Source organism: Ammospiza caudacuta, chromosome 25, assembly GCF_027887145.1.
Source record: "Ammospiza caudacuta isolate bAmmCau1 chromosome 25, bAmmCau1.pri, whole genome shotgun sequence".
In the NCBI taxonomy this organism is placed as follows: domain Eukaryota; kingdom Metazoa; phylum Chordata; class Aves; order Passeriformes; family Passerellidae; genus Ammospiza; species Ammospiza caudacuta.
In genome coordinates this window covers 841939-963834 of record NC_080617.1, presented here as the reverse complement: position 1 = coordinate 963834, position 121896 = coordinate 841939, and the positions used below count along the sequence as shown (strand labels likewise).

At 47.9% G+C, this 121896-nt stretch overlaps 7 protein-coding genes, 1 long non-coding RNA gene and 5 other non-coding genes across 18 annotated transcripts; 11 read left to right on the top strand and 2 right to left on the bottom strand.

The window, feature by feature from the left end:
• The first annotated feature begins 3760 nt into the window (after positions 1-3760).
• Positions 3761-21283, top strand: TRNAU1AP (tRNA selenocysteine 1 associated protein 1). 3 transcript variants are annotated; one of them, XM_058819732.1, is made up of 10 exons: positions 3761-3879; positions 6625-6701; positions 6819-6916; positions 7641-7740; positions 10205-10257; positions 10881-11012; positions 14435-14554; positions 15998-16160; positions 17056-17089; positions 19363-21283. In XM_058819732.1, the coding sequence occupies exons 3-10, from the start codon at positions 6831-6833 to the stop codon at positions 19497-19499; spliced, it is 825 nt and encodes a 274-aa protein (XP_058675715.1). In that variant the 5' UTR covers positions 3761-3879; positions 6625-6701; positions 6819-6830; the 3' UTR covers positions 19500-21283. The 3 variants fall into 3 exon arrangements, with proteins under 3 accessions (XP_058675715.1, XP_058675714.1, XP_058675717.1); XM_058819734.1 differs by having other exon boundaries at positions 3830-3879; positions 6625-6707; XM_058819731.1 differs by lacking the exon at positions 6625-6701 and having other exon boundaries at positions 3786-3879.
• Positions 21284-24837: 3554 nt separating this feature from the next.
• Positions 24838-27638, top strand: LOC131568005 (uncharacterized). Its single transcript, XR_009275686.1, has 5 exons — positions 24838-25046; positions 25439-25479; positions 26061-26105; positions 26471-26574; positions 27207-27638. It is a non-coding gene; the product is annotated as an uncharacterized LOC131568005 (long non-coding RNA).
• LOC131568127 (small nucleolar RNA SNORA16B/SNORA16A family) lies at positions 25116-25258 on the top strand. Its single transcript, XR_009275707.1, has one exon. It is a non-coding gene; the product is annotated as a small nucleolar RNA SNORA16B/SNORA16A family (small nucleolar RNA).
• On the top strand, positions 25814-25944 carry LOC131568128 (small nucleolar RNA SNORA44). The gene has a single exon (XR_009275708.1). It is a non-coding gene; the product is annotated as a small nucleolar RNA SNORA44 (small nucleolar RNA).
• Positions 26144-26260, top strand: LOC131568129 (small nucleolar RNA SNORA61). Its single transcript, XR_009275709.1, has one exon. It is a non-coding gene; the product is annotated as a small nucleolar RNA SNORA61 (small nucleolar RNA).
• Positions 27008-27078, top strand: LOC131568125 (small nucleolar RNA SNORD99). Its single transcript, XR_009275705.1, has one exon. It is a non-coding gene; the product is annotated as a small nucleolar RNA SNORD99 (small nucleolar RNA).
• Positions 27639-28025: 387 nt separating the features above from the next.
• LOC131568023 (ras-related protein Rab-42-like) lies at positions 28026-30100 on the top strand. Its single transcript, XM_058819866.1, is given in 4 exon segments — positions 28026-28055; positions 28555-28966; positions 28968-28994; positions 29686-30100. Coding segments are annotated over 3 exon segments (672 nt in total). The 5' UTR covers positions 28026-28055; positions 28555-28736.
• Positions 30101-30616: 516 nt separating this feature from the next.
• On the top strand, positions 30617-32092 carry LOC131567999 (ras-related protein Rab-39B-like). The gene is made up of 2 exons (XM_058819836.1): positions 30617-30846; positions 31660-32092. The coding sequence occupies exons 1-2, from the start codon at positions 30632-30634 to the stop codon at positions 32090-32092; spliced, it is 648 nt and encodes a 215-aa protein (XP_058675819.1). The 5' UTR covers positions 30617-30631.
• A 1388-nt stretch (positions 32093-33480) lies between these two features.
• Positions 33481-40083, bottom strand: TAF12 (TATA-box binding protein associated factor 12). 3 transcript variants are annotated; one of them, XM_058819805.1, is made up of 6 exons: positions 40034-40083; positions 37024-37275; positions 35729-35806; positions 34893-35007; positions 34618-34706; positions 33481-33939 (listed from the first exon to the last, which is right to left on the bottom strand). In XM_058819805.1, exons 2-6 carry the CDS (start codon positions 37189-37191, stop codon positions 33904-33906), a joined length of 486 nt encoding a protein of 161 aa, XP_058675788.1. In that variant the 5' UTR covers positions 37192-37275; positions 40034-40083; the 3' UTR covers positions 33481-33903. The 3 variants fall into 3 exon arrangements, with proteins under 3 accessions (XP_058675788.1, XP_058675789.1, XP_058675790.1); XM_058819806.1 differs by having other exon boundaries at positions 39838-40057; XM_058819807.1 differs by lacking the exon at positions 40034-40083 and adding an exon at positions 38963-38982.
• A 399-nt stretch (positions 40084-40482) lies between these two features.
• Positions 40483-40612, top strand: LOC131568123 (U11 spliceosomal RNA). Its single transcript, XR_009275703.1, has one exon. It is a non-coding gene; the product is annotated as a U11 spliceosomal RNA (small nuclear RNA).
• Positions 40613-40954: 342 nt separating this feature from the next.
• On the bottom strand, positions 40955-50781 carry LOC131567856 (discoidin, CUB and LCCL domain-containing protein 1-like). The gene is made up of 15 exons (XM_058819618.1): positions 50676-50781; positions 47759-47980; positions 45406-45543; positions 44908-44959; positions 44650-44722; positions 44352-44485; positions 44175-44212; positions 43863-44057; positions 43053-43174; positions 42796-42964; positions 42588-42680; positions 42308-42398; positions 42078-42115; positions 41795-41911; positions 40955-41344 (listed from the first exon to the last, which is right to left on the bottom strand). The coding sequence occupies exons 1-15, from the start codon at positions 50779-50781 to the stop codon at positions 40956-40958; spliced, it is 1977 nt and encodes a 658-aa protein (XP_058675601.1). The 3' UTR covers position 40955.
• A 288-nt stretch (positions 50782-51069) lies between these two features.
• On the top strand, positions 51070-61459 carry GMEB1 (glucocorticoid modulatory element binding protein 1). Its single transcript, XM_058819676.1, has 10 exons — positions 51070-51334; positions 52729-52889; positions 53824-53906; positions 54849-54973; positions 55768-55871; positions 56282-56436; positions 57557-57685; positions 58381-58518; positions 59576-59698; positions 60750-61459. Exons 2-10 carry the CDS (start codon positions 52762-52764, stop codon positions 61454-61456), a joined length of 1692 nt encoding a protein of 563 aa, XP_058675659.1. The 5' UTR covers positions 51070-51334; positions 52729-52761; the 3' UTR covers positions 61457-61459.
• Positions 61460-61866: 407 nt separating this feature from the next.
• YTHDF2 (YTH N6-methyladenosine RNA binding protein F2) lies at positions 61867-84077 on the top strand. Of its 2 annotated transcripts, none has more exons than XM_058819675.1 (5): positions 61867-61928; positions 64635-64659; positions 64939-65018; positions 68988-70553; positions 83123-84077. In XM_058819675.1, the coding sequence occupies exons 4-5, from the start codon at positions 69006-69008 to the stop codon at positions 83144-83146; spliced, it is 1572 nt and encodes a 523-aa protein (XP_058675658.1). In that variant the 5' UTR covers positions 61867-61928; positions 64635-64659; positions 64939-65018; positions 68988-69005; the 3' UTR covers positions 83147-84077. The 2 variants fall into 2 exon arrangements, with proteins under 2 accessions (XP_058675658.1, XP_058675657.1); XM_058819674.1 differs by lacking the exon at positions 61867-61928 and adding an exon at positions 63999-64213.
• Positions 84078-121896: the final 37819 nt, after the last annotated feature.

Genomic DNA, 121896 nt, shown 5'->3' with positions numbered 1-121896 from the left:
AAGACCCCAGATCTCTACATCACTTTAAGTGGCATTATCTTTATCATGAAAAAATGGATTTGATCAAATTTTAAGACACACCATCTCATGCAATAGTGGAAAACAGATTTCATGGCATATTTTCTTCTGGATTACTTCAATTACTTTCAGAATCTGAGAAGCTATTTCAAATTCAAAGTTTTGCTTTATGTTTTGGTTTGGTTTATTTTATTTATTATTTCAATTATCCCTGGCCAAATTAACCCCTGATCTCAGTCCACTGCATGCAGTTGCTTAAGACTTGCACCTGCAAGACCAACGAAGGGAAGGTTCTAACACGCTAACATCCAGTGCTGAGGGCACAAAACCCATTTAAGTCAGTTTCAAGCTCAAGCTAAAACCAGCAAATTCAAACTAAAATCTCCCAGGCCAGATTCTCAAGATCAAAACCATTAATTCTAAAAGTTGAAAGCAGTCATGGCCTCCTCCCAGGAGGTACTGAGTGACCCTTAACGCCAATCAAAGTTACCAAGAGCTGAAAGAGCTATGAAGCCTCCAGGATTAGGGCCTCCAACAGGCTACAGCTCCCAGAGACCAGTTAAACGTGGGCTCAGGGATCACCCCTCCCGTGGATTCCAGTGAACACTACTTGGAATTTACTCAGCAGTTTTCAGGACCAAGTTTCTAGATCCAGAAATACCTGCTGTCCTAGCAAAGGGAACAAGGGGCACATGTGCTTTGGCTGCTAACTGCTGACGCTCATACTCAGGACAGAGGAATACCCACATCTTTCTTTCATGGCCTCTTTGCCAGTTCATAAATTTTTAAAGGGGAATAAACACTTTTTCATGCAATAACATGCTCCTGGCACTGTTTTTACTCTGTCACAAGGTTAAGTGCATAAACAGCAGTCACTTCAGATATAACAATGAATTTAAACTTGTCTTCTCCTGGTCCAACACAATCATATCCTTCTGCATTTTTGTTGCCCAATATCCACGTCTATGGATTATCCTAGGTGTTATGAACGAAAATTCGGTTAATATTTTTTCTGTGAGAAAAAGTTACCACTACTGCTGGACTGCTGCCTGTGTTATGGTAATTACGGGTCGTTGTTGTTAATGGTTGTTTTTGTATCAGTAAAAGCCCTGGCTGGGGCGAGTTAATGGCCCTTCTCCTGAGACAGTGAAGGGTGGGGACCTTCCCGAACAGTGAGGAGAAGATACCTGGAGGGGGGGGTTATGCAAAGTGACTCCAGGACCCCCCCCCCCCTCCCCCCCCGACTCCAAACACAGGGAGAAAACCCCAAAAACAACAAGCCAAATAAGAGTTGAGAGACTGGAGTGACGTCTGGACGTGAGGAGCCAAGTGCTGAGCCTGCAGAGATGCGGAACACCTTCGGAGCCTCTCGCCCTGACCAAGGGAGTTGTCCCCGGAGATGAGGGCCTGCTAAGACAGACCACCAAAACAACAACTGGAAGGGATCACCGCGCCCTGGAGGCTCCCACGGAGGACCTAATCCCCAGCCCTGCTCTTGGTGGACCAAGCTGCGAATATCCTCCTCCTCTGAGTCGCCCTGGGAGACCGGACGGGGAGTGCCGAGCTGCCCAATCCTGAGCTGGTCGCTTTTAATAAAGGCATTAAAAAGGAGAAGAAGTCTCCTGGCCCTGTTTATTTCACTAGGAAAAGCAAGTTTCGTGTTACTCAGCTGGAAGGAAAAGGTCAGAAAGGGATTATTAAAGACACTGGACTCACTTCATTAAATGAGAAAGAACTACTGGCTTTTGTAAGTAATAACAGAATGAGCGACAGCTTTGTGGACTGTGCAGAGCAGAGCTCCAAGTTAACCAGTGGATAAATTGCCATGTTCGGAACATAAAACCATTCTGGAAGCTGACGTCTGAAAGGCAGACACAGCAGGGGCTTCAAAGGGGGTGAATTTGCAAGAGACCAGGTTGCCAGTGACACCAAGGCACAAAAAGGGCAACTTGACAACCTAGGGTCTTTGTTCAGCTGAGTTATCAACTGTGGGTCTTGCTGCCTTTGTGATTTCATGTTAGATTTTAGATTTTAGGGAGGAGCTTGGAGGAAAATGATCTGAGGGTGCTCTAAGGACTCAGAAATCAGAAAACACATAAACTGTTAATCTCACATCTTGCACCCCCCAAGGCTTGATATTCTAGAGCAGCCAATACTGGATGTGCATGATGAGAGATGCAGATCCTGCTCAGAATAAGGATGAAGGATTCTCATTGTCTCCTGCGGGAATGTAGGAAGGATCAAACGTGCCCTGCTCTATCCACAGGGAAAAGCAGAGCAAGGAATTCTCCCCTCCTGGCGGGTTTCTGCCCTTGGTCGTGGAAGAGGGATATTGTTGGGCAAGATCTCAGCGAACGCTAACACATCACTTCGGAAGGAGTTCCAGAATTGGCTCCATCGCACGAAGCTGCCCAATGCCAGCACCGGAAAACCTCCGCCTGACACCGGTGGGCTCTTGCTGCCCTCTCCCGGGATCCGAGCGGCGGAGGCACCGCCCGGAGCCCGAGGCACCGCGGCGAGAATAGCGCAGAGGCTCTGGAGTGTCCCTGTCGCCAGGAGCTGGATTTATGGCGTGCAGCAGCGTCTGCACAACCACAGCCAGGCATTCAGCCCGTGCGTGGCGTTCCGTAACAGAGCAAAGGCCTTTCCCGTGATGGGAGATGCCGGAATTCCAGCTGGCTCTCGGGATGCCGAAAATACCAACCAGTTCTCAGGTTCCGTCGGTAACAGGGGGTTCATTTTCTCCAGGAATTGCCACCCACGCTGTCGAAGGCCTGCGGAGGTAAACAAGAGAAGAGGATCACACCGTACCCAACCCAACCCCGCGTGTCGGGCTGATGATCCCGAGGATGGATCTCCTATCTGTATGAAGAGGCGATTTGGCTGGGATTCGAAGCTTCTGATGCAGCTGCTGCCCCATTGGGTGGAGGGGAGCCGGGATCATGGTCTCTCTCAAACCTCTCTACAACAACAAAAAACAAAAAACACCAAAAAAAAAACCTACAAAAAACCCCAAAAACAAGTCTTTGGCCTTTCAGCATTGTCAAAAACTGTCCAACTTTGTAAACCCTGTGCCATCTCTGACAGCAGTGGTGCCTTGAAGAGATGACCAAAGTGTTTGTCACAGAATGGAGCTGTCAGGGAGGGTTAGGTTGGATAGCAGAAAAAGGTTCTTCTCCTAGAGGGTGCTGGGACACTGAGCAGGCTCCCCAGGCAATGGCCATAACTGCAAGGCTGCCGGAGCTCCAGGAGCGTTTGGACAATGCTCTCAGGCACAGGATGGGATCGTTCGAATGTCCCGTGCAGAGCTAAGTGTTGTTCTCGATGATCCCGGTGTGTCCCTCCCAACTCAGCATATTCTATGATTTTTTTTCCTGATATCTGAATCTCCTGTCTCAGATTAAGCCCATTTCCCCTTGCCCTCTCACTGCGGGCACTGTAGAAGAGACCGCTCCCCACCGCACTCCAGTGTCCCCCCGGTGGCTGCAGTTGCCCCAACGGGACCCCCGGGTTGCCCCAGCTCCCCCCACCCTCTGCCCCGGCTCCCTCCCGCGGCTGTCGCTCCTCCTGCCGCCAGGGGGCGCTGCGGCGGCAGGGGCGCCGCTCTCTCCGCCCGCCGGGGCCGCGGAGGAGGCGGCGGGGCCGGCCCGGGCGGCGGCGGGAGGGACCGGGGGAGGGACCGAGAGACCGGGGCACCGGGGGTGGGACGGAAGGAGGGGCGGCGGCGGCGGGGCCGGGCCGGGCCGGGTCGGGCCGGGCCGGGCCGGGCCGGGCCGGGCCGGGAGGTGGAACGCGCGGCCCCGCGGAACCCGCCGCGGGGCCTGCGGCAGCAGCATGGCCGCCAGCCTGTGGATGGGGGACGTGAGTGTCCGGCCGGGACCGCGCGGCTTTGTGCGGGGGGCAACGGGGCTACAGGGGCACGCGGCTGGGCCGGGGGGGCGCGGGAGGCACTGACCGGCTGGTACCGTCACTGACCCGCACCCGCGCAATGACTGACACTCTCCCACCGACCGACTGACACCCTCTCATTGACACTCGCACTGACTGACACTCTCACACCAATTGATGCCGTCCCTCTGGCACCGTCACGCTGGCTGTCTGACACCATTACAGCAACTGACAGCCTTACGCTGGCTGACTGACACTCTCACTCTAACGCCCGCACAACAACGGACAGACTGATATCCTCACAGTTCTGACACCCTCACTCTGACACCTGACACCAGCTGACCCTCTCCCTGACCGACTGACCCCTTCACACCCCTGACACAGCCTCACAGCCCCTCACACGTTCAGACACACCTGAACTCCCCAAGTGACACTCACATCATACACTCCTGTGCATGCTGACATGCTCACCACAGGCTGACACACACTCAGACATAAACCCCAGCTTGACAGGCTTATTTGTGAGCAGTTACACACACACACACACACACACACACACACACACACACACACCCTAGAGTGACCCTCATTGCCTGCCTGCAGCCAGGTCACAGCGAGACTTACACCAGTGTCACTGGTGATCAGACATGCATGGGCAGCGAAAAGTCTCACAGCTCCATACTCTTAAGAGGCACTTACTCCCATACTCACAGCGTGTACACTTGCATGCTTCAAGGATTTATCTGATGTTTTACATGCTCAGCTGCTATAGGCAGTTACATGCTTACATTGTGCAAGGCATTTACACATACTCATGGTTGTGCTGCTAATTGTGCTCACACTTGTAGGCACGTTTGTATGCACCTGTCCAAGATTATCCCTCACAACCTGCCGCCTACATGCACACCTGTGGGTGCACTTACGCCCTCATAGGGATTTTTACTCCCCTACGTGCACGCACGTTCAAAGCATTTGTACTTCCTGCTAGGTCCCTCATTCCTGCCTGTGTGTGTACCTGGCAGAAAGAGCAGCTGTGTGAAGCACACTCACAGGGGCTTCTTCACCCAAGAGTGTCTTGATGCCCACTCACGTGCACACTGTAGGTACACTCACAATTATGCACAGCCCACGATGTCCCTTGTGTGCCCCTCATACACCTTGTGCCCCTGTGTCCTTTACACTCACTACTGAACACGCACTTTCACACACGTGTACTCACCCCAGCATGTTGTAGTGCTCTGGCACCCAGCTGCACTGCATGTGTGTGTGTGCTCAATGTGTTGTGGTGCCTGCATTGCTGCCACTGTGGTACACTGTGACACACACATGCGGTCCCACTGCTGCGTGCAGTGTCTTTGCTATGTCACACACTTGTACACACCTGTGTGCACTCCACTATGCATGTACAATGTCACAACTTCTCTGCCACCTGTTTCTTGGATGCAGGTGGCATCTTCCTTCAGCCCCTTTCTTGCAGCTCACACCATCACAGTCCTGCTTGCACGTAGTGTTCCTCATCTCTCACGTGTGCACACAGCTCAACACATCCCTGAGAATCCCACTGGGTACTTCTCTTCACACACACACTCAGCACACCCACGTTATCAAGGTGTCATCCTCTACCTGCCTCTGCTTGGGCATGGAGACTCTGGAGTCTGTTCTCCCTTTTCCCCACAGAGAGGGTTCTCTGCCACCTCTCTATGATAAAGCCCATCTTCTTTTTCATCACTACTCTCACAAGCAGGCCATGGCTCTTTGAGCCATATGGACATATCCAAGCAACTGGTTGTGTTTACAAATACAGCTTTCCTGTGCACACACACAGCCAGGATCACCCTGCATGGCACATCTGTGCAGGGTGGTGCTGCCTCTGCGCCTGGGACAAGTCAGTTGTGCTTCACACTCACCTCCACAGAGCATCTACTGCCTTTGACACGTGCAAGTGCAGTATGGTCACCTTCTTTCACATACTGCACAATCTGTCACACACGCAAGTGGTGGAGCCACCTGGTACGTGACAGATACACAAATACTTGAGGGCTGTAGGTTACCATGAGCCACCTGTCTTACACAGGTAAATACATGGAGCTGTATATATTTTATACATACATTTTTCAGCTCTATGTTACTTGTCACACACACGGCTCCCCATTCTAATTTTGGTTAGTTCCCTCCTCCAGTTTCTGTTATACACAGAGGTGCCCTGTTCACCCAGGCTCTTCGTAGTATATTTGATCCAAATTCCAGCGCCATTTCCTACTTGTCAGTACCTTACACCACTCAGACACTTGCTCTCCAGCATGTTCACATGCACTCTTACCTGCACAGTGCGGTCCTTCCCTGTGACATGAACGTGGTCAGTGCTCCCATGGGCAGGATGAAGCGTAGAGCTGCTGTGGGACGCGATTCCAGGGTTTCCCCCGAGTGTTGCCCTGGTATAACCGGGGTTGTGCAGGCAGACACAGCTCTGCAGACCCCTGCCGCAGCTCCACGGGGCAGTGTCACCTGCCACATGCCGCCCGGGGTTGTGCCACACCGTGTATCCACAGTGCTGGCCCAGCCTTTGCTTGCACCTGGGGAAGGAGCCTGCCACCTTCTCCCCTGCTCCCTGTAGGAAATGCTCAGTTTGTTGCTGTATGTTTCTGAGTGGCTTTTGTCCTTCTGTGAAGCTCCCTTGTTCTCTGAAATTCATGCTGTCTCTTGGGTTCCACTTTGCAGACTGTTGAGCCTGGTTCATGCATGCCTGCTGGTTTTGAGTGGCATCGACCCTCTTAAATGAGTCTTCTTTTTGAAGTGTAAGGGTAAAATCCTTCTCAATAATGTTTTAACGGCTTAGAGGGAGACTTTGACACATATATTCTCTTTTTTGTAGATGCCCAAATCTAACTTTCTTTCTCTTTTTGCTTTTATAGCTGGAGCCCTATATGGATGAAAACTTTGTTTCAAGAGCCTTTGCCACCATGGGAGAGCTTGTACTGAGTGTAAAAATCATTCGAAACAGGTTGACAGGGTAACTGTTTCTGTTTGTTCTCCGAGTGTATTTGGACTGAAGCCTCGCTGTGGTCCATCCATATCAGAGTGAATTTTCCCTTTGAGTTTCTCACCATTGCTGCCACCAATATGTGAATATTGCTGAGAGCAATGGAGAGGGCACTGCTGGCTCTTCAGCCTCCCCTCAACAAACACGGTTTGGTCCACATCCTGCAGTGCTCCAGCACTCAGCCAGAGCAGTGTATGTATCTCATTCCATTCCTCTGGCTCTACACCTCCCCAGGCTTTGGTTGCTAGTGTGTAGTACAGCTATGTGATGCTGGCAGAGGTGGGAAGTCAGACTCAGAGCAATAAGAGAACCTTTAAAGTTCATTTGAAATAAAATGAGTGATTTATGCAGAATAAAATAGTTTCATTCTTATTCGTTATTCTTTTAAGTGTTGTAATTTCAGTTTTCAGTCGTTTAAACTTGGGTGGGCAAATTGATAGTCAATGAAAGTGGGAAGTAAACTGTAAGCTAAACAATTTTCTATGTGCTTATCTACTTGACTTATGGTAAGTAGGGGCTGTCTCTTGAGATCCGACTTCTCTTAGGTAGCCAATATTTATACTTTAGAAAGAAGCTCTTCTATGTATTGCAACTATAGCAAATTTCTTACCAGTTATGTAAAATACAGCTTTCCTCATCAAATGTGTTTTAAGTTTATAACTTTTGTCTCTTCTCTTCTGTGTTGTATGTTCAGAATTCCAGCAGGCTATTGCTTTGTAGAATTTGCAGATCTAGCTACTGCAGAGAAATGTTTACACAAAATCAATGGAAAACCACTTCCTGGTGCTACACCGGTAAGTAAATGGGATCAGCCAGTTGAGAACCAAAACTTGGTAGGGACAGATAGTGTAGATTGTGTATTTTTAATGATTACAGATAATTCGGTGGTTAGCAAACTGGGATTCGTCTTTACTTCAGAATTGAAGTTATGACTATAAAACTGCTAATGTTCTTGCTCCGAAAATTGTTGAGAAAAAACAGTGATTTCTTTGTGACTGTCTAGATAAAATTCAAGTGTAGAAGTGTTGTGGGGTGTGATGTTTTTTATATCTAACCATTGCTGCTGTTACCAAAGTTGGACTAATCAGAAACCTGAGAAGAGCAAGGAAGAAATTAGACTGAGTATAGTGTATGTCTGCCTTAATTCTTCCATCTCTCTCGTTTTGTATAATCATGGAGTCACAGAGTGGTTTGGGTTGGATGGGATATTAAAGCTTATCATATTTCATCCCCTATCATGGGTAGGAACTCCTTCCACTAGACCAAGTTGCTCTAAACACCATCCAACTAGGCTCTGAGCATTTTCAGGGATGAGGCAATCTGAGAATTTAGCTGTGTGTATAGAGGATGAACTTGCAAGTTTACACTTTCTTTTGAATAGCATTGATTGACAAGAGAAACATGACTTTTAATTTTGCATTGTTCTTGGCCCTTAGCAAACAGAGGTTACTCAAACCTCTTTAGAGTGGAGAACAAGACAGAGTATTGAATAATTGCAGTGGATAACTAGCATCTCTTCTACATAAAAGCTGGGTGGTTAGGGAGAAGAAGAGAAATAGGCAGAGAGGCTAATTTTAGGATGTTGACTTGAATATGTGGTAGATTAAAATGGGACGGCTGACACAGCTGTCTGTTGTACCCACAGGAGTTGGCTGCAGTAAGCTGGGGTGACTGATTCATAAAGCAGCTCTAGAATCACCTCACTTATGGTATGATATACAAAGTCAATGGATTCCTATTTCAGAGTAGTTAATACCCGGAGGAGACTGGGAAGTTCGGGTTGAGCTATTCAGTCAACATTGCTGAGAGGGTGACGTGCCCTGTTAAAAGGAGTCGATGAGAGGCCTGGAGATATCTGTTTCACGTGTTTGCTCATGATTAAGGCAAGCTGATCATCCTGGATGCTTTCTATAGTCACTGGAGAGACAAAGAGAGCAAGGAGTAAGATAATAATGGAAATCTGGTTTTGGGAATACCCATCTTTCTTCACAGTTTTGTTCAAAACACAGTGCTGTGTGGAGGGATGATTTACATAACACATGGAGAGAACTACAGATGTCAGGCAGAGATACAAAGCAGCCCAAATCAATGCACTCAGGAGGCAACTGCCCAGCTCATCCTTTGCATTTATTTTATTTACAGAAAACTTGAGTGTGGCTCATGCTTTTATTTCTTTTTAAATACTGAATCAGTCAAGGGAATAACAGAGAGCCATGGTGCTGGTGGTGTTTCTCTTTTCCAAGCATTGGTGTTCACAGTTCCCATCTGAGTGGCAGTACTCTCAGGTGTCTTGTTGATTGTAAACCCAGAATATTGCAATGAAGAGCAAGATCCCCCCCTTCAAAAAGATCTACGTGCTTCAAAGTGGAATCTAAATTTTGTGTTAGCTTGTAAATAATCCACAGAAAGTTGTGTAGTACTGTGCTCCAGAGAATGCAAGCATGCAAGGAGCAGGATTATAGTCTAGAGTTGAGTCTGTGCTCTATTTCCCAAGAAGTATTTACCTGATTTTGAGGGAAGGAAATCCATCATATGAGGGCTCTTCACTGTACTGAACAGGTACCCTGATCTTTAGGGCATTTCTGATTGTGATCTGAAATCCTGATTTTAGGATCTGAAATCCTGATCCTGAGATTAGCCCCTGGTCTCTAAGAGCTGATTCAAAGATCTTGGTCTCCTTAGATCTTGGTCTAAACTTAGATGTAAGTTGGATAAAAGTTGCTAAAAGTCTGGTAGGTGGGGGACAGAGAGTTCTGCATGTGCCAGAGGGCACAAATCTGAGCTGCTGCGAAACTTATTTCAAAAATAAATTCAGATGCAAAATTTAAAGAGGGCTCCAGTGTCCAATGTAGTTCTTTCAGAACCCTTTGAATCTTACTAAATGTCCAGAACCAAGTATTTAGCCACACTTCCAGACTCAGGTTGATTCCATTTTCCAGTGTGTTGGTTTCTGGTCTGCTAGTGTTTGTGTTAAATCACAAAAGTCCAGTAATGGTACTGTCATTTCATTTTAAGACCTGAAAATTGGAAGAAATTTAACATTTGTTGTTTCTACCTCTGTTTACATTTTTATTTTCATTATTATATCTGTACTGATGCTAAATAAAAACGTGCTTGTTACCTTAACTGGCTGGCATGAAGGCATTGAACATGTGTCAGCATTAAGTTGTATTAAATCAGCTTATTGTATTTTTCCCTAATTGCTTGAATTCACATGACAACGTTTGAATGTATGGATTCATTTTTGCCTTGTTTCAGGCGAAGCGATTTAAATTGAATTATGCAACATATGGAAAACAGCCTGATAACAGGTAAGTGCTCAATATTTAAATATTACTTTTTCCTGCTTAATGTCCCTCTATTAATTGCCTTGCAAAAAGTATTCAGAATATGTAAACTCAAAGTTCATCACTGCCAGTCTTTTGTAGAAGGAAGAGAACTTAGACTGCCAGTTTTGTGTTTTGCACTCTGTGTGGCACAGCAGATTTATCCAGTGTCCTTTAAGGTATTTAAAATTTGTAGCATCAAAGTATCTAATTCATATATTATAATTTAAGATCTATATATTATAATTTAGATCTGTGTATTGGAAATAGCATATCTATAAATGAGATATTTTTTCTTGCCATTTTAGAAATCGGAAATATCCTGTGAGTAATAAGCTTGGAAATAATCTTTAAATAAAAAGCAGTATTAAGTTGATTGGTTGTGCTGCTTCAATTAACTTGAAACAGCAGTGTCAATCAAAATTTTAGTTAAGCAGCTTAATTAGTGGCATTTAAATTCTCCATTAAATGGTCTTTTAGTATCATTCTTCTCTGAGTTCAGATATTTAGGCTAAATGTTAACTGTCACTACTGCACTACTGTCACTCAGCATGTCCCTTTTTTTTTTCTTAATGATTATATTTAAGATGTTCTTTTGATTTCTTTAGTCCAGAATATTCCCTTTTTGTTGGAGATCTGACTCCTGACGTGGATGATGGGATGCTGTATGAATTTTTTGTTAAAGTTTATCCATCATGTAGAGGTGGAAAAGTTGTTTTGGACCAGGCAGGAGTATCCAAGTAAGTTGTCTTTTATTCACTTTTTTTTTTTTTTACTTCACATGTTGCAACAGGAAATATAGAATACAGCAAGGGGAAAAATATTCTTTTAGCTTAGATTTTAGTAATCTTAAAATGTAGTGGTTTTGGCTGTTCAGTCTGCAGTTTGCTTGAGTTTTGATAGGCACCATGGGTATTTTCACTCCTCTGTCAGTGTGAGGCCCTTTGTGTGTTATTGCCCTTCTTAAAATGATGAAAAATATCTTAAGTAATCTTGAAACACTCTCTTCCTGGAGTCTTGTGTGGAATTATGCTTTACAAACTTCAGGCTATTGAGTGCATATTCCTGTGAGAGCTGTATGTGTTTTCTTTCAAATAGGGTAGGGCACACAAAGCTATGATTCACTGTCAAGTTCTCAGTAGCTGCCTTATTTGTCTTTTCTGAAAATGTCTTGCTAAAAGTAGGTATCAAGTGGTTGGATCTCTTAATGTAATTAAAACATTTTCTAAATAGCACAAAATTAAGCTGTATTTTCCAGGGAAGGAGCAGTTGGTGAGCATCCTTGTTTTCGAAGCAGAGCATGGCTTCCGTGAAGCACAATTTTGTGATATAACACCTCTGAGAATGTTGGGATAAGATATAGTTATGGCTGTAGGTCCCTCCACCTTCTCATATGTGGTTTCTTAGTCTTAGACGGGTTGGTTTCTGGAGGTCTCTGGTCCAGCTTCTACCAGGACTGTAGCCAGCGCTAGATCATATCATCCATGGATTGTGTAGCCTGGAAAACCTCCCAGGATGGAGTTAATTCAGGCTGTCTAGGCAGCCTGTTCCAGAGCTGCACTTCTCCCCAGTCATGAAGTTCCTCTTCATGTGCATCTTGAACCTCTTGCAGAGCTACTCAGTCTCTCTGGCTGTTGTGTCCTCATGCTGTCATTACCACCTCCCCTGGGACTGACGCTGCTGGGCTGGGCTCTGTGTGCCTTCTGCTCCTCCTCAGTGTAAACCCCACAGTTCCTGTTGTGCTGCACCTGCTTCAGTCTTTGTCTGTAGAACAGGTGTTGGTGCTGCAGGTTGGACTATTGCTGCAGGTTGGGTTTGGGAGCTGTGCATAGGTGCAGACCTCAAGGAAAGGTAGCTGCTGGGTAGCTTCCCAAGCTGTGGTAGCTTGAGAAGCTGGGGAGGAGCAGGGACTTAAGAGTCCTGTTTCTGGGAAGAGCAAAGCTGTCTCCCGTGGCAGTGCCAGAGTGTTGGTGCCAGGGGCTTTGTTGGGACTTGTGCAATTGCTCAAAGCTGAGGCATCTGCAGGTGTCAGTGTGATGTGAGAGAGGAGCTTAGGGTTGTGGACATGCCCAGTGAAGTCCTGGCCCTTCCAGCCGGGGCTGGTGGATCAGGAAGGCCTCCTCCCAGCACCTCTTGTCCAGACAGGAGGGGAGCTTGGAGCATGGTGCTGTGGTGCTGTGCCTACTTCTCTGCTTTCTGCTGAGGGTACAGGTGCTGGGGCCTTCCAGACTTCAGGGGCAGGACAGAAGGTCTCCAGGGAGGTCCTGGCCAGGAAAAAATTATTTCTTTCCTCACCAGTGGTTTAGCCATTGGTGTGGACAAGCTAAATGTGTGGAAGAGTTGGAAGAATCAGTGTCTGGAAGACTTGGAAGAATCACTGTCTCCCTTGCAGCGCCCAGCATCTATTCCTGTACACTGCATCCATCTCTATCCGTGTCTGTTTTGGAACTGCCAGTCTTCCCAGTTTCTCTTACACACTCCTGGTCCCATCTGAAAATCTGGAGGAGTCTTTTGGCAGCTTAGAAACTTAGTTGGGTTTGTGTGTGAACACCTTAAACTGACTTAGAAGTTGACTTTCACTGGATTAATTTGCCATAGTCATTTGGCAGAGGGCAAGTTAAATGAACGTCGGTCTGTGTAGAGTTTTGCTTGTGTTTAATAATCTAGTTTCTATGTAGATAAGTCTAAGCTTTGATCTGGTCTTTTTGTGAGGAGGATACATCCATACCTGTGTGTGTATATGTATATGTATTTTTATATATATATATATATATATATATATATATATATATATATATATATACATATAAATAAGATATTTATATATCTTGTGTGTGGAGCTTGTTGTGCGAGGTACTGCCTTTTCTGGGGCATGAACTGCTCTGAAATAGCTGCCAGTGGGGACCTCCCTTGAGTAGTACATGATGCTGCTTTCAAAATAGGACATAACTTGGCATTTAGCAGTTCCCACAGAATAGATAATGCACTGTAAGTTTACACCCTTGTTATGGCTCATTCTTTTCCCCAGGTAGACAAGCCCTTCCCTCCCAAACTTCTTCCTTTGCTTAGATGGATTCCTCTTACCCTCCCACATCTAAGTCTTTGATCTTTCTGCTGTGTTAGGCAGCCCATCCCATGATGGGATCCTGGCACTGCCCTCTTGGATGCTGTTGCATTGCTTCTGACTCACTACAGCATCAAAATCCCACGCAAACAGGACTGTTGGGGTTGGAAGGAGTTGGAGTTTTCTGTCTGGCTGACGTGCAGTGCTGCCACGTCACAATGAAGGCTTGCTGCAGAGTCCGGGGGTTCTGGATTGATGTAACAGTCTTTTCCAGCCAGGTCTTATAAGCTCTTGGAGATCTCTATCACACCCGAGATAGCTCAGCCACCTCAGATGGCATAAAATTAGCAGGATGGCTTCTGTGGCAGTGTTGGAAACACAATAGTTTTAATGAAAGGCAAAATAACAAAGCTCTTTACAGAGAAAATCTGAGCCAGGTGCAAGAGGCTCTTGCTGCTGGTAAAACACCTCATAAAAGCTATTAGTTTCTTTTGTTGTCTTCTTTTTCTAGTGAATTGCTTGGGCAGGACTTTTTGGCTTCTGTCCAATTGGCTGTCTTTAAGTTTGAGGTGAAGTCCCCCAGGTCCTATGAGGTGTTTTTTTACCTAATTGAGGAGAGAAACTTCTGGACTTTTTGCATTTTTAAGGAGACAAAGGATAATTTTGTCACTCCGTCAACAGGGGGCACATTCCTACACTGGATGTACTGTCCCCCCGTTCCTCCTGTGCTTTTGAGATTATCAGTTTCCTCCAAGCAGAGATTTGGGGCTTTACCATGTGTCAGTTCGCACATTTCAACATGGCTTGTGTCAGCTCACTTCCAGTTCCCAAGAATCCGCTGGCACAAGAACTACATTGTTACATTGACAAGCCCTCCAAAGTACTGCCAGAGCTTGGACGTGTGGCTTCAGGCATTCTGGAAAAGCAACTGAAACGCAGAATAATTTGATCTCTCCCAAGAGCAGGGACAACAACCCTAATGAACCTTTTTGTTCACTGTGTTTCCCAAACCAAATCAGACTTCACCGTAACTAGTTTTTATAATGTGGCATTGCTCTTTGGGGTTGGTTTTATGTGAGTTTTTCTATGTCTCTGCAGAGGTTACGGGTTTGTGAAATTCACAGATGAACTGGAACAGAAGAGAGCGCTGACAGAGTGTCAGGGAGCTGTGGGGTTGGGCTCTAAACCTGTACGCTTGAGTGTGGCTATACCAAAAGCGTGAGTAGAAGAACAGCTGGACATTTATTTGAAAAATCACATCTGGTTTTAAATGCCTTTTAGTGCTTTGGGTACATGTCCTGGATGTGGCCATCACAAAATGAAAGAATACCCATGAATAAGGGGTGTATCAAAATGCCCAGGAGTTCAAAGAAATTATAACATTAGCTCAAGACTAAGCATTTTACACTGTTTTGAATTGTGTATATTGTTAAATCCGTACACGTGTGCACACACTGTAGTTAAATATGATTGTTTTTAAAATGTATGTTCCTTTGCATTAAATTGAAATAGTTTAAATCTTAACGATGTCTGGATAGCAAAGCTCAACTACCTTGCTAATTCTATTATGATGTCTACTACACATAAAACTTTTGGGGCAGGGATTAACTTTTTTTTCTGTGTTTGTTCAGAACCTGATACAATGAGATCCTGGTCTGACTTGGGGCTCGTAGCACTAGGGTAATACGAATCATAGTAATTGCTCCCTATTTGAATAATATTTAGATTTTCAGCGACCTCATAAGGCTTGGGGTGGGGGGAAAGGAAGAGAAAAGCAGAAAAAATGGTTGCATTGTGGTGAGAAGATTGATGTTTCCTTCTTCCTGCTTCTCACTAATTTCATCATTAGTAGAAATAGCTTTATGTGTGACATATTTTCATTTCCAAACAATATTTGTCATCTCATTATTTCAAATCTTGGTAGTTAGGTGGAATGATGTTCCTTGGGAATGCTGCCACTTCATAAAGTGGCAAGGAATAGAAATTTTAGTCAGTTCTCAGGGTATTTAAGTTTATTTTTTGATTACTATTACTTTGTATTTCATCAACTTTCTCAAGTCTGTGCATTGAACATCAGTTCAGAGAGAAAGGGGACAAGTCCTTGCTTAGGTTTCTGTATGACAGTGGCAGAAGGGAAAGTTTTTTTCCATTCTTACAAAAGAAAATGTGAGGTTTTTTGCCAGGCTTTAAGTCTTTATCTCTTCATGTAAAGCAGGACTCAGTGCTTTCTCTCAGAAAGTTGTAGATCACTTAAATTCATCCTCTTTACCAGACAGAAGAAGGGACTCCAGTATCTGGATTGTGGTTCAGGATTGTTCTAAACTGAAGCTCATAGTCCTGAACTCTTCCCTTCCCAAAGCCAGGCAGTGATATCCAATTAGCTCATAAAGAATGAAAGTCATGTTTATTAATGAAGACGAATATGAATACAGGAAAGGGTATTTAAATCACTTCTTTATGCAAATAATAAATATTCCTGCAGTAAATAGTGAATATATTTTCAAGACTGAAATTTGCTTGTTAAACTAAACCTTGTGTCTTTACCACATTGTATCTTAAGCTGTTTCACTGCTTTTTTCATACTTGTTCTATTTTATTGCAATTTTAAAAAATGGTTTATTGCTGTTTTATTGCTATTTTTATTCCGCTTTGTTTTTGAAGTAATCGTGTGAAACCAATGGAGTACAATCAGATGTACAACTATAACTACAACCAGTATTACCAACAGTATCACAACTACTACGCTCAGTGGGGGTACGACCAGAACACGGGCAGTTACAGCTACAGCTACCCCCAGTATGGCTACACGCAGAGCACCATGCAGGTAGGGCAGCACAAAACCACAGAGCTTGAAAGGTGGGATGGGAACATCTCATCTTCAGTTCTGAGAATCACAGAATGTCCTGAGCTGGAAAGGACCCACAGGAATCATTGAGTCCAGCTCCTGGCCCTGCCCAGGACACCCCAACAATCCCACCCTGTGCCTGAGAGCATTGTTCAAATGCTCCTGGAGCTGAGGCAGCCTTGGGACCATGACTGTTCCCTGGGGAGTCTGTTCAGTGCCCAAGCTCCTTCTGGGGGAATAATCTTTTCTGGATATCAAACCTGACCTCCCCTGACACTGCTCCAGCCATTCCCTTAGGTCCTGTCCCTGGTCATGCAGAGCAGAAATTGGAGCTGTCCCTCAGGAGGAGCTGCAGACCCTAATGAGCTCTGTCCTCAGTCTGCTCTGCTCCAAACTGAACACACCAAGAGATCTTAGTATATACCTCTTAATAATAAAGTCTTAATATCGCTACTATTTAGTGTTTAGCCCCTGGTGTGTCCTGTTGCATTATGGAGAGTATATTGCTGAGGTAAAAAAAAGTCTGGAGGACACAAAAGGTCTCTTAGTACAGTTGTGATGGTAGAAGAGTACAGGTACAGGCAGTGCTCGGAGTGCCTCTGGGATCCTTCATAAGCTTTGTTATAAAGGATAGAACACATCAGAACAGTCACCCCACTTCAACCCTGGAATTTCAAGAACTGCCTCTGATAGAAGTTTAGTGTAGGGTCTTGCCTGTGGAGTGTTAGGAATGGAATACAGGCTTAGGTGTGAAAAATTCTGTTGTAATAACTCCAGTATAAAAGTCAGTCTCTGACTGTACTAATCAACAAGCAATGCTTCCAAAAGAAAAAATAATTATCCACTGTCCTAAGGGGTTTGTTTTTCCTTGCAGACATATGAAGAAGTTGGTGAGGATGCGTTGGAAGGTATGTTTCTCAAATTGAAGTTGTCTGTATGTTCTGCACTGCTTGGAGACAGACTTTCTCATATTGGCCCTAATTTCAATTTATAATATACCTTTATCTTTGAGTAAATCTGAGAACATTTGTGAGTCACTGTCACCTAGAACAGTTGCATCCTGGTTTTACTGTTGCTGCCCCTATTCTGAACCTGGTGAGGACTGAAACTCTTTGACTTTCCCAGCACTGAGATTTTAACCTTCTGTAGTACTGAAATTGTTATCCTTTTTTTACTAGGGTTTCTTTTTCTGATATGCTACCAAGAAAAAGGTAGATATTCTGGTTTTCTATAAAATCCTGACATTTAGAGCCCAGAATACTTCATTGTGCTTTTAGTTTACAACTAAAAGGGAATAATATTAGTCACCACACTGATAAAATATTTCAAGCAGTTGTTGCTTGAAATGGGTCACTAAACCGGATTGGGGTTTTAGATACCTGTACAAGTAGCTTTTATTTATTGATGCATGAAACTATAATTTCATGCCAGCCATTCCAGATTTCTGTTTTAAGTGCAATATGCACTATGCAGTGTATCTTACTTTATTCTTAAAAAACAAAAAAATTAAAAATTAAAAATAGTAACAGATCTACAGGATTCACAGGTATGCATGATGATGTGCGTGGAAGCTGTTAAAAGCATTCTAGGAGAGCTTTCCTTTTGCTGAACCAAACATACCAGGACTAGAATTGGGATATCTCTGGATATTTCTTTTCCTGGTTGATTAAATGAAAGATTCGTACCTTTGTAGGAAACTGAATTAATGTATTGTCACTGAATCATTCCTTTTCCTTAAATCTCTTCCCCTGTAATGTGTTACAATATGACATAGCTAAAACCAAACATAGAATCCTGGAATGGTTTGAGTGGAATGGAACTTCTAAAGCCATCTTTATCCATCCACTGCCATGGGCAGGGACACCTTTCACTTAACCAGGTCACTCCAAGCCCTGTCCAACCTGGCCTTGGACATTTAAAGAAATGGGTCAACTACAGCTTCCCTGAGCAACCTGTGCCAGGGCCTCACCTCCCTCTCAGGGAAGATACATGTTTACAAACATTTTGTTCCTGATGTGTTTTAGAGTCTTCCCAATCCTTCAGCTTTGTACTGAGAGTCATTCACTGACCTTTGTGATTGCTCTGATAACCTGAGCTTTGGGTTGCTGGTGTTGTCAGGTGAGCTTTACACCCTACAGGGGTTTGGGGAGTCCATCACTGTGCATTCAGAGTGGCAGGATTGGACCTGCACGCTTGTTGTCCAGCTCCAAAATGCTTTCCAAACATTTGTTCTACATGTAAAATAGGGCTATGCTCACCATGATGCTGTGGTGCCACTGACACTCCCTTCATTCCTAGCTGTGACTCCAGCTTTGAACTGCTCGAAGCTTTGGCAGATGAGCTCTGGTGGCTGCTTGCAGCAGCACAGAATGTTCCCATCCATCCATCCATCCATCCATCCATCCATCCATCCATCCATCCATCCATCATCCATCCATCCATCCATCCATCCATCCATCCATCCATCCATCCATCCATATATCCACCCATCCATCCATCTATCCATCATTTGTGACCTCACAGTGGAGGGAGCTGAAAGGAATGAGTGTCCCTGCCTCTGTTTCTGCCCTTTTCATCAGGACAAAGCCCTTCTGGCAGTGCAGGTGGCTGCACTGGGCTGTGAGGTGCAGTTGTGTGTTCCCTCCACTGGCTCTCCTGTGGGGCAATCACTGTTGTCAAAAGGGACGTGTTTTTGGATGTAGTTATTCCTTATCTCATTGCAGAGAAATTGAATAGGACTGATCGGGTCAGGTTTATGATTGGGCAAGTGCTGGGAATGTTTGGTGACTCACAGAATCACAGAATACTTGGGGTTGGAAGGACCTCTGGAGATCATCCAGTTCAATTCCTTGCTAATGCAGGCTTACGTAGAGTATGGGACACAGGAACACATCCAGGTGGGTTTGGAAAGTCTCCAGAGAGGGGGACTCCACACCCTCCCTGGGAAGCTGTTCCAGTGCTCTGCCACCCTCCATGAAAAGAGCTTCTTGTTCATGCGAAGTGGTTGCTCCTTGTCCTGTCAGTGGCACCACTGAAAAGAGTCTGGCACTGTCCTCTGACACCTGCCCTGGAGATACTGAGACTCCCCCCATGTTTGTTTTAATATACCAACTTGTTTACAGGGTGTTTTTTTTCTGAACACCTTTGATGCATGACATATTTTCTGTCTTTCCTCGCATAGATCCCACACCTCATTTAGATGTCCATGAAGCAAACAAGCAGTTTATGGAACAGAGTGAAGAGCTCTATGATGCCTTGATGGACTGTCATTGGCAGCCTTTGGACACTGTCTCATCAGAGATCCCAGCTGTGTTATAGCCTCGTTGCTGAGGTGTCTGTGAGATCCTCCAGACTGTTACACTGCCCCAGATCCTGCACTTGTGAGGGGTGGCCCTTTCCCCACCCAGGCCAGGTACTCGCAGTACAGGAGGACTGTGGCCTTTCCTGTAGAGAACAAGTATTGTAGGAGCATCACGGTAACCTTTATTCATGGTGAAAATTAGAACTGCGACAGTTTTATTCCTTTTGTCTTGAAATGAACTCTTAATACTTACTGGGAATTGTAATTTATAAACTTTCAACAAGATGGCACAGGAGAGAGACTCTACTCCATCGTACAATAAAAAAGTTGGTCTTTTAAGTAAAGTTACCCTTTGCAATTTGGTTCCTGCCCATCTTTCTGCTTTGCTGCCCATTCAACTGTCTTAAGTCATTTGACCCAATGCTCATGAATGTGTTATTTCAAAAAAGATCATTTTTAGACACCACTAAAATATCTCAAAATCTTTCCAGTGACTGGGTAAGGTTGCTGTAACTTGAGCATGGGATGAAAGCTTATGTTGTGGTTAACTTAAGCTGTGATCTTGAGCTTGCAAGTTTGATATTCTTAAGCAATCAACCCAAAGAGCACGTCGGAGAGCAAAGGCAGAAAGGAGTGTTATAAAGCTTTTACCTGGTGGTATTTTGCACACCTGGCCTGCTTCTTCACCTGTGTATGAGGAAATAATTCCCCATGAACCAGCAGTTTAAAACACTTTTTCCAGCAACCATATTTAAATGTTATTTTGTGTATCATGCCTATTTTTTTTTCATTGTGGACACACCATGATGGTCTCTTTGAGATGATGAGATTTTGTAGTGTCTTCCACTGTCCAGTCAGAGTGAAACTTAAGATCTTGCAGCAAAAACGGGTCAGAGCAATTGCCTTGATATATTGTGCAACAAATGGTTGTTAAACTGGAAAGCGGTTTTTTACTGGGTGTTGTATAAGCTGAATGGACAAGCAATATATTTAAACTGATATGTTGCATTAGAGGTGAAAGTGAAAATAATAGCACTTATATACATGTTATAAGCCCTTTTTCAGGCTTTTGTGCCTTAAACTCTTGGAGAAATAGGAACAGAGAAACTACCTGTAATAAATGTCTATCCAAGGAATGGTTTGGTAACTGAAATTGCTACTGCAGAGCATTTCGTTGCCTCCCTGCCCATGTTGATGCAGAGATTTACGATAAAATTTAAATACTTTGATAAAGTTACTTCTACTACACCTCTGTTTGTGTCCATAATTATGACCTATTTGTCAGTCTGTGGTCTCTTTTTTATCAGCTGGAAGTGGGATGTGAGGGGAATGGTGATGTGACTGGAGTTAGGTTATTCCTAATGAGTGACTAGAGGAACTAGAGGACTGCTGGGCTCCTGCGTTCTCATCTGCTGTGAATTTTCCTCGTGCTGTGCCCCTGACTGTGCTGCTGTCTCACCTTCAGTTGCTCTGAATGTAAGGAAAGGAATGTTCCCTGCGTATGCCAGGAGTTTCGGAAGCAGCAGAAGTGGAAGAGAGCAGAGCTTTATATCCTCTGATACATCCACTCAGCTCAAGACACCACCTCTTCTTGGGAAGTTCAGCAGAGTGACATTGCAGAAATTATGTAAGAAGGGCATTTAAAACACTTTTTAGATCATTCTGTTACTATGCTGCCCTGTATGCCTGCCCTTCTCCTATTTTGGAGTTGTCTTTTCCTATCCCCCATGAATTTTGGCTTTTACAATGTGGCCATCCCATTTTCCTCCAGAGGATGAAGCTGCATTTATTTATCAATATAAATTTATTCTGCTGTTCTCATCTGCCTAGCATTGCTGTCTGTGGAGTATTCCCTAATGCCTGGGTAAACTCTTATCTATACAAGTCTGTCTCTAGAGGAGAGAGGAGCAGGTTATCAGGGATCAGACAGCAACCCTGTGGGAAAATCCTTTTGCTCTCTGCTTTTGTTTTGTGGTGGAAAGAAAAATGGTAAATATTTATCCAGCCCATCCTAACCCCTAATTCCTGGAAGAGCTGGGCATGTACAGACCCTTGTGAGGAATAATTTGGGAGTGCAGAAGCCAGCAGAGATGACCTGCTGACTCCTGTTTACTGGTGCTGCAGAGCTTAAAATAGCTCCAGCTTTTGTTTCAGGACAGAGGTTGATGCAAGGCTCTGGGCTTCATTCCCTGGAAGTATGAGCCAGGCTTTTGGGGTTGCTTGGGAGAATCTCAGCCAAGGTTGTTTGGAGCTGTTAAACCTCTGCATTATTTGGGTTTGTTTTGGTTTTTTTTAATATCACTTACTCATCTTAATGTTCGTTTTCAGTTCCTGGCCATTATTGCTGTGCCTTATATAGTCTTATATATAAAACGAGAGACTTTTATATGGAGCTAGAAAACAGCCACCTCCTGGGATTTGTAAGGTTTTCCTTGTGGAATCCCAGTTAAATAGAGAATGGGATTTTGTTTTTCCTGGATGGCTACAGGAAAAGCCCAGATTAATTACCATTTAGTGTCAGACAGGATGACAGACAAGGACTCCATGTAGTAAGGTAAATTCTCCTTTTATCTCTATGTGCTAAAGACAAGAAGTCCAAGGCAGATGATATCACAGCTCCTGAAAATAGCATCCATATCAGCAACAGAGATCAAGAAGCCCTCTGCCCTTCAGCAGGCAGGGTTTATAGCAAGCCCAAAAACAACTCAAAAATTCTTATTGTGTTCTTTGATGAAGATGAGATCATCTAATTTAGATTAAAGTGTAGGGACTCCAATTCTCATTTGAGTTACACAGACTGGGAATCTTCAGCAGAGCTGGAGGAACATGGGTGTTTTAGGGCACAGAGGAGTGATTTCCAAAGGGCTGAGCTCTGAGGCTGCAGGGAGGGCTCTTGCCATTAGTCTGTGTTTAATTAAAAGCTTGACAGTACACATTGGGGTGGCCTGGGGACAATCCTGACCCACTTCCAAAGGGATGAGGAGTCTGGAAGCATTTCTTTAGCAAATGATAAGAGGGCTGAAAGGGGCTGACAGTGATGGGGTTTTTTCCATGTGAGTCTGACTAGAGAAAATTCCTGTTACTTGGATCAGTTCCTGGAGACAGGTTCATATCCCACTTATTGAGACATACACAACACCCTTAGGAATTTCTCTAAATCTCTTTTGAGGAACAGAAATAAATATTTGACTCCAATCTTCCTGTACTGGCTATCTCATTACTGGCTTGTTAATCTTCAGTTTTTGCTAAACAAGATCTGAGAGAAATTTTTATGTTCCTGCCTTGCTATCTTCCAGTGATCTTATAAAGCTTACTTGATACACCCATTTCTGGGTTTTACTTGGGAATTGCTTAACCATCAAACTAATTCAGTGGCAGGATGGGGTGTGAATTTGAAATGCAGTAGCAGGAACTGATAGAGCTGCTTCGGGAAATGTCACTGACAGAGCTCACTTTCCTTTTTTTCCTGGTTAGAACATTTTTTCAGAAAATATCTCTTTTTTTTTTTTTTTTTTCTTCCTTAGGAGTTATTCCAAGTCAAAATGTTTTTTCCAAGTGCAGTCAGATTTTTAAGTAGGTGTTTGGGGTCCTGCTCAGCACACACTCATTTTTCCCAGGCACATGGTGGGATTCTTGGGGTGTTCTGTGCAGTTCTGTTGGATTTGATGATCCATGTGAGTCCCTTCCAAATCAGGATTCTATCATGATTCTATCATTCAAAGATCATGCTGACTCTGCTGTAAAATTTCCAGGGAAAAAGCAATGGTGGATAACACAATTGGTAGAGATTAAGAGCTGACCATGGCCAAGACTTGCTTCAGCCCCTTGACGTGTTCCAGGGAGCCACAGGCACAACAATCCACCTGGATCACTAATGCATTCCTGCTTTTCCTTACTGATGGTTTTCACATCTCTGTGCATTGTCTGCTCCCATCTGTCAGGTGCTGGGAACTGCAGCCTCTCCCAGCATGTGCTCTCTGTCCTGTGCTGTGAGAGACTCTCAGGAGGTTTCATCAGGGCTTCGCTGACCATAGACATGCAGTGGGATTTTTCTCTGCCCCTTTTGGATCTCCATCCATCTTGTCATGGCAGGCTGACGTCTGCTGGGCATCCAGTACTTTTCATTGCTGCTCTTTGGGGATTCTCCCAGTTCACCATTTGGAAGAGTCTCTTCCCAAGCAGTCTTTGCCAAGGTTTGAATTTCTGGGGAAGGTTGATGTTTTTTCCAGAGTAATCTCCCAGGCTTTACTCTACCCTAGGATTTGACATGATTTTTAGGCTCACGTTGTATCAGTGGCTGTGCCAAGGAGACTCCAGGGATTGCCTTGTGCCTTGGCAGAGCAGCTGTGAGATCCATGTAGGAGGAGAATGGGAGCAGCTTTACCTTGTCCCTGACAGCTTTGGCAAGGGCTGTCTTGGGGAGAGTTTGTCCACACAAAGTTTGGGGCTTGTTCCCAGACTTGGCCTTAAATGACTGAGGGTTTATTTTGTTGCTGATCTGCCGTGTTTGATGGAATTACCAGCTCAAAAGGCCATTGATGAACACTGGGAATTTTTTCATCTGTTCATTTGCTCAGAACAGATTAAAATATGACCATCCATTTTGCCCTTTCTCCAGGACTTGGGCAGGAAGCACTCTCAGGCATTTCCAGCTGATTTCCCGCTATGGCTGTGCCTTCAGCATCAGCACCAGCAGCAGTTCCAGCGCTTCCTTCCAGCCGGTTGACAGGTGCTGCCATTTTAAATACTTTCTACGAATTATGAATCATGAACCAGGAGCCTTACAGAGGTATTGTGTTGGCAAACAGACTTCTGTTTCCAAGAACCTTTCCTTCTATTCCCCGAGGGTGGAGTGTTCCCTCCACCCCGTTCCAAAAGGGAAGAAGGAGAAGGGGAAATGCAGCTGCTGTTTTCAGCTTTTCAAAGAGCGGCCCCTGGTGTGGACCTTGCATGGAGAAGGAGAGAGAAATTGTACTTGTCCCACCCGGACTGGAGAGTCATTTAGGTGGGGTGGGGGTGTACAGCTACTCCCAGTGCTAGTGGGAGTTGTGAATCATGGGATCCTGAAATAGTTTGGGTTGGGAGACGACCGAAAGCTCATCTCATTCCAGCCGCTGCCATGGGCAGAAACACCTGCCACTGGAGCAGATTGTTCGGGAGTCTCGTTTATCCTTCGGGACGGGGCGGAGCGGGGGCCTGGAAGGGAGCGAGGCAGGAACGATGCTTGGGACTGCAGGCAGCGCGGCCTACAACTCCCAGAAGCCTCTGCGGGAGAGCCCGGCACCAGCAGCCAATCGGAGCCCGCGCTGCCGCGCTATAAAAAATGGCCGCCGAGCGGTTTCCGCCTCTTGCTGCCATGATGGCGAGCTGGGGAGGTTCTGCGGCGGCCGTCGGGGACCATCCACCGCCATCCGTCGTCTCTGGGGCTCTCCCGCCCCTCGGCTCCGCCGCATCGGCGCCCTGTGGGCATGGCGTCCGGCGGCGGCGCTTCAGTGCGCTTCGAAGGCTGCGAAGGGCAGCGCGGCCTTGCCCCCGCCCTCGTCCTCAGGCCGGGCCCGGCCCCGGTGAGTGAGGGACCCTCGAGGCTGAGCCAATGCCCTGTCCCGGGCCGGGCGGCCGCGGGTGGAGAAGCCGCCCGGCCCTATCGAAGCTGCGTCTGTCGGTGCGGTGGTAGATGCAGTCAAAAAGGAGCCGAGAGCAAAGGGGTTTTCCTCGACGGTCGCCGCTCAGTTGGAGCCTTCGTAACTGTCCGGCAACATTTCGGGAAAGTACATGGCCCGCCATGGGCTGGGGGGGCTTACTGGTGCTGGAAGGAGGCGGCTGCCTCAAATCCTGCCCTGGGGTCCAGATTGATGCATGGCGTGGGGGAGGGGGAAGGAGTGTATCCCATCTTTCTGTACTTTTATTTTAACTTACTTCTCTCGCAATTTGCTTAAAGCTCTCTTCTTCCCAGCAGCATCCTGGCGTAGAAGGTGATCCCGGGACATGGGATGGCAGGTGAGATGGACGATCCTGGTTCTGGAGTCCTCTTTTGAGAGGCTGAGAATTGGTTGGTTTTGAGGCCTCCCTGGACCAGAGTAGGAACCAGCAGCGTTTCCTGCCCCTCTGCTGTTGGGCAGAGGCAGCATGTGCTGTTCCGAGGCTGTGCATCCTCCACGGGGCTGGGCCCTGCAAACTCCCTTGGTACTTGCTCCATCCAGATGATGTATGGGTGAGATAAGGGCAGTTCCTCTCTCTGGGGCCGGCTAGAGGCAGAACTGGGTGTCAGCCCTGATCCCAGAGCCAGTCAATCACTCAATCACTGACTTTACCAGATAAACTCTGTGTTAACCTGCATGTTAATCCAAGAGTTGTGGCTCCATGCAGTAGCTGCAGGTCTCCAACAACATGCCAGAGCAATGGGAAGGTCTTTGACTGCTGGGCCTCTTCTGCCTGTGGCTGTCACTCACCCCTCCAATACATTTTTGGGAATTGGGCTGTTCCTTGCTTGGGGTTCCAGGGTACAGTGAGTCAGAGGTGTGTCCATAAAAGTCTGCAGCCTACTGCTGATATTGGGGGTATGTTGTGATGTCTTCCAGGGTCCTGCGTGTTCCAGAGCTCACCCATCTGATGGATAGACCCAGGTGAGAGGGTAGTACCCTTGTTGAAATTCCACAGCCCATCCCTCCAAATCCCTTTCCCACCAGATCTGAATACCGATCTTGTGGTCGAAAAAGGAGGAAGAGTAACATTCATGCTGGTCTTGGGCTCTCAGCAGGTGTGTCCTGTGCTGAGAGGGGCCACTAGGAAGACAGGCTGTGCTGGCCTCACTATTTTGGGAATTCTGGTTAGGAAGGAAACTCCTGGTCAGGAGAATGGATAAACATGGGGCACAGGGGCAGACATGCCATGAGGGTTGGGGGGGCTGGAATTTGTTGGGAATATCTGAGCCGTGGATTTACAGTAACCCATTGGCTTCGGGCACTAAACTCCAGCTCTGTTTTTTCAGCAGTAACTCTGTGGAAAAAGACTAAAACCTGTGAGCCCAGTCCCAAGGGCTTCAGCTTGCTTTCTGTAGGACCTGAGTTGTGAGGAAGCTGCAGTGTGGAGCGTGTAAGTGTTCTCTGGAGAACTCCTGGTGTTGGGGTGGGCAGTAAGTGGAAACTAGATACTGGGAGGAATTTCTTGGCTGTGAGGGTGAGAAGGCCACGGTTGCCCAGAGAAGCTGTGGCTGCCCCGTTCCCTGAAGTGTCCAGGGCCAGGCTGGATGTGACTTAGGCTGTCCTGGTCTGGTGGACAGTATCCCTGCCCGTGGCTGGCTGTGGAATGGGGTGAGCTTTTGAGGTGCCTTCTAACCCAAACCATTCTGGGATTGTGTGATCTCAAGTGGGGTCTGGAGGACAGGGGACAGTTATGCTGACTGCTGGAAGTGGCCAGTTGTTCACCTGGACTGTGCAGGTGGGAATGATCACCTTGTTTCCAAGGCTGTTCATTGGCCAGTTGTGCTGTGTGGTGCAGGGTGTGGGTGAGGTCAGTGGCAGTGCAGCCTGGTCCATGATGATTCCTGAGTCTGGAGACTGTTGGATGAGTCCTGCGGATATGGGGCTGAGGCCTGGCAAGAACTGCCCAAAACCACAGGGCAGGGAGGGGACATCCAGGAGTTCTGGAATGTGGATGGAACCTCACACAGTGCTGAGCCTGACTGCTCATCCCTCAGCTGGATTCTTTTTTATCCCTTTTTTCAGGTCTAAGCAGAGGATGAACCATCCCTGATGGACTTGGTGCTGCAGTGCCAGACTGTTCTTTTCCAGCCCTCTAGCCTCCACAAGTGGGAGCTCTGCAGAGCCAGATCCTGGCTCCTTCCTTAGCTGTGAGCTCTGCCAAGTGGGATCAGCCACTTCTGGGCTCCCCTCACCTGCAGTGGAGGGAGGTAGAACTGATTTGGCTCCAGGTATATCTGAAGCTCTGGTTCAGATGGTCCACCTGGAAGAACAGTCTGTTCCATGGAGTTTTCTCTGGAGGAGGTCTGGATATTAAATATTTGATTAGAGGAGAGAGCCAGTAATGCCAAGGTGGTGGGTTTGATCCCTGTAAGCCATTCGCTTAAGAGCTGGACTCAGTGATCCATGTGGGCCCCTTCCAGCTTGGAATATTCTCTGTGTGTGATAGGAGTTTGAATAAATGCAATTACTTCAAATCTTTATGGTGTCTCCAGTGTTTGAGTTGCATTGGGATGGGGTGAAGCTGGGCTGGCTCTGAGCCATGGAGCCTGAGGATCCCCTTCCAGTGGAGTTCACCAGTGCTCAGAGGCAAGTTCTGTGCTTGCTGTAGCACCTGCCGGTGGGGTGTCCCCCACAGCCCTTCACAGGGGTCCCTGGAATGCAGAAACACCGTGGGCCTTCATGGAGGGGCTAGAGCAGCTCCTTGCAACCTCGGGATGTTCCAACACCCTCGGCTGGAGAGTTGGTGATTCTGGCTGCCTGTTTTCTCACCATGGAGAAAAATTGGTAGTGGGGAGCCGCAGCCTCTAAGTTGGAGCCACTCTTATTTCTGTCCCTGGGTGGCTGGGCTGTGACAAAGTCCTGGAACCTGAGGTAAATGTTTGTCCTGAAATAATTAGGCTGGTGCCTCTGAGTCCTCTAGTCTCCTACCTGCAGGTCTTGAGAGCTCTTTCCCTGTGGAGCATTTCCCAGGATCTTGGCTCCTGGGGACAGCAAGGGGTCTGCACTCACTGCCTGGTTGTCCCTGTTGGCAGTGGAGACATGAGAGACTGCCAGCAGAGGTGGACATCCAGAGCTGGCGTGTGGCCACACTAAAAGTCCTGGCCACAGCAAATGGAGACTAAATGCCAATGTGATTAGAGCTGAAGCTGTGCTGCTGCTAAGGTTTGAAATGCTGGGCTGTTGCTAGGGTTTGTGATTTGGAGTTTGGTGGTTGGGAAACAGGTAAACGGATAAAAATCGTTTTAAAAACAAGGGAATAAAAAAGGCAAGTAAATAAATTCAGTGGTTTTCTTAAGTGGTTAAAAGAACTATGCAGCAGCTCCAAAGCCTTTTTTGTTTGTACACCTGAGAAGAAAACTTCTTTCCTCAGTGTTACCAGGAAGGATGAGGACAGAGCTGGCAGCTGCTCCCTCCCTGGGACAGTTTGTTTGTCTGTCCGGGTGACTGCGGGGCCAGAGCCGTCCTTGTCCCGTAGTGGGGACAAGGGTGGAGACCGGCCTGTCGCTGTGAGCACAGCAGAGCACGGTGGGTCGGGATCGAGTCAGCTCAGCCATGGAGACAGTGACAGATTCCCCCCAGGATCCTGAGCCCGAGGGACACTTCCAGTTCTGCGTCATCGTGCTGGGAGATGCAGCCGTGGGCAAGTCCTCCCTGCTGCGCTGCTTCACTGATGGGCTGCCTGGGGGTGCTGGTGGGGCAGCCGTGCCAGGCCCCACCGTCGGCGTCGAGTTCTACAGCCGGACTATCCTGATGCCACCCACCGGCAAGGCCAAGCTGCAGCTGTCACACGGCTGGCCAGGAGCAGTTCAGGTGAGGCGGGCATGGGGACCCCAGCATGCCAACCGAGTCATCTTCCCACTCTGGGGTGTTTGTGAATCCCCAGCTGGGTGTGCAGGGACAGACAGCAATGGCTCACTGGGATGGTGATTCTTTAGGGCCAGTGATGCCTTGTGCTGAGCTTGCAGTGACACCGTAGTTGTTCGGGGGAGCAGCCAAGGGAGCAGGGCCAGGTGCTTGTTGCTGTGTGCTGCTGCTGGGCTGGGGCTGGGTGGTTTCTTTCCTGATTGCATCAGGCTGGAGCCAGGAGCACCTGGGAATGTGAGAGGCTCAAATGGGGTGTGAAGGGCTGAAGACCAAAGTGCTGTGGCTGGAGCTGGCCTCCCAGCCCCCCCCCATCCCTGGGAACCTTTTGGGGACCAGAGGGTTGGCTCTGGTGGTGCCCTATTTCTGTTCAGTGCTGCCCCATCCCCACAGATCTGGGGCTTTTGCGGGGATAAACAGTACCACAGAGTCCCTGAAAACCCCCCAGATCTACTCTGGAGCCCCCCAGTCTGGGGAGAGGGATGCTGAACAGAAAATGGCAGTGTAAATGCCCAAGACAGGTCTCCCTTTCCCACTCCTGAAGTCTGATCTGTCACCCAAAAATCTCCCAAGCCCCATCCTAGGGTTGTTGGTGTTAGAGCTTCCCAGTATCCTTTGAAAACCCGCTGGGTATGTTCAGATCCATCACCAAGTCCTTCTACCGGAGCGCGGCGGGGGTGCTGCTGGTGTTTGACCTCACCAACCGAGCATCTTTTGAACACGTTCCTGAGTGGTATCACGAGGCTGCGGGGGACCAACTGCCTGCCTTTGTCCTGGTGGGACACAAGTGTGACCTGGAGGATGAGCGAGCTGTGTCAGCAGAGGAAGCTGGACACCTCGCCACCACTCTGGGCATGGCCTTCGTGGAGACCTCGGCCCACAGCAACCTCAACGTGGAGTTGGCCTTCCAGACACTGGCTGGAGGTATCCAGCAGGCACTGGGCCAGGGGATCCTTGCCCCATACCAGGGATGTGATGGCATCAGGCTCATCCCCAGCCAGAGTCACCGCCAGCCCCTGGCAGGGAGGAAGCCCCACAAGCACTGCCAGTGCTGATGGTGACAGGGGGACGTGGGACCCCCAGTTGTAGGGATGCTTTTCTCTCCACCCAGCACCTGCAGCCCTTGGGTGACCATGAGGGTTGGGTCTCCCACCTGGGCTTGGGTTTATTTCAAACCTTAATTTGGGGGCTCTGAAAAAATTGTACTCTGCTGTAGGACTGTTTTTAATAAACCTAACGCTTTTCCACATCAAATAAAGGCTGTGCCAAGCACTTCATCCTAGGCAGGGGCACAGCACTCAATCCATGGCGTGGGGGATGGTCTGCTTTGGGGGGCATCACTGGTGGGGCAACAGCTCCCCATGTCTGGGACACTTTTCAGGGTGTCCTGTCCATGGGAAAATGGGAGCAGGCACCCCTGAGTGCTTCCTGCTGGATAGAGCCAAAATAAAGGGGACAAAGGGGCTCCAAAGGGGCCACGCGGCACCAACGGTACTGGGAACGCCTCCTGGGTGGAGGAGCTCCCTGCCTGCCTGAACACGCTCCTGTGCGGGGGCGGCAGGTCCTGGCAGGCGGCAGAAGCACCGATGGAGCCACGGTGGCAGTACCAGTTCCGAGTAATCATGCTGGGGGACTCGACAGTGGGGAAATCCTCACTGCTGCGGCGCTACACCGAAGGTGCCTTCCTGGATACTGTCAACCAGACGGTGGGGGTGGACTTCTACGTCCAATTCGTGGAGCTGGAGCCAGGGCTGCAAGTGAAGCTGCAGTTCTGGGACACAGCCGGGCAGGAGAGGTTCAGGTGGGTCCATGGGGTCAGGAGGGGTGGTGGAGATGGGTGTCCCCCTCCAGATTTGGGGTGGAGTGTTGTGATTCCAAGCCCAAGGAGGTTGTTGATGTGGCTGTGTTCCCACTTGTCCGTTTGGGTGAGGAATGACCATGTCAAAAGCCAAGGGAAAGGAGCCCTTGGGACTGCCTTGTAAGCCCTTGCTCCAGCTCTAAAGGGGGTACAGTACTCCCTCAAGAACCCCCATGCCACACCAGCTGCAGAAGGACTGGCGAACAGCTGGGAACCCACTGAGGGCTGGGCAAAACTTCTTCCTCAGCTGCTAGGAGCCTCACACCTCCCTGTGGGGCTGTCTCCACCAGCCAGGCAGCTCCTGGGAACAGGAAAGCTTGGGAGATGTTGGCTGTAGGGGATGAGAGTGGCAGATCTGGGTTTGCAGGAATGGAAAAGTTCCAGGACTGTTGCAGCAGAGATGGGAAAATACTGGGAACACGGCAGCAGGGACAGAAGAGTTCCAGGACCATGACAGCAGGGATGGTGGAGCCCTGGGGACATGGCTGCAGGCACAGGGGCACTTGGGGGCTGTGGCTGCAGGAGACAGATGAGCTATGGTGGCTGAGCACGGACAGAGCTGCCCCTGGAGTCCTTATTGACACAGCAAAAGGCTGATTCTCACCCCTCTCATGGTGCTTTGAATGCAAGATGGGTGCTGCTTGCAGGAGCAGGTCCTAGACAGGGCCACTCTGTAGGCAGGGAACACGCTGCCCGAGGTGCCACAGGAAACCCCAGGGGCCACTCACTCCCCTGCTCTCGGTGTCCCCACCCCAGGTCTGTGACTCGCTCCTACTACCGCAACTCAGCTGGGGGGATGCTGCTTTTCGACATCACCAACCGCACATCCTTTGAGAGCGTCCGGCAATGGCACCAGGAGGTGACTGACGCCATCCAACCCTTCCGCATGGTCTTCCTGCTGGTGGGGCACAAGAGTGACCTGGCTGGGCAGCGCCGGGTGGGCCAGAGGGAGGCGGAGAAGTTGGCGGCCTCACTGGGTGTCCAGTACGTGGAGACCTCAGCCAAAGATGCTTCCAATGTAGTCCAGGCCTTTCAGATGCTGACAGTTGCCATTTACCAAGCGCTGCAGACGGGGCAGTTGGTGGCCACTGAGGCATGGGACGGGGTGAAGAGCAGCATCCCACTGCCAGTGCTGCCCAAGGCTCAGGCACAGGAGAAGGAGGAGAAGCGGAAGAGATGCTCGTGCTAGAGCTGAGGACACTGGCAAGGCAGGGACATGGTGGGCTCAGGAGGGGAAGTGGATATGGAGCAGCCAGGCACAGGCAGGGGTGGCATGGGAAGCGCGTTGGAAGCGTGAAGTCCCCAGGTGGAACCCCACAGGCTTGCAGAGGTCAATGTTACCCTTTCCCCTATGCTCTCTTGTACTGACTGAGATCCCTACCATAAAGCCCTAAATCTTTAAGTCTTTCCAAATAGAATTAAAAGTGACAAATTTATCGTGGAACTCAGATGATGTATCTGCCACTCCGGCTGAGTACATGCCTAGTTGAGCCCAAAGCAAAAACAACCACATACCATTCTGAGGAAATGCCCACTTTCCCTTTCAGATTAATCTTCATACAATATAATTTGGAAAAACCCTTCTCTACAAGGTTGCACAAAGGAGCTCCCCAGGCTCCTCATCCCACAGCGACATGAGTGACACCAAGATGGTCGTGGGATCACTTCACCTGCCCTGGTTTCCCCTGCAGGTACCGGGAGCCTCCAGAGAGCTGGACAAGGAGGATGAGCCCAGCTCTGCCTAGGGCTGCAGAAGCCTTCCTGAGCCTTCCTGTCATGCAGGGGTTTGCACTGCTGTCAGCTCCTGCATCCCCACAACAGCCCCTGCAGCTCCTCTGAAGTCTGAGCAGAGCAGCGGGAACAGCCAGGGGCATGTGGCCTTTTCAATGTCCAGGCACAAACAGAATCAGGGGGACTCTGACTTCCTGCTTTGTCACAACATCCCCCTCCCAACAGTCCCAATATCCCAGCAATGGGTTGGAGGTCAGGAGGGAAATGACCCCGCCATCCTGACTGGCAGCTGAGGGACTGGCCAAATTCTTGTGGTCTAGAAAGGTCTGGAGGGGAGGAAACCTCTGGAAGAGCAGCTGAGGGCACTTGGTTTGTTCACCCTGGAGGAAACGGGACACTCACCAGCATGTGCAGCTCCTCCCAAGTGACACCTCCAGTCTGCTCCCTGTGACCAGACAGGACCCGAGGGAACAGCTGAAGCTGTGTCAGGGGAGGCATAGATTGCATATTAGGAAACAGTTCCTCCCCCAGAGGGTGCTCAGGCAATGACCAGGCTCCCCAGGGAACAGGCACAGCCCCAAGGCTGCCACAGTTTCAGAGAGCGTTGGACAGTGCTCTCAGGCATAGGGTGGGATTGGTGGGGTGTCCTGGGCAGGCCAGGAGCTGGACTCAATAATCCTTGGGGATCTTTTCCAGCTCAGGATATTCCATGATTCTGCTCCCTGTAAACTCTCAGGAGATCTCTCCCACAGAACAGCACCACACACAGAGCTGAGGTAACAGGGACCCCTCCCCCTGCCATCCCTCTGCAATGCTGCCCGAAGAGCACAAGCCTGTACCAGCAGCTCAGAATAATTTCTTTATTCATGTAAAACAAATGCAAGTATTTATATAAACACTGACATTACAAAGTACTGGAGCAGGTAGGGGCAGGAAGGAGGAAACAAAAACCTCTACAGGGGAATACTGTCCCACACACGATCAAATGCTCTGTCCCTTGGATAATCACTTGTACAATAAACCACTTTCAAGTCACAAATAAAAGTCTGTTTGAGATATGTCACACTTTGAGGAGGAACGAGAAGAGGGTGTAGAATGTTTTTGGCAGGTCTCCTCATCAAGTCAAGATATTGCTGCACTGTTAATAAAAAATAGATGCTTCTCTGTAAAGCATTAAAAAAATATCCCACAGGTGACATCATGGAGGCTTCAGTGGAGCGGCAGGCATCCCAAACTGCACTGGTGGTGTCTCCAGCTCTGTCCAGGCAGCTATTTCTTGGTAGTTTTGCGGATCAGTGCCATTCTCTGCAACAAGAGAGGGAAAACCATGGGAAGCTGAGCAGCTCAGAGTGGGAGACTGCACAACCACCCACAGCAGAAACAAGGCATCCCAGGCGCTCCCAGGACGCGGTCTGACTTGCTTCCACACTGGTCTTTCAGGTCTGTTTGAATCTTAATGGGGTTCCAGGCTGAAGAGGAGAAGGAAGTATCTGTGCTTCTCCACTTGGCAACTTGGGGCAGTGGAATTAAAGCCCATCTCAAGGTCCCCCTCTCTGCCCAGTGGGAGCTGCAGCATCACTCATGAACCCACTGCAGGGCAGCTCCTTCTAGGCTCTGACCACGGCTTAAAAACCAATGGTCCAATGCAGTTTAAAAGCAAAATTAAGGGTGTTCTCAGTTCCTTTGCACAAAGATGGAGTTGCCAGGGGCAGCTGAGAAGCGCCTGTGTGCAGCTCCCAGTTGGTTTTAACCCTCCTAAGCTCCTCAGCACCAAGAGCTGCTGCTTCTCTTTGGGCAAAGCCAACACAAGCTGAGGAGACACAGCAACCTCAGCCTGCTGCATGAACAGGTCAGGAGGCTCTGGAAGTCATTTCTGGTCTGAACAACTTGGAAGAGGCCACAAATTCACAGTGCCAGGAGGCCATGACCTCCATCCTCACATCAGCCTTCCATGTGATTCCTGGTGTTGTGAGGGCGCCTTACCTGTTTGTGAGCTTCTGTAGTGCAGGCTTTTTTGTAGGGCCTGATTTCTTCAGAACCAAAGCCCGGGATCCACATGTTCCACTGGCGCTCTGGAAGTCACAGAATGCTTTCAGTTGGAAGAGACATTAAAGCTCATCCAGTTCCAACCCCTTGCCACAGGCAGGGATGCATTATCTACTCGCAGGCTTCCACCACAGCACTGCAACTGTGCCCTGACTCCAGGAGGAGCTGAGAGCTGGGGGTAGAAGGGAAAAAAACAGGTAAGAGTCACTCACCAAGGTGCAACTGGACATCTTTGACTTCCAGAGTGTTGGACTTGCGGTGCCGTGCAAGCTGGCAGGCGGCTGTCACCACACTCTCAATGAAGTCGTCAGCGATCTGTAGCAGCATCTGTGGTAGAACAAGGGCAACAATCAGTCTGGTCAGCACTGAGCAGTTGAAATTACGTGGGAAGATGGAAACAAGCCCTCAGAAGCTGGTATTTAGAATTACAGAATGTCCTGAACTGGGAGAGACCTGCAAGGATCATACAGGCCAGCTCCTGGCCCTGCAATCTCCATCCCGTGTCTGAAAGCATTGTCCAACTGCTCTTTAAGTTTGGCTGCCTGAGGAGCATGGTCAGGGCCCTGCACCCTCTGGGGGAAGAACCTTTCCCTGATCTCCAGCCTGACCCTGCTCCAGCCATTCCCTGGCTCCTGTCGTGCCACGGGGAGCAGAGGTTGGAGCTGCAGTCCCCACGGAGCTCTGCCCTCAATCTCCTTTGCTCCAGCTGAACACACCAAGAGCCCTCAGCCACTCCTCTTATGGTCCCTCCTGATTCTTCCCCATCTTCAGAGTCTCCTTTGGGAGCCCTCTGATAGCTTTAGATCTTTCTTATATTGTGGTGTGCAAAATTCCACTCAAAGGAGTGGATTTCATGGGTGTTTGCTGCAATTGCTGTTTTAAAAGCCTTTTTGGGACTGAGATGCAGAAAACCAGGGATGGCTGAAGACTGCATGGGAAAACAAGTGTTACATGAACTAAATGCTCCCTCCTTGGATAAATGGCCACTGATCTGTGACAAATTACAAATTAACTCTTCCTGCAGTCCCTTCCATGGGCTGGAACCTACTTCTTCCACATCTTCATCCAGCTGCTCGTTCGGATCCACCTCACGCACCAGGTCTTGCAATTTCTTCTTGGTTAAAACCTGAGCGTGTGGGAGGAGAGGAAGGATTTACTGCCCCGCTCCTGCAAAGAAGCTGCCCGTGGAGCACACCCACAACTACAACCACAACCACCTCCTCCCCCATGCCCCCAGGGCCGAGTCACACTATTGACACAGGCTATCAGCTCAGGAATGGCAGAGATAAGAAATATCAGGTGTTAAGGAGTCATTTTCAAGCACCAGCAGTTGCTCTGGACAGCAACTGGAGTGCAGCAGCAAGAATAAATGTTTCCAGCATGAAAATGCAGCTGACAAGGAGTGGAAAGGCAAACCTACAAGTGTTAAGAAGCAGACAGCAAGTGCAATCAGCAGCGTATCAGTGACTAAAGCTGTGCCTAGGGCATGAGGGAAGCATTTCCATCACTCCAGCACTTATCAGCTTTAGTGCTTCACGTGGAAAACAGAGTTGTGGGAGTGCTGGGTTATTCCAGGGCAGTCAGACGTGGCAGGAGCAGAAACCACACTGGGCTGAACAACAGGATGCCGAGTCTTAAAAGATATGGATGGAAGGTGTCAGCCTGGTCCGGTCAACCAGACACATGGGAAATTCCTGCCCTTCCTCATTCCTTCACTGCTGTGGTTGTTTTATGTTTTATGGGGTTTTGTGTTTTATGGGGTTTAGTGCACTTCCTAACAGTCTGGGTGCCAGCAAAGCCATCAGGGAGCAATGCTGGGACATTCCCTGGGCAGCAGTTTGTTTTATGAGCATCAAAGGCTCCTGTGCCAGGCTGGGTTGGAAGGACCTTAAAGCTCATCCCATTCCACCCCCTGCCATGGGCAGGAACACCTTCCACTATCCCAGGCACCTCCAAGCCTCATGCAACCTGGCCTTGGACACCCTCAGGGATGGGGCAGTCACAGCTTCTCTGGGCAACCAGCACATCACCACCCACTTCTCCCCATATTTTTCCCATCTAAACCCCACTTAAAAATAACTTCCCCTGTCACACTCCAAGGTACACTTTCCTAAGACTGGAAAAGGCTCTACACCTAGAGCATCCAAACCCCATCCAGCCAGGAAGCACCTGGGAGAGAGGAACTCTGTGAGGAAGTTTTGTTCACTCAGTAACTGAGTAAATTTAATAAACATTATATTTCTGCTGGTGATTTAAAGAAGGCAAACAAAGCCACAGGCAAATCTGTGATACTTGTGATGCCTGAGCATCATCCCTGTTGTCCCAAACTCGGGATGGAATTACCTGGTTGCTCTCAGGACTGAGCCGCCCTCCTCCACTGGGTGCTCCTGGCATCTTTGCCACAGCAGTGCTGTTGGCCATGGAGCTCTGGGGGGGGGTGCTGGCTGGTTCTGGCTTGATCGAGGAGAAGTTGGAGAGGTTGATCAAGGCAGAAGGGCCAAACTGGTTCATAATCTGTTGGGCTTCAGGTTTTAGATCATAAAGCTTGTCTAGGTCCTGCTTCTTCTTGGGGTTGTGGGGATCCAAACCAATCAACTGGAAAGGGAGAGAAAAGCCATGGTTAGCAAACAGAAGGAATTCAGCAGGGTGAACAGGAGTTTGCCCAAAGAAAACCGCACTGCTCTGACAGGGCCTGCAGTTTATAGATCAGGAATCTCCGCTCACAGCATGAAGGGAGAAGTGATGCTTAGTAGCAGAGAAAACCTTCCCTTGGTGTACAGAAAATTAAGTTTTCCAGCATCACAGTGGCTGCATGCTGGTGACAGCACTGACCCACCCACCCATTCATCCCTTGAGCTGAACTCCACCACATCCAACCCCACACAGCCTTCCTGAACCCAATTCCCACAAAGAGCAGACCACTCAGAGCAGATTTAATTGCAGGACATGGTTTGTTCCTGCTGCAGCAGCATGGAAACCCTCATCCCCACAATCCAGAGCCCCAGAGAGAAAGCAGGACCCAGCCTCCCTGGGCCTTGCTTTTGGCAGCATCACGCTCACAGCTTGGCCTGCAGTGACCCCTCCATGTGGGACTGACAACACTGGTTCATTTTGGGTTCTGAGAACACAATCTGGCCCTCAGAGGGGGAGGAACATGTGTGTGCCCACACTGGGCAACTGACTGCAGGAAATGGAGTGGGATTTGTAGAGCTCACAATGGTGAACTACAAGTGGATTGTGTGGTTACACAGATCCTCCGGGTGCTGAAGTTACTCGGGTTGCTGGTCATGGGGTGAACACTGACTGCACCTCCTCTGTTTCTGCTCCAAGCCTCAGGCTCAATGAAGTTTTGCTCTGTCTTCAGTGCTCCATGACAGGAAACTCATCCAAACCCTGCACCTTCCACTACCACAACCACTGTGGGCAGCGTTGATGGGTCTGTCACAGGAAAGAGAGTTTAAGGAATGGTTTTATGGCAAAGCCTCTGGCCCTATGGCAGGGCCAGAGATGGCTGAGAAACCAAGGCTGAACTCACAAAAAGAGTTTGTTTAACCAGCTTTAGGTGTCTGCTCCCTGATCTACAAATAGACATTTCCCTTCATCAAAGCAAGCCTAGTCAGTTTGGATTAATTAATATCAAAATCCACACAAGAAAGTACATGAGAGAATTTAGAAGCTTTAGTACTTCACTCCAATGCACACTCATGCACCTGCAGACACGGAGCCCTCTGAGGGGAATTTATGTCCCTAACAGCCTTCTGCAGTGCCCTCAGCAAGTTTCCAGCTCCATTTTAATTGAATTCACAATGGAAAATCATTACGCTGGCACCCTAAACCCCTCAGCTGGCACTTCTGGCTGAGAAGTCCAGCACAGATTGAGAGGGACCTTCAGTCTTGGCTTTAGCCGGGGTTGATCTCAGGCTGTTCACCCCACGCCTCCCTTCACAGATCCACAGAGCAGAACTCCTACCCACTGTGCAGGGAAGGAAGCACCAAAACCCTCGGACACAAAGCCCCAGTATCCTTGGGCAGAAGCACTTTAGCAGCCTAAGGTCATTTTGTTGGTTTATTCTCAGATCTTACTGTACCCTTCACACGCTACTAAGATCCCTGAACACAAAACTAATGGGAGCAGCAGATCCACAGGCAAATCCCACATGCCAGCCCCATTTACCTACAACTGAGTGTCTTGATCTTTAATTACATCAGCAACTGCTGTGAGCCCAGTGAGTAGAGAAACCATAGTCCACACCCTTCCCAGAATGTCACCAGTCTGCATTACCTACTCTGGCATCCTCCTCTTCCACATAACTCTTATTCCCACAGAAACACCAGATACTTTTTGTATCACCAATTCTATATAAGATGGTTAGAGGAAACAGTTTCACAAATTGTCCTCACTGCAGTGCCACAGATTGCATTGTCAGAAAAAATCACACAGAGTTGCTGCTGCAGAGAACATCATCCCACAGGATTCTGAAGAAAAATATGGTCAAAATCCATTTTTCTGCCAGGAAACAGAGCATCCTGGTACCTGCTGATGTGCAGGTAAGCCCGCATCCTCAGAGCAGCAGCTCCCTCCAGGGCAAGAGGAGCTTTGGGCGCTGCCATCAGCACCACAAATTGCTCAGTTCTGCGACAGCACAGCATTAGAGCCGTAACTAAAATCCACGTTAATGACAAACAGCACATTCACTGGAGTGCTCAGGGGGCTCCCACTTCCATTAACCATAGTGAATTTTACCAAATATCTAAATACAAACATAGAATCTCAGAATGGTTTGGGTGGGAAGAAACTTTAACGTCATCTCATTCCATCCCCTGCCGTGGGCAGGGACACTTCCCACTGTCCAAAGTGGCTACAAGCCCCGTCAAACCCGGCCTTGGGCACTTCCAGGGACGAAGCAGCCACAGTCTCCCGGGTCAACCTGAGGCAGGGCCCCAGCACCCTCACAGGGAGGAATTCCTTCCGAGTGTGCCATCTATCCCTGTCCTCTGGCAGCGGGAAGCCATTCTCCTTGACCTCTCCCTCCAGGTCCTTGTCCAAAGCTCCTCTTCAGCTCCCCTGGAGCCCCTTCAGGCGCTGGAAAGCGCTCTAAGAATCTCCCCGGGGCCTTCTCTTCTCCAGGCTGAACTTCCCCAGCTTGAAGCGCTCACCCCACGGAGACAGCGGGACGGGAGCGGATCCCCCTCCCAGTGCAGAACGTCCCCGCCGGGAGTCGCGGGGCAGAGCGAAGGTCACCGACCGCCACCGGGACCGACTCGGCGCTCACTCCTGCGCTCCCTCCCGGACTGGCAAGAGCCGATGCGGGGTCCCCGGGCGCTCCGCGCAGCCCCCTCGAGCCCTCCGTACCTCCCCATGACCCGCGGGCAGTCCCGGCCCCGCCGCCACCGCCGCCCGCCGCCACTCGACGGCGCTTCCGCTTCCGGCCGTCGCCGCTGCCAATAGGGAGCGAGTCCCCTGCGCTCGCGCGCATCATGGCCAATCAGGAGCGAGTTCGCCTGCGCGCGCGTGCGCGCCATAGCGCTCCCGCCAAAAGCGCTCCTCCTCCCCGCGCTGCCTCAGGAAAGAGGAGTGCCCAGCATGCCCCGCGCGATTTGCATAACCCTGGCCGGCTAAAAAGCGGGGAAAACGGCGCTTTTTTGAGGGATAGCCGCAGAAATGGCGATAAGAAATAAGTTGAGCATGGATGAAAGAATAGACACACCGATCTTCATGTTTAGTATCTGCGGCGCCTGTCGCCCTGTCCTAGCCGGTACACCGGCGCTTTCCGGCGTTGGTTGGGGAGGAAATGCTGACTTAAAAAGGGCTTCTGTCGTGCGTGGCACGGGGGGGGCCGCGTGCCCCCGCCGCGGAATCGACATCAAGAGATTTCGGAAGCACAATTTTTGTGAGGGAGGGCTGCTGGTAACCGCCCGTTCCGGCACCCCGGCATCGGTGAACGACAGAGAACGGGCCGCGAGCGGCGTTCGCGGCTGCGGGGGGCTCCCGGTGCTCGGCTCTGCTGCGCCCTGTCTGACCAGGGGCGGAGCCGAGACACCGCGGAGGGCGGGAGAGGCGGGACAAGGACTGCAACAGTCGGGCCCGGGTGCATTGGTTGCATCCCCGGGCAGCAGGCGTTGCAAGGCACTCCTGGCACTCCATATCTGTCTTTCTATGTATAAAGCATATATTTACATATGATTACTTTTAAAAAGCCCACTGCGAGCGCGGGGAAGGTCCTCCTTTACACGCTTCCCCCCCCCCCCAATACCGTGCTGTTGTGCTCCCCTCCTCACAAAGCCTCATGGTACACGTGTGCGAGGGGACAGTGCCTAGGCCACCCACGGGACTCCTCAGAACAGGGAGTGCCAGTCCCCTCCACCGCAGCTGGCAGCTCCCCGGGCCGCAGGGCAGGGGTCTGGTACTGCCCCGGGGAGCACTCGGCAGCTCCTGCGATGATGCAAGTGCTGCGCAGCATCCCGGCAGGCTCCGGCTCACTGAACGGCATGGCGTACTCAGGCTCTGGCGGCAGTGGCTCCGCGTACTCATTGTGCTTCCCTGGGACGTCGTAGTGGTTCAGGACCAGTGGTAGAGTGTAGCCCTCTTCTAAGAGTGGTTTGAAGGTGGAGGGACCTGTCTGGCTGCTGGGGTTCGCCTGCACCAGGTCTGGCTCAGTGTACTCTGAAACAGGGAGGCTGCCACGTGAGGAGGGAGGGTGGTGGTGCTGCAGCAGAGGTGGGTGAGGTGGGTTGAAAAACTGAGCATGTTTGGACTTTCAGGGATAGAAAAACTGCTAAAACCCACCCAACACAGGGTACCCACCCATGGAGAACCCACATTCCTTTGCCTCACCACAGAGAGGGGCTCCTGCTGTCCCCAGCCACCCTCCAGTGCCAACAGCTGTAATTGAGGTGGACTACTACTACTAAATAATGTGTGGTGCTATTACAATAAATTATAATAATTAATTATAATAATTAAATGGGCATGTCTAATTTATCAGGGCCTTCTTGTTGCACAGGTCCACGATGCAGGAGGGGTCAGACCATAATGGGGAAGGAGGTACGATTGGGAAGATTCGGCTCTAGCTCTGGCCCGAGGGACCAGTTCCTGCCCTGATGTCCCTGTTACCTGGCGAATGGGTCCAGCTGAGGTCCCCTGGTGTGGGGGCCATGGGGAAGGAGGCCAGGCTGGGGGCTGGCAGGCTCTGCAGGGAGCAGACCTGGCTCGACTCCAACTTGGGGTACCCTGGACAGGGAAAGGAAACCCTCGGTTGTCATAGACTGTCACCTGGACGTGCAAGTGCCCCTGGGACATGGAACAAGTCCAAGCTTGGCAGCAGCATCAGTTAAACCAGCTGCACCCCACAGCACACAGACCCCTGATTTTGGGGAGGAGTTGTGAACCCTTTTACCTTTTGTGATCCCACAGTTCAGCTCCACTGGTGACTTCCTGCCAAGGGGAGATGCAAGATGAGACAAGAGGTCCCAGCTACCCTGGGCCCACCACCACCTATCTCCTCACACCCACTGCCTTAGGGGCTGTGCCCCTTGGGACCTGGTGAGCAGCTAGATGAAGCTGCTGGAATCTGGGGAGGTGATGCTGAGCTCCCCAGGGCAAAGCAGGGGACAAGGCAGGACCAACCTCTTCCTGTGGCAGAGGAAAGCCAGGAGCAGGAGGCAGGAGCAGAGGAGCACAAAGCCTCCAACAAGCAGTATCACCAGCAGTGTGGAGCCTAGGGAGGGAGTGCAGTGTCAGTGCCCTGGGCCCCCATCCCACCGCTTTGCACCCATGAGTGCCAGAAGCCCACCTGGGGCCACTAGAGGAGGAAAATGTGTACCCACGGTGGGATGAAGCCCCAATGGCACCTTGAACACCAAAAGACAATGCTGCACCCCAAGGACAGCCCCCCCACGGCACCCACCTGCCTTCTCCGGGTCCAGGGCAATGCCAGGGATGGGGGTGTGGCTGGCTGGGTGGCTGGTGGCTTCAATCACCTCCCTGGGGACACTGGGCTCTACAGGACAGAGCAGGGACCGTGACTGTGGAACCACCACAGGGTGCACAGGAAGGTGAAGGTCCCAGGAGGATGTTTCAGATATGGGGGTGTGAGCTCCTGTGGAGGGTCTCACCATAGGGACGGGGTATGCGGACCCGTGCCAGCTGGCAGCCCATCAGGGCCACCTTCAGGGCAATGCGCTGGTGCCAGCTCTGCGGTGTGACACGGATGTAGCGGGCGACGATGGGGGGGATAAAGGCGTTAGAGACCTCCCCGTGGCTGTCAGCATTTCCTTCAAACACCTACCAGAGAGGGTGAAGAGGCACCAGTGGCTAAATATCCACTGGCAGGGGTTCTCAGCCTGCTCAGGGATATTCTCCACATGCCCACCTTGTCCTCCTGACCACTGCTGCCTCTGTAGGGTCTCCAATTCTTCCCGTCGCGGCTAGAGGAGACATGGTAGGACGTCACGTAGTAGTCGTGCTGCTCAGAGGAGCCCTTTGTGATGATGCCTGTGAATGCAGGAGGGAGTTCCCTGCTGTCAGTTAGGGGGCTGGGGAAGGGCTGCCCTCTACCCCGCTGCCCTCTTCTCCCAGCCGGAATAGCCCTTTATCTCTGAGATACTCAAGACCCAGCTGGGAAAGGACTATTAGGGCAGGACACGTCACCTGGCAGAGGGGGATCCTTCTGACCCTGGGAGGGGATTTGGGTGGCAGATTCCAGTGTGGGATACTCTGGTCTGCCCCCACGAACTGATAACCTCCAGCCCCGGCTGCTAGCCCTGCATTCCTCCCTCCTCCAGCCTCTGGCTGGACAATGTTCCCATTTTCCTTGCTGCGGTCGCCAGTCGCTGGCACACAAAGCCCCTGCTTTTGGCAGGCTCGGGCCGCACAAAAGACGCTCACTGGCACCAGATGCAAGAGCATAATATTAACTTGTTCATCCCAGAAATGGCTGCAGATGAGGGGGGCAAAGGAACAAAAGGAGGACAGGAGCAGCCAGAGGGGCTGGTGTGCTTTGCATCCTTGTTTGCACCAGTAAAACCACGGCACAATGAACTCCAGTCTATCCTGGGAGTTATAGAGGTGCAACTGCCCTGGGCATTTTTGTGGGGATCAGTGAAGCTGGCACAGCAGGAGGACAGTCATCAGGGTAGCACGGGGACACAGGCAGCTGTTGTCTCATTCGGCCAACTCTCACCTGTGACATTCTTTCGGGTGCCCAGGTCCAGCTCCAGCCAGGCAGCCTTGGCACCAGGTTCAGCTGCCCAGGAATGGTCAGTGGTGCTAAGTGCTGCTCGTTCGGCCACCCAGGCTCGGTCCTGGCCCAGCACGTCCACCTCATGCCACCAGGACGAGGCACTGAAGGTGACCACCTCCAGCACATCATCACAGGCTGGGGACAGGAGACAGCACACTGGGAACCTGGAAACCTCAACTAGGCACAGGGGAGTGGCAGCAGGTCTGACAGCTAAAATCCTCCCTTAATTTCAAGGGAAATGGGAAAAAATACCTTTGTGGAATACAAGTCGCTTCTCAGAGAGAGATCCCCTGTGTGGAAGAAAGCAGGGGGAGCATCAAACAGGGTGAGCAAACCCTAGGGTCCCTGAGGGGTGGCAGTTTCCCAGTATCAGTGTGAGTGGGTCCTGCAGCTCCATGGGGGGTGCAGCCCCAGCCACTCCTCACCCACCTTTTGGAGCGGAGCCCATTGGCAAAGGCTGACTCATAGAGCGTGATCCCCTTCTCTCGGGACAGGGTGACCTGCCCTCCCAGCTCATCCGCAATCACCCCAGCATGCACAGCTGCCTTGCACAGCACCGATGTCTGCAGGGAGTGGGGAGTAAGGGCAGCCCCCCACGGCAGGCCTGAGCACCCCGTGGGGCCCCCCAAGGCCACACTCATCACCTCTGGGTTGCTGAGGGTGACAAGCAGTGGCCGCGTGCTGTGGGGACCATCCCCAGCAGGTGCACCACGGTGCCCACACTTACGTCCCGGTAGCCCTGGCTCGGGTTGCCCCAGATGTCCCCATGGATGTCCTTGCAGCCTGCAGGGCAGTACACACTGAAACACATGGTAAGCGGTGGGTCAGGGCTCCCTCCCATCCAAAGCCTCTCTTCATACCCACTCTGCTCCCCATCCCACCGGAGCTGTACGTCAGGAGAGGGATGGGGATGAAACCAGGATTGATAGGGACCCCTGCAGCAGGGGAGTCCAAAATGGGACCATTCCCCACCCCGACCACTCACCTGATGTACTCCTGGGTGTAGTGGGTGCCTCGAACTAGGCAGGAGATCAGGTCTGCAAGGCAGGAACACCCCAGGGTAAGGGATCCCCACCTGCCCCACAGCACACACCCACTTCTGCCTCAGGCACTCCATTCCCCTTCCCAACTGAATCCTGCTCCTCATTTGGGTTCTGCCCTTCATGCCCCCCTGTCTGGAGGGGCAGGGAGGGATGGCCCCTTGGTCCCTGCAGCCATTGGCCCCATGGCACAATCTATGCTGCCTGTGGCTCTGCCTGATACTGGGGTGCCACCTGACTTGGGGGTTCAGGGTTCTCAGAGGGGTCTGTATGGCCTGTGCGTCTCCCACATTTGCCTCCAGCCAGGGAGAACATGGAAGTTCGGGAGCTCAGGGCAATGGAAGCTCATGCTGGGGTCAGCAAGGAGCTTCCTTCATGTCCTTGCATGGGCCAGGACACATCCCAGGGGTGTCTCTGCATGCCAGGGGATGCTGCTCCCATACCTGGGTGCTGTGAGGTGGCATAGGACATGAGGAGGCCTCGTCCCGAGCGGTGGCTGGTGCTGTTGAACAGGACGGTCACAGTGCTGGAGTTTGTCACCAGGAGTGGGGCAGAAGGGACGGAGTTCCTGCAGTAGGGCCCTGCCAGCAGGGATGGCACCAAGGAGAGGATTTGGGGTCCCTGGAGACACACTTCAACACCTAGACCCCAGGACTCCACTCCTCTGGCCTGGCCCTCACCAGGGCCAGGGGGGCTCAGGCATTTGGACTGTGCTCAGGGTGGTCCCAGAGTTGTTCCACATCCAGAGTGACCCATCCCCACCAGAGTGCTGAAGGGTGATCCCATGCAGCATGGACCCATGCCAGGCTGGTCCTGTCTTGAAGATGGTTTCCTATTTCAGGATAGTCCCACACCCAGGGTGGTCCCAGGTCAGGGCAACATCGTGACAGGATGGTCCCATGCCCAGGCTGGTCCCAGCCCCAGGGTGGCTCCATTGCCCTCACTGGGCACCTGCCACCACATCCCCCACTGCAGGGACTGGTACACATGGCATCACCCCACAGGAGCCCAAAATGGGAGCCATGTCCTTGTCTCCTCCACATGGCCCCTTTCATAGGTGCTGCTGAAGCTGCCTCCTAAACTGCCCCCTCCCCCCATTTAATCCACATTAATTTGCAATTCTATCTCTCTTATTAAAACTTCAGCTTAGCAAGCAGGCGGATTCCTTAGGGACATCTCTGGTTCCAGCTGGGGACAGAACGTGACCCCAATCCCTGACTGCCATCACCCCCTGTCCCTCACATTGCTCTGCTCTGTATCATGCCCATCACTTGGGCCTCTGGACACAAAGAGGTGTTTTGAGCAAATGCCATCATTGTCCTGGGGACAGGGAACTGTGTCCTTGTGTTCCCCTGGGGCTGCTGGTGACACTTCCCCCTGTGCCTCAGTTTCTCTACCCTGACCCACACCCTCATTGTGCCTGGATCATATTGAACCAGGAGGTTGATCCCAGGGGACGTGGGACACATGTGCGTGCAAAGATCTCACATATATCTCACATATCTCACTGTGCCAGAACCGAGATCTGCACAATATGCAGATGAGATGCAGATGAGCCCCATGCAGATTTCCCTTTCACTGGTTGCCAAATGGCAGCGCTGCCCTGGGTCACTGGTGCCACCTCTGTATGGATCTTGGTGATACCCTGGGAACTGGGGACCCCTCTGCCGAGCCCCAGAAGCTGCCACCCCCATGGAGACCCTGCCACATCCCGGCAGAATCAGGCCAGGGGCCAGACACCAGCTCTGAGTCAGGGAACAAGGCCACGGCCTCTGCCTGCCCCAGCCGCTTCCCAGAAAACATCTGGAACTTCTCAAGGACCAGCGTCAGCCACGGGAGACGGAGTGGAACCCAAGCTCTGTGTCATACTGGCATGGCTCTGGGGGCACCCAAAGGGTCTGTGGGTGCCCGGCCACCTCCCCCAGCCCCCCAAGAGCATCATCTGGGAGTCCCCCCCCTTTCCCACATTGCTGTATCTCAGCATGGGGCCAGGATGTCTCTTAGCTTTGGGGACAATTATGTCCCTGAGGCCACAGCAGAGGGGATGGGGACCAGGGACCTTGTGTGCTGTCACTCCTTTGGGGACCAGCCCAGAAAGGGTGAAAGCCCTGAAGAACAGGGAAAACTCCCAGTCCCGTGGATCCAAGCCAGCTCCTTCCGATCCTGTATTTCCCACTGCATCTCCTGTCCAGCCCCTGCCCCTCACCAGCGCTGCTCCTCAATCCCACCCCAGAACTTGATGCTTCCCCCCACCCCCAAGATGTTTTCCTCAGCATTGGTCATGTTCCCAGTGCTGCCAAATCCCTCCAAGACCAGTAAATCTGTCTGGGAAAATCCTGGAAGTGTTTGGGCAGTGGCTGGTCCGACAAATTAATTATTCAGTGGCTGCATCTTGTCCCAGCTGGGCAGTTTCTCGCCAAGCTTTGCAATAATCATCTCCTCGGGTACCCACCTCCTCAAATATCCCCATTCACAAATATTACTCTCCTTCTATATCCTCCTCCTTGGATATCAACCCTTATCTTTGGGTATGCCCACCCCCACTATTTGGGTATCCTCTTCCTTGGATATTTCTCTTCTTTGGATAACCCACTTGTCACATACCAGATACCCCTTGTCCTTGGATACCCCCTCCTTGGATATCCCCTCCTTGGATACTGCCCCACTTGTTTACCCCCCTCCTTAGATATTCTCCCTCCTCATGATGAAATCAGCTAAAACCCCAGATTTTCCTGATATTCTCCCTATCCACAACACTGTATCACCCTTGCCTCCATTCCCCCAGGACCCCCTTACCATAGGCAGTGCCGGTCTGGGGGTCAGCGAGCAGCAAGGAGCTGTGGGCACAGTGCTCCGAGGGCTCCAGATCCACATCCCCAAATGCCAGGAGTAGGGAGGAGCCCGGGGGGGCTTGGAGCCGCCAGCAACACATGGTGTGGTTGGGATACGTGCCCGGGTAGTTCTTGGAGCTCAGGGTGCCACTGTGGGGTGTCAGCAGCGTGTGGCCACAGCCGTTTCCTGCAGACGCACCGGGGATAGTGCTCAGAAAGGCTGTTCCCTGCCTCAGTTTCCCCCCTTGGTGAGGCCCCCAGAACAACCCCTGGGCACCTGCAGCCTCTTCAGATGTTTTCCTCATCCAAAGCATTAATTTCTGGTGGCTTTTCTGGATGCTCTTGGGACTGGGAACTGTCCACAGGGGGATCCAGGGATGAAGCTGCCATAGGTTCCCCCACAGCCACCCAGCATGACCCTCTACCTCCAGCTCCTCTACATCCTCCAGTCCAGGACAACCCCAATTTGGGGGGATATAAAAGGATTAAAGGAGAGAATATCCCCACTCCATGGGGCTGTACAGCACCGAGCAGCCCCAGGAACCCCTAACTGCAGCCTTGACCTCGAGGATAACCTTGGGCAGCTGCATTCCCATCGCATCCTTCCCAGGATGATGCCAGACTCACCACAAAAGGGGCTTTTCTCTGGGCTCACTGCCTTTGGGCATGAGGGAATATCCTGGAAATAAGCTGAAAGCATCAGGCATTGAGACCTGGCCATAATTTCTGGGCAGAACTGGAGTGCAGGGAAAGGGGGAAAGCACCACTTAGCCCCACTGTGTGGGCCAGGCGTTTGTAGGGGTCCGGTGCTCAACACCTCCTCCTCACATCCCCCAAAAGCTGTTGCTCCTGCCAAGCATAATGCTGGCACAGCCAGAAAGAAAAGGGATGGTGGGCATAGAATTGCCCAGCCTTGGCTCCCCTTGCTGTCACTGGGAGACAACACAAAGTGCTAGCAAGGGAAAATCCTACAGGAATAAAAACCAGGGGGCTGGCAGTGAAAGATGCCAGCCCCGGCACAGAGTCCCCTCCTCTCCAGCCTGTGGGAAGGGCTTGCATCCAAACTGGGGGAGGTTTATTCTGTAGGACTGGGAAAAATCACCAACTTTTCGCCTTTCTGGGCAGTGTCCACTGACAGAACAGAGCTGGGAAGGATCAGGCCCTCCAAGAGTGGGGGCTGGGGGGGCAGCGGGGACCCCAGGGCTGCCAGGACAATAGCTCCCAGAAGGGATGCTCTGCTGGGGGAGAGAAATTTGGGGTATTTGGGGGCAGTTTCTAGCACAGAAAGTTGAAGCCACTGGGATCTGCATGGAAAACCCTCTATGGCCAGGACAGCTGGACCTGTGTGCAACTGGGGGGGTGCAACTGGGGGGTCTTGGATGGATCCCCCTAGCTCTATATCCATACTGGTAGTGCAGAGGAGCTGTGGGGACCCATTCCGGAAAAAACCAATCCAAGGAAAGGAAATGTGTTGAAAACATCCTGAGTGTGACCAGCGCATGTCGAGAGGGAATGCCAGAGATAAACTGAGAGATGCAGGCACTCCTGGGAATTTGGCTCCAAAGATGACACCAAGGGGCCAGGAATAGCCAAGACAGAGCCACAGGGGACTTGCCCCCAGCCACAGAAACTTTACTCCCCTCTCAAAAAATGTGAAAACTGGATTTCCGGTGGGCGAGGGTGAACTCAGCCGGGCCCTGCTGGGATCATTCCTGACAGGGATTTGTTTGTTTTCTTACAGGATGCAAGAAAGACACAACAGGGCGATGCTCCGACAAAAGCCCGGCACATTCCTGCCTCTGAGATCATGCGGCTGGCCCCGGGAAAGCTCCCCCGTGTCCACCAGTGGGTTGGGAATCCGGTGGAAACCCGTTGCGCGATGTGCCCCAAACCACACTTTTTGACCGGGAACGTACTGGGATTCTGCCTCCAGTGATCCCAGCCTGTTCCCGTGCCTCAGTTTCCCCTCGGGGATAATGCTTTGGATGACCCATCGTTGTTTCCTCGCTCTTGGATGAGTTGGGGACGAGTGACACCGGGAAACACGAACTTTGGGATCACGTTTGGGTGAACATTTCCTCGGGGTCGTCCTGGACCCCGCGGTTACAAATTCCCCCGGGAGCGGCATTCCGGGGATGGAGGCCGCTGCCCGGCTCTGCACGTAAACCCCAGCGATCCTCTTAACCCGGGGATTAAGGGTTCCCCGGGAAAGCCCTGCAGGCGGGATGGAGCCGAACGCGGACTCTCGGGACCCCCGGCGTAGTCGCCACCGGGGGCAGGGACAGAGAGAGCTGGGGTGGGGCTGTGGGGAAAATGGGCCGGTGCAGGACCGGCGTGACGCGGGGGTGGTGGGAGCAGGGACAGAGCTCGTCCCGTCCGGTACCGGAGCACAGGGATACTGGGAACCTCGTCCCGCACCAGTACCAGGACAGAAGGAGGGCGGGGACCCCGTCCAGTCCGGTACCGGGACAGAGAGATGGCGAGGATCTCGTTTGGGTTCGGTGCCAGAGCAAAGGGATGGCAGGGACCCTGTCCCACGTCGGTACCGGGACAGAGGGATGGCAGAGATCCCGTTCAGGAAAAGAACCGGGGCAGGCGCACCACGACGACGCTGTGCCGGTGCGGTCCGCTCTGGTCACAGCGGGGAACCGTTCCCGTGAGCCTATCCTGATTCGATCCCGGTCCAGACACAGCGAAGAGCCCGTCCCGGTGCAGAGGCGAGCCCGTTCGGTCCCCCTTCCCAGTCCCCATACCGCACCAAGTTCCAGTCCCATCCCGGCGAGCGAAGCAGAAGCTCCGACGGTACCGGAGGGAGCGGGGCTCCCGGTGCCGCGTCTCGATGTGGGATGTCCCGCTGCCGGTGCTCCGCAATCAGCACTCACCGTCCTGCGCGCCGGCCGAGCGCAGCCCCAGAGAGCCGAGCAGGAGGCAGTGGCGGACCAGGACCGGCACCAGCGCCCCCGAGGCCGCCCCGCCGCCCGCCCGCATCCTCCTCCCTCCGCCGCCACCCCGGCCCCGCCACGGCTCCGCAGCGCCGTCGCCCCGGCCGCGCCCTTCTCCGCCCTGCCACGCCCATTGGCTGCCGCCGCTCGACCCCGCGTAACCATTGGTCGGACCCCTTGTCAGTCGACCGGCACGCACTGCAGGGGCGGTGGGAGGTTCGGCAGGCCGGCCGTGGGAGGTCCCGGTGGTCCCGCCGGGGCTGGCTTGGGGCGGGGCGGGAGATGCCCGGTAGTGCGTTCTACGACTCGCTGCCGTGACCAGGGGGAAGCGAACTTCGCCGTGACAGCCCCGCCGGCAACTCCTGGCTTGGGCTGGCGGGTGACGCCGCGAAGGCGATACTGCCGGCGGCCACCAGGGAGCAGCAAAACGCCGCGTGCTTCACCGGTCGGCCCCTTTAAGGCAGGAGGCGGCCGGAAGTGCTGGCGGCCGAGGCCGCGGCGGGCACTGCGCATGCGTTGCTGCTGCCCGGCCCGCCTCCCCCCTCCCCATCCCCCCGTTCCCCCGTCCCACAGCCCCCGGTTTCGGCCGCTCGCCGACGGTAAGGCCCAGCCGGCGCCGCGCTACGGGGGCCGGGAGGGGCCATGCGGCGCGAAGGGGCGGGGCGAGGCGGGAGGGGGCCTGGCCCCGCCGAGAGGGGAGGGAGGGGTCGCTGCCGTACGTGCCGCCGCCGCTGCCGCGAGGGCGGGCGTCGCGCGCGCGCCGCTCGGGGTGGGGGGGGGGGGGGGGGGGGGGCAGCGGGGGGTAGCCAGCGCCGTGGGGAGGGGGGCCGAGGCCACGCCCCCTCCCCGGGCAGGCCACGCCCCTTCGCCGCCGTGCGCGCCGGGGGTGGTCCCGCGGGCTCTGTGTCACGTGACCTCTCGACCCCGGGGCGGGCGGCGAGCCCCGAGCCCCGAGGCGCGGCCCGGGGAGCCCGCGGGGTTCCCTTGTGCAGCTCCCCCCTGCTCCTTTAAGGCCTCGGCGTGATCGCCGCCGCGATTTGTCCGTGTCCTATTGACCCCCCCGCGCCAGGTATCCTGGCGAAGCTCTGCCGTCTCTCGAGGGGCCCCGGGTGGCTCCGTCTGTCCCCCGGAGCGGGATGAGGTGCGGGAAACCGCGGGAGTCCCGCGCCTGGAGCCGGGTGGGTGCGTAGCCCCTGTGTCGGCTGCTCCCCGGCTTTGTCCCGGTGTATCCCCAACCAGGGGATACCGAAACTCCTGTCACTCGCCAGGAGATCCTGACCTGAAATCTCTGAGATTTACATGGGATATTGAGAAGAAATTGTTCCCTGTGAGAGTGGTGACGCCCTGGCACAGGTTGCCCAGAGAAGCTGTGGCTGCCCCTGGATCCCTGGAAGTGTCCAAGGCCAGGCTGGATGGGGCTTGGACCAACCTGGTGGAGTGATAGGTGCCCCTGTCCATGGCTGGAGGTCGGATGAGATGAGCTTTCAAGTTCCTTCTTACCTGAACCATTCCACGATTCTGAGACTGGCTTTCCCAGCAGCTTGTAGACCTCAGGCTTGCAGGGATGACCTCCAGGCGCACATTGTAACCAAACCACCTCTGTGCCTGGTGCACAACCATAGGCTCCATCCCCTGGGAGTGCAGCTTCTGCGGGACCCCCTGTCAGGTCCTCCTGTGTTAACACCACACCTTGACACCAGCTTCTCCTGGGAAGGATCATCCACAGGCATGTTCCTGGTAGTGAGGGATCAGAACATGCCAGGGGTGGACCAGAGCATTCCAGGGGTGGCTGGAGGCACTGCTGTCCAGGGCCAGTGGGAGAAGCTCTGTGTTGAAAACACACTCTTGCCAAAACCCACCCATGTGGGTCTGTTCCTTGGTGCCAGGTTGGGGGTTCAGAGCTGGAGAGAGCTGCTGGCTTGGGAAGTTACGAGTGGGATGACACTGGGGGGGTCTGCCTCTGGGATCTGTTCCCAGCTCTCGTGATCCACAGGGAGGAGAAAACCTTGCCACGTTCATGTGAGAGATGGCGAATGCCGAGGTGAGCGTCCCTGTGGGTGATGTGGTGGTTGTACCAAGTGACGGGAATGAAGGGGAGAGCCCGGAGGATACCAAAACCCAAGTGATCCTGCAGCTCCAGCCGGTGCAGCAAGGGTGAGTAGGATGGTACAACCTGGGAGGTGTGAGGTGCGATGGGGGGGAGCCCTGTGGGTTTTCATGGTGTGGGTACAGCGTGTCACTGTGCTTTCCAGATCTGCATCAGTTTTGTGCCATGAAGGGGAGAGAGAAAATACAACAGATTAAATCTTTTGTGTGTATGGTTGTCATGGGGCCTCCGAGGGCTGAAATTGTCCTGCAAGGCTGTGTTGGTGCAGTGCTCCCAGATTGTGGAAGCAGTGCTGTCCCAGTCTCTCTCTTCCTTCTCCAGTCCCCGGGCTGGTTTTTGCCACACTGCAGCTGCTGCATGTGGTGGTCTGTGTGTTCAGACCTTCATGTGCCACTGTGCCAGCTCTCTCCTAAAATAATCCTCTTCTAAAATAATGTGGGGCTGGGATGTGGAGGGAATTTTGTAGCTCCCTGGCAGCTGCTGCAGAGAGTGGCTTCATCTTCACCCTGGATCAATCAGGATGGAAAAAAAACTGGCTCTAATTTGATAATATTTGCAGGGGCAGGGTGGCTGTGGGCCTGACAGTAGCTTCCCTTTGTGGTCGTCTGTGTTGCAGTGTCACACAGGGCTGGAAGGGAAATCCGAGGACACCGGGCTCTGCTTCCTGTTGTCGAGGGTGACCAAGGGCAGAGGAAAAGGCACAGGGAAGCCTGAAGAGCTGCCTCAGTGGTGCTGGCAGAGTGGAGGGTGGGATGACAGTGCTGGGAATGCCTCTGCATCTATCAGCCCTTGGGATTATTTGTGTTTTGTTTTATTAGCGTTTACCAAAAATTTCCAGGTGATTGCAACTGTATCAGACAAAATTAATGTCCCTTGAGGATAGGCAAAAAGAAATTTACTGATTTTTTTTAACCCTGTGCTGGGAATCCTAATTTCCCATGATTTATATAGTTTGTTTATGGATGGCCACTTTCACCACAGGATTTACCAAGAGGGCTCCGAGGCCAGTGCCGCTGTGGTGGCCGTGGAAACCCACACCATCCACAAGCTGGAAGAAGGGATTGGTGAGTTCCCACTTGGTGTGGATGAATCCCCTCCTGTGCAGGGCCAATTTTCTCCAGATCGCTGGGCTTCTTTCTGGCTCTGCCCCTGCAGATGCTGATTGCCAGGCATGGATGTGGGTAAAGGGGCTGGGCTTACTCTGGAATAAGAGTCTGCTGTTACTGCTTGGTCTCAAAGTCCTGGAAGTGAGATCCTGGCTCTCCTTCAATGAATGGTAAGGGCTCCCATGGGGTCCAGGGGAGCCGGGATGTCACCCTAGTCCTAGTGTGCCGACACTGGCAGCAGGAATGATGGTGATGAGGATGGCTGAAGCATCAGGTTCTGCTTGTGGAGTCTTTGCTGAACCAGCCGTCTGATGGTTTGGATTGGATGTTCATAAGAACTGAGCAGGTTGGCTCCAACTGCTCTCTCCCATCCTGAGCAGTGTGTGGAAAAAGGCTCCTGTCAATGGATGCTGTCAGTAGATCTTGACTAGAGTTCTGCTTTCTGCGTTGGTTTGGGTCTTTTGGCAGGATTAGCAGAAACTCTGCACATGAAAAGAATATATTATCAGTAAATATCTGATATCATTGCTAAAGAGATACCAGAGCTGCAAGAATCTGAGAGATATCTGTGCTTGAAATTTTAAACCATTTTGTTGCTTCTAAGATTGTTCTCACTGACACCTCCCCCCTTAGAGATGCGTTGGATTTCTGATTTCATGTTTCCTTATAGCTGAGCTTCATTTGGAGCCAAATGTTATACCAAAAAGCAGATGCCAGTTGCTGTTAGAGTTAATCTGAACTAACTCTGAAAAGATGGAGAGGACTGATCCTGAACTGGGATCTGCCCTTTTTTGTGGTTTCCCAAGTGCAGGTCTCATAACCTATGAGCTTTCAGATCCCGCCTTGTGGGATTGGAGCCTCTTGGGTGGAAAGTTTAATTTTAAGCCATTCCTCCCTCAGACCCCAGCACCCTTGAAACGAGTGAGGAAATCGAGATTGCCTATCCCATCACCTGTGGGGAGAGCAAAGCCATCCTCCTCTGGAAGAAGTTTGTCTGCCCAGGAATTAATGTCAAGTGTGTGAAGGTAAAGGAGAAACTCACAGTGGATTCCTTTCTTCTCTTCATGTGTGCTGGTTGGCCTCCACAGGAATTCCTTAGTTTTTGTGTTTCATCCTGGGTCCTTGGACTGTTGGGGCCAAAGTTGTTTTTTCATGGGGAGAAGCATGGAAAGAGTGGATTAAGGAGGGAAGGATATCACCCCCTTCATATTTCAGTGGTATTTGCCCTTGAGGAAGGACTGAAGGCAGGCAGGAGATATGTGTTGAGATCTGGCAGAGCTTTGCCTCCTCCCTTTTCCTTGGTGTCCTGGTATTCCACTTCTGTCACTTCCTTGGCTAGCAGGTTGCATTGAGAAGGGAAATCTTGATGTTACCTTTTCCCACTTGAGAACATGGCAGTTTGACAGCCAAGTCCCTTGTACTCCTGCCCCTCAGCAGGAGCTGCTCAAGTCACTGGAGCAGGGCAGAACAGATGCTCAAGGGAAAACCTGTGTCAGCTAGATGCTGCTGGGCCATTGGATGTAAGAGAAACCTCCTGTAGTGATCTCCAAAATGACCCTACATGTTCACTGGAGATTTTTTGGTTCATATAAACCCTTCAAGGGCTGTTTTTGATTAGGGCTCTGAATGCCTGTGGTTGGCAGGTGATCCCTACAGACATGCTTCCTGGAGCTGTGAGCATTGCTGTGCCCAGGGGATCAAAGCTGGGAGGGATCTGTGGAGCAGCTCCTCTCTCTGGGTGGAAGTAGGGGCTCAGATGAGCTGTATTGGATGTCCCAATCCTCCCTGCTTGCTGAGCCTTTGCTTGTCTTGTTGCCAGTTCAATGACCAACTGATTAGCCCGAAGCACTTTGTTCACCTGGCTGGGAAGTCTACCCTGAAGGACTGGAAGAGAGCCATTCGCCTTGGAGGAATCATGCTAAGGTATTTGACCCCTGTCCAGCTTCAGGGCTCCACCCCTGCAGCTGCAGGACCCCCAGCAGGCATTTTGTCTGCGTTGCAGTCCCAGGAGGCCTCTTGGAGGCCCACAGTACCTGCAGCCTGCAGAGATCCTGGCTCCATGATTTGAGGGTCAGGATCCCTCACCCTGGACAGAAGTGGCATTGCCTGGGGAACCTGGGGTGGAACAGGACTGAAACAATGTGTGTGAAGCTGGGAGTCTCTTGTGTTTGCCATTTGAAAGCCTTGCAGGAGATTTTTTGGGTGCAGAGTGGCCTGGGGATCTCTCTTTCTCTTTCCTTCCCATGACCATAGCTTTCCCAGGTGGAATACTCCCTTTTGTCTCTAGGCTGAGATTTGAACTAAGCCTGATTCTATCCCCACTCCCTGCACAGGAAGATGATGGATTCAGGGCAGATTGACTTCTACCAACACGACAAAGTTTGTACCAACACCTGTCGAAGCACCAAGTTTGATCTCCTGATCAGCAGTGCCAGAGCACCAGTGCCGGGGCAGCAGAGCGTGGTGCAGACTCCAACCTCAGCTGATGGTAGGAAAGCAGTTACCAATGCCATGGGAACTTCCCTCTGATGCTCCTCTCCCTCCTACACGCACTTTACACCTTCTTCCCAGGCACATCAGGGCAGTCCCACCAGGAGATTGCTCTGGTTTCTGGAAAGGAAAATGCTTCTTGTGTCTGTTCGGAGAAGTCTTGGCAGCATCTGTCAGGGGGCTCTGTTCTGCAGGACTGGGAAGGTTGGAAAACAGCTGGCATCAAGAAGCTGCTTTCCAGAAAGGCAGCCTTCATAGCCAGGAGAAGGATTGAGAGTTTTGCAGGGATCTTTGTTCTGGGATCATCATGGGAGCAAACAATTGTGAGAGCTTGCACAGCATTTTCCGATATATTTCCCATTTGTGACTCTCTTATAAAGGCATGAGTTGGTCTCAGGAGTGAATTTAGAAATGCTGTCCTTCTTCAGAACATCCATGAACAGGATATGGTGGTTGGACATGATTTGATTGTCATTCCAGCTGTAAGTTCTGAGTGATCCTGTGCTCCAGATCAGATATTGATCTCTTTGCTGAGGTTAAGGGAGAAGACTGTTCCCAACTGTACCCCACTGTTAAGCTGGGTGGGTTACATTTCTCTGCCCCTGGTTGGGTGACATGGCAGAGTTGTCCATAGGCTAAGGAGAATCTCTTGGAAAGCACCATAGCCAACTTACAGTGGCTGCACATTGCTAAGTCCCAAATTTCATCCAGAAATTTAGAATTGGGTCAGATTCATTTCCCTTTAATAAACCAGCTGGGACCCCAGCTCCATTTCATGAGGGATTAGGGGTGCAGAGCTTCCTGTGGATGATGCAAGGGGAGAAGAGTGGCTGGACTGAGCCTTATTTGTTCCCTTTTTTATTCTGATCTCTTTCTGCTCCCTTGAGCCAGGACTCCACTGTGCAAGGCACATGATTTTCCCTCCAGAAGCTCCAGAGCTTTTCACAGTCACAGTTCCAATGAGAAGCAGCAATACGTACTTTTGAGTGGTTTGGTTGAAAGAAGCCAAGCACAAACCTTACCCAAAGAGTGAAAGAGAGCCTGAGGAGGGCTGAGGGGTTGGGAAGCAAAGCAGGGATTCAGGCTGTCAGAGGGAGTTGATGAGAGCTTTCTGGCAGGGAGCATCACCCAGATTGCGCTGTCGGAGGAGAGTATGGAGGAGGGGATAGAGTGGAACTCGGCTCTGACAGCTGCTGTCACCATGGCCACTGAGGAAGGCATGAAAAAGGACACAGATGAGATTTCAGGTAAGCTTAGGCTGCTTGTTGGGTGTTTTCTTCCCCTCTGCTCCCCTGTTACATTTTTGGAAACCTAAATCTTGCAAATAAGTAAAGTTTGGACGATGACAAGGCTGTCCCTCAGCCTCTTGGATCTTCAGCATTACCCAGGCATTCAAGATTTCTGCCAATGGAGCTCCTCACCACTGCAGGACTTTGGCCCTGGCCTCATGGCTGATGGATAATCCCTGAGATCAGATGTTACTGGTTGCTGTGAGGGGCTTTTCTGTTTTATTCAAAGGACGTGAAACACATCTGCCAGCCTGGAGCCAGGCTGGAACCAACAAAGAGCAGAGTAATGTTTGCTCTCTGTCAGCTCTGTTCTGTGTCTCTCTGGCCTTCCATCCCCTTGTATCAGTATGGAAGCTTAGCTAGAATTTCCTCAAATTATGATTTTAAGCTTTGCATCTTGCAAAGATGTGAATTGTTGCCTTGGAAGTCATGGACTTGCTTAAAAACCTATTCCTGATTTGCTGCCTGAGTCCATTTTACTTGGTTTGGAGTTGGTTATTTTTTTCACACGTCCTGTCCACCCCAGTAGCCAAGCTACCTTGCAAAGGTGGTCACCTTGAAAAGATACATTTGCCTTAGAGGGTTTAAGGTGACCCTGTGGGAAAAATGCCAAATGCTTGTATATGTTGACTTTTCCTCCTCTTCTGTGCCAGAGGACACACTGATGTTCTGGAAAGGAATAGCTGATGTGGGGCTGATGGAAGAGGTGGTGTGCAACATCCAAAAGGAAATAGAAGAAGTCCTAAGAGGTGTGCAGCAGCGGTTGGGTCAGTCTCCCTTCCAGATGACAGGTAGGTTGTGAGGAAAAAGCCTCAAAAAGGCAGTTGCAAGCAAAAAAAACCAAAACAGTGCTAAGGGTCCATTCCACCATGTGAAGCTGGTGAGTCAGGATGGGGAGTGAGTTCCCACTCATTAGCTGAGTTGTGGGAGCATAGTCTGTGTTCTCAGCCTGCCCAGCTGTGAAGTGCCTTTGCTTCAAAGCACAAAGGTACACCATTCCCACCTGTTCCCTGAGCAAAGTGACCCTGGCAGCTTGCTCGGACCATCAGATGACTGTCCACAACTCCCAGCCCTGATGGAAGCTTTCCCAGAGTCACTTGGACTGGAGTTACTTAAACACTTCTCTGTGACACTGCAGGGCTAAACAGGTCCTGCACCCTCACTTCTTACTCTGCTTTTACTGGTGCCAGAAAACCTGTTTTGGGGGCTGAACCAGATGAGGGAAATTATCTGGGTTAAAAATAAATCCCCTCCCCTTTTTAGGGTTATTTTTAACTTGTAACAGGCTCCCTAATCTGATTTGGCACATGCCCCTGTGAACACCTCTTGTTGATGCTCTTCCTGGGAGAACATACATGTAGCCACAAACTTTATTTTACCCAGGATATATATTTTTTTTATTTTCTAATTTAACTTTGGGCTGGTGCATCTTTGTGTCTGATAGGTGTCAGGTTTTGGGAACTATGAGTGATTAAAGTCAGTGGATTATAACAGACATTTTGCACAGCTTTCTGTGGAGCTTGGCATGTTAATGACACTGTCAGGAGCATGGGGGTGATGGTTTGTAGGTGGAGAGCTCGTTTGTATCTCCGTGATTGCAAATTACACTTCCATTTGCAGCAATTAGGAGCTGCTTGAGTGACACAGCTCTGTCAAATTTGCTATATCATGTGAATGGGATGATTTAATCCTGGGATGTCAGAAGGATGAGGGAGTTGAGTTTCCTTTTTTTCAGCTAGCCCTTTGAAAGAACAGAGAGTGTTTTAAAAAGTAGTAGAAAATATTTGGTGTAACAGGAGCATCTTTTGAGTGCCCAAGTCTTAACATCCCTGTGCCCCTTCCTTGGAGATGCTGCAGTCCTGAACAACGTCGCCCATACATTTGGCTTAATGGACACAGTCAAGAAGGTACTGGACAACAGGAAAAACCAGACAGAGCAAGGAGAGGAACAGTTTCTTTACACACTGGCAGGTAAAGGGCCTAATAAGAGTTCACATCCTGCTGCTACTCTTGGGAATGGACATGACTTTCCTTTTCCTCAATTAATTAGGGTTAGTGTTCAGTACAGGCTGCCCCAAAACAAGTGCATCTCAGTCATTTTCTGTCCTAGGGCTTGAGTGAAATTTCCTCTCTCCCCTGTCTCACAGAGAGCAATTGCTTGGGACTTCGGACAACTCAAAGTCTGTGCCCTCTGCTGCAATGGGAGTGCTGCAGGCATCAGTCCAATTCCCTCAGGATTAGGGATAGGACCTGCCAGCTCAGGGCTGTGCGATGATCACCTGAGCTGTGGACAGTGTTGTGCTGTACCCAAGCTAATAAGCCTCTCTGAGTACGGGGTGCTGAGCTTCTGCTTGTCTTGGCTATCAGGACTATCTTCTTGTCTTATAGTGCTATTGGGTATCCTGCTCAGTTTTCTCTGAGCTGAAGCCACTGACTGACCTGGGATCCCCAGAGCTGCTCATTGGATGTGCCTCCCTCCTCACCATGTACTGTAGGATCTGTTATTATCTGAGATGTCCTAGTCCCCTGCTGCCTGGATAAATGAGGTCACTGTGCTACTTCTCGCTCCCAATGTTCCCACTGATAAGTGTTGAGGGGGATGTTTCATCCTGCTGGCTGTCCCCAATGCAGGTGCTTGGCTCCTGGGGAGGTGACCCAGCCAAGCCCAGGAAGCAATTCCAACTGCCTGGGGGGGTTTATCCACTCTCCCTTACAAGTGGGTTTTAGCTTGTGGGGAGCAGAAATGTCCATCTCGTCAGTAGGAGTAGCCAACACGTATGGAATGTTACCTGTGTCTTACCCAGGTGCTGGCAGCTGGAACATTGACCAGGTCTATGTAGGTGGCAGGAGAACCTAGCCTTTTCCTTCAGTGCCCTTTGATCTCAAGGGAGAAGCCAAGATCAGGCTTGCTGGGTGGTTGGGTGACCTCCTGTCACAAATGTGGGAGTGATGGTTGGTTCTGGAGCCCCAAGAGCTCCTACTTACCCTGGCGTGACGTGTTGCTCAACCCTTCCCTATGCAGACCTGGAGCGGCAGCTGGAAGAACAGAAGAAACTTGCCAGGGACCAGAAGACCAAGTCTCAAACCATCCAGAACGTGGTGCTGATGCCCATGAGCACTCCCAAGCCTCCCAAGAGACCCCGTCTGCAGCGCCCAGCCTCTGCTACCATCCTCAGCCCCTCCACCCCCATCCAGCAGCCTCAGTTCACTGTCATCTCCCCCATCGCCATCGCGCCCGTTGGACAACAGTTCTCTGTGGGCAACATCCCAGTGGCAACCCTCGGCCAAGGCTCCAGCCCAGTGACTGTTCACACCTTGCCATCTGGCTCCCAGCTCTTCCGATACGCCACCGTGGTTTCATCCTCCAAGACCAGCTCCTCGGACACCGTCACCCTGCACCCGTCCTCCAGCCTGGCACTGCTGAGCTCAGCAGCCATGCAGGACACCGGGGCCCTGGCCAACGTGGCGACCGTGGTCAACCCTGTGGAACTAGTGGCCATGGAGTCTGGCATCACTTCCACCATCCAAGCTGTGGAAGGCACCTCAGATGATGGGCAGACCATCATAGAGATTGACCCGGCGCCGGATCCTGAGGTGGACACAGACGAATCAGAGGGCAAAGCTGTGATCCTGGAGACAGAGCTGAGGACTGAGGAGAAAGTGGTGGGAGATGTGGAAGACCATCAGCACCAGGTCCATAATGTGGAGATTGTGGTCTTGGAAGACTAGTGGGGAAGGCAAGCATCCGTTAGGGGAAGAGTTGGGAATTCGTTTTATTTCAGGCTTTTTTGTTAAGCATCTTTTCCAGCCACCTCAGTTGTTACTATGGATATTTTCATTGTACCGTGTATATATATATATATATGTATATACATATATATATATACACACACACACACATATATATATACATATATATATATGTGTGTGTGTGTAAAAGGTTTGGGTTTTTTTTTTAAACAAAGCTGGAGAAACACGAGACATGGATAAGGCTCCGTCTCCGTGGAGCACTGAACAATACCACCCGTGGCAGGGTCAAGGAGAGACTGGATCTCTGCTGGACAAACCAGCCAGGAGGAACTAGCTGTGCCTCGGTGCTTCTGCTCCAGGGCTGCCTGGCCCGGAGACTTTATTTGAGAGACAATAACACTTGCGTGTGGATGTGGCTGTGAGAAGGGGTGACGGATTTGGGGTGGAACAGGTACCTCATTTGTATTTTTATTTTCCCCAGGGAAAGGGAATTCCGTCAGACCCTTCACTGTCACCTCAAATGGGATTTTTTATTATTTTTCTTGTTGTGAGGAAGCTGACAGTACAATGAATTTACTGTCCATGTTCTCCTCCTCCACACAAATTGTTTTTATATCTCTATTTTTTTGTATTTGTTTGCTCTCTCCCTTCCCTTGTCCAGATTTCCCAGCTGCAGAGCCCTGGGACCTTCTCTCAGGGTCCCTGTATCCCAATCCCTCCTCTTCCCATGGCACTTTTCCCCCATCCCTTTCCCTGCCTGGCAAGGCTTGGTGCTGCAAATGCCACTTGAAGATTCCGAGATCACTTCAGCCTTTTGAATAAGGCAAAAAATATCAACTCAAGCTCAAACCCAGTCCTCCCCCTTGGCTGCTCAGCACCCCAGGGACCTTTCAAGGTGTACAAAGCATGTTGTGCTGTTGCTTTCTGGGAGAGACAGATTTCGGATCAGGACAGCTTCTGTTTACACTGTGTGCTGAGGCTGCTCCGTGCTTGTTGCTTCTTGTTTGGTGGTTTTATTTTTGTATTACTTTTTCTTCTTTCTTCCTGTAATCTCTTGGCAGGGTTAGAACTGGCACATTGCTGAAATACGGTGCACTCCGCTGTTTTCCCACTTTCCCTCTTTTTTTCCAGTGGCTGGAGATCTATTTGGGCTTTGCCACACTGGGAAAATGGAGGGGGAAAGCAACGGGGGGCTTCAGAGGTGCAGAGATTTGGGAGGCTGGAAGGGTGGGAGCTGCTTGGCTGGAAATACTAAGCAAAAGAAACACACCTGGGGAGGGTGGGGAAAGGGCAGGAAGATGTGTCTGGCTATTTTTTTGCATTAAAAGGAAAAATGGAGTTAAGCTCCAATGGATTTTTTCATTGGAGAGGTGAAAGGCAGTGCCACCACCGCCTTGGGGAGAGCAGGGGATGGGCAGGGATTCCTGAACCTCGATTTTTGAGGGGTGGGCGCTGCTGCTCTGACATTGGCCTCTGGGAAGTGCTTCCTGGCTTGGAGTGGAGGTGGGAATAGCTGTGGGAGCCAGATCCCATGCTCAGTCTGGAGAAGAGAAGGTTCTGGGGAGACTCTTAGAGCCCCTTCCAGTGCCTAAAGGGGCTCCAAGAGGGCTGGAGGGGAACTTTGACAAAGGGCCTGGAGGGACAGGACAAAGAGGAATGGCTTCTCACTGCCAGAGGGCGGGGTTAGATGGAGATATGGGAAAGAATTCTTCCCTGTGAGGGTGGGGAGGCTCTGGCACTGGGTGCCCAGAGAAGCTGTGGCTGCCCCTGGGCCCCCCGGCAGTGTCCAAGGCCAGGTTGGATGGGGCTTGGAGCAGCCTGGGACAGTGGAAGGTGTCCCTGCCCACAGCAGGGAGTAGAACAAGAGGAGCTTTCAGGTTTCTTCCAGCTCGAACCAGTCTGGGATTCTGTGGTTTTGGATCAGGGATCCACCTCCTTCCACATCCAGCCAGCTTCCCTCCATTCTCCTCTGGCTTCCTCAGGCCCATGATTGAAGGGGAATGGGGACCTTTTGGGGACCCCCTTCCCCAATCCAGGCATACAGCAGATCCTGTCAGGTCCCTGCTGGAGCTTTTTGTGTCTTTTGGCCGGAAAGTGGGGTGACTCTGCACTCCCCGATCGCTGTACATCTACCGGGCACCCAGCTAGCCCCCTTGACCTGGGTGGGGGTCCTATGGGACTGTGATGTTCCCTGGGTTCTCTGCACCCTGGAGTGCTGGACTGGGGACGGGGGGAGCTAAAATGTCGCGCGCGACAGGATGAGGTTGGGCTGAGCCCGCAGCCGGGTCCCGAATTTGCCATTTTTTGCCTTAGAACCTCAGCGAGGCCGCCTTGCCCTTTAAGAGGCCTCCCACTTCCAGTCGAATGGGGGCGCTGCTGCCCCCCCGCGCCGGTCCTCCGCCGTCCCGGCATGCACTGCGCCCCCCAACCCTACACCCCCCCCCATCCCCCCCCTCCGCTTTCCCCCCTATTTCCCGCCATTGTGCCTGGGCGCGCGCGGTGCCGCGTGACCGGGCGGGGGGAGCGCGAGGCGGCGGGCCCGGGCCATAGAGACGCGCGGCGGGGGGTGGGGTGGAGATGGTGGGATAGAGCGTCCCCCGCCCTGCCGGCGACCGCCCCGAGTCCGCCAGGGCCGCCCCGAGCCCGCCGGGCCCGGACAAAGCGCCGCCGCCTCCCGCCCCGCCCCGCCTGCAGCCCCGCCGCGGAGCCATGTCGGCTAGCAGCCTCCTGGAGCAGGTAGGAGTCCCCCCGCCGATACCGGGACGGCCCTGCTGGGCGAGGCCGCGGCTCTGGGCCTAGCGGGTTGCGCCCCGGGCCGGGCGGCGGCTGCGGCCTCACTCCTCTCCCGTCGCATGGCCGCGCTCCATTGTGATGCGGCCGGGTCGGGCCTGTCCCCGCAGGGCTCGACCCTGCCGGGCCGGATCTCTCCCTTCCCCGGGCCGGGTCTGTCCTTGCCGGGCCTTGGCTCTGCCCGCTCTGACGGGTCTGTTCACCCTCCCCAGATCTGCCCTCCCCTCTCTTGGCCGGGTCTGTTCACCCTCCCCAGCTCTGTCCTCCCCTCACTGGGCCGGGTCCGTATCCTCACCCCAGCCGGGTCTGTTCCTCTGACTCACCGCTTTTCCCTTTTTCTTTCCCCACGTCGCTGCTGGCGCGCCAGAGACCCAAGGGCCAAGGCAACAAAGGTGAGATCCCGGGGGGTCGGGCGGGCCTGGTTGGGAGAGGGAGGATCCCTCTGCCGGGAGGGAAATAAACCCTGCGACCCGGCCTGCCTGCTGGGCTGGGGAGAGTTTGCAGGTGTCGCCTGTGCGGTGGGAAAGTGTCTTGTGTGCCGTGGGCTGAGCGTGGTGTGTTACAATTGGCAGAAGTTCATTATATTCTCGGGTTTGACTTTAAATACTTTAAGCTCATAATAATGGGAGCTTATTGCCCAGGTTTTTCTAACTTTACGCATCTCTTCTCAGTGCAAAACGGCTCTGTGCACCAGAAAGATGGGTTGAATGATGATGACTTTGAGCCCTACCTGAGTCCCCAGGCTCGCCCGGTAAGTACCTGTTGCAGGCAGGAGGACCAAGGGCAGCAAGGTTTCCTGCTGCTCCAGTGGAGGGAAGTTTGGCCTCCTTGTATGTTCCCCATCTCCACTGATTGCATTTTGATGTTTGTCAGCTGCCATAACTAATACTCTATCCTATATCTGCATTTCTGCTGGTAGAAAGCATTGACTGCCCTAGATTGTGGTGGGTGAGGTAGGAAGATTCCTAGTAACTTTTTGGGAACTTCCTGGAGTTGGTGTCCAGCTCTTTTTTTTTCAACGTGACTGTCTCAAAGTCACCATTTCTGCTCTTTCAGTTTTAGTGTTGTGACTGTGTTGGTTTCTGGTTCTTCACACCAGAGAAATGTGCTGAGTTGGGTTTTGAAGTTGCTTCACAGCAGGCTACTGTACCTTTCAGAATCAGACCAATCTTCTTACCTCAACACCAAGTCAACCGATGATGCTTATCGGGGGGATTTCTCTGTTTTTCACAAAAAAAACCCAAACCCAGAGCCCACATGTGATTCAAGTTTTGAGACTTTCTGAGAAGTTGAGCCAGACAGTTTTGGAGCTTTGTGACCAGATCCTGGAAGTCAAACTTGCAGCTACTTTTCCTCTTCACTTTCTCTTAGAGTAACACCACTGTTAACTGGTGTTTGTTTTCTGTAATGAGCTGCAGGGGAGTGACACAGAACAGATGGAGTTCAGCTGATTAGATGTACAAGTGAGTACATAGATAAACATCTGTAGTAGCACTGGAGCAGACAAGTTGCTGTCTTGCCTTCTCTTTCCAGTTGTGATCAGTAAAAATCAGCTGATCTAGTTTCCCCTTTTTGTGTATGCTATATATATATGTATATATAAATGTGCTGTATTTTTGCATATTTTTATTTTTCAGTATGTTATTTTTCTCATGTAAACGTGATGCATGTTTTACTGGAACACACGAACAGGTTACTGTCTCAGTTAAATTTTCAGCAAGTATTTTCCTAGTTTGTGCTAAAGATCTGAGGATAAGTATTCTTTGTCTGTCAGCTGTTAATAAACTTCAGAATTCAGCCTGTCCATCAAGACAACTCACTGCATTCAACCCCCTGAAAAGTTACAAGCCTAAATTCAGCCTGCATAGGGTGAGAGAACGTTATTGCTTTCTCAAGTCTTGAATAAAAGCGGTTGCTTTCCTAGTAGCTGTCGTTTAATGCTGGTTTTTTTCTTTCTCAGCTATCAACATCCCTAATTCCTAGCTTCTTTCTGAATATGGATGTTTTTCATACAAACTGCAGTTTTATTTAATTTCCCAAAGACAAAAAGGTTACTATAATTTTGAAGCAACGCAGTATTTTACTCTCTTTTACATGTTTTCATGAAGTATTTCTGGATCTTTAATTTCTTTCAGTGTGTCTCAGACTGGTAAAAATTCATTTTAAAAATAAGGAAGTGGTTGTATGTGCCCCAGGAGACAGAAACTGAGCCAGGGCAAGATGAAACCGCCAAGTTAACTTGGAGTGGAACCTTTGAGTGACTCTGTTCCTTGTTGTGCTGTGTAGAGTCCAAAACCTCCAGAGCTCAGTCTGGAGGGAGGCAAAAATACCTAGGTATCCAGGGGTACAGCTCCTTAGTGGAGATGGGAAAGGGAGTTAGAGAAACTGCTCTGAATAATTGAAGTAAATAAGTTTTGGAGTTGATTCCTGAGCTCTCCACACACCCCTGAGGTAACCGTGTTGTAAAGTTTCACTGCTCCTTATTTTCCGCACCTGCTCTTTCAGGTCTGACTGTTACTTTTCAGTTCCCAGGAGGTTACTGTGTATTTTAAAGCTCAGATACACAGTAAATGATTTTTTAATCGTTTAAAATCCAAAAGCTCAACAGCAAGGCTCACTAAGAACCTTGGTGTGAGGTGAAGAGGAACAGTGAATTTGAGGAAATAACTGTGCGAAGAGTCTTAGTCATGGAGAGAATGAGAAGCTGGTGTTGTTTTATTTGCATGGTAGTCAGCAAGTGTGTCAGCTGTGTCAGGGCAGGGGAGCAGAGTGAAGTGCTGTTTGATAACAAAGCAGTGTTGAAGACATTCAGGTGGAGAACAGCAGCGACTGTGTCCCAAACAGTGTCCCAAATCTGCTCTGAGCTGCCTGTGCTCAACCCTTGAACTACTCTGCTCTCTTACCTGTATGCAGGTGCTTAGTATTCTACAGGTCATAGCTTAATATGCCCTGTGTTGGATATGTCAAAGTTGGACATAATTGACCAGTGGGAAAATATTTTAAGCTGGCAAGAAGAAAGATTTTTTTTTTTTTTTTTTTATCTGACAGGGATGTGCTTTGAGTACTCTTGTGGAGAAATGCTCTGCCTCAGGTTTAGGGATGGGCTGGCATGTTCCTGTTTCTTTAAAGCTGAGTTCAGGAGAGCAAATATTACTCTTATCATTGAGGCAATAAACTTATGAAGTGATTTTAGTGGCTCAAAATAGTAATAGGAAGTTTAAGTTTCATTTTTCTTACAAGTTAGTGTCAGTGTTGGTGCTTTTGGACAAATTGAGTCCTGGGTTTAGCAGGATTCAGTTCCTCAGTTTGTAAAACTCTGGATGAGAGTGAGTTTTTTTACTAATTTGCTTTTGGGAGACGTTTGTGAAATCAAAGGTTGAACAGAGCATCTCTTGAGTTTTCAGGCAGTACCACAGAAATCTTGTCTCAGAACACATGGTGTTAAATAGTTCCTATTAATTTCTCTAAAGTTGGGGGTTGGTTAGCCCCGAACCTGTTGCTCTCCTGTAAGTAGAAGGTAGTGGCAAACCTTCGGGTATTTCTGGAGAGTGCCAGAGCCAACTTGAGAGACTCTCTGGATTTCAGTATAAAATCCTCTGGGAGCTGTGCTTCGCACGTGAGTGATTCAATGAGAAATGGAGCAGAGCCTGCTGCAAGCCAAGCTTTTAGCTGGGAACTGAATGCACCTTTGATCTCGTCTGTACTGGGCTGATGTCCTGGGGCTGGGCAGGCCAGGCTGCTGCTCACAGGTTCAAATTACTCAGGATGATGCCCATGAGCAGGACTGAAACCACTCCCCAGAGGGGACCTGGGTTTGAATGGGAAATGACAGATGTTTTTCATGTAAGCAAATCTTGGGGATGTCTGAGACTTCCCTAATTGTCAAATTAGGCATTTGTTTTTTGTAACCTGAAGGCTACTTGGATGTTAAAAGGGAGATCAAGACACGGAGGCAGGTTGTTTTTTTCCTCTCTGGATTTGAAACCTGCTCGTGCTGGTGCTGTCACTGTGCTGCAAAAGGCTTCTGTTGATTACTTCCCATTTTCAGGTAATTTTCAGTGTGTACCCACAGCACTGGAGGAGTTTGTGTTTTGAAGAATAGGGCTTAAATCCCTGTTTGTTTGCAGTTGCTTGAAATATTGTGAAGTGTGGAACTTTTAATTGTAGGAATAAAGCTGTTTTCATGGCTAGTAAGTTTAAGGAAAGCAGTCAGGGACACTTGTGATTTTCACTGTGTGTTTCTTCTGGATCCTTTTCTTTCTTATTCCACTTCTCTCTGCATTCTTTCCCCAGATCCTCCCTGGAACCCCCTAATATGGGTTAAGTATGTTACACAAGCAGGAAAAATCCTTGTTGGAGGTAGCTACTAGCAGAAGATGATATTTGGATGCAAGATACTGGATTTATAGCCTGAGCAGGAGCTCCGGGGATTCTCAGTGTCCAGTGTATGTCAGGAACACCACACACTCCCCTCTTGGCATGAGAAGCTTTGTCTTTAACCTTTCTTAGCCTTTATCTTTAACCTTTCTGGCAATGGAACAAATTTTTGAGCCCTTCTAACAAAGGAGGTGTTCAAGGCTGGGCCTATTTGTCTGCCCAGTCCTAAAGCAGGAAGGAGTAGGGCATGGGGAAGTCTAAGGTGCCTTTACTGCTGGTCCCTTAAAATTGGTTCACTTCCTTCTAACAATTCAGTGCTTATGTTTTTGTGGTTTTCTTTCAGAATAATGCATACACTGCAATGTCTGATTCCTATTTACCAAGCTACTTCAGTCCCTCCATTGGATTCTCCTACTCCTTAAACGAAGCTGCCTGGTCCACAGGGGGAGACCCCCCCATGCCCTACCTGACCTCATATGGACAGCTAAGCAATGGGGAGCCTCACTTCCTTCCTGATGCCATGTTTGGGCAGCCAGGGGCCCTTGGCAGCACTCCATTCCTTGGGCAGCACGGCTTTAACTTCTTTCCAAGTGGGATTGACTTTTCAGCTTGGGGGAATAACAATTCTCAGGGACAATCCACTCAAAGCTCTGGCTACAGCAGCAGCTATGCCTATGCTCCCAGCTCACTGGGAGGGGCCATGATCGATGGGCAGTCGGCCTTTGCCAGCGAGACCCTCAACAAGGCTCCTGGCATGAACACTATTGACCAGGGCATGGCAGCCCTCAAGCTGGGCAGCACGGACGTGGCGAGCAGTGTTCCGAAAGTCATCGGCCCAGCCGTGGGGAGTGGGTCTATCACCAGTAATATTGTGACGTCCAACAGTTTGCCTCCGGCAACGATTGCACCACCAAAGCCAACCTCATGGGCTGACATTGCCAGCAAACCTGCCAAGCAGCAGCCCAAGCTGAAGGCCAAGAATGGCATTGCAGGGCCAAGTCTTCCGCCGCCTCCCATAAAACATAACATGGATATCGGAACTTGGGATAACAAAGGGGCTGTGGCAAAAGCCCCATCACAGACCTTGGTCCAGAATCTTGCTCAGCAGCCGCCACAGGTGTCTCCACAGCCCCTGGGCCAGCAGATCAGTAGTAGCCCACCGGTTACCCAGACTCCGGGTGGGCAGCAGCCGCAGGCACTGCCGCTGTCAGCCCCGCTGCCTGTGCCACCCGCACAGCCGACCCGCTGGGTCGCCCCTCGGAATCGTGGCAACGGCTTTGGCCAGAATGGAGTGGACGGTAATGGAGTGGGACAGGCTCAGGCCAGTTCTGGTTCTCCTTCTGAGCCACACCCAGTCTTGGAGAAGTTGAGATCTGTTAACAACTATAACCCCAAGGATTTTGACTGGAACCCAAAGCATGGGCGGGTTTTCATCATTAAGAGTTACTCTGAGGACGATATCCACCGTTCCATTAAATACAACATCTGGTGCAGTACGGAGCATGGCAACAAGAGACTGGATGCAGCCTATCGCTCCATGAATGGGAAGGGCCCCGTATACTTACTGTTCAGTGTCAACGGTAGTGGTCACTTCTGCGGCGTAGCAGAAATGAAATCTGCTGTGGACTATAACACCTGTGCAGGTGTGTGGTCCCAGGACAAATGGAAAGGACGTTTTGATGTCAGGTGGATTTTTGTGAAGGACGTTCCCAACAGCCAGCTGCGACACATCCGCCTAGAGAACAACGAGAATAAACCAGTGACCAACTCCAGGGACACTCAGGAGGTGCCTCTGGAAAAGGCTAAGCAGGTGTTGAAAATTATTGCCACCTACAAGCACACCACCTCCATCTTTGATGACTTCTCACACTATGAGAAACGCCAAGAGGAGGAGGAAAATGTTAAAAAGGTAACATGTTTGTGTGTCTTGTCTGAGTTCAGAAGGGCAAGAGGTGGTGGGTGCTGCCTTGCACCGGACAAATTCTGGGCCGTGGACTTGTGGGTATTAGCCTGCCTTTTGGCTATCTGCCTCCTCATACCTGGAACCCACACCCAAATAGTAGCCTGACTTTGTGGGGAAGTATGTCCAGAGAAGCCACCAAGGTGATTAGAGGGATTGAGCAGCTCTCTTGTGAGGAAAGACTAAGAGAATTTGGATTGCTATGCCAGGAGAAGAGAAGGCTTTGGGGTGACATAATTGAGACCTTCTAGTGCCTGATGGAAGCCCAGGAAAGATGAAATGAGACTATTTACGAGGGTCTTAAGAGACAGGACTAGGGGGAATGGCTTTAAATTGAGAGAATATATTTAGATTGGATATTAGAAGAAAATTGTTCCCTGTGAGGGTGATGAGGCCTTGGCACAGGTTGCCTGGAGAACCTGTGGCTGCCCCATCCCTGGAAATGTCCAACACCAGGTTGATTGGGGCTTGGAGCTGCCTGGTCTAGCAGAAGGTGTCCCTGCCCATGAGTTAGAATTAGATGATCTTTAACATCTCTTCCAATCAAATCTGTTCCATGATTCTATGAAATAGGTGCCAGCACTTGGCAGAGCGGGGTGAGAAGCCTTGCCCAGGCCCCGCCTGCGATTATTGACTGTGTGTTGGTTATGCTGAATCTCAGCCTTTGCCGAGTGCTGTGATGTAAACAAAATGTATTTCTGTGCCATTATCAGCTCCTGGATCAGAGCAGTTTGAAGCTGGAGACCAGGAAGGCATTTGGGAAGTTGTTAGAAACCAGAGCCGGGGCTTAGAATGGCTGCTAATCCACCCCCTGGCCACAGTGGGGTCAGCATGACAGATGTCTCCCTCCACTTGTAAAACCTCTAGGAACAGCAGTTCCTGTCCCTCCCCAGGCAATCTATTCCTCTCCTTAATTATCCTTCCTGTAAGGAGGCTTTGTCTAATGCCCAACCTAAATCTCCCTCACTGCGATTGAAGTCCACGCCTGCTTGTCCTGTGGACCCGGTCACTGTGTTCCTCCTTGCTCTCTTTGGGGCCATGGTGGGCTGTCACCTGCGTGCTGCTGCCAGCAGTGTGGTACATGAGCTGAGCTCCCAACTTGCTTTGCAGCTGCTCTCAAATCTTCCCGTCGTCATCTACTCCTTAACGATGCATTAATTGAAAATCCTGCCCCAAATTCAGGAACCAGTGGACTTTGAATCTTACTTGGGTTCAGCTGTAGTAAAGTCAGCTGGGGCTGCCCTTCCCCTCAGTGTGGATCTGGCTTATGTTTGATCAAAACGATAATTATAAAAATTAGCATTAGCACAGCTGGCTGGGAGTTTGCCAAGTTTCCTGATGATCTCTTTAGTTTGAGCAATAGGGAATTTTCCCCCCAAGACCTGAAGAACAGAATCAGGAGCTGCAGCTGCTCACTGTGACAATGAATGCAGTTTTAAAATTTTTTATATATATTTTACATGGAGCATCATATAAATTATAATAATTAAGCACAAATGTGGTTACTTGCAGTACTTAGCGAAAGTCTCTAAGGGAGGCATAATAAATGGCAAAGTGTGAAGGTGTAAACTGGTGTTTTGTGAGGACCTGATTGTTTTGTGTGATTTCACCTCCTAGAATTGTTTCGCTTGTTGTCCAGCCTCTGTCTTCCCTGTGAGGGTGGGGAGGCTCTGGCACAGGTTGGCCCAGAGAAGCTGTGGCTGCCCCGTTTGTGGAAGTGTTCAAGAGCAGCTTGGATGGAGTTGCCTGGTCTAGTGGAAGATGTGCCTGCCCACAGCAAGGGGTGGAGCAGGATCATCTGTGAGGTACTTTTCAACCTAAATCCTTATGGGATTCTGTGAAACCCTCCAGACCTGACTTCAGGGAGCAACAGTTAGCATTGTTAGAGAGTCAGACTGTGGCACAGTGGGAGAATGCAGGGGAGAGGGGAAAATGCTCCTTAAGGACAGGTTAGGGATGGATGGATGAAAAGAGTTAATACTAGGTATGGGTAAGCAGAGGGAGGAGGAGAAGAGAGAAGGCTTTGGGAAAAGCAGACAGAATGATGGGCTCTTCTGGAAGGCTGCTGCATTTGCTGTGTAAAGTCTTAAAATCAGGAATATACTAGAAATAAGGCTTAGCAGTTTTCTTAAAGCTGTAAAGTATCTTTATTCATCTTCTCCGTTGCTTTTTGAAGTCTCCTCCCCTTGCTTGCATCTTGACACGTGCTGGTGTGGAGAGTCGAAAGCAGCAGCGATAGTCTGAGTGCCAGTGCTGCCTTTCTGAACCATGTTCTAGTGGATGCAGCAGCAGTTGATTAGGAGAGCACTCTTTCTCTGCAAAGGAGCTTAGTCATAGGTCTTTGGAATTCACAGAGGAGAAGGGATCTGTGTAAACACAGTTGGTGTTTGCTCTTTGTTATTTACTCAGCCTGTGTTTCATGCTCGGGCCCGTGACTGGGCCTTGGTCATTCTTACAGCAACAGTTTGACCTCCTCAGTCATTCACTGACACAGCCTGGAATGTGGTTAAGGTTTCTGTGTCTTTCCTTTCATGGTTTCATTGAGGAACAGTTATTTTTGGTGGAGGAGGGTTTTCTTTTTTCTTGGAGTGATTCCTACCATGGGACTAGAGGTGCCAAAAAGCCCAAACCATGCTCTGTCTGCTTGAAGCATCTTAAGTAATCTGAATTTAAAAAATATATGAGGAACCAGAACTGAAGCACTGAAAAGTTAAAACGCTGGTCTGGCAGTAGCTCCCTGCCTGCTTTTGTGCTGGGGAAATTCCATTGCTCCCAGCTCTTTTATTTCTCCTACAGTGTGAGATGTTGATGCTCTGCAGTTGTATTCTTTGAAGCTTAAATGTTTCAAGGTTTGGCTTGCTTCAAACTTATCCTGAGCTGCAGTTATTTCATTCAGCTGCAGATTGCCCAAATCTTTGTCTCATTTGCAGTTTGATTGCGGCTTGCTGCCTGAGCAGATGGATGATCACTTGTGAAAGTCTGGAAACTTTTGATTATTCTTTTATACTTCTCACTGTTAGTCATTTCTTCAGAATCCCCTAAAGCAGGTCCAAGAAATGATATGAAAAATGTATAGTGTTTATGGTGTTTCCATTGTCCAGTGAAGGGAGGGGGTGGGTAGTTAGTTTAGTGTCGAAAACATTGAAATAATCCTCTTTCTTTTCCTGTTGCCTGTGCCCATCCTTTTCCTCTAATGCTAATCCCCATTCCTTTTCCATGTGTTGCTTTGTTCTACTAATCCATTTTTTAAAAAAGGTTTGAATATTCTCCTGACCCACAATGGTTGAGCCAGCTTGCAGTGCAATCCTGTCCAGCGCAGTCTTGAAACCCAGAATAGCTGCTTTTATGGTAGAGCTTGTCACTGACTTCTTCCATGTAAGAATTCTTTAATCTTTGCTTTAAACAATCAAAACAACTACACAATCCCTGCCCTGTGGTCATGCACTTGGATTTCTAGGAATGCTGCGTTGACCTTGTAGTAAAGGTCTCCCATAATGATCTGCTTGGTGTGAAAGGTTGACAGCTTGTGTTTTGTGGAAATGCAATCCGTGGAAAACTCCAAGGGAAGTTTATTTTGGTTCTTTCTGCCTGCCCAGGCATGAGATATTTGGCTACTCACAGGTTCCAGGGATTTTAGGAAGGCTGTCAGGAAAACCAGTGCTGTGTAGTGTTTAGTGGTCAGATTTGCAGCTGAGAAGAGACACTGTCTGCTGAGACTTTGAATGTTGAGTCAAGCTGAGCTGTGCAGAACGGGTAGAGCTTTGGTGGGGTTTGTCATGATCAGGATCAGCCTCAAAGCACAGAGGTCAGATTGGCCAGATTGGATCTGTTATTTCTGGAATTGTGCTCTTTTGTGCCTCAGATGATGCTGTCTACTGGTTAAGAGTATTAATACTGGCAAGTGTCACTGCCTCCTTGGAACATGTGATTTAAGGGAAAACTGAGGGGTGTTGTATGAGCCTGTTTGAAATGGGCAGGCTATTTTACAGTCACTGGAATACATGAATGCTTTCTGATGGATTTTACAAAGCTCTTTTTTACTTCTTCCCAATTTGTAATTTCAGAGGGGAGGAGGGAGAATATTCCCTATAGGGTGGACCAGCACTCTTTTCCCCTGCTGTTAGAGTTGTCCTGGAGAGTGCTGCATTCGCTTTGGCTTTACCATGTTCCACAGGACAGTGTTTCTGACTGGAAGATTCAATTCCTGGATATTCCATATCAAGGCAAAGCCAACTGTTCTCGGTGGCAGCAAGGGAACACTCCTTCCACTCACACAGTTCCTTTCATTTGGTGATCCCAGGGCTATTTCCTGTTTTCTGCTCCAAATTGTGGCCATTGTGAAATTAATTGATTGATACACGAAGACAGAATTTCTGCTATGCTGTTCAGCAGTGCATATGGTTTCAGTTTATGTCCAGGCTGTTTAAATCCTGTAGGTCTGTGTCCATGCTCCTATATTTGCCCAGGAGAGGAGGAAACAAACCATCCTGCTTATTACAGTGCCTTGGCACTGGCTGTTTGTAAGGAATATTTTGTGCTTATGATATTTTTAAGCCAGCCCTTAACAGCACTCACAGATTTTTGCTCATGTTCTAGCTCTGTCTAAAGAAAGGAGAAAACCGGAGGGAAGACTTAGATCTGTCTGATGCTCTAATCTGTGTTTTCTGCTGTGAGGCAGGGAGCTGTGTTTCCTCATCCCTAAACAGGAGCAGCTGGGGCTAGGAGCCTTTTCACTGCAATTCAAGTGGAATCAGAGCGGTGGAAGGGCAAACCACTTGCACTTGCCTTGTAGTCCTGTCTCTCTCTTCTAGTGTTGTGTTAGAATAATAATAATAATTTAAAATAATATTTTAATGTAATGTTAATATTATAAAATAGTATTTAAAGTTGACTTGTTAGTTTAAGGGCCTGTTGAGATGCACTGTTTAAATTTTTCAATTGTTTTATCCCTGTCCATGGCAGAGGGTTGGAACTAGAAGATTTATAAGGTCCTTTCCAGCCCAGGCCATTCTAGGATTCAGGGACTGGGATTGGTGTTGGGCCAGACAGAGTGCAGGCCATCTGCAATGGGGTTTCTCACCTATTAGAGATATTGCCTCAACATGGGGAGTTTATTCCACACCCTGTTCTTGTGAACTTGTTCCCAACTTACTTCTTGCCCTCTCGGTGTGGGCAAAGCTTCATGTCCCCCCACTCCAGATTATTTTGGCTGCATGATTTCAGCTCTGAGCTGTAGAATACCATGAACTAATTGTTCTTATAAATACGTTAATTGAGTTGATTATGAACATATGAATTACTTCAAATTAATGTTTTAAAATTTATAAAAACCTTTTTTTCCCTTCAGCAGATGAATTAAGATGGAGGAATGACCTTAAACTGAAATAGGGTAGATTCAGATTAGATATTGAGGAGAAATTAATTTCTGTTAGGTCCTGGCAGGGGTTGCCCAGAGAAGCTGTGGCTGCCTCTGGATCCCTGGAAGTGTCCAAGACCAGGCTGGACGGGGCTTGGAGCTGGCTGCTCTAGTGGAAGGTGTCCCTGTCCATGGCAGGGAGTGGAATGGGGTGGGCTTTCAGGTCCCTTCCAATCCAAACCAGCCTGTGATTCTGTGATAAATTATATGTGTATGGCTGACACATTCCCTAGAAGCACTGTGGAGGGCTTGGAATGCAGAAGGGAAGTGTGTAAGCTGTCAGCAGCAGGGGTTGCTTTGGTTTTCTTCCTCTTATTTTTTCCTCCCAGAGTTCTGGATAACTTGCTGGCACCAAGGTTAAGAGCAACTTACACAGGTGTGTGTTTCAGGTTATGTTATTAACATCTGCTTCCCCAGAAAAAGTTCTTATCTTCCAAGCAAGACTCTTTGCCGTCTGTTTCGTTCAGTGAAACCCCAGCGCGTGGTCTGGTTCAGTTCCCTGGATTTTTCCCTAATGCAGAAGTACAGTGGGTCACAAGACATTGCTTGAAAGCCGATTAGGATCCCAAGAAAACAGCTGAGGTGCACTGTTCTGTGAGCAGTCGATCAAGTACAGCTCCATGCACAGTGTTCCTTCCTTGTTCTTATTGAAACTGTAATTCTGCCTGAAAGAAACTTTTATTTTTTTTCTGTTTCAGGTTCATGAAGCTCCTTGTTTTGTTTTTTGTTGTGGTCACTCTCATTACAATTAGTCCTCTCATTTTCCTGCATGTTCTGGTTTGTACCTGGTAGTAATTGTGCTGTCTTACAGCTTTGTGAGTTAATAATTAGTTCCTTAGTGGTACAAACCACTGGAGGCTTGTCAGCCAGAACAGTGCCAGCACCCTGCTCTACCACAGCAGTCCCTCTTAAACAAGGATGGTCATTACCCAAACTGTGATGGCTAGGCTAGAAGTTATTTGTAGCTCCTTCCAGTGACTAGTCCCCAGTATGAGCCTTTTTAATTGACATATAAGTCATATAACAGTGTGTTTGAGCAGTTAATAATGAACCATTTGGGGTTTGTGCAAGAACTTGGAAATTTCTGGTTCTGTATAATTAGATTTTTTTTTTTCTTAAAAGTACAATGCTGAGCTGCTTTTTTGTGTGGTTAACTGCAGAGCTATTGTAATGTAATCCCAGTTTGGAAGATTTAGATAAAATCTACCTAAAAAGCTTGTACTTTGTTTCTAATCTTGGGGGGAAAGGAAACCACACTCTTCGGTTTCCTTCTTTGTATCTATGCACAGTGGGGAAGGGCTCTGCTGTCTCCATCTCAGCTCTGTTATTTGTGGTACCATCTGTAAAATACCTGCAGAGAATGTTCCTTGACATTACACCTGCATGGTGTGACAGAGGGCACAGCCAGGGCTTTAACTCTAAAGCAGTGAAGATTTTGAAACATTTAAGTGGAGTTCCTTCCTTTTCTGAAGAGTTTTGTGACACTTTATGGTAAGACTTCTTGCCTGAGCGATCGTTTAAGGTAACCAAAGTAATGAAATGCATTTCCCTTGTAGTGATGGGGAAGAATAAAAATCTCCCTGCTTGTTGAAGACCAGGAGAATTTTCTTTCTTCCTAATGACTGGAAAGGACTTGTGTTTTTTTTTTTTTGTGCTCCAAAGTCAGCCAGTCCAGTTCCAGGCTGTGTTGTGAGCGAAGCTGTCTTTCCATGGAATGCCACTGGGAATCCTCCCAGCTTGCTCTGTCTCTTTTGCTCTAAATATTCATGCATGTTCTCAGCTTTTCACCATTCTGTTTCCTGACCTGTGGGACAAGAGTTCCTGTGTGAGAGTAATTAGAAATGTTTATGGGAATTGGGCTGCTTTATTCAGGCAATTAAATGTGATATTTAAGAGGAGGTTTGTTTAAGAGGTTTGTTCTTGGCAATTGATTGAATCAGTTTTAAAAGGTGCCTGGAAAGGTTCTGGGGAACAGCAGTGTGCCTGTGGATACCCAATAGCACAGACCACCTTGTGTAAACCCCCCTGTAGAGGGAAAGCCTTGGCTGTCTTCATGCCCTTCTTGTCCCAGGCTGGTTGCTCTGACATGGAAATTAGGTGTCCAAGGCCATGTCTCTTCTTGGTTCCTGCTTGTTCACTGATATGAGTTTGTTCTGTTTAGAGTTCTGTGGATATATGGGTTTGCTGTGTTGGATTTTGATCTGTAGAACAAAAGGCCTGTCCTGCTATGACAAAGAATCACTTTTATTTGCCTCATCTCCTGTCTTCCTTGGTGGTGAGCCCCACTGAGTGAATGGGAAGTACGATGAAGGTGTCAGGCTATAAGCAGATCACTACATGATTTTTATCCTCTTTTCTAGACAAGGATGTAGCTTTTTTTGGTAACCCTGATGGCTTTCTAATGCTAACAGGAAAAGTCATGTTTGGTTTGAAAGTACTGGGACTTGAGACTGCTCGTGGAGCATAATATACAAGTGATACATCATCCATCATTTGTGCTGTGTCTTCCTTGAGCAGATCCTGCTGGGAGGGCCATGGGCTGCAGTAACTCCTGATTTCTAAGGCAGTGATCTAAGATGTCTGCCTTGGAGACATGGGCACATGGAAGTGCTGCTGGGTTGTTTGGCTGGGATTGCATCAAACAGCGAAGTGCAACATCACAGGCTGAGTGGGGCTGATGTGTGTGTGTGTGTACCAAGGCCAGGGTTTGATTCCAGGCTCTCCAGGGAATGGTCATGGGCCCCAAGGCTGCCAGAGCTCCAGAAGCATTTGGACAATGCTCTCTAACATGGGCTGGGATTGTTGCTGTGTCCTGTTCAGGGCCAGGAGCTGGACTTGATGATCCTTGTGGGTCCAACTCTGGATTTTCTGATTGGGTGTCTTAGCATTTTGGGGAGTGATACTGGGAGTTCCATTGCTCCAATGGAGGAATTGCCTGCTGTTTCCTCTATGGGCAGGCACTGGGTGAGTGATGCCTTTTGCTTGGAGGACTTTCTCAAGCCAAACAGACTGTGCCTGGCCTGGCCTGCCCAAGGCAGGCCTGCAGCTCAGGCAGGTTCCAACAAACTAAGGTTTGTAAGCTTCACAGCTGGGAGCTGTGCCCTGGCTTCTTCTCCAGGTCCTCCTTTGGCTTAGTCTGGCTATTTCCCTATCTGTGGTGTGGCAATAAAATCCTTACCTTTGCTGGGAGTGTTGATGCTGAATCTTGGTTGTCAGTCAAGGTCAGAGTCTCTGAACAGATGGGCAGTGTTGTCTCTCACTGTCATTTTGTCAGGTGCAAACACTTGATCGTTTTGTTGTTGGCTCCCCTGCAGTGTGAATATATGAGGTGATCTCATATTGCTCAGTTGCTGTTATCAGGACCTGGCTTGTGCCATGGCTGCAGCCCCTGGGGACAGTAGTGACAGGACTGAAGTTGCTTTGAGTGGTGCGATCAGAGAGCTCCTGTTTGCATTCTTGCTTTGTGTGAACTTTGTGTCAGCACAGGATTTGAGCTGTGGCACAAATCAACCATTTCCATGACATGCTGCTCTTGCCCTTCCTGTTCCTGAGGGGTTTGATGGATGGGGATGAGTCTGAGCAGGTGTCTTTCTTATTTCTTCCCATATGGATCAATAAGATATGACCCAAGTCTAATGAAACTGCAGCCAAAGGGCATAAAACACTTCTTGATGGAATCCCTTTGCTCTCCAATGATCATATCCCAGAGCAAAGCCCAGTCTGCGTGTGCAGATGCTGCTTTGTCTTCTGGGGCTGTTGCGTAGCTGGGTGGGCTGTGACACCTACACTGCTACATAGCCTGTGGATTTGGACAAGGATGAGCCAGGAAGGACAAATGTTTGCAATGTGGTTGAGCCTTGCTGTGTATTCTGGTAGATCTGGCTGGTGGTGGAATGAACTCTGTAATGCTCCTGAGGACAAGACGTCTTGGATCCCTCTGCTCTACTCAGATGACACCTTACATGCAGTGCTGCATCCAGCTCTGAGGATTCCAGCATCAGAAGGATGTGGAGCTGCTGGAGAAAGTCCAGAGGAGGCCACAGAGATGCTCCAAGAGCTGGAGCCAGGCTGGGAGAGCTGCAGGTGTTCACTTGGAGAAGAGAAGGCTCCAGGGGGACCTTACAGGCCCTTCTAATGCCCAAAGAGGCTCCAAGACAGCTGAAGAGGGACTTTTGATAAGGAATGGAGGGACAGAACACAGGGAATGGCTTCTCACTGCCAGATGGGATATTGGGAAGGGATTGTTCCTTGGGAGTGTGGTGAGGCTCTGGCACGGGGTGCCCAGAGAAACTTGCTGCCCCATCCCCAGAATTGTTCAAGACCAGGTTGGACAGGGCCTGGAAGAACCTGGTCTAGTGGAAAGTGTGCCTGCCCATGGCAAGATGAGATTTCAGCTCTCTTCTAGCCCAAACCTGTTAGGTTCTGTGGTTTTGGATCAGGGATCCACCTCCTTTCATATCCAGCCACCTTTCCTCCATTCCCCTCTGGCTTGCTCCTTGAAGCAGGCTCTTGACTGAAGGGGAATGGGGACCTTTTGGGGACCCCCTTCCCCAGTCCTGGTTTACAGCAGGTCTGAAGTGAAGATGTTCACTTTGGCCCCCTCTCTAGCTTGGTGACATGGGGAGCGTGTGCTCCAGGCTCTGTTCTGACACACTGGTATTTAAGGGTTTGGATTTTCACTGGGGTTGGCTCCTTATTAGCTGCACGCAGGCCTTGGGAGCAGCATCATCTTCTCAGCAGGAAGAGGTGATTCATTAGGGTCCAGCTGCTCAGCTAACAGGGTGATGTGTGCAGCAGGAACCTTGGCCACTGTCCCAGCCCAGGACACTGGCCTTGGAGATGCACAGGGCGTGATTGAACATGGCAGCCAGCTTATCCCATGTGTGCACTTGGGAAGTGGTTACATTAGCTCCAGGCAGTTGCAGCTGCTTCCCAAAGGGATGTGTGACATTGCCATCTGTCCCTGTGTAACATACATAACATGCTAGCTGCTGAACCAGGAACAGGGCTCGGCACCTTCCTTTGGATTTGTGGCTCTCCCTGTGGTGCTTCTTGTGCTCTGTGTTCAGGCCTGGCTCTGCTTCCCAACCTAGCAGTTGGATTTTGCTGTGCTGTTGTGGTGTTTTGGCAATGAAAGCATCTGCAACAGACTTGGGCAGGATTACAGGAAAAGGGCAATTAAATTGACTTACTTGGGTAACTGTTCTTGATGAGAACATGTGCCTTTGTCTGATCCCTGTCCCAGAGGATCATGCTGGCCTTGCTCTGCATCCTACAGAGGAATGGGAAGTAAAGCCTCCTTGGGTCTGTGGCTGGGGCTAAAGCCAGTGGTGGTATTCTAAGCTGGAGACCAGGCCTCCCTTTTTGGGAAGGTTTCTAAGGATAGATGGCTGCACATGCTGTTGTCCGAGGATTGAAGCTGTTTGGGGATGGGCTCTTCCCGGATTCAGCAGTGGCAAAGGATGAGGTTTCCTGTAGCAGCCTGTGTGCTTGTGGCAGAGGTTGTGTGAGCTGCCAAGATGGGAAGGTGCCCCCCCATCAGCAGGTTAGCATGGGACTGTGGGAAGCGGGCAGGGACTCTTGCTGCCCTTATTTCAGGTGATACAACTCCAGGCAGAGAGGGACATGCAGGGAAACAGCCTCAGCTGAACCAAAGTACTAGGTTCAGAGCCCTGACAGCATCTCCTCTCTGAGTGAAGAGGGAAAACCTGCTGTACCTGTGGGTACCTGCTGCAGGTATGGCTTTGCTGTGGAAGTGGGATGGACTTGGCACCTCTTGGACTAGTTAGGTGGTGATGGGCTCACTCCGCAGGAGCTGGAGCCCTGCAGTGCATGTCATGCCTAGACTACAGGGACCTGACTGTCTTCAGGGAAGAGGCAGAGCCAGGGAGAAGCATCAGCTCAGGGCCCTCTGGCTGCTGACAGGGTTCATTTTTGAGGTGGTGTCTTATGATCTGGGAATGACACTTCAAACACCTCATAACCCTTTGAGGAAGCCTGGACCTGCTTCTGTGAGAGCTTCTCCATTAAACCCGAACAGAACTCTGCAGAGATGGGCACAGAGTGCTGAGAACAGCAAAGGGGGTGGCAGCCTTTGGTGTCTGGGGGTATTTGGTGCTGTGCTGCCTCTTTGTTCTGGTGCAAGTGTTTGGACAGGGTGTTTCCACAGTGCTGGAGGAAAACCCAGGGTGATAGCAGTCAGTGGGAAATTCCTGTGAAGTTCTTGTTTTTCAAGTGAGATACCATCAAGTTGTGACAGGGGTATTGGAGAGATTTTCTGCAGGGGAGCTGGGACTGTTTCAGTCCCTGCAGATCAAGGCTGATGTCAGTGCTCCCTGGGCTTGGGCTCCAGCCTACTTTGATGCCTACAGGGGAGTTCAGGTGGCATTTGTTTCATAGAATCATGGAATGGTTTGGGTTGGAAGGGAACTTAAAGACCATCTCATTCCAATGCATATATACCTTCTTCTAGACCAGGCTGCTCCAAGCCCTGTCCAACCTGACCTTGGACACTTAAAAGCATGAGGCAGCCACAGCTTCTCTGGGCACCCTGTGCCAGGTTCTCACCAGCCTTTTGGGGTAGAATTCCCAAGATCTTGCCTAACCCTTCCTTCTGGCAGTGGGAAGCCATTCCTCCTTGCCCTGTCCCTCCAGGCTCTTGTCCCAAGTTCCTCTCCAGCTCTCTTGTAGCCCCATTAGGCACCAGAAAGGGCCTCAGAGGTCTCCCTGGATGAACCACCCCCAGCCTATCTCCAGAGCAGAGGGGCTCCAGTCCTCAGAATATTTCTGTGGTCTCCTCTGGAGTTCCTCCAGCAGTTCCACATCCTTCTGATGTTGGAATCCCCAGAGCTGGATACAGCTCTGCAGGTGGTGAATCACCTGAGATGAAAAAAGGAGAATAAGGAGCTGTTTGACCTCAGCGGTGCCACATCTCTGCAGTGACTGGATGCAGTAGCAGCACTACTTTTGACAAGAACAATGCTCTTTTCCTGGCTTTACTGGGACAGGGTCTATGGGAGAGCCATGTCTTGGAATGCCGATGTGTAACAGTAGTGAATAAAACTGCTCTCAGTTAATATGATCTCTTTTCTTTTTTTTGCAGGAACGCCAAGGCCGTGTCAAGTAAAAGGCCATTCCTCCAGCACAGATTGCTGCAGAGATTGCATCCCAGCTGTCTTTCAGAGAGAGAAAGGAGCAAGAGTATCCCAGAAAGAATTAGGACTTTTTTTTCTTAATTCCTTTGACTTCAAAAAGACTTTTACAAACTTCCAATTAAAAAAAAAAAAAAAAGTATTGGAATATCACAAGACATAGGACTAAAAAAAACCAAAAAACAACTACAAAAAAATCCCTTCTAGGTAGAGTAGAGGTAAAACCTGTCCCATTTCTTTTGGTTTTGGTTGTGATTTCAGAGCATACACTTTGTTTTTGTCTTTTTACTATGGTTTTGGATTTTCGAGTCCGTAAGTGGCATATGCCTTTTTTTTTGTCTAATTTTTAAACCTCATTGTTCCTCCTCTTTCCACCCTGTTGGGCTTCCTTCCCTGGTTTTGATATTTGCACTTGGAGCACTGAATTATAGCATCCACCATGCAAAGTGGAGTAACTTTTTTTTGTTTTTCTTTCCCCGGACCAGAAGAGGAGGAATTCTGTGAGGAAGTTGGGGTTTTGGCCTAAGAGGAATTGAACAGAAAATTGTCCACGAGGTTATGTCTTAAAGGTGGTTCATTTTTCTCTGACCCTTTGTTACTCAAAAGTCAAGTACTAGGAGTCCTAAGAAATGTTCTGTTCTTGTGCATTTTATAGATTTAAAGATTAGGTCTGGATGAATTTGATTTTTTTGAAAGCTGAGAACAGTGGTAAAAACTTGTCTTGTTTACAGGAAAATGAATTTTGGACAATAAAAAGCCCAAAACAAACAAACCAAGGAAGAAATATTGTAAAATGTGTAGTGACTATGTTTCAGTTTCTTGTTAAGCCAATGAGGACTGGGCGTTGCCTTTCTTTTCACCATTAATCACTTCTCATTAATAAATGTGAGATCCTGTTGAGCATCACTGTTGTCTCCTGCTCCCTTCCCCTTGCTGTCAGCTCCTCAACTATTGGAAAAATACCTGAAAAAAGGAGTGGAGAGGTGTTTTCTCCTTTAGTTTGAAGTAGAGTGCTCTCATCGTGGCATCCCCAGCAAAATCCTGTCGCTTTCATGTTTCTCTTTGCTGATTTATGTCCGGAGATAGCTCAGGGATGCCACTTGCTCGGTTTCTCGGCTGTTTAGGCTTGTAAGTTTTCTGTGCTGTTTAGGTGGCCTGGAAAGGCCCAGGGATGGCCTTGAAGAGCCGGCGCTTCAAAGGACGAGGAGAGACTTCTGATCTTGTCTCGGTCTCGGTGTTTATTAATTGTTTATCTAAAAGATTTTCTTTCAGCCCGACAGAGGTCTGCACAGCAAGCCAGCCATGGGCACACTCCACAAACCCCCGGGCGGTCACTTATCTTTATACCCGAAGTTACGTGTACAATATTTATCATTTCTCCCCAATACCTTCTACCCTTATTAACCTGTGCACTTCTAGTAATGACCAATCCCAAAGTGCCACCACCAGCACAGAAGATGGAGGCCAAGAAGAAGAAGAAGAAGGACAGGACACGCCCCAATTCCTCCATCTTACTTCTTTAGACCCCCCTGTACCAAAATCCTAAACCCTGTGTTTTACACTCTAATTAACTTATCCCTTCACCATTCACCCAGTGAATTCCTCCCAGCCCTCATACAGGTCTCATCTCCTGTGTAGGATCAAAGCCCTGCCACCAGACACTTCTGGCAACATTCCAGGATTCCCGAGCCCCCCAAGGGTGGTCTCGGCCTCTCTGCACCTCCATCCTGAGGTGCTGAGATCCCACACAAAGTGACAAAAAATGGCATCAAAGGGGCATCAAGTGGCACCAGGTGGCACTACATGGCATTAGAGTGGCAGTGACACCAAGTGGCACTAAATGGCACCAGGTGGCACTAAAGGGACATCAAGTGGCACCAAAGTGGCACTAAATGACACTGGAATGGCACTAAGTGGCATCAAGTGGCACCAGGTGGCACTAAATGGCACCAAAGTGGCACCACAGGGGCACCAAAGTGACAAAAAGTGGCACCAAGTGGCACCAAAGCGGCGCCGGGGGTGCCAGGTGGCACCAAAGTGACAAAGGTGGCACCACGGTGACATCGAGAGGCCCCGGAGTGGCACTAAAGGGACAAAAAAGGGACAAAGCAGCAGCACCGAGCGTGCCAAGGTCCCCAGTGCCCGCAGTGCCCCCAGCTGGCATCGGGGACACTGAGACACCTGGGGGTGACACACTGGGGACACTGGGGACATTTGGGGACATTTGGAGCCCTTCTGGGACGTTTGGGGACATTTGGGGCCATTGGGGACACTTTGTGGGCTTTGGGGACATTTGGAGCCATTCTGGGACATTGGGGACATTTGGGGCCATTGGGGACACTTTGTGGGCTTTGGGGACATTTGGGGGCATTGGGGACACTTTGTGGGCTTTGGGGACATTTGGGGACATTGGGGACGCTTTGTGGGCTTTGGGGCCATTTGGAGCCATTCTGGGACATTTGGGGACATTTGGGGCCATTTTGGGGTCACATTCAGGACAATTGTGGGGACATGGGAGCAAACTTTTGGGGCGTTTTGGGGTAAAACCGGAGGGACTTGGGGACATTTTGGGGACATTTCGGGGACATTTCAGGGACATTTGGGGTCAATTTTGGGGAAATTTGAGGAAAATTTGGGGACAATTTTGGGGACATTTTGGGGAAATTTGGGGCTTTGGGGACATTTGGGGACAATTTTGGGGTCCGAGTTTTGGGGACATTTTTGGGACATTTCAGGAACAAATCCGGGAACAAAACGAGGAAATTTTGGGGACAATTTGGGGATGTTTTAGGGACAATTTGGGGACATTCTCAGGATATTTGGGGACATTTTGGGGACAATTTTGGAGTTGAATTTTTGGCAGATTTGGGGACAATTTTGGGGACAATTCTTGGTTATTTGGGGGAAAATTTGGGGACAGTTTGGGGTCAATTTTCAGAATATTCGGGGACATTTGGGGACAATTTTGGGACATTTTGGGGACATTTGGGGTCAATTTTGGGGGAAAATTGAGGGGAAAATTGGGACATTTTGGGGACAATTCTGGGGAAAAATTGGGGCAAAATTTGGGGACAAATTGGAGAAATTTGGGGTCAATTATGGGGACATTTTGGGACATTTTAGGGACAATTTTGGGACATTTCGGGGACAATTTGGGGACAATTCTGGGGAAATTTTGGGAAGTTTGGGGTCGGATAGGGGAAAAATTTTGGGGCAAATTTGGAATTTTTAGGGTCAATTATGGGGGAAATTTGGGGACATTTTGGGGACAATTTTGGGGTCAATTTGGGACATTTTGGGGCATTTTAGGGTCAATTTTGGGGAAAATCTGAGACATTTTGGAGATATTTTGGGTGAGTTTTGGGTGAATTTTAAGTGAATTTTGGGTGAATTTTAAGGGAATTTTGGGTGAGTTTTGGGTGAATTTTGAGTGAATTTTGGGGTGAATTTTGGGTGAATTTGGGATATGTTTTGGGGTGAATTTTGGGGTTTTTGGGTCGCTGATATCGGGGGCAGCGCCGGGAGCTGAATTTGGGGGGAATTTTGAGGGAAATTTCCTCCTTTTAAGGTCAAATTTCGGGTGGGATTGGGGTTTTTTGGAGGTAAATTTGGGGTTTTTTGGGTGAATTTTGGGGTGAATTTGGGACATTCTGGGGTGAATTTTGGGGTTTAATTTTCAGATATTTGGGGGAAAGTTTTGGTGTAAATTTGGGGATTTTGGGGGGAATTTGGGGTGAATTTTTGGTTTTTTGGGGTAATTTTGGGGGCGAATTTTGGGATTTTTTGGGGTGAATTTTGGGGTGAATTTGGGATTTTTGGAGATAATTTTGGGGTGAATTTTGGGGTGAAATTGGGATTTTTTTGGGGTGGATTCTGAGGTAAATTTGAGATATTTTGGGGGTCATTTTACAGAAAATTTTGGGGTGAATTTGGAATTTTTGGGGGATTTTTGGGGGTAAATTTGGGATATTTTGGGGTAAATTTTGGGGTGAATTTGAGATATTTTAGGGCATTTTGGGGGTGATTTTGGGGTGAATTTTGGGGTGAAATTTGGATTTTTTGGGGGTAATTTTGGGGTGAACTTCAGGGTAAATTGGGGATATTTTGGGGTAAATTTGGGATATTTTGGGGTAAATTTGGGGGTTTAATTTTCAGATATTTTGGGGTGAATTTTGCTGTAAATTTGGGGATTTGGGGGTGAATTTTGAGGTGAATTCTGGGGTGAATTCAGGGGTGAATTTTGGAATTTTTGGGGTAATTTTGGGGTGAATTGGAGATATTTTGGGGTAATTTGGGGGGGTTTGGGGGGTGAATTTTGGGGTAAATTTTGGGGTAAGTTTTGGGGATTTTGGGGTGAATTTTGGGGGCAAATTTTGGGATTTTTTGGGGTGGATTCTGAGGTAAATTTGAGATATTTTGGGGGGAATTTTACAGAAAATTTTGGGGTGAATTTGGGATTTTTGGGGTGAATTTTGGGGGTAGATTTTGGGGTGAATTTTGGATATTCTGGGGTAAATTTGGGATTTTTGAGGTAAATTTGGGGGTGAATTTTGGGGATTTTGGGGTGAATTTGGGATTTTGGGGTGAATTTTGTGAATAATTTTGGGATTTTTGGGGGAATTTTGGGTGAATTTTGGGATTTTTAGGGTGGATTTTGGGGTAAAGTTGGGCCATTTTTGGGTTGGATTTTGGGGTGAATTTGGGACTTTTTGGGACATTTTGGGGTAAATTTTGGGGTGAAATTCGGATCAGGGAGCTGGAATGGGGCAAAATCGGGGAAATGGGGAAAAATTTGGAAAATTTTGAATGAAAATTGAGGAGAAATTGGGAATTTGGGGGAATTTTGGAAGAATTTGGAAAAAAATTGGGAGAATTTGGGGAAATCGGGGGAATTTTGGGAAAAAATTGGGGAAAATTTGGGGATTTTTGGGGAAATTTTGGGAATTGTTTGGAATTTTGGGGGACAATTGGGAAAATGGAAAAATTTTGGGAGAATTTTTTGGGGAAATGGAAAAATTTGGGGGAAAATTTGGGGAGGAAATGGGGAAATTTAGGGGGGATAAAATTGGGGATTTTTGGGGAGGAAATTTTGAGGAGAAATTGGGGGAGAAATGGAGAAATTTTGGACAAAAATCGGGAAATTTTTTTTTAAATTTTAATTGAATTTTAACCCTTTAAATTCCCAAATTTATCCCTTAAAATTCCAAATTTTCCTATTCCAAATTTTCTTCACTTTTCCCTCAAAATTCTGAATTTTTACTCCACAAAAATCCAAAATTTTGCCCCAGAATCCCAATTTTAACCCTTAAACTCCCCAAAATTCTCAATTTTCCCCAAATTTTTGGGATTTTGCCCCAAATTTCTCCCCCAGGTCCTGCGGGAGGCGCTGGACCGGAGCCTGCCCCCCCTGGCTCCAGTGAGGAAATTTTGGAAAAAAAAATTTAAAATTTTAGGGAAAAAATTGAAAATTTTGGGCAAAATTTGGGGATTTTTGAAGAATATCTAAATTTTTTTAAAATTTTTTAGGTAATTTTAGGAAAAAATGTGATTTTTTGGTAATATTTATGAAATTTGGGAAATGATTGTAACATTTTTGAAAATTTGAAGGGGAAATGGGAAATTTTTGGGATTTTCGGGAAAATTTGGGAAAATTTATGGAAAATGTGGAAATTTTGGGGTGAATTTGAGGAATTTTCAGAAATTTTTTTGGGGATTTTAAAGAATATTTGGGGATTAAAAATATTGGGAATTTTTGGAAAAATTTAAGAATTTTTAGGAGGAAAATTTGAAATTTTGGGAGATTGTTCTTGAAATTTTTGAGAAAAGTTGGGAAAAATTTTGGTGTTTTGGTTTGTTTAAATTTTTGTGGTAAAGTTTTGAGAATTTTTTGAAAATTGGGAAATACTGGAAAAAAATTTTAACTATTTTTTCTATTTTTGGTGTGTTTTAAAAATTTATTTTAACATTTTTTTGGGATTTTTAGAACAATTTTGGGGATATTTTGGTAATCTGAAATTTTTAATTTTTATTTTGTGTGAAATTTTTTGGGGAATTTTTAAGAAAATGTAGAAAATTTTGGACAAATTTATGACTTTTTAAAAAAAAGTTCAGTTTCTTTGAAAACATTTGGAATTTTGGGGAAATTTTTTCGAAAAAATTGGAGATTTGTGGGAATTTGAGCAAAAAGTTGGAATTTTTGAGGCAATGTTTGGGAAAATTTGGGAGATTTTGGAATTATTTGAGGAAATTGGAAAATTTTAGGGAAAAATTTGGGAATTTGGGTTAAAATTTGGGGTGTTTATTGAAATTTTGTGAATTTTTGTAGCTGATTTTTCCCCTCCCCCCTCAGGCATTTCCCTGGAGCCGCTGGAGGAGGAGCCGAGGTGGGGGCGTGGCCTAACCCTGGAATGGGCGTGGCCAAACCCGGAAGTGCCTGAAAATCACCCAAAAAATGTCAAATTCAAGAAGAAAGTGGAATTGGGAGCGAGAATTTTGGGAAATTCCAGAAAATCGCAAAAAAATTGGGAATATTTGGTCGATTTTTGGTTAAATTTTGAAGAAATTGTGAAAAAAATCGGGTGCAAAATGGCGGCCGGAAGCTGCCACAAAACCCGGAAGTGGGCGGGGCTTAATCAGGAAGTGCTTGGAATTCACAATATGGTGAAGATTGGACCAAAAAAGGGAGGAAATTGTGTGAATTCACAAAATGTTTGAAATTTTGGGAAAATTTGGGCAAACTTTTGTTAAATTTGAGAAAAAAGTGAAGACAACCCGGGACAAAATGGCGGCCGGAAGCTGCCACAGAAACTGGAAGTGGGCGGGGCCTAACCAGGAAGTAAATAAAAATAATTTTGAAATTGTGAGGATTTAAAAGAAATTTACATTAGAGGCTGGATTGGGTTGAAAAGTGGAGGAAAATTCTGGAAAATCACCAAAGTTGTGAAAATTTTGGGAGAATTTGAGCAATTTTTTTTGAAAACTTAAAGAAAATTTGAAAAATTTCTGGCCAAAATGGCGGCCACAGGAACCCGATTTGGGCGGGGCCTAAGCAGGAAGTGACCAAAGATAATTTAAAAGTTTTCAGTGTTGGATTGGAAATCGGATTAGAGACAAGATTGGCATTAAAAGTAGAAGAAAATTCCAGAAAATGCAAAATTTTTGGAGAAATTTTGACTTTTTTGGGACAAATTTAAAATAAGTGAATTCATCTAAGACAAAATGGCCGCCACTGGAACCGGAAGTGGGCGTGGCCTTACAAGATGGGACCAGAAGTGGAATTGGAGGGAAAATGAGGATTAAAGTGGAAGAAAATTCCAGAAAATTCAAAATTCTGAGAAAATCTTGAAATTTTTGAGACAAATTTTTCAAAGAAAGGAAAATAAAAAATCTGATCCAAAATGGCGGACGGAAGTGGGTGGGGCCAAAACCAGAAGTGGGCTATAAAACATGGGGGGAAATATTTTAAACTAAGAAAAAATTTTGGAAATAATGTTTAAAGTGGGCGGGGCTAAACCTGGAAGTGACGTCATTTAAAGGGACAGTAGAGTAAATGGACGCTATGGTTTTAAGAAGGGGGCGTGGTTTGTGGGGAAGGGGCGTGGCCTAACGTTGTGACTCCTCCCACAGCATCCCCCCACTTCCGGCTCCGCCCCCCGAGCTTCTCCCGGAGCTTCCGGAGGCTCCGCCCATCGACCTCGGGAAATGGTTCCGGAACCTTCCAGAATTTTGTAGAATTTTTTGGGAAATTTTTTGTATTTTGGGAAATTTTAGGTGATTTTAAAATTTTTTCAAGGATTTGGGGCGAATTTTAGAAATCTTGGGCAATTTTGGGGGCTTTTTTTTAATTTTGAGAATTTTTTCATGCCAGAGCGGGAAAATTTTGTGGAATTTTTCACAACAATTTGTGAAAATGTTTGATTTTTTTTTTTTACTTTTTAGGGAAATTTTTGAAGGGAATTTTTTTATCATTTAAGGGAAAATTTTGAAGATTTTAGCAGAAGTTTTGGGGAATTTTTAGAAGTTTTTTTGGGCTCTTTTTGAAAATATTGGGAATTTCTTTCCAATTTTTCTAAAAAAATTTTAATTTTTACGGGGAAATTTCTGGGGCTTTTTTAAATTTAGGGGTAATTTTTGGGAATTATACAAATTGTAGTGGAATTTTTTGAAAACTTTTCTAGTTTTCTGTGAGCTTTATGAATTTTTGACATATTTGAGAAAAAAATTTGATTTTTTTGATTCTTGTGAGTTTCTTTTAGAATTTCTTTTTAATTTTTAAGTGTTTTTGAAGTTTTTATTGTATTTTCCAGAATTTTCAAAGTATTTTAAAATCTTAAATGAAATCTTTGTGCATTTTTAGATTATTTGGGGATTTTGGGTGGATTTATTTTTACAAAATTTTCAGGATTTTTTTTTAGATTTTTAGGAAAGTTTACAAAACACGGGAATTTATGGAGGATTTTTATTTTTTGAATGCGTAAAATTTTTGAGTCATTTTTAAAGCATTTCGGTATTTTGTAAATATCTATGTTTTAAATATTTACCAGGAATTTTTTATTTGGAATTTTTTCCAGGAGTATGTAAAATAAAATTTTCAGATTTTTCTTTTTTTTAATTTTCCCGGCTTTTTTAATGATTATTTTTTGTAATTTTCCCATTAATTATTTTAATTAATACCTTTCTTATTCCCCTCCTCCTCCCAGGCTGATCCCGGGCCACGCCCAAGCCCCGGAGGGGGCGGAGCTTGGCGCCATCTTTGGCCCGGATTGGCCACGCCCACGAGTGGCTCAGGCCTTTGCTCTCTGCCTGGGTGAGCTTTGGCCACGCCCCTTCTGCCTTAGCCACGCCTATTTCAAGCCCCTCCCCTCAAACTTTGCCCTTTGTTGGCCACTCCCTTTAAGCCCCGCCCACTTTCAGCCCCACCCTTAAGCCCCGCCCTAAATTTTGTATAATTGATTCCCCACCCACTTTTAACTGATTTCCCTTAAGCCCCGCCCACTTCATCTTAACCCTTTTTGGCCCCACCCACTTAAGGCCCCACCCACCCAAGCCCCGCCCATTACCTCATTTCCATTTTAGCCCCTCCCCCTTCCAACCCTTCCTGCTTTAGCCCCACCCTCTTTTCTCTAAGCCACGCCCACTTTGGGGACTGCCCCCAAAATTCAACTTCCTTAAAGCTCCGCCCACTCGAGTCCCGCCCATTTTTCATTCTTATTTTAGCCCCACCCACTTTCATTCCTTCCCTTTTAAAGCCCCACCCTCTTTTGGTTAAGCCACGCCCACTCCCTTGAAACCACGCCCACTTTAATCCCCTCTTTTTTACTCTATTGCAATTTAAGCCCCACCCACTGTAAGCCCCTCCCACTTTAATCCCCGCCCCAAATTCCTCCAAGTTGAAGCCCCACCTACATTTAACCCATTCCCTTGAAGCCCCGCCCACTTTATTTTCCATTCAAGCCCCACCCACTTTAAGCCCCACCCACCTTTGCAATACCATTTGAACCCCACCCACGTCCAGCCACACCCATTTAAGCCCCACCCACTTTAAGGCACACCCAGTTAATTCCATATTTTTAAAGCTCCACCCACTCAAGCCCCGCCCATTTCCTTATTCCCATTTAACCCAAACCCCCTTTAAGCCACGCCCAATTCTTTTTAAACCACGCCCACTGAAACCCCTCCCCTTCATCCTTTCCCATTAAAGCCCCGCACCTTTAAGCCCCACCCACTTTAAACCTGTCCCACCTTAAGCCCCACCCACTTTATTTAGCACGAATGAAGCCCCACCAACTTTAAGCCCCTCCCACTTTCTTCCCTTTAAGCTCCTCCCACTTAAGCCCCGCCCACCCAAGCCCCACCCATTTCCCATTCTCCTTCCACCCCTTCTCCTCTAAGCTCCACCCTCCTAACCCTTGGCCACGCCCACTTTTACCACGCCCATTTTAACCCTGCCCTTTGTTCCTTTTAAACTCACCCACTTTAAGACCCGCCCACTAAATTTAATTCCCTTTAAGCCCCACCCCCTTTAATCCCCGCCCATTTCCCATTTTTATGCTTGCCCCGCCCACTTTCAATCTTTCCCCTTAAAGCCTCATCCTCTTTAAGCCACGCCCACTCTTCCAAAACCACGCCCACTTTTAATCCCTCTCCATCCTTATTTTTATCCCCACCCTCTTTAAGCCCCACCCACTATTTCAATACCATTTAAGCCCCACCCACTTTAAGCCCCGCCCACTTTATTCCATATATAAAAGCCCCACCCACCCAAGCCCCGCCCATTCCCCCATTCTTACTTTAGCCCCGCCCACTTTCAACCTTCCCCTTTAACCCCCTCCCACTTTAAGCCCCGCCCCAAATTCCTTCTAATTTAAGCCCCACCCGCTTTCAAACCAATCCCCTTAAGCCCCGCCCACTTTATCCCCACCCACTTACTCCTTTCTCACTTAAGCCCCGCCCCCTTGACCTGCACCCCACAAACCCCGCCCCCTTTGCCCATATTTGGCTCAAGCCCCGCCCCCGCAGAGCTCTGCGCCTCCCATTGGCTGAAGCTGGAGCAGCCCCTCCCCTACGGCCACATCCGGATCAGGCTCCGCCCACGGCGCCAATAAGCCACGCCCACTTTACCATATATGGACTTGTCTCGTGTTCTTGGGAACTTTTGGGATTTTTTTAAGGGAATTTTTTGGAATTTGGGGCAATTTGGGAAATTTTGGGCGGAAATTTGAGAATTTTGTGGAAATTTTTGAGAATTTTAGGGGACTTAACAGAATTGTTTGCAAAATTTTCTGGTTTTTCTGGGGAGTTTTGGTAGAAATCTCAGAATTTTGAAGAAGTTTGGGTTTTTCTTGCCATTTGTGGGAGTTTTGAGGAAATTTTTGGAAATTTAAAAAAACTTCTGGGTGAAATCCAAAAAATTCTCAGGATTTTTTTTGAAATTTTTGAAAAAGACTTCAAATTTTGGAGAAAACCTTGGGAATTTTCGTGAAATTCGGGATTTTTAAGACATTATTTTAAAAAATAAATTGCATTTTTTGCGGAATCTTCCTCATTTAGAATTTGGGGATATTTTGGGCGAAAATGTGGAAATTTTGAGGAACTTTGGGTGGAAAATGGGGGATTCTGGGGAATTTTAAAGGAAATTTAGGGCAGTTTTAAGAAATTTTCAATGATTTTTGCAAAATGTGGAATTCTTTCGAGATTTCTGGGCAAATTTTTAGTAGAACTTGGGGATTTTTGGAACTTTTGGGTCATTTTGGGGAATTCTGAGGAAATTTAAAGAAATTTTGACGCAAAATCTTAAATTTTCAGGAATTTTGGAGAATTTTAGGTAAAATTGCAGTTTTTCAGATTATTTCGGTGAAATTTTGAGGCAGTTTTTGAGAATTTTTTGGAATTTGGAGAATTTGGGGTGAAAACTGTGGTTTTGAGCAAGTTTCGGGACATTTTTGGGTGAAAATTTTCAAATTTTGCGTGAAATTTTAAAATTTATTGCGATATTTTATTAAATTTTTGGCAAAAATTTTCAATTTTGGGGGGGAATTTGGGGAAAAATTTTCACCAACTTTGGGTGGAATTTGAAGTAAAATTCTTTCAGTTTTTACATTAAATATATTATAATTTTATGCAAATTTTACGCAAATTTCGGGTAATTTGAATTTAATTTCACACAAAATTTTTTTTTGCATTTTGGGGTGACTTTACGGAATTTTTAACAGAAGTTCTGTTAAATTTAAGAAAATCTTGAGAAATTCATTAAAATTTGAAGAAATTTTTAAAAATTTTGTGGAAGTTTTAAAATTTTTAAGCCCCACCCCCCAAGAAGAAACCACGCCCATTTTTTGTCATCCTCCATTTTTATTGGCCGCCGATGACGTCATCCAACATCCGGCACAAGATGGCGGCGTGGGCGGGGTCCAGCGAGGCCACGCCCACCCGGAAGCGCTCAGGGTCGGCCCCGCCCACCTGGCGGAGCAGCACGAGCAGCGATTGGCTGAGCTCTGAGGGGGCGGAGCCAAAGGGCGTGAGGGGAACAGGAAGCGACAAAAATGAGAAAAAAAATGAGGAAAAAAGACCAAAAATCCCCCAAATTTTTCCCCAAAATTCCCCAACTTTTCCATCAAAAAACCCAAATTCCTCTTCAAATTCCCAAGAATTGCCTGAAGTCCAAAATTCCCGCAAAATTCTCTCTGAAATTCCCCAAATTTCCCAGAATTTTTTCCAAATTCCCATTTTCCCCCCCAAATCCTCCTTGAGTTTCCGTAGAATTCTCATTTTATGCCTGAATTTTCCACCCAAAAATTCGCCAAAAAATCCCTAAAATTCCCCCAAACCTTCCCCAATTTATCTCAAAATCCCCCCAAAACCTGAAATTCTCCCAAACCCATTTCAAATTCCCCCAACACTCCCAATTTTCCCTCAAAATCCGCCCAAAATCCGCCAAAAATCCCCAAAGATTTCCCAAAACTTTGGATTTTTTTCCCCAAAATTCCTCTTTCAATTGCAAAAATTTCCCTTAAAATCATCAGATTTTCTCCCAGAATTTCCCAAATTTCCTCCAAAATTCCCCCAAATTCCCAAATTTCCCCAAAATTCCGGAATTTTCCGACCTTTCTGGAGCCGTCCCAGGGCCAGGGCGGGGCCGACGGCGCCGACGAGCTCGGGAAGGGGGGGAGGAGCTGGGGGCGAAATTTGGGTTAAAAATCACAAAATTTGGGAAAATTGTTGAAAAATTTTCCCCCCAAATTTTTCTGGTTTATTCTGAATTTTTAATGATTTTTTCCTGATTTTTTTCTTGAATTTTTTCCTGAATTTTTCCCTCTTTTTCCCCCAAATTTTCCCCATATTTTTCCTAAATTTTAAAAAATTTTTTTCCAAATTTTCCCTCCAATTTTTCCCCAAATTTTCCATTTTTCTCCCAAACTTTTCCCCCAAATTTTCTCCGGTTTTCCTACATTTTCCCAATTTATTCCTGCATTTTTCCAAGTTTTCCCACAATTTTTCCCTTTTTTCTCTATTTTTTACCTCAAATTTTCCCAAGAATTTTCTCTTTTTTCCTCCATTTTTTCCTCCAATTTTGCCAAATGTTTTCTTGACTTTTTCCCAATTTCTTCCACAATTTCCTCCCTTTTTTTCCAGATTTTCCCCCAAACTTTCCTTAACTTTCCCTCAATTTTCCCCCAAAATTTTTCAGTTTTATTCTGAATTTTTATTGATTTTTTCCTGATTTTTTCTTGAATTTTTCCCTCTTTTTTCCCCAAGTTTTTCCCAGATTTTTCCTAAATTTTTAAAACTTTTTTCCAAATTTTCCCTCCAATTTTTCCCCACATTTTCCATTTTTCCCCCAAACTTTTCCCCCAAATTTTCTCCGGTTTTCCCACATTTTCCCAATTTATTCCTGCATTTATTCCTGCATTTTTCCTGCATTTTTGCCACAATTTTTAAATTTTTTTCTCAATTTTTTACCCCAAATTTCCCCAATAATTTTCTCTTTTTTCCTCAACTTTTACTCAAATTTTTTCAATTTCTTCCTGAATTTTCCCCCATTTTTCTCCCCATTTTCTTCTGTTTTGCCCCAAATTTTTCCAAATTCTTTTTTTTCAATTTTTGCAATTTTTTCCTTGAAATTTCCAAATACTTTTCCAATTTTTTCCACAATTTTTGCAAATTTTCCCTCTTTTGCTCTCACATTCACCCCAATTTCCCCCCAAATTTTCCCAATCTTTTCCCCCCAAATTTTTTCAAATTTTTCCCCAAAATTTTCTCAAATTTTCCCAATTTATTCCTGAATTTTCCTGCATTTTTCCAAGTTTTCCAACAATTTTTTCATTTTTTCTCAATTTTTTACCCCAAATTTTCCCAATAATTTTCTTTTTTCCCTCCACTTTTACTCAAATTTTTTCAATTTCTTCCTGAATTTTCCCCCATTTTTCTCCCCATTTTCTCCTGTTTTGCCCCAAATTTTCTCAAATTTTTTATTTTCAATTTTTGCAATTTTTCCTTTAAAATTCCAAATATTTTTCCAATTTTTTTCACAATTTTCGTCCAATTTTCCCTCTTTTGCTCTCACATTCACCCCAATTTTCCCCAAAATTTTCCCAATTTTTTATCCAAAATTTCTCATTTTGCCCGCCCAATTTCTGCCCTCCAAAATTTTTTTCTATTTTCATTTTTCAATTTTTCCCCTGAATTTTCTCCAATTTTCCCCCAAATTTTCACCCATTTTTTCCCAATTATTTCTTCAATTTTCCTTTGAATTTCTCGGAATTTTTTCCCTCAAATTTTAATTAATTTTCCCCTAAGTTTTCCAATTTTTCTCCTATAGTTTCCCCCAAATATTTCTCAATTTTCCCCCAATTTTTATTAAATTTTACCTGATTTTTTCCTAAATTTTTCCCCATTTTTTCCACAAATTTTCTCCAACTTTTACCTCAAATATCTCTCAATATCTCCCTATTTTTATAAAATTACACTTGAGTTTTTCCTGAATTTTTTCCAATTTTTTTCACAACTATTCTCTAATTTTTCTCCAATTTTTCCCCAAATATCTCTCAATTTTCACCAGATTTTTATTAAATTTTACCTGATTTTTTTCCTAAATTTTTTCTGATTTTTTTCACAAATATTCTCCAATTTTCCTCCTATTTTTCCCCACATATATCTCAATATTCCCCAGATTTTTTTCGAGTTTTTTCTTGAATTTTTTCTGAATCTTTCCAATTTTTTTCCACAAATTTTCTCCAATTTTTCTCCTATTTTTACCCCAAATATCTCTCAATTTTCCCCGGATTTTTATTGAATTATTTCTCTTTTTTTTCCTGAATTTTTTCTGGTTTTTTTTTTTTTCCACAAATTTTCTCCAATTTTTCTCCTATGTTTTTCCCAAATATATCTCAATTTTTCCCCGGATTTTTATTGAATTTTTCCTGATTTTTTCCAAATTTTTTCCGGTTTTTTTTCACAAATATTCTCGAATTTTTCTCCTATTTTTTCCCCAAATAACTCTATATTTTCCCCAGATTTTTATTAAATTTTACTTGAGTTTTTCCTGAATTTTTTCCACAAATTTTCCCCAATTTTTCTCCTATTTTTCCCCAAATATCTCTCAATTTTCCCCAGAGTTAAATTGAATTTTTCCTGATTTTTTCCTGAGTTTTTTTCCGATTTTTTCCCACAACTTCTCTCCAATTTTTCTGCAGTTTTTCCCCTTTTTTTTCTCCCATTTTCCCCCAATTTTGGATGAATTTTTGTTGATTTCGGAGCTGATTTTTGGGGTGAATTTTGGTGCTTTTGGGTCTCACCCTCTCGGCCCCCAATCCCAGCAGGAACCTCAGCACCGGCGCCTCCTCCTCCAGATCCGCCGTGAGCGGGAGGGAGCCCAGAACCAGGGCAGGGCCTGGAACCAGTATGGACCAGTATAAACCAGTACAGACCAGTATGGACCAGTATGGACCAGTATGGACCAGTATGGACCAGTATGGACCAGTATGGACCAGTACAGACCAGTATGGACCAGTATGGACCAGTATGGACCAGTATGGACCAGTATGGACCAGTACAGACCAGTATGGACCAGTATGGACCAGTACAGACCAGTACGGACCAGTACGGACCAGTATGGACCAGTATAAACCAGTACAGACCAGTATGGACCAGTATGGACCAGTACAGACCAGTACAGACCAGTACAAACCAGTACGGACCAGTAAAAGCAGAAAAAAAACCGAAAAAATCCAATTTTTGGCCCATTTTTTACCATTTTAAAGCCCCAAATCCACTCCCAGTTCATTCCAATCCCAGTACAAACCAGTATAACCCAGTATAAGCCAGTATGGACCAGTATGGACCAGTATGGACCATTGTGGACCAGTATAACCCAGTATAAACCAGTATGGATCAGTATGGACCAGTGTGGACCAGTATAAACCAGTATGGACCAGTGTGGACCAGTATAAACCAGTATGGAGCAGTCTCCTCCCAGTAACCCCAAACACCCTCCCAGTCCATCCCAGTACAAACCAGTAACCCCAAACCCCAAACCAGTCCAAACCAGTCCAAACCAGTCCAAACCAGTCCAAACCAGTACAAACCAGTAACCCCAGAGCCCCTCCCAGTTCGTTCCCAGCTCCCTCCCAGTCCAAACCAGTAACGCTCTCCCGTTGCCATGGCAACCCCGGCTGCCTCACCAGCGCCGCCACCGCGTTGTCCCGGACCCGTCCCGGCCCCTCCCCCCCCGCGGGGCGGAGGGCGTGGCTACAGAGCTCCGCCCCCGGCCACGCCCCCCTGAGCGCCCAATTAAGGAAAAAGGGGGGAGAAAAAAGGGGGTGGGGCTTAGAAAAAAAGGGGGAGGGGCTCGTATGGAAATTAGAGTGGGGGTTGGACTTATATGGGAATGGGGGGAATGGGGGGGGGCATGGCCTTCTATATTCATTCCTATGAATGGGGGCGGGGTTTCAGGGCTTTGTATGGGGAGGGGGGCGTGGCTTTAAAAGATGGGCGGGGTTTAAGGAGAGTGGGAGGAGTTTGAAGCCATTTAAGGGAATGTGGGCGGGGTTTAAAGCGTTTAATGGGACTGTGGGCAGAGTTTAGAGAGATTTAGTAATCTGTGGGTGGGGTTTAGTGTGATGGGATGGGCTTGAAGCCTTTTATGGGAATGTGGGTGGGGCTTAAATGTGGTGGGAGGGGTTTAAGGGCCTTAAAGGGAACATGGGCGGGGTTTCAAGCCATTTAAAGGAATGTGGGCGGGGTCTAAAGGCAGTGGGAGGAGCCTGATGACTTTTAAAGGAATGTGGGCAGAGTTTAAAGGTTGTGGGAGGGGTTTGAAGCCTTTGAAAAGAATGTGGGCGGGGTTAAAAGCCATTTAGCAGAATGTGGGCGGGGTTTAAAGCCATTTAAAGAAATGTGGACGGGGCTTTAAAGTGGTGGGAGTGGTTTAAAGCATTATAAGGGATCGTGGGCGGGGTTTAAAAGTGGTGGGAGGAGCTTAAAGCCTTTAAAGAAAATGTGGGAGGGGTTTAAAGCCTATAAAAGCAATGTGGGCGGGGCTTATGGTTGCTAGGAAGAGCTTAAAGCATTTTAAGGAAATGTGGGCGGGGTTTAAAGCCTTTTATGGTGTTGTGGGCGTGGTCTGAGTGAAATAGGTGGGGTTTAAGGACAGTGGGAGGAGCTTAAGGATGATGGGAAAGGCTTAACTCCTTTTATGGAAATGTGGGAGGAGTTAAAGTGTGGTGGGTGGGGTTTAATGGGGTGGGAAGGGCTTAAGTAATTTCATGGAAATATGGGAGGGGTTTAAGGCTGGTGGGTGGAGTTTAAGGCTTGCGGGCGTGGCTTATCCTCAAACCCCTCCCGCTTCACTCTGATTGGTGGATACTCATGGTGGGCGTGTCCCACGGCCTCCCCGATCCGACCAATGGCCGTGCCCCCGGGTGGGCGGGGTCGGCCAGGACGGCCAATAGGGGGGGGAGGATGCGGCGGAAGAGGTGGGGCGGGAAGGCGACGCCCCCTCCAGTGCTGGCCACGCCCTCGTGGGCCATGGCCGCGCCCACTTCCGGCAGCCAATCGGAGGCCGTCTCGCGGAGCTCAGAGCGCTGGGAGGTCTGGGGGGGGGGGGGGAGGAAACTGGTTTGTACTGGTTTGTACTGGTTTGTACTGGTTTGCTCTGGGAGGAGATTTGGGGTTACTGGTTTGTACTGGGAGGGGTTTGGGGTTGCTGGTTTGTACTGGTTTGTACTGGTTTGGGGTTTGGGGTTACTGGTGTGCATTGGGAATGAACTGGGAGGGAGTTTGGGGGTACTGGGAGGGAGTTAAAGGGTTAAAAGTTGGAGGAAATGGGAAAAAATGGGCAAAAATGGGGAAAGGTTGGGATTTTTCTATACTGGTTTGTACTGGTTTGGGGTCAGGGGTTACTGGTTTGTACTGGGAGGGGGTTTGGGGTTACTGGTTTGTACTGGGAGGGGTTTTTGGGGGGTTACTGGTTTGTACTGGTTTGTACTGGTTCGGGCTCACCTGGGTCAGGTCCAAGATGGCGTACAGCGAGGGCTCGAGGTAGGGCAGGAAAGTGGAGCTGGAAAGCGGTAAAAACCAGTATGGACCAGTATGGACCAGTACGGACCAGTATGGACCAGTATATCCCAGTATACACCAGTATATCCCAGTATAAACCAGTATAAACCAGTATAACCCAGTATAAACCAGTATAACCCAGTATAAACCAGTATATCCCAGTACAAACCAGTATATCCCAGTATATCCCAGTATATCCCAGTATAAACCAGTATATCCCAGTATATCCTAGTATAAACCAGTATATCCCAGTATAAACCAGTATATCCCAGTATATCCCAGTATAAACCAGTATGGACCAGTATAACCCAGTATATCCCAGTATATCCCAGTATAAACCAGTATAACCCAGTATACACTAGTATATCCCAGTATATCCCAGTATAACCAATATATCCCAGTATATCCCAGTATATCCCAGTATAAATCAGTATGGACCAGTATAACCCAGTATAAACCAGTATATCCCAGTATAAACCAGTATAACCCAGTATAAACCAGTATAACCCAGTATATCCCAGTATAACCAATATATCCCAGTATATCCCAGTATAAACCAGTATATCCCAGTCCATCCCAGTATAAACCGGTATATCCCAGTCCATCCCAGTATATCCCAGTATATCCCAGTCCATCCCAGTATATCCCAGTATAAACCAGTCCATCCCAGTATATCCCAGTCCATCCCAGTCCATCCCAGTATATCCCAGTCCATCCCAGTCCATCCCAGTATATCCCAGTATATCCCAGTTACCCGCAGTTCTCCGCCAGATCCCCCAGCGCCCCCAGCGCCGCCTCGGCCAATCCGGTGAAAGCTCCGCCCACTTCTGCCCTGTGAGGGGAAAGGGGGTGTGGCATGACCATAAATGGGCATTGTCTGACCCCCCCCAAGCCACGCCCACCCCACCCGGGCTACGCCCGCTCACTCCTCTGGCTCCGCCCACTCCGTGGTTGCATCATCCTCCATAGGCTCCGCCCCCTCCAGGTCGTCATGGAGACCGAGCAGCCAATCAGGAGCGTCCGAGGGCGGCTGGGGGGAAACAGAGACCAGAGTAAACCAATATAAACCAGTATGGACCAGTATAAACCAGTATGAACCAGTATAAACCAGTCTGGAGCACCCCCAGCCCCCTCCCAGTACAAACCAGTAACCCCAGGCCCAAAACCAGTACAAACCAGTACAAACCAGTATAGAAAAATCCCCATTTTCCCCCCATTTTTAACCCTTTAATCCCCTCCCAGTTATCCCAGTTCATTCCCAGTACAAACCAGTATAAAAAATCCCCATTTCCCCCCATTTTTTCCCCATTTCCCCCATTTTTAACCCTTTAATCCCCTCCCAGTACCCCCAAACCCCCTCCCAGTCCAGCCCAGTCCATTCCCAGTACAAACCAGTAACCCCAAACCCCGTCCCAGTACAAACCAGTACAAACCAGTATAAACCAGTATAGAGAAAGCCCCATTTTCACCCATTTTTCCCCATTTCCCCCATTTTTAACCCCTTAATCCCCTCCCATCACCCCCAAATCCCCTCCCAGTCCATTCCCAGTCCATCCCAGTCCCTTCCCAGTACAAACCAGTAACTCCTGACCCCATCCCAGTACAAACCAGTATAAACCAGTACAAACCAGTATAGAAAAATCCCCATTTTCCCCCTATTTTCTCCCCCTTTTTTCCCCATTTTAACCCTTTAATCCCCTCCTAGTTCATTCCCAGTCCAAACCAGTAACCCCCGACCCCAAACCAGTACAAACCAGTACAAACCAGTATAGAAAAATCCCCAATTTCCCCCGTTTTCCCCCCATTTTTTCCCCCTTTTTCCCCATTTTTAACCCTTTAATCCCCTCCCAGTCCCATCCCAGTCCAAACCAGTAACCCCAGACCCCGTCCCAGTATAAACCAGTCCAAACCAGTATAACCCAGTGTAAGCCGGGCGCACTCACCGTGGCGGGCGCAGCGCCCCCTGCAGCACCGGGAGCGGCCGCGGCAGCAGCGGCGCCGTCCCCGCCCCCAACAGCTCCGAGACGGCCGCGAGCAGCGCCAGACTGGGACGGACTGGGTTATACTGGGATATACTGGGAATGGGGCTGGGACAGACTGGGATATACTGGGATGGACTGGGATGGACTGGGTTATACTGGGATATACTGGGAATGGGGCTGGGACAGACTGGGATATACTGGGATGGACTGGGATGGACTGGGTTATACTGGGATATACTGGGAATGGGGCTGGGACAGACTGGGATATACTGGGATGGACTGGGATGGACTGGGTTATACTGGGGTATACTGGGATGGACTGGGATGGACTGGGTTATACTGGGATGGACTGGGTTATACTGGGATGGACTGGGTTATCCTGGGATGGACTGGGACGGACTGGGTTATACTGGGAGGGACTGGGAATGGGGCTGGGTTATACTGGGATATACTGGGATGGACTGGGTTATACTGGGATATACTGGGATGGACTGGGTTATACTGGGTTATACTGGGACGGACTGGGTTATACTGGGATATAATGGGAATGGGGCTGGGTTATACTGGGATGGACTGGGACGGACTGGGTTATACTGGGAATGGGACTGGGTTATACTGGGAATGGGGCTGGGACAGACTGGGATATACTGGGATGGACTGGGATGGACTGGGTTATACTGGGATATACTGGGACAGACTGGGTTATACTGGGATGGACTGGGACAGACTGGGTTATACTGGGATGGACTGGGACAGACTGGGATTGGGGCTGGGGGGCACTGGGTTATACTGGGTTATACTGGGATATACTGGGAATGGGGCTGGGGGGCACTGGGAGGGACTGGGATATACTGGGATATACTGGGATGGACTGGGAGAGACCGGGATATACTGGGTTATACTGGGACGGACTGGGAGTGAACTGGGAATGGGACTGGGATGGACTGGGATGGACTGGGATGGACTGGGAGTGAACTGGGAATGGGACTGGGATGGACTGGGACAAACTGGGTTGTACTGGGATGTACTGGGATGGACTGGGTTATACTGGGATGGACTGCAATGGATTTGGAGCAAACTGGGATCAAACTGGGAGGGACTGGGTTATACTGGGAGGGACTGGGAGCAAACTGGGAGGGACTGGGATGGGCTGGGAGGAACTGGGAGCGAACTGGGTTATACTGGGATGAAACTGGGAGGGACTGGGTTATACTGGGAGGAGGATCTGGGGTTACTGGGATGAACTGGGATGAACTGGGAGGGAGTGGGATGGACTGGGAGTGACCAAAAGGCACAAAAAAGGGCGTGGCCAAATGTGTGGGGGCGTGGCTTACACGGAGTGGGCGTGGCTTACATGGAGTGGGCGTGGCTTGCAAGGAGTAGGCGGGGCTTGGATGAGCTGGGCATGTTGTAAGAGGAGTGGGCGGGGCTTGCATAAGGTGGGCGTGGCTTTGACTAAAAGGGCTTTAATGAGATGGGCGTGGCCAAGTGTGTGTGGGCGTGGCTTAAGTGGAGTGGGCGGGGCCAATTGGGAGAATTTCACTTTTCCCTCTATTTTGCCCAATTTTTGGGGATTTTTTTCTCCCAATTTTTTGGGAAAATTTTGGGAATTTTCCAACATTGTTAAAATTTTGTGAATTCCACCAATTCCCCTTTAATTTTCCATGGAATTTTGGGGATTTTCCCCCCCATTTTTTGCTCATTTCCCCCTTTTCCCCCCCTATTTTTCATAACTTTTTAACCCCTTTTTCCCAGAAAAAAAGATTCGAGGAATTTTTATTTTTCTTTTTGGGGGGGGGGGAATTTCAGGAAACTTGGGAATTTAAAAAAAAAAAAATTTCAGGGAATTTTAGTATTTTATTTCCTGCCGCTTTTAACCATTTTTTCTCCTATTTTCCCCCCATTTTTTTTCCCTTTTTTTTTTTTTGGCCGTTTTTGGGGCGATTTTTTGGTGGAAATTTCCGGAATTTTGGGGAATTTTGGGGAATTATTGGGAATTTTGGGGATTTTTGGGGAATTTTGGGGAATTTTTGGGAATTTTGACTCACGTGACCCTGGTGGCCTCGGGGTCGCCGCCGTCGGCCAATGGCAGCGCGAGCTCCAGCGCCTCCAGCAGCCCCTCCCCCACATGGGCGGGGCCAAGGGCAGCCAGAACCTCTGGAAACCAGTACAGACCAGTACAGACCAGTACAGACCAGTACAGACCAGTACAAACCAGTACAGACCAGTACAGACCAGTACGGACCAGTACAGACCAGTACAGACCAGTACAGACCAGTACAGACCAGTACGGACCAGTATGGACCAGTACGGACCAGTACAGACCAGTACGGACCAGTACAGACCAGTACAGACCAGCACAGACCAGCACAGACCAGTACAGACCAGTACAGACCAGTACAGACCAGCACAGACCAGTACAGAGCAGTACAGACCAGTACAGACCAGTACAGACCAGTACAGACCAGTACGGACCAGTATGGACCAGTACGGACCAGTACAGACCAGTACGGACCAGTACAGACCAGTACAGACCAGTACAGACCAGTACAGACCAGTACAGACCAGTCACACCCAATCCCCATTTCCCCCCATTTTTAACCCTTTATTTGCCATTTTCCCACCGATTTTCCCCATTTCCCCCCATTTTTTCCCATTTTTCCCCATTTTTTTCCCCATTTTCCCCCTCCCAGTACAAACCAGTGACCCCCAGTTCCCTCCCAGTTCAAACCAGTCCAACCCAGTCACCCCAAATCCCCTTTTCCCCCATTTCCCCCCATTTTTAACCCTTTCCTCCCCATTTCCAACCCCATTTCCCCCATTTTTAACCCTTTTTTCGCCGCTTTTTCACCAATTTTCACCGTTTTTCGCCCATTTTTTGCCCTCCCAGTCCCTCCCAGTACAAACCAGTGACTCCCAGTTCCCTCCCAGTACAAACCAGTCCAACCCAGTCACCCCAAATCTCCATTTCCCCCCATTTTTAACCCTTCCTTCCCCATTTCCAACCCCATTTCCCCCATTTTTAACCCTTTTTTCGCCGTTTTTTCACCATTTTTTCCCGTTTTTCCCCCATTTTTTGCCCTCCCGGTCCCTCGCGGTCCCTCCCAGTACAAACCAGTAACCCCAGACCCCAAACCAGTACAAACCAGTCCAACCCAGTCACCCCATTTCCCCCATTTCCCCCCATTTTTAACCCTTCCTTCCCCATTTCCAACCCCATTTCCCCCATTTTTAACCTTTTTTTCGCCGCTTTTTCACCGATTTTCCCCGTTTTTTCCCCATTTTTTGCCCTCCCAGTCCCTCCCAGTACAAACCAGTGACTCCCAGTTCCCTCCCAGTACAAACCAGTCCAACCCAGTCACCCCAAATCCCCATTTCCCCCCATTTTTAACCCTTCCTTCCCCATTTCCAACCCCATTTCCCCCATTTTTAACCTTTTTTTCGCCGCTTTTTCACCGATTTTCCCCGTTTTTTCCCCATTTTTTGCCCTCCCGGTCCCTCCCAGTACAAACCAGTAACCCCAGACCCCAAACCAGTACAAACCAGTATAACCCAGTCACTCCATTTCCCCCATTTCCCCCCATTTTTAACCCTTCCTTCCCCATTTCCAACCCCGTTTCCCCCATTTTTAACCCTTTTTTCGCCGTTTTTTCACCGATTTTCCCCGTTTTTTCCCCATTTTTTGCCCTCTCGGTCCCTCCCGGTCCCTCCCGGTCCCTCCCGGTCCAAACCGGTCCAAACCGGTCCGTCCCGGTCCGTCCCCAGCGCCCGCAGCCGCTGCTGCCCCGGGCCGGGGCGGCGATGGGGGGGGAGGGGAGGGGGAGGGGCCCGGAGCCGCGGGCTGGGGAAAAAAAATCCAAATTTTGGGTTAAAAGTTGGGGATTTTGGGGAAAAATCGGGGGCTGAAGGGAAAACTTGGGGATTTGGGGGAGAAAATTGGGGGTTTCGGGGGGAAAATTCCGAATTTTGGGGGAAAATGGGGAATTTTGGGATTAAAAATCGGGGATTTTGGGGGGAAATTTGGGGATTTTGGGAGGGAATTGGGAATTTTGGGGAAAAATTGGGAATTTTGGGGTTAAAAATTGGGGATTTGGGGGAAAAATTGGGGATTTTTGGGGAAAATTGGGAATTTTGGGGTTAAAAATTGGGAAATTTGGAGGAAAAAGGGGGAATTTTGGGGGAAAATTGGGGATTTTGGGGTTAAAAATTGGGGATTTGGGGAGGAAAATTCAGAATTTGGGGTGAAAATTGGAGATTTTAGTGGAAAAATTGGGAATTTTGGGGGTTAAAAATTGGGGATTTGGGGGAAATTGGGGATTTTGGGGGTTAAAAATCAGGAATTTTGAGGCAAATTCAGAATTTTGGGGGGAAATTGCAGATTTTGGGGGAAAATTTGGGGGTTTTGGGGTTAAAAATTGGAGATTTTTGGAGAAAATTGGGAATTTTGGGGGGAAAATTGGGAATTTTTGGGGGGAAATTGGGAATTTTTGGGGGGAAATTGGGAATTTTGGGAAAATTGGGGATTTTTGGGGGTAAAATTCAGAATTTTGGAGGAAAATTGGGGATTTTGGGGTTAAAAATTGGGATTTTGGGGGGAAAATGTGGGGATTTTTGGAGGGAAAATTCAGAATTTTGGGGAAAAATTGCAGATTTTGGGGGTTAAAAATTGGGAAGTTTGGGGGGAAATTGGGGATTTTGGGGAAAAAATGGGAATTTTGGTGGAAAATTGGGGATTTTTTGGGGAAAATTCAGAATTTTGGGGGTTAAAAGTTGGGGATTTTGGGGGGAAATTGGGGATTTTTAGGTAAATTGGGAGTTTGGGGAAAAAATGGGGATTTGGGGGAAATTTGGAGATTTTGGGGAAAATTGGGGATTATGGGGGAAAATTTGGGGATTTTGGGGTGAAAAATTGGAGATTTTTGGAGAAAATTGGGAATTTTGGGGGGAAATTGGGAATTTTGGGAAAATTGGGGATTTTGGGGTTAAAAATTTGGGGATTTTTGGAGGGAAAATTCAGAATTTTGGGGAAAAATTGGGGATTTCGGGGGAAATTTGGGGATTTTTGGGTTAAAAATTGGGGATTTTGGGGCATTTTATGAGGGGAAAAATGTGGGGATTTTGGTGGGAAAAATTGGGAATTTTGGGGGATTTTTTGGGGGGGATTTTTTGGGATTTTTTTGGTGAAATTTTTAGTGGTTTTTTAGGTTTTTTTTTTTTGTGAAATTTTTGGCAATTTTTTGGGATTTTGGGGCATTTTTTGTTTTGGGTTTTTTTTTCAGAATTTTTGAGTGATTTTTGGGGATTTTGGGGGGATTTTTTGGGACTTTTTGGGGGAATGTTTTGAATTTTTTGTGATTTTTGGGGAGGGAAATATTGGGAATTTTTGAGGAAAAATAGGGAATTTTCCAGCAAATTTCTGAGGATTTTTTGTGAAATTTTTAGGATTTTGGTTTTTTTTTTTTGGGGATTATTTGGGGGATTTTTTGTGGATTTTTTGGTGAACTTTTTGTGAATTTTTTGGGATTTTTTTTTATTTTAGGGGATTTTTAAGGGATTTTTTTGGGATTTTCTGGGGATTTTTTTGTAAATTTTCAGGGATTTTTTGGTGAATTTTTAAGGAATGTTTTAGGATTTTGGAGAATTTTTTGGGGAATTTTTTGTGGATTTTGGGGATTTTTTTGGTGATTTTTTGGGGACGTTTTGGGACATTTTCAGGGCATTTTGGGGGTATTTTTTGGGATATTTTCGGGGATTTTTGGGATTTTTTGGGGCATTTTTTGGCTGATTTTTGGGGACATTTTCAGGGCATTTTTGGGACAATTTTCAGGACATTTTCAGAGCAGTTTTGGGATATTTTTGGGGCATTTTTCGGGTATTTTTGGGATTTTTTCAGAACATTTTGGGGATATTTTTTGGGTATTTTTGGCACATTTTGGAGACTTTTTTGGGGCATTTTTGGGTTATTTTGGAGGTTGTTTCAGGTAATTTTTGGGACATTTCTGGGACAATTTTCAGGGCATTTTGGGGATATTTTCAGGAAATTTTCAGGGCATTTTGGGGATATTTTCAGGAAATTTTGGGGTATTTTGGGGCTCATTTTTGAGGCAATTTTTGGGATATTCTTGGGGCATTTTCGGGCTGATTTTTGGGGTTTTTTGGGGTATTTTCTGGGATGTTTTTCGCCGATTTTTGGACATTTTTGGGACAACTTTCAGGGCATTTTTGGGATATTTTGGGGACGCTTGCAGGAGAATTTTTGGGATATTTTTAGGAGAATTTTCAGGATATTTTTAGGACACTTTCAGGATATTTTTGGGACGCTTTGTGCTGATTTTTGGACATTTTTGGGGCAATTTTTGGGCTCTTTCTGGGGCATTTTTGGGACAATTTTCAGGACGTTTTTAGGACATTTTCAGGACATTTTTGGGACAATTTTCAGGAAATTTTTGGGGCGTTTTTTGGAATATTTTGGGACAATTCTCAGGATATTTTTGGGGACATTTCTGGGATATTTCTGTGATTTTTTTAGGGCATTTTGGGGGTATTTTTTGGGATATTTTCAGGTCATTTTTGGGACAGTTTTCCGCTGATTTTTGGGCCAATTTTTGGGCTCTTTTTGGGACAATTTTCAAGGCATTTTGGGATATTTTTAGGACATTTTCAGAGCCTTTTTGCAGACATTTTGGGGATATTTTTGGGACATTTCTGGGATATTTTTGGGACAATTTTGGGACAATTTTCAGGATATTTTTAGGACATTTTCAGGATATTTTTGGGACAATTCTCAGGATATTTTTGGGGATATTTTTGGGGCCATTTCTGGGGTGTTTCTGTGATTTTTTAGGGCATTTTGGGGGTATTTTTTGGGATATTTTCAGGTCATTTTTGGGACATTTTTTGCTGATTTTTGGGCCAATTTTGGGGCTCTTTTTGGGACAATTTTCAGGGCATTTTTGGGATGCTTTTAGGAAATCTTTGGGGTATTTTGGGGCTCATTTTTGGGTTATTTTTAGGACATTTTCAGAGCCTTTTTGCAGACATTTTGGGGATATTTTTGGGACATTTCTGGGACATTTTCAGGATATTTTTGGGGAAATTTTTGGGATATTTTTAGGACATTTCCAGGGCGTTTTTGGAGTATTTTTTGGAATATTTTCAGGATATTTTCCAGACACTTCCAGGACAATTTCTGGGGAAATTTTCAGGATATTTTTAGGACATTTTCAGAGCATTTTTATGACAATTTTCGTGGATTTTGGGGCCAATTTTTGGGATATTTTTATGACAATTTTCAGGGCATTTTTAGGACATTTTCAGAGCATTTTTGGGGTATTTTTAGGATATTTTTGGGGACATTTTCAAAGCATTTTGGGGATATTTTTGGGGCCCTTTGGGGACATTTTTGGGTATTTTTTGGATATTTTTGGGGCAGTTTTGGGGGACTTTTTGGGATTTTTGGGGGTATTTTTGGGGATTTTTTGGGATATTTTTGGTGAAATTTTCAGGATATTTTGGGGACATTTTTAGGACAATTTTTGGGATATTTTTAGGGCACTTTCAGGATATTTTTGGGCTATTTTTGGGCTATTTCTGGGATAATTTTATGAGGTTTTCAGGATATTTTTGGGGTATTTTTGGAACATTTTTGGGACATTTGTGGGACAATTTTTGGGATCCCTTTGAGGCATTTTCGGCGATATTTTTGGGATTTATTTGGTATTTGTGCAGCATTTTTGGGGCATTTTTTGGGACAATTTTGAGGGCATTTTTAGGACATTTTCTGAGCATTTCTGGGATTTTTTTAGGAAATTTTTGGGGCAACTTTTGGGGATATTTTTGGGGCATTTTTGGGGCATTTTTTGGGTATTTTTTGGGCATTCTTGGGGGCATTTTCAGGACATTTTCAGGACATTTTTGGGGCATTTTCGGGGCATTTTTGGGGCAATTTTTGGGGACAATTTCAGGACTTTTTGGGGCATTTTGGGGCACTTTGGGGTCCCTTTGCTCACCCAGGGCGTGCAGGGCGCTCAGCGCCAGCTCCCGACCCCGCGGCTCCTCCGGGGCCTCCAGAGCCGCCAAAATCCTGGGGAGCACCTGGGGCAGCCAGGGCTGCACCCCCTCACCTGGCAATTAACCGTAATTAACATTAATTAATAATAATCAACGAAAATTGGGGAAAAATTGGCAAAAAATTGGGCAAAAATTGGGCAAAAATTGGGGAAAAATTGGACAAAAAGGAACAGAAATTACCCCAAAATGAAACCCTGGGGCAGCCAGGACTGCACCCTCTCACCTGCTAATTAACGGTAATTAATGCTAATTAATAATAATCCACGGAAATTGGGGAAAAATTGGGAAAAAATTGGGAAAAAATTGGGGAAAAATTGGGAAAAAATGGGCATAAATGGAGAGAAATGAACCCAAATGAAATCCTGGGAGCAGCTGGGGCAGCCAGGGCTGCACCCCCTCACCTGGCAATTAACGGTAATTAACACTAATTAATCATAAATCGTGAAAATTGGGGAAAAATTGGGCAAAAATTGGGCAAAAAATTGGGAAAAAATGGACAAAAATGAACAGAAATTCACCAAAATGAAACCCTGGGGCAGCCAGGGCTGCACCCCCTCACCCGCTTAATTAAAATAATTAGCGGTAATTAATAATAACCCACGAAAATTAGGCAAAAATTGGCAAAAAAATTGGAAAAAAAATCGGCAAAAATGAACAGAAATTAACCCAAAGTGAAATCTGGATAGCCAAGGCTGCACCCCCTCACCTGGTTAATTACCATTAATTAACATTAATTAATAATTAGTCATGAAAATTACCAACAAATTGGGGAAAAAATGGCAAAAAATTGGGGGAAATCAGCATAAAATTAGCATAAATTAACCCAAAACGAATCCCTGGGGCAGCCAGGGCTGCACCCCCTCCCTTGATTAATTAAAGTAATTAGCGTTAATTCATAATAATTCACAAAAATTTGGAAAAGTCGGGGAAAAATTGGGAGGAAATTGGGCAAAAATTGGAAACAAATTAACAGAAATCAACTCAAAATTCACAGAAATGAACCCAAACTGGAACCCTTGGTGGGTAATTAGTACCAATTAACACTAATTAATATTAATTAAGACTAAATTCATTAAAATTAGCAAGGAAACAGCAAAAAAAAGGACAAAAATGAGCAGAAATTAACAGAAATTAACCCAAAATGAAGGCCCTAGCAGCACCTGAGGGGTAATTAACACAAATTAACGCTAATTAATAATGAGCCATATGAAGTTATTCAAATTAGGAAAATTTTCCCCAATTTTCTCAATTTTTCTCCAAATTTGCTTCAATTTCCCGATTTTTATCCCAATTTTCACCCAAATTTCCCCAATTTTCCACATTGGGCCCCAATTTCCTTCAAATATTTCCCAAATTCCCGAATTTTTCCCTCAAAATTTCCCCATTTTTAGCCCAATCTTCCCCCAAATTTTTTCCAATTTCCACCCAAATTTCCCCATTTTCACCTGATTTTTCCTGATTTTCACCCAAATTTCCCCATTTTTATCCCAATTTTTCCCAAATTTCGCCCAAATTTCCCCCTTTTTATCCCAATTTTCACCCAAATTTCCCCATTTTTATCCCAACTTTCTCCAAATTTTCCCCAAACATTTCAAGTTTTTCTCCCTAATTTTCCCTATTTTGCCCAATTTCACCCCAATTTTCCCAACTTTTCCCCAAATTTCCCCATTTTTATCCCAATTTTCCCGATTTTCCCCAATTTCCCTATTTTTATCCCAAATTTTCCCAATTTTCACCCAAATTTTCCCATTTTTATCCCGAATTTCCCAAATTTCCTCCAATTTTCACCCAATTTTTCCCATTTTTATCCCAATTTTTCTTGATTTTTGCCCAAATTTCCCCACCTTTCCCCATTTTTCCCATTTTATCCCAATTTTTCCTCAATTTCCCCATTTTTATCCCGAATTTTCCCAATTTTCACCCAGATTTCCCCATTTTTCTTTATTTTCCTCCAATTTTCCCAAGTTCCCAATTTTTAGCGCAAATTTTCTGATTTCCCACAATTTTCTGCATTTGTCTCCAATTTTTGCCCAAATTTTCCCCAATTTTCCCCGAATTTTCACCCAATTTCCCCCAATTTCCCCATTTTTATCCCAACTTTTCCCGATTTTCACCCAAATTTTCCCATTTTTTATCCCAATTTTCCCAATTTTCACTCAAATTTCCCGATCTGTATCCCAACTTTTCCTGATTTTCATCCAAATTTCCCCATTTTTATCAAAATTTTTTCCAATTTTTGCCCAAATTTCCCCATTTTTATCCAAATTTTTCCCAATTTTCACCCAAATTTCCCCATTTTAATCCAAATTTTTTCCAATTTTCGCCCAAATTTCCCCATTTTTATCCCAAATTTTCCCAATTTTCACCCAAATTTCCTCCAATTTTCACCCAAATTTCCCCATTTTTATCCCAATTTTTTTGATTTTCGCCCAAAGTTCCCCATTTTCACCCAATTTTTCCCATTTTTATTCCAATTTTCCCCAAATTTTCCCCACTTTCCCATTTTTATCCCATTTTCCCCAATTTTTCCCGAATTTTCCTCAATTTCCCCATTTTTATCCCGAATTTTCCCAATTTTCACCCAGATTTCCCCATTTTTCTCCATTTTTCTTTATTTTCCTCCAATTCTCCCAAGTTCCCCATTTTTGGCCCAAATTTCCCCATTTTTACCCCAATTTTTCCCGATTTTCACCCAATTTTCCCATTTTGCCCCGGATTTCCCGATCTCCCCCGGCATTCCCGCCTTTCCCGCCGCTCCCTCCCCGAGCGCCTCCAGCAGGAACCGGGATTGGGGTCGGGGTTTGGGGAACTGGGGGAGCCCCGAAACGGCCCCAGAGCCGCGGGCAGGGCCCGGGCGGCCACCGGGGACAGCTCGGGCTGGGAACCGGAGCAGAGACCAGAAAAAACCAGCACGGACCAGTACGGACCAGCACAAACCAGTTAGCCAGAAATTCACCCCAAAATTCACCCCAAAAATCCCCAAAATTCATCCAAAAAACCCCCAAAATTTGCACCGAAAATCTCCCAAAAATCCCCAAATTTCACCCAAAATTCCCCCTGGAAATCCCCCCCCAGGTTCACCCCAAAAATCCCCAAAATTCACCCCAAAAATTTCATCCCAAACTTCCCAATAGCTGCGCCCAAAAATTCCAAAATTCACCCAAATATCCCCCAAATTCAGCCCAAAAATTTCCCATAAACTCCCCAGAATTTGCCCCAAAATTCACCCCAAAACATCCCAGAAATCTGAGCCCAAAATCAGCCCCAAAATCCCCAAAATTCATCCCATAAGTCCCAAAAATTCCCACCAAAAATTCCCCAAATTCCCACCAAAAATTCCCCCAAATTTGCCCAAAATTTGCTCAAAAGTCACCCCAATAATCTCCCAAAATTTACACCGAAAACTTCCCGAAAATCCCCAAATTTCACCCAAAATTCCTCCTGGAAAATCCCCCCCAGATTCACCCCAAAAATCCCCAAAATTCACCCCAAAATTTTCATCCCAAACTTCCCAATAGTTGCGCCCAAAAATTCCAAAATTCACCCAAAAATCCCCAAAATTCAGCCCAAAAATTCCCCCCCAAAAATCCCAGAAAATTCAGCCGAAAAAATCCCCCAAATTCAGCCCAAAAATTCGCCCCAAAATATCCCAGAAACGCCCCAAAAATTCACCCAAAATCCCCCCAAATTCACCCCATATTAAAAAAAAAATCCACAAAATTCACCCTAAAAACCCCCCAAAATTCAAGCCCAAAACCCCCCAAAATTCACCCAAAAATCCCAAAATTTTGCCCAAATTCCACCCCAAGAAATCCCTAAAATTCACCCAAAAACCTAAATAAAATCCACAAAATTCGCCCTAAAAATTGACCAAAATTCACCCAAAATTCACTCCCAAAATCCCCCCAATTCACCCAAAAATCTCCAAAAATTCCCCCAAAACATTCACTGAAAATTGCCCCAAAATTCACCTCCAAAATCAATGGAAATGTCCCAGAAACGCCCCAAAAATTCACCCAAAATTTGCCCAAAATTCCCCAAAAATTCACCACAAAAATCCCCAAAATTAATCCAAAAAAAACCCCAAAATTCGCACCGAAAATCTCCCAAAAATCCCCAAATTTCGCCCGAAATTCCCCCTGAAAATCCCGCCAGATTCACCCCAAAAATGACCAAAATTCACCCCAAAATAACCCAAATTTCAGCCCAAGAAATTCCAAACGTTACAGCCCAAAACCTCCCAGAAATCCTCCAAAATTTACCCAAAAATGCATCCAAAAATCACCTCAAAAACCCCAAAATGTCACCCCCAAAACTCCAAAATGCCCCAAATTCCTCCCAAAAATCCCCCAAAATTCACCCCAAAAATTCCCCAAAATATCCCAAAAATTGCCCAAAATTCCCCCCAATATTCCCCAATATATCCCAGAAACCTGAGCCCAAATTCCCCCTACAATTCCCCAAAAATTGCCCCAAAATTCCCAGATTTTGCCCAAAATTCAGCCCAAAATTCCCCCAAAAATCCTGAAAATTAACCCAAAAACCCTTCAAAAACTGGAGTCAAAAATCCCTCAAAATTCACCCAAAACCCCCAAAATTCAGCCAAGAAAAATCTCTTAAAAATCCCCCCCAAACCTCCCCAAATTCACTCCAAATTCGCCCAAAAAATCCCCCGAGAAATCCCAGAAAGTTCACCCCAAAAGCGCCAAAATTCACCAAAAAAATCTCCAGAATTGGAATAAAAAATCTCTCAAGAATCACCGAAAAATCCCCCCAAAACTCAGCCAAAAATCCCAGAAAAATTCACCCCAAAAATCCCCAAAATTCACCCCAAAATTTCATCCCAAACTTCCCAATAGCTGCGCCCAAAAATTCCAAAATTCACCCAAAAATCCCCAAAATTCAGCCCAACAATTCCCCCCAAAAATCCCAGAAAATTCAGCCGAAAAAGTCCCCAAAAATTGCCCAAAAATTCGCCCCAAAATATCCCAGAAACGCCCCAAAAATTCACCCAAAATCCCCCAAAATTCACCCCAAATTCACTCCCCAAATCCCCCCAAATTCACCCAAAAATCCCCAAATTTCGCCCAAAATTCCCCCTGAAAATCCCCCCAGATTCACCCAAAAATCCCCCAAATTCACCCCAAAATAACCCAAATTTCAGCCCAAGAAATTCCAAATGTTACAGCCCAAAACCTCCCAGAAATCCTCCAAAATTTACCCCAAAAATTCCCCAAAACATCCCAAAAATTGCCCAAAATTCTGCAGCATATCCCAGAAACCTGAGCCCAAATTCCCCCAAAAATTGCCAAAAAATTCCCAAATTTTGCCCAAAATTCACCCCAAAATATCCCAGAAACGCCCCAAAAATTCACCCAAAAATCCCCCAAATTCACTCCCAAAATCCCCCCAAATTCACCCAATATTAAAAAAAAAAAATTCCACAAAATTCACCCTAAAAATCCCCAAACTTGCCCCAAATTAAAAAAAAAATTTAAAAAATAATTCCACAAAATTCAGCCCAAAATTTCCCAAATTCACCCCAAAAATTTCCAAAACAATCTCCAAAATATCCCAGAAATCTGAGCCCAAAATTCATCCCAGAAATCCCCAAAATCCCCAAAATTTGCCCAAAATTCAGCCCAAAAATTCACCCAAAAATTCCCTAAAAATTCAACAAAAATTCCACAGAATTCATTCTAAAATCTCCCAAAATTCACCCAAAATTCATCCCCAAAATCACCAAATTTGCCCCAAAATTCACCCAAAAATTTTTTAAAAATCCACAAAATTCAGCCCAAAAATCCCCAAAATTTACCCCCAAAATTCGCCCCAAAAATCCCCCCAAAAATCTCCAAAATATCCCAGAATTCTGAGCCCAAAATTCATCCCAGAAATCCCCAAAATCCCCAAAATTTGCCCAAAATTTGCCCAAAATTCAGCCAAAAATTCAACAAAAATTCCACAGAATTCACCTTAAAATCCCCCAAAATTCACCCAAAATTCCCCAAAAACTCTCACAAAAATTCACCCAAAATCATGAAAATTGGAGTCCAAAACCTCCCGGAAATCCCCCGAAATTCCGCCCAAAAATTCCAAAATTCAGTCAAAAATAATTTCAAATATCAGTCCCGAAAAATCCCCAAAGATGAGCCCAGAAATCCCAAAAAAATCTCCCAAAATTCTCCAAAAAATTCCCAAAATTGGAGCCCAAAAATCCCCAAAATTGCCCCAAAATCCTGGGACACCTCGGGCTGTCCCAGTACAAACCAGTACAAACCAGTACAAACTAGTTTGGGAGAAATTCACCCAAAATTCCTCCCAAAAATCCCCAAATTTGCCCCAAAAATCACCCCAAAGTATCCCTGAAATTCACCCCAAAATTAAACAAAAATTCCACAAAATTCACCCTAAAAATTGACCAAAATTCATCGAAAAAAAAATCCCCAAAATTCACCCCAAAAATTACTCCCAAAATTTGCCCAAAAATTTGCCCCAAAATTCGCCCAAAAAATTCTGAAAAATTCCACAAAATTCACCCAAAATATCACCCCAAAATTCACCCCAAAAATTCCCCAAAATACCCCAGAAATCTGAGCCCAAAATCACCCCCAAAATCCCCAAAATCTCCCCCAAATCGCCCAAAAATTCACTCCAAAAATCCCCAACATTTGCCGGAAATTCAGCTGAAAATTCTGCCCAAAAAGCCCCAAAATTCATCCCCAAAACGGCCCCAAATTCAGCCAAAATTTCCCCAAAAAAGCACCAAAAATTCACCGAAAAACGCCCAAAAATTCACCCCAAAATGCCCAAAATTCCCCCCAAAATCCCAAAATCCTCAAACCCCAAACCAGTACAAACCAGTACAAACCAGTAACCCCAAACCAGTACAAACCAGTACAAACCAGTAACTCCAAACCAGTACAAACCAGTACATACCAGTACAAACCAGTACAAACCAGTACAAACCAGTAACCCCAAACCAGTACAAACCAGCATAAACCAGTACAAACCAGTACAGACCAGTACAAACCAGTACAAACCAGTACAAACCAGTACAAACCAGTAACCCCAAACCAGTACAAACCAGCATAAACCAGTACAAACCAGTACAAACCAGTACAAACCAGTACAAACCAGTACAAACCAGTAACCCCAAACCAGTACAAACCAGTACAAACCAGTACAAACCAGTTTGATCCCAGTTCATCCCAGTTCCCTCCCAGTCCAAACCAGTGTCCCCGAATCCCCTCCCAGTCCCTCCCAGTTTGATCCCAGTCCATCCCAGTATAAACCAGTATGGCCCAGTCTCCTCCCAGTAACCCCAAACCCCCTCCCAGTCCGTCCCAGTTTGATTCCAGTTCGCCCCAGTACAAACCAGTACAAAGCAGCGACCCCAAAGCCACTCCCAGCCCCTCCCAGTACAAACCAGTACGAACCAGTACGAACCAGTACAAACCAGTACAAACCAGTACAAACCAGCGACCCCCGATCCCCCTCCAGTGACCCCCCCAGTCCCTCCCAGTATGGCCCAATCCCCTCCCAGTACAAACCAGTATAAACCAGTAACAGATTAACCCATTCCCATTCGACCCCAGTCCCTCCCAGTCCAAACCAGTGACCCCCGAACTCCCTCCCAGTACAAACCAGTGACCCCTGAACTCCCTCCCAGTACAAACCAGTGACCCCTGAACTCCCTCCCAGTACAAACCAGTGACCCCTGAACTCCCTCCCAGTACAAACCAGTGACCCCTGAACTCCCTCCCAGTCCAAACCAGTGACCCCTGAACTCCCTCCCAGTACAAACCAGTGACCCCTGAACTCCCTCCCAGTACAAACCAGTGACCCCTGAACTCCCTCCCAGTCCAAACCAGTGACCCCCGAACTCCCTCCCAGTACAAACCAGTGACCCCCAAACTCCCTCCCAGTCCAAACCAGTCCGTCCCAGTAATCCTGGATCCCCTCCCAGTTTGATCCCAGTACAAACCAGTACAAACCAGTAACCTCCAAACCTCTCCCAATCCCCTCCCAGTTTGATCCCAGTCCCTCCCAGTACAAACCAGTAACCCCAAACCCCCTCCCAGTCCAAACCAGTAACCCCAAACCAGTCCAAACCAGTACAAACCAGTAACCCCAGACCAGTCCAAACCAGTACAAACCAGTAACCCCAGACCAGTACAAACCAGTTTGATCCCAGTCCATCCCAGTTCCCTCCCAGTCCAAACCAGTGACCCCAGACCAGTCCAAACCGGTCCATCCCACTACCTGCAGCTCCTCCCGGAGCTCCCTCACGGCCGCGGCCGCCGCTCCCCTCACGGCGCCCTCGGGGTCTCCCAGCCCGGCCCGCAGGGCCCCCAGCACCACGCCCAGGTACCTGCGGGCCACGCCCACAGATGCTCAGACCACGCCCACCCCGATTAAGCCACGCCCACCCCACCTAAAATGGCGCCCGAGGTAGTTTAGGCCATACCCGGTTTGTCTTTAGACCACGCCCACCTCGCTTCACACTTTAAGCCTCATTAAAAGGCTTAAGCCCCGCCCACAAGCCAATTAAAGGGTCTAAGCCCTGCCCACATCATTAATTCACACCCACAAGCCCATAAAAGGCCTGACGCTCCGCCCACCAGCCTAAACCACAGCCACAGCTCCTTTTAAAGTCACAAGTCCAGCCCACAATTCTATAAATGGCTTTAAGCCCCGCCCTCAAGCTCTTAAGCCCCGCCCACATACCCATAAAAGGCTTAACCCCCCGCCCTTTTCCTTTAAACCCCGCCCACAACCTTTAAACTCCACCCACAGCCTTTAAACCCCACCCACATTCCCATATAAGTCTTCAAACCCCTCCCATTTACTTTAAACCCCACCCACAACCTTTAAACTCCACCCACAGCCTTTAAACTCCACCCACATCCCCATAAAAGGCTTTTAACCCCACCCACAACTGCATAAAAGGCTTTTAACCCCACCCACAGCATTTAAACCCCACCCACATTTTCATAAATGTCTTTAAACCCCGCCCACAACCTTCAAACCCCACCCACAAGCCCATAAAAGGCTTCAAACCCCACCCACAACCTTCAAACCCCGCCCATTTTCCCACAAAAGGATTTAAACTCCACCCACACCCCCATAATAGGCTTTAAACCCCGCCCACATTCCCACAAACAGCTTTAAACCCCGCCCCCTTTACCATAAATAGGCTTTAAACCCCGCCCATTTAACCTTATATGGTCTAACCCCGCCCCTTTCCTGTGAAGCCACGCCTATTTTTGCCCATATAAGGCATAAGCCCCGCCCCTTCCCACGAAGCCACGCCCCTTTTTGCCCATCTAAGGCGCTCACCGCTGGCGCAGGGCGGAGCCGCAGCCCCGCGCAAGCGCAGCCAGCGCCAGCAGCGCCCCCTTGCGGCCGCCGGCGCAGCCGCCTCGGCCCGGCCCCTCCAGCAGCGGCAACTTCCGGGTTCGGCCCGACCCCAAAAACGGCGAAATTTCACCCAAAAAACGTGAGGGGTGAGAGGGAAAAGGGGCGGGGAGAGGGCGGGAAGGAGAAAAACGGGGAAAAATTGGGGAAAAACGGCGAAAATCAGCAGAAAATCGGCACGAAAACGACACAAACGTCCAAAAAATACGGCCAAAAATGACCCAAAATTGGCAAAAAATGACCCAAAATCAGCACTGGGAGAGGCAGAAACTGGTAAATGTTTGGGTTTGACCAAAGAAAAGCCCAAAATTTGAAGATTTTCCCTCAGAAAAGGCCAAAATTCCGATTTTTTCCCCTGAGAATGTTCCCGGGTTTCCTGAGGGGAAGGTCCTGGAAGGGCGCTAAAAAAAGCGTGAGAAAATGAAATAAAATTTAAAGAAAATGGAATTAAAATCTATAATTTTGTTCAGTTAGGAAATCCTCCGGGATTTCAGCCAAAATTTCTGATTTTTATTCACCAGGAAGGCAAAATTCTGACATTTTACCCCAAAATTTGATCCAGCAGCCATAAAATGCTTCAAAGGTCCTGAAAGGGCCGGGGAAAAAAAACAAAATTCCTCAAAAAAATCTTTAAAAATTTAATAAAAAATCCCCAAAGTTTAAAACTTCTTTAATATATTTGACATTTAATTGAAAATTCCCAAATTTTACCAAAATTGTTCAAATTTACTTTCAATTTTCCCTCAGGATCTCCCAAATTTCAGCTTAGAAAGGTCTTGAAAGATCAGAAAAGAAATCCCAAAAATCTTTAAAAAAACCTCAAAAAATTCCCAGAAAAATTCTAAAAATTCACTAAAAATTCCCCAAAACTTCCATAAAATCATAAATTTACCAAAATTCCCAAATTTTAACCAAAATTCTCAAAATTTCCCCTCAGGATCTTTGAAAATAATCCAAAAAATGGTCCTGAAAGGTCAGAAAAAAACCCCAAAATTCCTCAAAAAAAAATTCCAAAAATTTAATAAAAAATCCCCAAAATTTAAAATTTCTTTAACATTTTTAACATTTTGCTGAAAATTCCCAAATTTTACCAAAATATCCCAAATTTATCACAAAATTTCCCTCAGGATTTCTCAAAATTCTTCCTAAAATGGTCCTGAAAAATCAGAAAAAAAACCCCAAAAATCTTAAAAAAACCT

Excerpts from the sequence above, each read along its gene's own strand:
- YTHDF2 (XM_058819674.1), top strand. The coding sequence starts at position 64,187 with ATGTCGGCTAGCAGCCTCCTGGAGCAG. Across the intron at positions 64,214-64,634 it reads CTAGCAGCCTCCTGGAGCAG|AGACCCAAGGGCCAAGGCAA; the intron begins GTAGGAGTCCCC and ends CTGGCGCGCCAG. Across the intron at positions 64,660-64,938 it reads CAAGGGCCAAGGCAACAAAG|TGCAAAACGGCTCTGTGCAC; the intron begins GTGAGATCCCGG and ends ATCTCTTCTCAG.
- LOC131567999 (XM_058819836.1), top strand. The coding sequence starts at position 30,632 with ATGGAGCCACGGTGGCAGTACCAGTTCCGAGTAATCATGCTGGGGGAC. Across the intron at positions 30,847-31,659 it reads GCCGGGCAGGAGAGGTTCAG|GTCTGTGACTCGCTCCTACT; the intron begins GTGGGTCCATGG and ends TCCCCACCCCAG.
- TAF12 (XM_058819805.1), bottom strand. The coding sequence starts at position 37,191 with ATGAACCAGTTTGGCCCTTCTGCCTTGATCAACCTCTCCAACTTCTCC. Across the intron at positions 35,008-35,728 it reads TGGATGAAGATGTGGAAGAA|ATGCTGCTACAGATCGCTGA; the intron begins GTAGGTTCCAGC and ends GTTCTACCACAG. Across the intron at positions 34,707-34,892 it reads AGATGTCCAGTTGCACCTTG|AGCGCCAGTGGAACATGTGG; the intron begins GTGAGTGACTCT and ends TGTGACTTCCAG.
- LOC131567856 (XM_058819618.1), bottom strand. The coding sequence starts at position 50,781 with ATGCGGGCGGGCGGCGGGGCGGCCTCGGGGGCGCTGGTGCCGGTCCTG. Across the intron at positions 44,486-44,649 it reads CGAGCCAGGGCTACCGGGAC|ACATCGGTGCTGTGCAAGGC; the intron begins GTAAGTGTGGGC and ends CACTCCCTGCAG. Across the intron at positions 43,175-43,862 it reads CACCCGAAAGAATGTCACAG|GCATCATCACAAAGGGCTCC; the intron begins GTGAGAGTTGGC and ends CTGCATTCACAG.
- TRNAU1AP (XM_058819731.1), top strand. The coding sequence starts at position 3,853 with ATGGCCGCCAGCCTGTGGATGGGGGAC. Across the intron at positions 3,880-6,818 it reads CCAGCCTGTGGATGGGGGAC|CTGGAGCCCTATATGGATGA; the intron begins GTGAGTGTCCGG and ends TTGCTTTTATAG. Across the intron at positions 17,090-19,362 it reads TGGTGAGGATGCGTTGGAAG|ATCCCACACCTCATTTAGAT; the intron begins GTATGTTTCTCA and ends TTCCTCGCATAG.
- GMEB1 (XM_058819676.1), top strand. The coding sequence starts at position 52,762 with ATGGCGAATGCCGAGGTGAGCGTCCCTGTGGGTGATGTGGTGGTTGTA. Across the intron at positions 53,907-54,848 it reads CAAGCTGGAAGAAGGGATTG|ACCCCAGCACCCTTGAAACG; the intron begins GTGAGTTCCCAC and ends TTCCTCCCTCAG. Across the intron at positions 57,686-58,380 it reads GGACACAGATGAGATTTCAG|AGGACACACTGATGTTCTGG; the intron begins GTAAGCTTAGGC and ends CTTCTGTGCCAG.